Here is a 136135-nt window from a genome sequence, read left to right as displayed (position 1 = left end):
CAATCTTGCCCTGTACTTTCACAAAGATAAACTCTAATGGCCCAAAGAGCTTCATTTCATAGCTCGTGGCATCTGAAATAAATCAGATATCTTCTGTCAGACTAATTTAACATTTTAACAACATTTGATGTAATTTATTTAAAGTCAAATGAAACCTAATGGATTGGCAGAAAACTAGAGGAGGGGGCAGGAGAAGGGCAGCTGGAACCTTCCAAAAAAAAGAAAAAAGAAAAAAAGGAAGAAAAGAAAAGAACCAGGAGGGGAGAGGAAAGTGTTTTAAGTTTCTAGTAAACATTGTTTAGCAAAAGAATAATAGGAAAGTTGCCCCTTTCCCAAAGAGGGAGGGAACTATAATTGTTGCCTTTAGCTGAGAGCTCAGATAAACTGCTGGGACTCATTCTAAAGCGACCCATCACTGCATTCATCTCTTCTTGAACTTTCGGTGAACCTGAGATTAAACAGGGGTGAGCAGCTAAGCAGTTTGTTGTTAGCAGCCTTTTCAACAACCCGTTCAGACTGAGTAAATATTGATCAGTTTGAATCTGATTGCCCCAGAGGAAAACACCACCGCATTTGAATAGCCTCCAAAAGTAAACTTTAAAGGGTGAAACCCAGAGCAGACTTCAGAGCCAAAGCAAGACCTCAACTCAGCCTAGTTTGGGAACACTCTGTATTGGGGGAGTATTGTGGATAAATGTAGAGGAAGTGAGGAAAAAAACATTAGAAAACTAGAATTTTCTATCGCAATTATCCCAGGTGCCTAATTGAGACCCTTGTTTCCTTTTTAAATGTATCAATAAAATGTTATTTTCAGTTTTCCCACTCTGTGTTGTTTCAGTTATCATTGCTGTCATTTTTCAAGTAGCTAACTGTGCTCCTCAGAGACCAAAGCAGAGAGAGACCTTGAAATAGGATGTGTTAAGCGCCTTTGATTTAATCGATTGAGACAGCTAAAAAGATATAAATGTTTTCCTTGTTGAAAGGTGTATTAATGTTTCCTAAATGCATTGCTTGTTAACTGATTTATTCTATGACCTAGAGAAAGCGAGAGATGGTTAGCCATAATTTATTGTTCTCTCTCTCTGCTACATTAAAACCAGCACCTTAAAGACTGGAATCTCTGGGATTCCATCGGATCCAGCCCTGCTTTTAGATATTGAAATGGAGTCAATGGCATGCAAATGACACTTTAACACATTAAAGTATTTGGAAGCCAGCCATCTGTTTTGCTGTGTGGCCCTACACTAATAAACAAAAGATACAGTATAAGGCCAGGCAGGAAATGAAAGAAAGGGTTGACCGTCTTTGAAGTTCTTCTCCTTCCACTTGAGTCTTTTACTGGCAACCTCAGAACCCAGCAGCTGAGGGGAGGGCACCCGGTGCCCTTGATATGGCCGCAGCAACTGCACCGCAAAGTTCAGCCTTCTCTTCTTTGACAGGGAAGTGCAGGAATTCTCACAAGTGCTCTAGACGGCCTGCAAATTCCAAATTTTTGTAGGTTTTTTCTCCTCCAGCCCATCCTTTGTAAAACACCCTTTGGGGAGGAAGGAAGTCATATGTCTGTGTTTGTTTTCAATGCTGTAAATTTTCTGCTGTACTGTTGGGCTAAATAAAATGCCTCCAAAAATGTGTGAAAGTAAAGGAAAGCAATAAAGAGGTCTGGGAGGAGAGCCACTTTGAACTCTATCATCTGCTGGCTTCCTCTTTTGAGAGCAGATACATACCTTGGTCAGAAACAACTTGGATATTGAAAGACTTCAGGGTAGCTTCCACAAGTTCACCTGGAAGTACCTGTTGAGCCCAGAGAAGAAAATGACTTTTTTTTTCTGGGTTATGTGGCATGGAATTAGAACTGTGGATCCTTTACAGCCATGACGGCTATGAAATCAAAGCTGAGTCTGAAGGGAATAAGATGTGCAACCCAGAGATGGGGAAGAAGGGGGGAAGAGCCGCAGGAAGGGATGGATGTTGACAGGAAGAATGGGGGAAGGGATGCAAGGGTTTACTAAAAACGCTCCATTTCAAGGGTGGAATATATCGGAACTCTGCCTGACAATCCAAAAAGAAGGAAGAGGAGTGGAATAAGGGCCCCTTCCTCACAACAACTTTATACTGGAGCTAATTAAATGAGAATCTCTTAGCTCTTGGTTCACTGACGTGAGGAAAGACTGACTGAAGACAGTTTTGGCTTTTGAAGGGAGTTCTGTTTATATATACGTCAACATCCAGTTGGAGGTGAAAAGGTTAGCACTTGACCCAGGAAGTATCCATGTTTGTTTCAAAAATAATCTGCTTCATAAATTTCTTCATCAGTCTTTTTTTCCATTATGAGCTTTGATTATAATAAAGGAGCTGTTATTAACTTTTATTGAAGAAAAGGCCCATCTCTTTGAAAATATTTACCACCCTTCTCCCTTTTCCCTCATGAAATGTGCCAACTTCATAGGAATTAACAAATTATAGCCCAGCCAAATACACGGATGCTTAAGCATACCTGAAACTTGAGTATATTTATTTATTACAGACATCCTAAGACCCGTAAACTCTGCTCTGAATCATATCACTCCAGGATCTCAGAGCTGTTCATGATTGTACAGGAAATGGGGAATATCATAGGCTCACAAAGGATAACTGATAGAACTCAGTGTGGTACTTCGGGGACATCAAACATTGTGCGACATGCAAAAGACTATTCACGAATCACACAAAATATACATTCATTGTGCCATCCATCACATTAACAATTGAGCTGAAAATACATTATATCCAGCTAAGATAACTGTGGAAGGAAGAAGTTGGTTTGAATAATACTTTTAGGTTCTGAATAACCCAGCACAAATTTTAAACAGAGGGTGGCCCGAGAAGAAAGGGGTAGGGATTGGGAAAGACTTAGCACAGGAAGCCAGGTTTCTGAACTTTGTGCTCTGCAGGGCTTCTTAACTGTAAGAACAAATCAAGGCTACCCTCTGAGGCATCTGACTGGGTTTAAATGAGGGAATTTGTTCTTTCACCTATAAAATTGTACCAGTTTTGAGAGTTTGCCCACCCTGTTTTAGTAACCTAAACATTTCTAGAAAATCTGTATAAAGATAAATCTCTCAGGACAAAGTATTTACAACCAGCAAACTCACACACATGAAAATGACTTAAATTAAGGGATGAATTAATTGTGTAAACATATAGTGCATCTCTTCTTCCTGAGCTCCTGGACTCTCCTTTCACTATATCCTACTTTCAAGGACAAGGGAGGGGAGAGCTGTACATATAGTTAGATAAAAGATGAGAAGATTCCTTCTGGCATGTTTCTGTTGGCAAAGGGAACTATTTTCCAAAAGGTCATCTGAAACGAACAGTAGGTTCTGTGAATTCTCCTAAAAGCAGGAGGGATGTTAAGGCCCACCAGAAAATGTATGCTGGCACCCAATCTGGATTAAGGTGTTAACCTGGCACCAAGTCTCTGGTCCAGAATTATCTGCAAACATATTATCCTGGCCAGGAGCTCCCCAGATAGGATCAGAAAGGAAGAAAGAGACTGTAAATGGAAAGAAAGATAAGCTAAGCATGTGCTTTAGGTAAGAAGTCCCAGCCCAAGGAGATGCCTGGGCTGTTGTGTGGAGCTGGAGCCGCCTCAGTGGGAGGTAGTCAGAGTGTCTGAGGTAGAAGACCCCGGGGAAGGAACGCAGGGCGAAGAGCTGGACTTCTCTGAGGATTCCTCGGCCTTCTCGTCGTTTCCTGGCGGGGTGGCCGGAGAGATGGGCAAGAGACCCTCTTTCTCACGTTTCTTTTGCTTCATTCGGCGGTTCTGGAACCAGATCTTCACTTGGGTCTCGTTGAGCTGCAGGGATGCAGCGATCTCCACCCTGCGGGCGCGCGTCAGGTACTTGTTGAAGTGGAACTCCTTCTCCAGTTCCGTGAGCTGCTTGGTAGTGAAGTTGGTGCGCACCACGTTGGGTTGACCCAGGTAGCCGTACTCTCCAACTTTCCCTGGGGCAAAGTGGGAAGCCATGAGACGGAAAGGTAAAAATTTTTAAATCGACTTGAGATTCCCTACACGCTTCATGGCAACACTCAGGTAAAGAAAAGATCAAGAACTCAACACAAATCGGGCTGTGGAGGGTGAATGATGAGGTGTAAAGTGTTAACCTGATGTAAACCATTAGCATGGTCAGACCGGTGATTAATGGAGCCTTAAGATATTAACAAAACACTACCGTCACAATAACCACCCCCACATACTTCCTACTTCTCAAATGTATAAAATCCTTGAAAACACACCAATCCCTGAGGCTTCTTTGCCCCAACACCTCTGGGCACCCTCTCCATGCACTACAACACTAGTCTGATACAAAAGCCTTTTAAAAAAAGATTATTATTAATTTCCTTGGAAATTAAGCATACCAGCTCCTTTCAGATTAATCAAGGAGCATCCACCAACCAGCAGGACTGACCTGTTTTGGGAGGGTTTCTTTTGACTTTCATCCAGTCAAAAGTCTGCGCTGGAGAAGATGTGTCCGATGCAGGGGAGCGACAGGCTTCTTGGTGGCTGGCGTGGAGAGGGGACAAGGAGTTATTATACGTAGCCAGGGCCAGGCTCTGGTGCTCCTGTCCATATGAGTGGTGAATGTATTGAGGCGAACCCACCGCGCCCCCAGCATAACCCTGGTGGTGGTGGTGATGCTGGACCATGGGAGATGAGAGATTTCCAGAGTAAACGGCGGGAGCGCACTGGGGGTACCCACCACTTACGTCTGCTTCCTGATTTAACGCGTAGGGGCTGTAAGGCGCACTGAAGTTCTGTGAGCCATAGCTTGGACCACAACTCGAGTGGGAGTAGGACACCCCCAGGTTCCCGGAAGTCTGGTAGGTAGCCGGCTGGGGGTGGTGATGGTGGTGGTGGTGGTGGTGGTGGTGGGGCGAACCGATCTGCGCCCCCCTGCCCACTAGGAAGCGGTCGTCGCCGCCGCAGCTGTTGGCACTGACCGCGCACGACTGGAAAGTTGTAATCCCATGGTCCGAAGGGTAGGCTCGGGCTGAGCAGGTCCCCGAGTCGCCACTGTTAAGGATGGGGTATTCCAGGAAGGAGTTCATTCTTGCATTGTCCATCTGTCACTGAGTGACCTGGTCCTGCGAAGCCCTGGGTGACTGTGCCAACTTTCTCACTTCCTCCATGGGGCCAGAGAAGAAAAATGATATGAATGTACAGTGCGCAAGAGGGGGGGGCGGGAGGGCGGAGGACGCTGGAGGAGGGGCACGTGACGGTGTCAGCCAATGGCTGAGCCTCCTGCAAAAGTTTGCCGGCTTCCGCGGTGATGGATCACCGTTTCAGTGGCATTTAAATCCCCGGCGCTCTGCAGTCTAGGTGACGCGCAGTCGCCCCCCCAGGCAGCCTAGGCGGCGGCAGCTGCTGCGGCGACTGCAAAGGCCGATTTGGAGTGCTGGAGCGAAGAAGAGCAAAGGCTGCCTTCTGCGCGCGCCCGACTCCGCTGCCCGCCCCGCCAGGCCTCCGGGAGGTGGGGGCTGGGAGGAGTCCCCCGCTCCCGGCCCCTCCCCACCTCGCACTGAAAGATGAACTGGCGAGAGGTGAGAAGGGAAGAGGGCTCCCGGCTCTCTCGGGGCGGGAATCAGTGGGCCAGAGCTCGCCGAGTGGCCGCAAGTACGCCTGCTCAGCCCGGAGCGCCCAGCCGGAAGGCGGGGAATCCGGCTGACACCGCGCCCCGGGTTCCCAGGACCCCTCCTCTGTTCTGAGGCTGGGCTGGGAGACTGTGGGGCTGTGAGAAGTGCATAGAACCGTGGCGGAGGGCGAGGCTGGGCCACCGGCTTTTCAAGCTCGGAATGGAGAGAAAAGAGTGCAGAGGGTTGGCTGGGAGGAACTTGGGTGGGCGTGAAGGAGACGAGGGCAAGAAAAGAAACCTCCCTTCTTCCAGGAGGGTCTCCGAAACCCTCTCCCCACAGCCCCCGCTCGTCATTAGCATGGCAATGAGGAGTTTCTGTAATTCGACTTGGGGGGACGGATGAGCCCTGGAAACTCAGAGCTCGCCGGAAAAGGCCGGGGGCGGCCGGGCTCTTCTTCCCCACCTTCCCTCTCTCGTCGCTCTCCGCCCTTTCTCTTTCCCAGTCAGTTTTTCACCGGGAGCCCTCCGGGATGCGGAGCTACTCGACCGCCGGATTTTTAGGGGTAGGAGGCGGGGGAGAGAGATGACGCTGGCGGACGTGGCCAACGTGGGGGCCGGACCGTGCGCTGCAGGCCATCTGCCGGCGCCCCGAGACGCAGGAGCCTCTGCGCTCCCGCGTGGGCCTCACAGGGCCGGTCCACAGCTCCAACAAAGTAGCTGAACTCCGTTGCGTTCCTCTTTTTCTGGAAGGGAATGTTAGAAGAGGGAGAGAGCTTCCTTTTATAACCTTCCTCGTTCTGCTGCAAGTCTAGAGTGGGTGTGGGGACTGGCAGGTGGGAGGGGCGGTGGACAGATGGCTGATGGTGGACGGGACACTTTACCCCAACGACACCTCCTCCCCTTTCCAACTGGCTATGTAGTTGCTTATGAGAACCTTCAAGTCTTTCCCTAGAAAGACACATGCAAATCTGAGCGTCATCCCAGGCCAGGGGTCCTGTTCCCCATCACCCCACTTCCCTGAGGCTGCTGAGGTGGTTAAGTTGTTGTTTACTATTAGGTTTCACGTCAACCCTGCGCTTGTAGAGCGAAAAAGCCAAACGGAGACCAAGAATTGATGCAGTCTTGGGTAGGAGAAATCGACAGCTCGTCCAGGAAACTTTGCTGTATAAATTATAAGCAATGCTGTATAAATTTTACTCCAACCACGTGTACGATGTTGGAATCAGATGAAATTTATAGTGAATGAATGTATGTGGGTTTGGGGTTTCCACTCCCCTTCAGCCTTTCCTCCCCTGTTAGAACAGGGAAGATTTTTTTTTTTTTCAAGGAAGGTACATTTCAAATATGTTAGTCACCCTTTCAGTCTTCTGTATTCTGTTCTCCACGTACCGAAGTTCCCACAAACCTGTCCCCTCAAGAGAGAAAACCCATGCTGACGCTGGACTCCCTCAGTAACAATGAAACATTCTCCCCAAATATTTCCTTTCAGAATGGTATTTCTCTGTGACTTTGATCCATCCCAAGCATGGTTAAGAGGGAGCACGGGCAGGAAAGACCCACTTTCTAGGGTTGGGCAGCCACCCCTGCCCCAGTTTCGGCTCCTGGGAATCCTCCGACTGAAGAAGGGGAAAGGCAAGGCGGCCCTCCTGGAGGCAGCTTCCTTGGGAGAGCCAGCTTCCAGCGGCGGGGAGAGAAGGAGCTCCTGTGGGAGAAGGGGCAGGATGTGAGGTCGGTGCTGGCTATGCGAGCAATCCTCCCTCCAAGCCTGAGCAAGTCGGTACATTTCCCCCCGCTGCCTCATTCCTGTACCTTGGTTGCCCTCCTCAGCCTGGGTTTGCAGGACCCCCTCGGCTGCAGGGCGCCTGCCACAAAGCCGACCGCGGCAGGAGCCATTCTCTCCGCTAGTTCGCTGCCTCGGCGCTGCTCTCCCTCAGCCTCTCTTCTTCTCTCCTGGCCTCTTTTCTGGGGCATCCTGAGTGGAGTGTTTTTCTTGGGATCACGAGCTTGCACTCGCACACAAGCCCGCAGACACACAGGTCCGCGGCCGCCCTCCTCCGCTTACTGTTCCCGGCTCCCCGCAGGCCGGGCGCTCGCAGCCGGGCTGGCTATGCCTCGCCTGGCAGCCCAGAGCGCCGCTCTCCGGGAACGGCACACAAAGGCAGCCTCCCCTGGCCTCTATCCCTTAGGCTTCTGTAGCTCGGTTCTTTCCCCACACCCCTCCCCCAAGAAATTCTGGGGGCCGTTCCACCGAGTAGGAGATCCTTGGCCCTCTAGGCAAGTAGATCAGCGCCCCAAGACTGGAGCTGGTCTCTTTCAACGCCTTGGGAGACTGGGTGAAAGGCGAGCTTGGTTACGCTTAAAATGATCGCCTACAAGCGGTTCTCTTGGCTCAAAACGCCTCTTTCAGGGCGCTTATACTAGAAAGGAAAGGAATAAGGAGGAGACAAAACGCCGCCGAGGCCCTGAACTGTTCATGGCATCCGCGGCTCAGCCAAGCTGTTGTTTTAAAAGAGCAATAAAAATGAATTATGACTAAACGCCTTCTAGCTTAATGCTTTCGGACGGGGATCCCCGGCAAATAACGTAAGAGGATTTTTATTTGTGCATGTGTTCCTGCAATTGATCTCTTTGATGACATTCTCATTCATAGAAAGCGTTTGATTTATGAGCGTAGGACGAATCGCATCCAGGAGCTGCGCAGCCCTGGCCGCGGCCGGGACGCCCTGCTCCGCGCTAAGCTTGGGGCCGGAAACCAGCCATAGTCCCCACACTCCGCCGCCGCAGCTGGGATTTAGCGGAGGAAGGGGCGAGGGAAGGTAGGGAGCAAACCTATGAAGAAACATCGCGTTGTCATTGGAACTTCCAAGCCTTTGCTGTTAAGAGCCAGGTTCTTAAATCAACCCGCCCCACACACATGTTGCTTACATGCTGCGTTTTCTCACAGTAAGTAAGTAGGCATCAGAAGAGAGCTCAGAAAGGGAAAAATAAACATGGGGAGACCTAACAAGGGAGGGGGGGAAAAGCAACAACCCAGTGACACACCCTAGATCACATTTTATTGATATTTCATTTAAAGTGCTTTTCTCTCTCTCTCTAGAACCTGGGTTAATTTATAACCTAGGGTGTAGAAACACACCATTTTAAATCTCAACTTGCTAACCTGACTTCGAAGCATTAATGATCCATTATTAGCAATGTAAACAGGTTTAAGAATGAAATATTGATTTTTCTGACCCTGAAAAAAAAAAAAAAGAATCCTAGAGTGACTGAACCAGAGGATTGGAAAGAACATTTTCTGGGGTGCATTTTCCAGATAGTAATCACTGTTTTGTTTTATTTTTGTTTTTCTCTATCTTTTAGGTCTGTTTTGCCTGAACCCATCAACAGCTGGGAGATTAATCAACCACACTGAAAATGTGGAGGGATTTATGGGGGAGGGGGTTGAAATGTGGATGTTTGAAACAAAAGTGTATAAATAAATGAATTGTTGATAACTTAGTTATTGACCTGGAGACTGGTAGCTTATTAAAGAAACTCCATGTTACTCATTCCTGGAGTTGGAGGTTTCTGTAGGCACTTTATTTCTCCACTTTCAAGAGCTTGGGCTTGGCCCAAATCTTAGACTGCCCAATTCTGTGTTACCAATTTAAATCTATGGCTTGAACCTGAACTGAAAATCAAATCCTTTAAAAAGAAGGAGGAGAAGAAGCAGCAAAAAAGAAAAAAAAAACACTTATTAGAAGCCCTAGTCATTTTTTGGCTTTCTGTTTTGTTGCTGTCCATTGAAGACTTTGAACATGCAGCCTTAATAAATGTATTAAAATTGAAAAAAGAAGATAAATTGTGACGAATTTTATTTACCAAGTTAGGCTAAAAGAAGAAAAAGAAACCGTTATGAGCCTTGAAAAAAGAAGGGGAGAAAAATAAGAAAGCTACTTATAGCAAAGGAGAATTTATTCTACAAAAAATATGCATGACAATGCATCCTAATGTAATACAAAAATAAAAAGAAAGTGAAGATACAATTATATGATCACTTTCTTGCAGGCCTCATATTGCTCTCAGGAATCACATAAAGGGTTGTTGAGTTAGGTTTAAAACAATTAAAACTCCAAAATAATGTGTAAAAGATGGCTCTGTTTGAAACTGGGTCAGGGAATCACTAAACAGAAAATCCTCAACACTTAAAGGAGGGAAGGGGTAGGTCAAGAAGAAAATAAAAAATAAACTCCCAAATAAAAGAAGGCAAAACCACCTGGTCAAAGGGGTTTTTGTTTTGTGATGCTTTGTTTTGCTTTAATGTTTTTAGTAATTCAGATGCTGCAAGTCGATTGTGGTGAGTGTGTCTGTAAAAAAGTCAAAGCTGTCAGCTGAAATATCTACGGGACTGTCGAGGGAACCTGGCAAACTGGGTGAAACTGCATCTGAAAGCTGCAGGCAGGAATCTGTGGAGAAAACGTTAAAGTCCTGCAAAGAGGGGACCTCAAGGGCCTCAGGACTGTCATTGTTTAGGCCAGCTCCACAGTTCTGGCCCATTGTTGACAAGCAGTTGGGAACAGTGGGTGACTGGTGCTGAAAATGTTTCAGATTTTTCTCATTGCTGGTTAAAGGCGAGACTGGGAAACTTTGGGAGTCGCCATTGTGTCCATTGGGAGCCTGCTGCTGAGAGAGGGCATTTTGCTGAAAAGTGTAGCCTTCCCTCTCCAGAAGGGCCCCAGAGACGCTAAGGGCTTGCTCAAAGAGCGTCTTCTCTTCCTCGTCCTCCTCTACTTTCTCGGAGTCCTCAAGGCTTTTACATTTCCCTTCGCTGTTTTGGTTTTCCTTGCACTGGGTCTGCCTCTTGTGCTTCATCCTCCGGTTCTGAAACCACACTTTCACTTGTCTCTCAGTCAAATCCAGCAGCGCTGCAATCTCCACCCTTCGGGGTCTGCAAAGGTACTTGTTGAAATGAAATTCTTTTTCCAGCTCTAGAAGCTGTGTGTTGGTATAAGCAGTTCTCAGGCGCCGCGATCCCCCGCCGCTGCCATCGGCGATTTCCAGGGATTCTGCGGAAAGGGAAACCAACAAGAGACACACGCACAGTTGGAGGTGGAGGGGTCCGAGCGGGGTTATTCCACTGGAGAATAAATATAGCAGAAAAGATCAACCGCAACAAAATGGCCGCCCCTGGATGCAGTAGAGCTATTGTGCTGCCTTTCCTGGGAGCCCAGCCTGGGCAGACCCCGTCTCCTCCACCTCTATCGAATTCATGCCTGTGGCTCCCCCCAACCTCTTCATCCGGGAGCAAACTTTATATTAGCCACAACACAATTTATAATTAATGCGTCAGCTGCTTAGCTGAGCAAGAGCGATCTATCACTCTTCATTACTGTCAAAAAGCCAAACTCTAGGACAACTAGACAGGAGGAGGTCAGTTCCAACTCAAATAAATCATCCCACATTACACAAGTTCGGGAAAGTTTTCCCCCACTTCCTAAAAATACATATGTCTCATTGTAGAGCGCAGGATCCCCTTTCCTCTCCATCAAACCCACTCCTGAACCCACAGGGGCAGGGACAAGGCAACCAAGCATCTCTCCCTCTACTCCTTCTCTCTCAGCCCACTCTCCCCTCCCCCCACAGCCACTATCTGGGCAGCCCGGAGAAGGAAGAGGGTCCCGGAGACCTGGGGCCAAGTCTTTGGACTGACCTTTGTGGCTGAGGCAAGCAGGGCCGGTGGCTGCGGCGGCGGCGACGGCTGCGGCGGCCGGCAGAAGTGCGGTTTTCTTGGCCGCCTTCTTCTCCTTCATCCAGGGGTACTCGGGCGGCTGCAGGGCGCCGGCGGGCACCGGGCTGCCGCGGCTGCCCGCGGGGCTCGGCTTGGGGCGGCCGCCAGCGCCGTGGCGAGGGTGACTGCCGGGATTCAGGCTGGGAATGGTCTGCTCAAAAGGAGGAGGAATCAGTGTCGAGTGTGAAAGCGTCGAGGTCTTGATTGATGAACTTTGAAATGTATCAGCGACAGGGGGAAAAGATGTCAGGCACTCAGCGAGCGACGGCTGGCTATTGATAAAACCAATCTCTCGCTCAAATTCGTAATTCATGGCCTTCTCCTTGGAGCCCCCTCAGAGAAAAAGTTCCCTCTTTTGGAGGGCCTTTGGGGGGGCAAGGCCTAGGAAAAAGGCGAGCGCAGAGGAAAAAAAATCTATCATAGAATATCGCTGCTAGGGTGTTTTTTTTCTAATTCACTGATTACAGCCGTATGGGGACCGCGCTACTATTAAACTATTGAATTCATGGAGACAAGGTTGAAATTGGACCGAATTGGCTGTCACATGATTGCTTCTGCCCAATGACAATTTGGGCTTTAATCAAAAGAAGCCACTGTCTGTTTGATTGATCCAAAAAAGTCGGGAAGGAACGCCTCATTGGGGGCCAGCGAGGCTTTATTTACACTTTTTTCAGAGCAAAAATACATATATGTTGGTGTGGGTGGGGATGTCCCGGAGTACGTGGGGGCGAGGGTGCCAGCGCGCCTCCTGATCTGCAAGGATCTAGTGTGTGCGCCTGGGAGTGTGTGTGTGTGTGAATGTGCGCGAGTGTAAGCCCTGCTGTCGGTCCCGCCGGTGGCTGCCCTCTGCCTCCCCCGCACACTCCGCTCATTGTTTGGGACTGTCGGGAAGACGCCTCGCACCTCACAAATCATTTGAGCACCTCAGTCTGACGCCTGCAGTCATTAACAAAGTAATCCATTAATCTTCAAAGTTTTGACACCCGAGGGCCCTGCGTCCCAGCCACATAAGTTCTGTTAAAGCAGGAGAAAGGAGCAGAGGGAGAGAGGAGATGAGAGAGGAAGAATAAAGAGAGAGGGAAGAAGAGAGAGATGGAGAGATGGAGAAAGAGAAGACAGAAAAGAGAGAAGAAAAGAAAGATTTTGGTTGGGAGGGGGTCTTCCTTTTCTTTCCCTTTTCCTCCTTCACCTTTCCTAAAAGCAGTTCCTGGATCTCAAAACTGATCTCTCTCGGTCTGTTTTCCTTCCTGTCTGTCCCTTTCCCTCTTTTTCCTCTTCTGCCTCTTTCTCCCTCCCTTTCTCTTCTGTCCGCCTCCCTTTCTCCCCTCAGCCTCTCGCCCCCCTCCCAGTGTCCAGCCCAGAGTCTGCGCCCCCGGCTCATTGTTAGCAGGCTATTCCACGGCAGCTTTGCATCTGGCTCCGGCGGGAAGCGGAAAACGGGAGGCGGCTCTCGAAGCTTCCCGACCTTCCTGCGCCATCAACTTCTCAGGAGTGGCTGGAGAAAGATGCATGTGCCAAGCGACACAACAACCCCAGGTCCATGTGTCCAAATCCCCGTAGCCAGGGCGGCGGCCAGCCAAAGAAATGCCGCCCCGAGCAGGCGCGTGCGGCTCCTGGCATTCTGGGTTTCATACCCGTAGGGCTCGGGTGCGGTGAGTATTTCCGATTTCCAGGAAGTCTGTTGGAAGTTACCAGCAGGGAAAGAGAAGATGCTTGTTCCTCTCTCTCCCTCCCTCTCTCTTTTTTTTCTACCCTTCTTCTTGTCCTTGTCGCTCTGGTTGGGGGCTGGTTGGTTTAGATACAGCGAGTGCTCCCTGGCAGCCCGAACTGCCTCCCACACCTTCCTGATCCTTGGGCACGGGGGATGTTTGCTTCCGGGTTCTGTTGTGGGAAACAGCACTGCGGGGGAGAGGAGGCGACCCAAGGAGGAAATATAAAGGTTCTCCTTCTCCTTCATTCTCTTTTTTCCAATTCGGAGACTTGAGACTGAGCGCATCTTGGACAGTGCTAGAGGGTTCAAAAGATAACACCTTTAGGTACCAAAAAATAATTTTTAAAAAATCCACCAAGCCAGAAAGAGGTGAGGAGGCTGAGAGGTAGATCTGGAGGTACCTCTTTTCCCCCTTAAACCCTGAGGATGGTGATTCGCTTTTGCTTCCTTTGAAATAGACTAACTGATCAGACTCCCCCAGGCTGGCAGGCATCAATGGCAGGAAAATAAATCATTCTGATGGTCAGGGAGAGAGAAGTTGGAGGGGGAGAAAAATCTACGTAGAAAACAAGAAAGGCCAACCAAGGAGAAAAGGCAGGACCCCATCTCTGAGGCCAGTATCAAAGAGGGTTTGGGGTGGAAATTAAATATAAGTGGCCTATATCATTGACCAGCCCAGAGCATTGCCTTGCAGATAGAGATGCTATTTTGGAAAATGTGAGGTTTTTTAGTTTTCTTGCTTTTATTCCAAACAAAGCTCCAAAGGAAGTCTGGGCGCGATCAATCTTGCTCACCAAAAGCCTTGACAGCTTCTAGCCCTTAAGAACACATTTCAGCTTCCAGCTCCTTCCAAGATAAAATGTGGCCGAGCAAAGAGGAGAGCAGGAAATACAAGTAAATAAGGAAAACTAGTCTTTTAAAAACTATATTTTGGCAGTGAAAAGCGTTATAGGGCTCCTTTTAGGAAGGTTGCTTTGCGGACTCTGGGATGGCGGCTTTTGGCATCTGCTTTTACCAGAAAATATTACAGGCTTAAGGGAACGGGGGGGTGCAGAGAGGGAGCAGCGCTGCCCCCATATCTCTGAGGCTTTGTCAGGGGCTGCGTGGGTGAGAGCTTTCTGCTGCCTCAGCCGCCTTAATTCAAACACCATCTGGAAGAAAACCCTTTTCTTTGACCACTCAACACTGAAATCTTCCCCAAATCTATTACTTTAACTCATGAGATATTTTAATAAGGATTTCTTTTTAATATCTAGGAAACCGGGGGGTGAAGTCAATACTTTTTTCTTTGAAAGCCAAAATGAATGTCTTGACTGGTAAGATACAGGAAATCACATTATAACCTCATTTTAAAATCTTAGCCCTGGGGGAAGGAGGAAGCCTCCAAACCATCCGTCCCTCAGCTAAAGAGTAGATTTCAGAAACGTGTTCAAATAGTGATATCCCTGAAGGATCTTCATCCTTAGGTGAATCTCTCCCCTAGCTGTTCCTTATTTTTCCAGGTAATTTTACTCGTGTCTCTGAACTTATTACTTAAAAGAAGACTCCTGTATCTGCTTAGCGTGACCAAAAGGTGGAAGCCCTAGTCCTCACAAGGCCTGGTTTTGCAGCCTCTGCATTTCGGAGGTGCGCCATATTTTGGCACAGAGGTTGAGGTGCGGAGAGGAAATCTATTTCTCCCATAGCCCAAACTATTTAAAAAGGAGATATATATATCAACAGCCTTAGGACAGATATGGAGAAAGCATCTCTGGGTGTGAGAGAAACACTGAGCTCTCCACAGCAGCCTGGCTTGGCATCCTCCGAGCCTTTTCCTTAAACCGTGAGGAGTGTCTCTAAAAGCAGATCGTTGGGACCCAGCAGGTACCCAGAAATGGCTCCAGTGCCTGCTTCTAAGGATAATCTGAAAGAGCTTCACAGGGGGAAGATAAAGGCCATGATGATGGATATTTTGGATTGCAAACAAAATGGCGACATTTTCCACTTCTGCCTCTGAAGGATACAATCCAGGGAGAATAGGGATTTATTTCTCACATCCGATGCTCCTGATCCCCGGACGAAAGCGGTTCCTCACTTCTAGCTCTGAAGGGGGTGATGATGGGGATGCAGGTCCGAGTGCATTTTCTGAATTTGATTCCTTTCTCGAGGAATCCTTAAATCTGAAGATGAAAATATTTCCCTTTACTGTGCCTTCTTTTGCCTCTACCAGCCAGTCAGTAAGCAGCCCTATCTTAAATCCAGGAGTGGAAATGTAATATTTAGCTCCTATAGCATCAAATGAAAAAAGTATTTATAAAATTGCAGTTTTATTACAAAGATACCGATCTCCTTGCTCTCTCCCCCTCCCCCTGGGGCCATAAAAAGAAAGCTGGGAGGAAAGGAGAGGAAATAAATTCAGAGAATGCCAAATACTACATTCAGTAGGAAGCTAATGCTGGGATTCAGGCAGTCCAGGGAAGGGCTGGCTCAGGGTGACTCTCCCCAGCTCAGTCCTCCGTTTGCTGGAGACCCGGGTGAGCCTCAGTCCCTTTCAAACGGTTTCGCACCGCGTGCAGATTTTAGGAGCCATTCTTTCCTCCTGACGCGATAATAGACCGCGAAGCATCCCCAGAGGAGACCAGGAGTCCGATTGCTCCCGGAAAGTGCTCGGCATCCTCTGCGCGGCTGGCTAATCCCGAGGTTTAGGCGTTAGTTGGTCAGCTTTCACCCGAGGAAGAGCATGGAACAGAAGACCGCCCTGCGTTATCCCCCGGCTGGGCCGCGGGGCACCTGTGCGCTCCCGTTGCGCCTTGGGCCGGGCTGCCTTTGTTTCTTCCGTGCACAGCACTCGGCAGCCCCTGCGCCCTCAGCCTGCCTCCGCAGCAGCTGGGAACCGGGCAGCCCAGCGGGCCCGCCGCACGGCGTTACCAGAGCTGCCGCAGCCGTCTGGAGCCCCAGCCGCCATCCTGAGAATTCGCCGAGCTTCCAGGCGAATAGTCTGGCCAGGCCCCACGCTGGAGCCCGAGGGCTGCTGCTCCTGGCCCGCTCTGCCGGCTCGCCTCAGCCTGAATTCCACGCAGACCCACGTCTTCTGCCAAAGAACCCCTTCTTAACACGGATGTTATTCAGAATAAAAACTTTATTTCTTTTTGTTTCTCAGAATGTGAGCAGCAAGGAATGTAGAACTCTCAAAACAAATCTAGTATTTTTCGCCTTTACAGATTTTTTTTTTTTCAGTTTTGCCGGATGTTACAAACCTAAATCACTGTTTTCAAAAGCTGGATCTTCTCTGGTTTTATTGCATCATTACAGTTTAAAGGAATTATATTTCTCTTTCAAATAAAAAAAAATTCTAAGTACGCCAATACACAATTGAACAAAAGGCCCAAGAACCCTTCTGAACCATCAGGGTACAGAATTTCTTTAATATAAATACGAACGGATGGGGATAAATAATATTTAAAACTTAGATTATTCAATGCTTGCAAAAAAATATAAATAAATCTGACTGTTCACCAGCATACACACACGGAAAGACGTACACTTAGTCATCCTTGCACAGGGAGCCCCTGTTTCAAAGCGCCTTTGATTTTTTTTCTCACTCTTTACAAGAAGTGCAATTTAAAAAAAAATTAAAAATTAAAAAAAGTAATCGCTTCCCCTCGGGAGCCATAATGTACGAACAAATTCACATTGAAAACTCGACTAGAAAATTTGTTCATATACCCTGTTTCTGATCAAAGAGTGGAGAAGGTAAAGGGTGCAGGGCCAGTGGCCTATCGAGGAGCAGGAAGAGATAAATATCGCTATGATACAGCCATTCCAGCAACCAAGATTGCTACGTCACATAAACTATAAAAACGCCTTACCAACAAGGGGGGAAACCGGGAAACAGAGTGCGGGGCGGAGAAGAGAGAAAAGGAAGGAAAGAAGGAAAGGGCAGGAAGAACCTAAAAAAAAAAAAAAAAAAAAAGCAACCAAAGAAAAAAGGTGGGTGGGGGGAGACTCTCCTGGCGCGTAGTCCCGAGCCCACCATCACAGGTGGGTGAGCTTGGGTGCTTCCTGAATTCTTCCCTGAGAAGGATGGTGGGCGGTAAGGTCCGTGTAGGTGGGGTGCGGCTCCCCAGGTCCCGGCCCGTGGTGGTGGCCACTGCCCAGTGGCCCGGCGCCCCCGTAGTCCATGGCGCCCGAGGCAGCGTGGGGGAGGTGAGTTAGACCAAAGAGGGCTGGCCCGGAGTTGCTCATGGGCTCCACATAGCTGCCCCCCATGAAGACGGGGCTTCCCTGTATGTGTGGGGTCCCATAGCTGCCGTTGCCCTGCAGGCCATGAGCGTGCGGGTCATAATCGGGGGCGCCCCCTGCGCCCGCCCCTGCCGCCGTGTAGCGCTTCTGTGGGGGTGGCGGGGGTGCGCAGCTGGGCAGGGACGCAGGGTAGGAGGCGGGGGGCAGCCCGTAGGTACCCTGGGGGGGCTTGGAGAAGGGCGGGGGCGACTGGGGCTCATAAGGGACGCTGTTGACCAGCGAATGCATAGAGTTCAGATAGCCACCGGCGCCGGGGGGCACGGGGCTGCGACTTGGAGACTGGCCCCCCGATGACGTTAGCATGCCCTTGCCCTTCTGATCCTTTTTGTACTTCATGCGGCGATTCTGGAACCAGATCTTGATCTGGCGCTCAGTGAGGTTCAGCAGATTGGCCATCTCCACCCGGCGCGGCCGGCACAGGTAGCGGTTGAAGTGGAACTCTTTCTCCAGCTCCACCAGCTGCGCGCTCGTGTAGGCCGTGCGCGCGCGCTTGGACGACGCCTGCCCCGGCGGGCTCTTGTCGCCAGCGCAGCTTTCGCCTGCGAGGACAGAGAGAGGAAGAGCGGCGTCAGGGGCTGCCGCGGCCCCGCCCAGCCCCTGACCCAGCCCGGCCCCTCCTTCCACCAGGCCCCAAAGGTTCCTGCATCTGTCAGGTCCCAGAGAGAAGTAGGAACTAGGTGCTATCCTCTCTCCTGGTGGGTAAAACAGTGGTACTCCCTCATTCAGCCAAGGAGCAAATCACAGGCTTCTCGGGGGGAAAGGACAGAGAAGTAGAATCCCCGGTTTGCCTTCCTGGTCTGGATTTTCTTTTTAGAGCTATTAACTTTCTGACTCATTTACTGGTCCCTTTGGCCTATCGGACAACAGCCTCCCTGTGGGCCGCTCTCAGCATCTCCATTCCCTTCACAGTAACTGAAATGTGGGAAACCTAATGTACACACTCATTTCCCTCCCACACTGTCCAGCAATAATTAGTCAGTAGCTTCAACTGGCCACTTTTTTCTCTCTACCCAGAGGAGATGGGCAGACTGGAAACCTCAAACTGGAAGGCCTTCTCTGCCCAAAGAAGAGATCCCATTGAAGGTATTTCTGGTGGGGAGGCCTAGGCCCTTCATGCTAGGTCCTATTCTTTAGGGTTCCCTATGTCATCAAGCAGCTTGCCCCAGCTTTTGTCCACTAATCATGTACCCTTCTGTCTTCCCTGGCCCTCCAGATCCTAGCTCTGGAAGTCCGAGATGCTCAGGCTCAGAGCAGGCCACTGGCAACTGGAGAAGGCAGGGGCAAAGGTAACCAAAATGCTAGGAAGCCTAAAGCCTGGGGCCTTTCCTCTACTGGAGCCTGCTTCCAGGAGGCCCATGTGGTTCCCATTAGGATGACAAGTCTGCATCCTCCTCCCCCAGGAGATCTTTGGCTGCTTTCATTGTGCTAAGTCTGAGTAGGGTCTTCCCAGAGGTAAGGCAGCCACTCCCTCTGCTGGAGCAAAAATTGGCTCTGATTATAGGCAAAGCATTGATTCTGTCTTGGAGGGTGATTAGGCCTGTTTTCATTCTGCCACATTTCAGTATGGGGAGGATGTCACTGTTTCATTAGAAGAGCTGTGCTAAAAAGATAGACAGTGGAGCTCAGGTTGTTTCTGCACAGAGGTCCTAACTCCAAGAGTGGAGCAAGAAGAGATTTCAACTGCACTAGACCCTACTTGCCCTTGGAGAAGTCCAGAGGGACTCCAGCAGGTCTCTGGTGTTTTCCAGCCTACAGAGGCCTATCACCTCCCTAAGTTGCAAAGACTCTGAAAACCTTTTTGGTGGGCAGTGGTGTGGGAGCAGTGAATTCCAGATATGCTCCATCGCTCCTAGGCTGTGCTGGATGTCGTGGGCAGTAGCTTGGGGACCGGGAGCCAGGCCAGAGAACCCTCTTCCAGAAAGCACTCCTTTACCTGAGCTGGAGCTGCTGGTTTTCTGCTTTGTGTTTTGTCGAGACTCTTTCATCCAGGGGAAGATTTGTTTGGCCACTGTGGGTGAGTTGAGCAGGGGGCTCTTGGCCGCGTTGGCAGGGGTAGGGTTGTTGCTGGCATTCTGAGGAGGGGAGACAGAAGAGGGAGGCGGGGGCGCGGCAGGGGTAGGTGCAGGGGGCTGAGGTGGGGGCTGAGGCGGCTGTGGGGCAGGGGGCGCGGCCTGGGGCGGCGGCGGGTGCAGGGGCGGCTCGCCCAGGCTTGGAGGCTGGCTAGGTGGGGCGCTCAGGGTGCGCAGGCACGCGTCACTCAGTTCGTGTCCCTTGGGGTGGCCCCCGGCGCTGGAGGGAGACTGGAGGGAGCAGGCGGGTCGGTGGTACTCGCCGTCGGCGCCCAAAGCGGCGGACGCCGGGTACGGCTGCTGATTGGCATTATAAGCGAACCCGTTGGCTGCCTGGTAGGGGTAGCCACCGTAGATCGCCGAGCTGTCGTAGTAGGTCGCTTTTTGCATCGCGTTGTTTCACGATCTTGATCGCACACTCTGACAGGGGTTTGACACCCGTGAGGGCGCACATTGGCACGCCCCCGCGGTCACGTGACACTCCGCCGCCAATGGCCGCCCCGCGCAGACCTGGTGGGGCGAGAAGCGCAGCGCGGTGAGGGCTCCGCGCAAATCCATCTTACTCTCAATAGCTAAGTGACATGAAAGCCATAAAAGAAAAAGTGGTCAGCAATATTTAGCAGCACGACTTGGCCCCGGGCGCAGGGAGCCGCGCTATAAAAAACCGCTGGAATTTACTGGCAGCTACAAATATTTGCTTAACTTGCGTCTGGAGTTGGGGGATTTTCCGGGGAGAAGGAGAATGAGTGAGGGCTGCAAGCTGACTCTCAGGAGCCGGGGTCCAAAAGGAGAAAGGCTTGATAGGCTAGAAAGGAAAAAGGCTGGGATCTTTCTTTTCCAGGGAAGAAGAAACGTGGGGTGTCGCTTAGTTTCTGCTCCTTGGCCTCCTCCAGAGGGCCTAAGACTCCTCCACTCTGGGAATCTTGGGAAGGGAACCAGGAGGCAAAGGGGAGCTTGGGTCGCCAATGTTTTCTCTGCTTTAGGACTGATGTTTGCCAAAAGAGCACTGGGATGGGGTAACTTCCCACCCAGCTCCTTCTTGGACCTTCCTGCTCCCAAGAGAGGTTTGCACAAAAAAATTTCAGGCAATTTGCCCCATCCAATCATGCTGGATTTCAGAAGCTGAGCTTGTTAGGCAGTTAATCCACCTTGTTGGGGATATGACTCACCTCCTCCAAATGAACCCCTTGTGGCCAAGCCAAGGGGGGAGGGAAAACCTTGTGTGGAACACATTGCGTGTGTGTGTGTGTGTGTGTGTGTGTGTGTGTTTAGGGGGAGGGACCAACAGTAACACCCCACCTAGCAAGTCACAACTAAAATCCTGGAAAGTTCTTTACTCCTTTCCTCTCCCTGTTTCTCAGGCACTTTCCAGCAAGCCACCCCCACTTCTTTACTTCTTTCCCCCAGTTACAGAAGGTTCCCAGAACCTCCTGTCTTGGACTTTCTGAGGTGCTGTTATTCGGGGCAACTATCAAATTCTACCTGTTAAAACATGATGGATTAGAGAAAAAAAAAACCCTCCAGGAACCTGAAAAACCAGCGTTCATCTCCATGACCACAGCTTGAACTCTCCTTCCAACTTAACGATAATAGGTTCTGTCTTAGAAACTGCTATGTAATTTGATGTATGGGGGTCATTTGGCTCCGGACGAGGGATGGAAGCACAAGCCATAAAATCCTGCCAGAGTTTCCTGATCTTTGTGTGCTGTTGTTGTTGTTATTTTGTTACTTGGCCTGTTTACCTGCTTCATAAATACCAAGTAAAGGATAACCCTGAAAATCTAAAAAGCAGTTGAAAACCTCCTCAACCCTCTTTCATTTAGAAAGCAGTTTGCAAAAGTTAAATCTGTTTTCTTTTTGTTTTCAACCATTGCATGATCAACCTCTGGTTCTCAGCACAGAAAACTTCCATGTGAGTTTCAAATATTCACCCACACACACACTCAGAATGTTAGTCCCTCTGACCACTTAAGAGAATTATAACAAATTCAAAAGAAAATGGTTAACATTCAGTCCAACTATGTATATTGAGTCCCAGAGTTATTCAAGTTTTCCAGGAATATTAGATGCTTTGTTAACTAGAAAAAAAAAAGATAATGTATTGCATCTACCAGTAGATGATTATAATTCGATTGTTAATAATGGACTCCTTTAGATTTTATTATTAAGCCAACAATCTTACCAACATCTGCAAAACAGGCACAATTAATTTTCCAGAACCTCAATTAAAAATTACAGCATCCCTTATCCAGAGTTGTTGTCAGTGATCATGAGCCCTGGAGCATTGTTTCTCTTTTGGAAATAGGAAGCTACACATACCATGATTGAAAGTAAATAAAGGATAAAGTAAAACTTAAAACTGAATAGTAATTTAATGTATCAGTTTCCTTTTCTTTTACTGAAAACAGTTCCTATTACATTTAGCAGTGTTAATGTCTGCCATTATAAATTTTTTAGATACCAGGCTTGTGTAAAATAAAATGTCAGGTTAAGAAAATTAGACACTCGAACAGCAAGATATTAGATAAAACAAAATTAAGTCGATTTTGCACATGCAATATTTCTAGTGACTTGCTAATCCATTATCACAGGTTATAACAGCCTGCTACTTAGTTAAGCCTTTTTATCAAGTTGTGCATTGTCTTGCAAAATAACAAAAATATCTTTGAAAATCAAAGAGCATACAACAGCCCCCACAAACTTAAAATATAAATTCGATTCTAGGATCCCACCAAAATCCTTCCTATCATTTGAGGTCAGCAGACCACCACCTTGAAGCTCATATAACCCCCCACCCCAACCCAGCCCCCAAAGTTTGCAACCTAGTAAAGAAGTTGGAGATTTGCCAGCCAGGAAACTTTGCTTTGTACCGCCAAGCAAGGGCTGGGAATGAGGGGAGATTCCTCCACAAAGATCTGTTTCTGGACAATAATCCCCAGGTGCAAGAGCCGAAAGAGAGTTGAAGAGGCTAAATTGAGTGCAAGAAGCAAGCCCTATTGTCTCTCTGGAAGATGTGCCCAAATTCAACCTCCGTCCTTCAGACATCGCTCCCTCTTCCCATTCCCTCCTCTTTGTTAGCCTTCCCTCACCCCAAATCTGAGCGGGTTCGTCGGATAGGGGCCCCGGGTCCCCTGCCCACCTCTCCTTCCCTCTGCAACCCAGAAAAGTTAAGGCTGGGCTAGGGGAGAGGCAAGAGGTGGGGGCGGGGATGGGAAAGCGGCCTGAACTCGAAGTGTAAGGGTATCAGTCACTGCCGGGAAGGAAGCTCCGGCTTGTGAACTCTTCTTGAACCGAGATTTAAGTCTGCAGCCATAAATCACCGAGACGTAAACTCCGCCATTCAGCGCCGGGAGCGGCCGGTTGCGGCCCTGCTTACCTTAACTTCTGACGAGCGCCGCGAGCGCAGGCTCGGGCTCAGGCTCGGACACGGGCTCTGGCCCCCGGCCTGGCTCGGCGGCCCGGCCAGGTCCCCTCGGCGTGGGATGGGCACTGACCCTCAGCATCAGCCGAGACGGCAGGCGGGCTGGAGGCCCGGTCACCGCCGCGCAGAGCGTGGCCGCCTCGCTGCTCCAGCACGGCTCGCCCAGGGCAGACTGGGGCGGCTTGGACCCCCCTCCCACCCACCCCACCCACCCACCCTTCCCCCACACCCCCGCCCCCTGCCCTTCCCGAGGGCAGCAGCGGCGGCCCGGAGATAAGCGCTAGTGCGGCGCCGGGCTCTGCCTGGGCTAGTGGCACCGACTTGGGTATGTTTCTTATGAATATTACACGCGGAGCAGCGTCTGTTCCGGGGGTGCGGTGGGGGGTGCTGGGGCGGGCGGGAGGGGAGACCAAGGCGGCTGGGGAAGCGCGGGTCGGTGTGGGGGATGGGGCTGAGGCGAGGGGAGGGACCGGAGGGAGAAGGGGAGCTCGGCGGTGGCGGGAGGAGGGCAGCCTCCCCCCACCCCCCAACACCCTCCCTCTCCTGCTCCCAGGCGTCACGAAAGTCCAGGAAAATTATGCTAATGAGGACAAACGGCTCTCACAAAGGGGCTCTCTTGCTGGGCTCTATTTCTTAGGAATTCGTTTGAGAAACCACGTATTCCTCTGCCCTGGACACTTCCAATTGTGGGGTGAGGGGAAAGAGAACCAAGAAAAGTGAGTTTCCCAGACTTTGCCCAGTTTACTTCACCTGCAACTCCCAAACAGATCTTTGGGTGGGGGTGTGGGGAGCTGGGATAAGGCTTTTCTCTGGAGACCCCCAAGAGCCAACTGGGCTCTCTTTGGTTAAATTTTTAGGCAGAAACTGCTGACATCCTAGCAGCCAGGAGGGAAATGTCCTGGGAGAGACAGGCACTTGTTCCAGCAGTGAAATGGGATGCTCTGGGCTCAGGTACACACAAGGGTGTTTAGAAACGCGGATCTCCAGGGCTCGTGTGCCCATTTCAGAATGCAGACACGCAGCTCACCCACAAGGAAGACAGAGAAAGCACTGACCCCAACAGAAACCGACTATACACACACACACACACACACACATATGCAGGGCAGAGGAATATGTGGTTTTTCAAACGGATTCATATATATACATATTTTCCTCATTAGTGGGATGGAGTAACGCTGAGCTGGGCAAAAGAAAGGCCCGAATTTGCCTGGTAATATTGCCACAACTTGAAAGAGGATGATTTTCCTCCTAAAGCCTCCTTTGCTCCCAGCTTCAGAAGCAAACTCTGCAAGGGTTATGAGTGTGGCAAAAAGAGAGAAATGGAGATTTCTCTCTTTTGCTGCAATCCCAAGGCGTCAATGGCGGGTCCTTCTCAAAGGAAGGTGTTAAAAATATAAGTAGTATGTTTAAACTGTCAAGGAGCCAAAGTGTCACCTTAGAGCAAAAACAAAGCCAGGGGAAAAGGGAGAAATCAAAAAGCACTCCGGGCCAGGGTGGCCTCATGCATACCAATGGTTTTTGTCATTTATGGCTGGGCAAGATTTATGACTCAGCGCCCCAAAGCTGTAAACAGAGCACAAAACAGCAAACACTTGCTCCTTATGGCATATTGCAGAGCAACTTGAAAGGGGGAGCCGGCCGCGTAGGAGGTGAGAGCCAGCCGCAAAAATCCGTTCGGCGGCATTTTCTCTTCAAACCCGCCCGGTCGGATGTGGCATTTGAAGAAAGAAGGCGTGGGTCAATAATCAACCCGCACTTTCTCCTCCAAACTGCTGACGCGACTCTCACCGCCTTCTCAGCTAAGCCAGCTGTCGGGAAGGCCAGCTCTCCGTGAGAACCTGCCGGAGGAAGGGATTCTCTGGGCCAAGGGGACCGAGGGCGCCCGAGCAAGGGCTGGGGCGCCCAGACTGCGTACCTTTCCACTGGCGCCAAGACCCTGCCGGGCAAAACGCGGGGACCGGACCTGAGGAGCCGTGGGAGCCCAGGGAGATCTGGGGCGGGAGCTTCGTTCCGGCCAGGGCCTCTATCCGCCCCGATACGTGGCTCCTGGGCCGCGGTCCTCAGCGGGCAGAAGTGGGGCTCCGACCTCAAGACGAAGGTCCCGCGTCCTGGCACGCAGAAGGTTGGTGCCCCAGCCTCAGGCCGCTCTGCTGAAATCCAAAGGACTGGCTTTGGTGCAAGCGTAGGCGAGATTATTTTAAAATAATAATTTATACTGGCGGAAGGTTTTTATTTGTCGGTTTGTTATTGGTGTTTTGTTTTTTAAGCGAAAATGCCGATTGTTGATTTCCACCTCCAGAAATTACCAGCCGCCGCGGCTGCGCCCTTTCTAGACAAATCCCACAGCAGTTCACCCGGCTCCGCCAAAACCACAGAGCTTTTCTTTACTGAGAGGACCCCTTGGTTCCACCAATTCCCCCAAATCCCCATGGCTCCCGATCTCTCATCCAGGGGGACTAGAAGAAAAGATTTTCTCAGCACTAGAAGAATATTTGGAGCAGCAAAGGTGCCCGTGGTGCCTTTCTACCATTCAAGGGGGTGTCCTCCTGAAGGCATCTGAGAGGGCCTCTGGCGGTTCCAATGCTGTGCAGCCGGGGAGGAAGGTGAGGAATATCGTGGGTAAGAAGAGGCATCAAAATCACAGAAAAGGGAGGAAAATTATTGAGGAAATATACTCGCCTGTGAGGGTGAAGCTGGCATTTCGAGGTAGAAGGGGACTAGCCTTTTTTGATATATAATGGTTTAGCATTATACATAATGGACTGACTTTAGCACTTTCATGGGAAGAAAAACCAATCTGAGCTCTATAAATGTGGCTCTTGGCTTCTCACTGTGCATGCTTTTATATAGAACCAGAGTCCATCCTTAGATATTTATTCAGCTTGCTGGCACTGAAGCAACAATAAAAAGATGCCTCTAACAAACCTCTATTCCCTCTCTCATTCTTTCTACCAAAACCATATTATTTATGAGTCTTTAACTGGGTCAAAAATGCGCCAGAACTAGGTCATAAATCATATGAAATGCTGACAAGTAATTGAACAGCAATTAAAGCTTACATTTTATTTCCAAGGGGTGTTTTAGAGCACTTGAAAGGGCCTCAGTTAAACACTCGGTTACTGCCGAGGCCGGCATTGGGGAGGGCAGAAGGGCCCTTTCCTTCTGGGGTAGTAAATCCCACTCAAGTAGGGGATGCCCGATTTGATTTTTTTTTCACGTACAGAAAGAAATAATCTATACTTTAAGGAGTCAAAGGGGGCAAATCTGACCTCTGACTCCTTATAAGCATCCCTTTCCCTACTCCAAGGAGCAGAATAAAGTAGAGTTTCCTGCACCTTTCCAGGGAGTTTCCACCCTTCCCAGGAGTGTGGGGTCCCCAAAGCCCAATTAGCTGGGGCTTTCCCAATAATCTGGAAACATGCAGTTTAACTTTCATCTGCCTCCACCCTGGCTACAGCTCTGTTTTGGGGGCTCTGAAGCTGGAGAGATGTCTGCCTCTGCTTCCTGAGGACTCTTGTCTCTGGACTTCACTCCAACCCAAGGCCCACTGGCCAGTTCTGGAACTCTCCAAGCCAGCTGGGGGTATACAAGGAATGCCCAGACCAGGCGCACTGATGAAGTCCAAACCTAATCCTGGCTCCCTCCTTCCTCTGTCTCCCGAATGTTAGAATAAGGAGCCCCTGGGCATCCAGCATGCTCACCCCACCCCAAGGCTGTCCTAGGTCTGAGCTGTCTCTCTTCAACCCTCTGGGGCAGAGGGTGCTCAGGGAAACAATGGCGGGCCCTCCGGTTCAGATTCTTGGGTCTGGCTTCTTGGGTCTGGCTTGTGGGGAAGCATGCTCTGCAATCTGGCACTAAACAAAGTGCCTGGAAGCATCATCAATAAAATGGCAGCGCATCTGCACATTTCCCTCATCGATTTCCCTCTTCCAGCTGCTCGGGCTGCTCGGGTCAGCCCTAACCCTCCATCCCCTGCCTGAAAACACCGCCATCCTGGGAGAGATTCCCCTTCTCATCCACCCATCCCCCACCCCTCCCAGGCAGTCTAGCCCTGCAAGCCCGTCCACCTCAGCCTGCACCTGGCTTCTGGACCCTCTTTCTGCCTGGGGATCAGCTCCTGAGACTCCAGCCGTGCCCTGCTGCAGTGGACAAAGCCACCCTTGCACTGGGGGCCATTGGGCCCACCTAGGAGCCCCCTTAATGCCTCCTCCTTTACATCCCCAACACTTCCCAGGGAATTAAACTCAGAGTCTGAGGCGCTACTGGGAATCTTTCAAATGGTTTCGGTTCTAAAAGAGAAACAAAGAAAGAGAGAGGCTGAGGGTCCTGTCCATGAGCCAGGGTCTCCTCGCCTGACCTTTGTCTCTCACAGCCATAACTCACTCTAGATATGAACAATCGGCGGAAATACCTTAAAATAAATTCCATCCTCCTGGTATAGCCTCGACTTCCATCGGCTAGCTCGCCCAGAACCGCTCCATGAGTGCTGAAAACTGCAATCGGCTCAGAGAGCGCTCTCCAGAGAAGGGGAAGGAGAAGGAGGAGGTGGGTGCGTGGGGGTTGGGGGAAAGCTCTGGCTCTGTAGAGAATCTAGAAAACGTAATCACAGGCGAAGCCTGTCTGGGTCTCCGCTCCAAATGCCACAATAATGCGCTGTATTATGTGCTCACGTGGTCATACGTCAACTTAAATCCTTTTATTTGAAATAGGGAACCACTGAAGGAACTAGGTTTCCAAACAGAATATTTAGCTTTGGGGGAGGGTAGGTGGGGAACCTTGACCAGCAGTTTTGACTTTAAGAGTTCTGTCTAAGCAATAGGATGCTGGGAGCCATCCCCCCCTGAATACCATATAAGACATACAAGCTTATCTCCACTTATATTTCTTTACACACCCTCCAAACACAAGGATACAGCAATGCTACTCACATTTTTAGAATCCATTTAACTTTCCTTACAGCCTCCCACCCACGGACAAGCTGGATCCTGCACACCCGTGCACCCCAGTCTCCTCTGGCCAACAGGCCAGTATATCAAAAGGCAAGGGGCAGGCCCAGAAATAACTGGCCAGGACAGCGGACTTCCTCACAGCCTGCCATTGTATGGAGTTTGCTAACACCCACACCATACACCACAGACGCTAGAGAAGCCAAAAAGGCACATAATTACCTGACAAAAGGTTAAAGCATCTCCTCCAAGTCCAGTTGGTTTTGTTCAATTGGAGCCCACTAGGAAAGGTGTGCTTGGCTATAGAGTGGTGTGTCTCGTTTTGCAAAATCTAGAGAAACCTAGTGCCCTGACTAAACTTGCAGTTAAGCATTTCCTCAGTGCACAGCTGAGTGATACATGGAATTACAGGTTTCTAAATATGAAAAATATCAGAGGAAATGATCTAATTGCTCTGCAAGAGACCCCCCCAAAAAATAAGAAAAAAAAGAAAAAGAATGAACCTTCACTGGAGTGCCTTAAGTTAACAAGGCAATCTGGGACCCTCTCCACAGTCAGGTCTGTCCACCCACTTTTCCAAGACAATTCTGTGTCCACCAGCAAATTCTCCCCCCACCCCCACACAAGTTCCTATAGAGACATCAACTCAAAGATGAGAAAGAGCCCCCTTCAGAACTCTCAAAATAATCTTGAGCAGAAAACCAGCAGAGAACCAACTGTGCTCAGGAAGAACCTAACTGAAACAAATAAGCTGCTCCCACCCCTGGTTCCACCCCTACTCCTGCCTTCTGCCTGGTGACATTGCCCACTAATTTCAACATTGTACCCTTTCATGAGCTGTCTAAAAATCTTCTCTTTTCTGGTCTTAGTTTCTGACCTTCTGAGAGTGCTCTGAGGCTAGTGAGATCCTCAGGCCATATTCTTTTGTTCCTGGAGAATGGGTCTTCAGCTGGCTATGCCTAAGTGTGAGGACTCACTTATAGCAGCTGCAGGAGGCTATGCATGATTCTTCCCCTTCACTCCTCCCCTGCAGAAGAACAGAAGGGGTCTGATGAAAATGTAAGGCCCTTCATAAGAGAACTTGGTCATGGGTTGTCCAAATCAGAAGGGCAATAAAAGAAGAGACCTAATCCCCTGGAAGCAAGTCCTGGCCTAAGCTGGTGACAATATTTCAGTAAGGTTCAATCTGTGGTGTAGCTGGAAGAGAACCTCCATGTGAACTTTTCCAGCTCCTATCTAAGTTACAAGCTGGAAAGTAAGAACTCCAAGTGAAAACCTGCCTCTCTCAGGTTTGGGGGATAGAGGACAGGAGTAATAGCTGGTTTCCAAAAAGCATTCTCCTGACCCCCAAGAACTCACTCCTCTCATTCTTACTGCTGCCTCCCTCATACTCCTCACCAATCATTCACATTGAGCTCTTCCAATACCCTAGAAAGGGTATTGGAATACCCGGAGGTATTGCTGGCAAATTCCTCCCCACCTCCAAGTTTCTGAAGAGGCATCAACTCAAAGATGAGAAGGGGCCCCCTTCAAAACTCTTGGAACAGGCGAGCAAATCAAAACTCTTAAAGCCATAAATTGGCCTGGTGCGGTGGCTCATGCCTGTAATCCCAGCACTTTGGGAGGTCAAGGTGGGTGGATCATGAGGTCAGGAGTTCGAGACCAGCCTGAACAACATGGTGCAACCCCGTCTGTACTAAAAATACAAAAATTAGCCAGGCATGGTGGTGCATGCCAGTAATCCCAGCTAGTTGGGAGGCTGAGGGGGGAAAATCACTTGAAACCAGAAGGCGGATGTTGCAGTGAGCTGAGATCGTACCACTGCACTCCAGCCTGGGACAGAGCGAGACTCTGTCAAAAAAAAAAAAAAAAAAAAAGCCATAAATCAATGAAAGAAGTCATTGGTACTACTTCAGAGAAATGCCTTAACGCCAGCAAAGCTCAGAGGCATCTCAGCTCCAGCCTGGGGCCTCCGTACGGCTGCTAACATCCCAGTTAATGCTCCAACTGCTGTTTAACAATTAACATTAACGACTTGGGGTGGGATGGGTGATTTGGTGGGATGAGAAGGGAAAAATCTGAGAAGTCAAATGACATTTAACTTTTGAGGTTAAAAAAACAGCTTCTCTATGAGAGATCTTGGCCTGGGCAGCCTATCTGGGGAACCAGCAGCTGACAGTCCTCCTTTGCCACTCTGCAATCCACTTTCCTGGAGCAAAGCTACGGGCCTTTTAAAAACCCAGCTGCCAGTCCCTCTTCACTCACTTCACCAGCCTCCAACTTGAGCTGGGCTGGGACTGATACTGTGGTCCTGGTCACCAGAGCCAAAATAGGAGGAAAGCTGGCTTGGAAAAAGCAGGCAACCAAGGGTACAGACCGTTAGCCAATATTTGCAAGGCTGTTGGCAGATTAGATATATCTGTACTCAAACACTGCAATCTGATTTCTCTGTCAAAAGTACACTTAACATTTTTGTCCCATTACTTAAATCTAGTGTATTTTCTACTCAGCATCAGGTAAGGCTCTCTTAGCCCACTGTGTGTGTGTGTGTGTGTGTGTGTGTGTGTGGATGATAGATTCTTATTTAACATGAGATATTTCCTGTAGGTGCAAGTGTAGTAGAAATAGGCTAAGTTCTCTGGACATGTGGATGTATATATTGTGTTATACACAAGGCCCCAAACTCCTACAACTATTTATACATGCAATTGTTCTGTTGTTTGCTGAGATGGAAATCATATACACAGAGTTACAAATTCCTGAAATGTTCCATCTATATTTGATATAAACAAACATACAGTAGCTGAGAAAGTAACCCAGCTTGTCTATTGCTCTGTTTACCTTCTATTGGAAAAAATAATTGTATCCAGAACACCATATCAGCCTTATAGCACGACTGAATATCATGTTGCAATTAATTAACAACCTGATATCTATTTGGGAGCAAATTTAAGGGAAGACTGGAGGCCTAGGGAATAGAATACAAAATCTCAAAACTTTTTAAAAAGAAGTAATTCCTGAAAAAACAAACTCATTCCTTCATACCATGCTTCTGAAAGCTATTCCAGCAGCCCCTCCCCCAAACAGGCACGTAATTTATGGATCTTTTACAAGGTAATAAACCACAGTAATTACCTCCCTGCATCCCAAACTAAGAGGACAAATGAAGTCAGAACTTGAAAATAATTTAAAAGAGTTTTCCCTTGTTTCAAATAGGAAAAGAAAACGCCAAGACATAGAAAACCATGCTTTTCCCGTAGGAAGAACCGATGATGAGCCCTGATGAAAGAAGGGAGAAGACCCGCTGTCTGCGAAGGCCTAAAGGTTAGAAATACAACAATTTTTCTCATGCCGAAGGAAAGGCAAAACGATCTAAGAAACTGCAAGGCAGTGATACAAGTTTTCCTCAACAGCGAGCTGGGACTGGCGACAATTTCTTAACTCACAGCCTCCGCAGTCGCCTCAGTCGACAAAGAGAGCAGCCCACGCAGCGGCCGCCGCGCCCATGCCCGTGGCCTTTACTTGCTTTTGCCCTGAAGTTCAGTGTAGTGGTTTGTTTGGGGCTTGCAGGAAGAAACACACACACTCTCTCTGACTCCCCACAACCCATCTTTGCCTTCTGCAACCGCTTCTCCTGCCCATCGCTGGCTTTGGGGTAGGCTCTTTGTCTGCCTGAGGCCCCGCACTCGCAGGGCAAGAAGCTTCAAGGAATCCAACTCCAAACTCCTCCGAAGTTAAATATTGACCAGAACCTCTTTCAACAGGCCGCGGTTGCCAGAAACAGTGGAGGGCCAACTCCTCCCAACCGCCCTGGTGCAAAGTCCCACGCGGAGAAGAGTTTTGGAGCAGCGCTTACCTAGAAAGATGTTTAAATCTGAACCAGGAATTGTCTCCAACTCCAGGCGCTCAGGGAATCGCCTTTTCCGGTGTCCAGGCGCTCTGCAGACAAATAAACAGCAGAAGGTGAATGGCGGCTGCAAGGGAAGGGAGTTGGAGGCCGGGAGTGGGAAGCGCGGCTCATGCGGTCGCCAAGGTGGCCCTGGGGGTGACGCGAACACCAAGGAGTCGCCAGGGCACTCGTCCGTGCGGCGCACTCATTGCTCGAAATGTTCCAGTCTACAAATGGCCCGAAGATGGTGATTTATTTTTGTAAAATAAATACATACTCCATCTCCACACCCATACTTTCTCCTTTTTCTTTTTTTGGGGGGGAGGGGGAAGGAAAGAAAATGAAGCAAACAGAGGAAGCTGAGAAGGTGGAAGTGGCTTTGCTGGTGGCGTGGGCTGCTTTCAGAGAGCTCTCTCCTCAGGCACCACAACTTGGAGAATGTGAATGCTCGCTTTATTTTCCTTTCCTAACAAAAGGAAGCTTTGTCTGGGAGCATTCAATCACGGATTCTCCTGAAACCTCACTAATATGTGTTCATTTCTGTTGGCGCGAAATCAGACCCGGGTTCAGTCCACTGGCCAGAGGCCGTCTTGGGAGGTTTTGTGTTCTGGTTCATTCAACTCTGGGTACGTTCCTTCTAGGTCCTAGTGGGCTGGCGGGGCTACCGCAGCACCTAGTCCCTCAGAGCAGGCCAGCTAAGGCTGCTGGAAACTGGGAGGGACGCCGGCTGGTACAATACCGGCTCAGGGGCCCTGCTCCTGCCTGGCCTCGCGCAGCGGCCACAAGCCGATTTGATGCCTTGATTCTGCCCAAATCTCGTCCCTCACAGTATTTGCAACCCTCTCTTGCCCTCTAACCAGCAAATGGTCACCGAGCCGGCAGTCAGCTTTCTGGGAGTGGGAGACGCTGGGGAAGGGGCAAAGAATCGTCCGCTCGCCGGACCCTGGCTTGGAGAAGTTCTGCGCTCCGCTGGGACTCTGCGGGCCCTTTGCGTCCACAAACCTATCCCTGCCCCCCACTACCCCTTCACTCAGACCCAGGTAACCTCTTAACCCAGCCTGCCCCAAACCAGCCCTCCGCTGTCTGTCTGCCTTCATGCAATTCTGTAGATAGCGCTAAGAGGGGCTATCAAATAACTGAGGAGTCCCCTGACCCCTGGCTTTGGAGCCCCCTAGCACGTTGAACAAGTGGCCGCACACCGGTAGCTGCGCTCTGCCACCATTCGACCCGCAGCCTCCACAAACCAAAGGAAAAGGACTCAGGATCCACGCTGCGCCCCCTTTCTCTTGTTCAAACTTGCTTTCTGTGTCCCCAAAGGGAGTGCCCCCTGGTCTTGGGGCTCCTGGCATGACCATGAGCAAGGTGGACTCAGCCATCCTGCACTTTGCCTCTCAATTTCATCCCAGAAAGATCCGCTATGCCGCCACCCACCACTCCCCTGCGTGACGCTTAGGAGTATGTAATTATTATGGTTATTATTATTTTTGCTGTTTCCTTATCTCCAAGTCTAATATTCATGGCTGCTGTCCCCCATAAATCGTTCAGACTAATGAGTCACACAGAGATGCTGCCCAGGTCTCTCACTCTACAATGGCTGCCGCAGCCGCCGTGGCCTCTCTCTCCGCGTTTTTGGCGCTCGCTTGCTCCTTCGCTCGCCCAGCGCGGGTGATTTATGAACGCCGGGAAAATTGAACAAAGCCGCGCGCCCGCCCTGTGGTATCTCTGCAGCCTTCCCCAGCGTGAATCAGAACATTACCAACTGTCTGCGCATTCGTCCCACTTCATCACCAAAGCCAGGATGTGACCGCAGAAAACCCAAGCCCGAACTCACGTTTCCCCGGACGCGGCGCGCTCCCCGGACTGGCAGAAACCCTGCGGAAAAGGCCCCAAAACCTGGCGAGGGCCCGCCAGCTCCGTCTTCCCTGCCGAGGGCTCTCTCCTGCCTTCCTGAAGGAGTTAAAAGCTTTTGGAGATAAATCTGAGGGTGTGTGTTTTTAAAAATCAAATGGTAAGTTGGAATCTCACTTCTGAGAGATTCATTCCTAGTGAGGCCCTGACGACTCCGATCCATTCCTGACGATCTGCATTAATTATTTAATGAGTCACGTGACCTCAAAGATTACAATTTCAATATCTCCCTTGAACAGGCGCTATACCTTTATCAGCTGCAACCAGGGTCCTTTTTTTTGGCTCTGCAGGCCTCCGGGGCACATTCGTCTTTGCCCTGTGGTCTGAGGCAAGCCACCACCATCGAAATAGCAGGGCAAGTATGACAGAATTAATCATCCTGGGATTATGACCGTTGTGGATAGTGGGGAGTCTACTGCTCTCCGAGGTGCCCTGACATCTGTCCCCTCCTGAGCCCAGTGGCCAGTCCACCTGTCTGAGCTCTATGACTAGGGTGGCTTGGTTACAAAATCTCCCCAAGCAGCTTTGATGGCCCATGAGGCAAGAACCCATCCTTCTTCTCTGGCTGTACACACCTGTGACCATCTAGGTCAAGTGTAAGCTTAGATGCATACCTCCATTCTTGGCAGAATATCTTCCTAAAAGGAAAGATGTCTGTGCCCTTATTGCTCTCTAGAGTGAGACTAAAGGTTGCATTCCACCCTCGTACTCATTAACATAAGGAATGGTGGAGGGAGGATCATTCGGCTCCCTCAGTTTTCTCATCTGTAAATTAAGAAGATTGAACCAAAATGGCCTCCAGGTCTCCTTCACTTTGGACAGTCTTTCAATCTGGGAATCTCTTTCAACCCCAGGAATCAATCCCAGAGAAAGTAGGGCTGGCTTGAAAGGAAGGGGGTTGCCCCATGATTTTGGAGTCTCCAGAAGAGGTGCCAGAGTTCTGTAAGTTGCAGACTAGAGGGTTTCAAGACAGCCACAGCAGCCTCCCTCATACCATGAAGGGAACAGAACACACGTCTCTTCCTCCTATTGTTTCCAGCCCATGTGTTTCTTTGAAACACGAAGCAGAATTATTCTTGGGACAGTGTATAATATAGAGAAGGGGCAACACAGCAGCAGTTGAGAAAGGTGAGCCTGTGTTCTGCTATACAAGACTGTGTCTAGGGATGCAGAGACCAAGGGAGTGCCAAGGACAGCCTACTGCCTGCACAGAACCCACTCATTCAGAGGGGAAGCCCCAGGCTTTTTTGCTACATTGATTCTTTGGGTTTTTCTTCTCTTTCATTCTAAAGAGTCATTGATCTGTTTCTATGTGGGAACTGCTAGAGGGAAGGCAACAGTGAGGAGAGCAGAGTTTGGAAGCTTAGGGGAACAGGGGGACAGAGGAAAGATGGTGACACCCACCCCACCCCACCCCATGGGGAGGAGGCTGAGATGTAGGGGAATGGGGCCCGCTGGGACAACTGGGTATGAAGTCAGAGATGCTATGCAAAGGGTCTTCCCTCCTCCCCCATCTATCTAGGTGATCTTCCCATGGCTCCATCCTGGGTATTAAGTACTCTACTATGCCTGTCACAGTTGAATTCCTGCTGTAATAAAACACCGGGTATATCGTAGATTTCAGCAAAACTAGGGAAGGAAGCCTGCAAAGTGCCATTTTTCTTCAAGGGGGAGAGTGTTAAGTACTTAATTCAAACTGTGACCATTAAAGTGTCTCCTCTCCGATTTAGGTTGATTTCAGATGTTGACAAAACTTTTATCTCCGGAGTCATGCACAACTTGGCTGTGTGACTAAAGCAGATGAGTGTGTATTGGAGGGAGGGAGAGAGAAGCGGAGAGCGTGTGTAAGGCTCATTTTGGTAAAATTATAGAGCTTACACAAAATACTGTCTTTAAAGGTCAAGGGTTTGAGGGGCCAGTAGGGTTTGCTTTAAAAAAAGAAAAACAATTAATGAGATAGAAAATTTGTCCTCTTCGTGAACTCTTATGGTTGCCCTAGCAAAGGGCAGACAATGCATGATTTTGAAGCACAAAGTGGGATTTTCTAATCTCTTATAACAAGCTCCCTTAAAGGCCAATTTGAAGCAGGCAAAACAACACTTAAGAAATGACAATCTTTGGATCATTTTCTATAATCTGGGTTTTGTAAAACTCACCAATACCTTAATAATCAATACAGTTGAGACAAAAATGCCATCTTGTCCTGGAATATCAGAAAAATTATCTCAATCCTCTCTCTTCCCTTTCTGGATAGACTTATAAGTGCAAGTGAAAGAAAGTCACCCCCTTCATCCTCATACAACTGCCTCCAGCATGAAGCTAATGAATGTTCCCATACCCCTCTTTTCCCACAAAGGAGAAATATAAGAATTTACCTTGAATGACGATAGTCTGCCATTTGAGATTTTGCAGCTTGACACTCAATTTCCACTGAGAGTCTAGGCATTTTTTTTTTTTTTAGCAGACAGCCAAGATGCTGTGTCCTTGCCTGAGACCACATTATTTGCAAGAAGATCCCTCTCTCCTCCACAGACTTTTCCCAGAGAATGCCTTTCAGAATTGCTGTTGAATTACAAAGAAGTATTTATTGTTTGAGGTGATTAATGATTCCTGGGAAAATTGCTATTTTCAGCATGATTTAATTTTGTTTTACAAGTGTGTGTAGTAGGGGGAGGGTTAATAAGTTTCAGCAGCAGTTGCATTGCCTCCAGAAATCCCTGGCACCCATTCACACCTTATAAAATGCACTTTATGCCAGGTTTATACTGATTTGGGAAGGTAAGTGTGTATTTGTTTGCTCCTGAATTTTCTTGGCTCCTCAGAGACTGGTATCTATCACTTTCCTCTCAAATCTGATTTGTAGGTACAGAACTGATCACCCTTGTTTGTATCACACACAGGGAAGCAGGGGTGAAAGGGGTACCAGCTCTGACACTGGCTAAAGGGTTTTGCCACTAATGAGAGAAATGTGTTTAAAAATTCTCTGATATTGCAGAGGCAGGTGAGCACTTACTCCCATCTATGCTAAAATTACTACATAACCTAAAAGCTGCACTTTTTCAAGGCCAGGTGACAGTTCTAATATTCTGGGGCTAGTGTGCACGGGCTTTTGCGGTCTTATTGTAGGGGACTCCCTGCAGTAAGCACCAAATCTAAATCAGTGCACAAATACTAGGGTTATAGAGATCGAGAAGTGGGTTTTGATTTTCAGCCTTTTGGATCTGGATCTCTGGAATCGAGCAGAAAAATCACAAATCATTTGAGGAAAGTGACCCTAATTCAGAGTTTGGCTATTTTCCAGCAGTAAACTCTCCCAGGTCTACTTTGCATGGGGTGAACTTTAGGGGTATATTATGCTTTTTCTTTCCTCAGAAGAGACTTTGGAGAGTGTATTTGTAAAATTCAGTTTATTTGAAAGCTCTTTCTTCAAAAAAGAGAAACAAACAAGCAAACAAACAAAAATTCCCAGTCTGTAGTTAGTGAAGAGGACCTTAAGAACAGCCAAGAAACAAAAACTAATCTCAACCCTTTGCACAAACTATTTTTTATCTCCTGGGAAACAGGCAGATTAAGTGTGAAGGTGCAATAAATACCAAAGAGACCACTTCTTTCCAAGTGTGCTCAGAGTTCAGTGTGTAGAACAGCTGCAGAAACTCCTGGGCCCACAGCACTGCATGGTTTCAGCTTTCATTGCAGGGAAGGGCACGTTTCTATGCCTTACAGAGACTTGAAGCCTGAAAGCCTGGCCAAGTTTGGGAAGAAGAGGAGCCCTCTCAGAGCTCAAGAGCCTTCCTGCTCTTTGGAACTTTTCCACAGTAGGCCAAGCTTGACAAGAGTTCAGCTCAAGTTGAACATACATACACACACTCTCACACACAAATTATGTGAGCCGCCAGAATCCAAGTGAATACAGCTCGAGCTATCTACAAGGTTTTTACATGCAAGGTCAAGTATCTCAATCCAGAGGACTTTTGTTTTCTTAATGAAAAGCTTAGAAAACACATGAATCTTAGATTTTTAATGTTTTCTAAATGGAGTTTATTCTTAGCACATGGCTTTCTATGTAGCCACATCACAATTTTTACAGTTCCACATAAGTCTAAATGCACTCCCCTCTCCCCAAAGACCATGCCCCAGAAGGGGACAACAGTATCTCTGTAACAGTGTCTTAAATAAATGTAAGTAAGAAAAACTAACATGTCACACCTACCATCCAGGTCTACACATCTTAAGAATTAAATAATCTTGTGAGGTCCACAATGTCTACTCATTTATTCAGTTCAATACAAGCTTGGATGAGCTGCCTTAATGCGGGAGGAGGAGGTAAGAAAGGTGGGGAAAGGGTCTGTTTTCTTCTGCTTTCAACAAAGATGCAAGTATGTGTCCCCAGTCAGCATGGGCTGTCCAGCTAGCTGACTGTAGCCATCTCAAAAGTATTTGATACCAAGTAGTCCTTCTCAGGTATCCACACCTGGCAGCCTTGTTTCGGCCCAGCAGGTTGTTCCATCAGCCAGCATCCTGGACAACTGTTCTCTCTTGGGTGGCAACCAGCACAGACTCTTAACCGGATGTCTTCTTTTTGGTTATCCTTTTCACCAATTTGGGTTTGTTTTGGTGTCTATTATGGTCCAGATGGGGAGGGGTGGATAAGGAAAGGAGTAGGAGAAGAGAGGAGAAAAGCAGGTAAGGGATAGAAACTGGTCAAGGTCTCTAGAAGATTATATGGAGGAGGGAACGGGTGTGGAGGTGCTCGGGTGGGGGTGGGGATGGAGGTGCGGGCTCTGAGTTTGTGCTTTCCCTGGTGGGCCGCCAGAGGCCGAGGCCGAATTGGAGGATCGCATCTTGGTGTTGGGCAGTTTGTGGTCTTTCTTCCACTTCATCCTCCGGTTCTGAAACCAGATCTTGACCTGGCGCTCGGACAAACAGAGTGTGTGGGCGATCTCGATGCGGCGCCGCCGGGTCAGGTAGCGATTGAAGTGGAACTCCTTCTCCAGCTCCAAGACCTGCTGCCGGGTGTAGGCGGTTCGAGAGCGCTTAGGCTCCCCTCCGTTATAACTGGGGTTGACTGAAAACCCAGAACCCCGAAATAGAAGGCCAAGAAGGAGGGAGCGGAAAAGAGGGAATGGAGGAGGAGAGAGAAGGTGGGGTGGGGAAGAGCAATTGGACATCATCATTATATAATAACCTGACACCAAGTTCACACAAGATACATAAAACGGCAAAGAAAATGTTTCACAGGCTATTGACAACGGGAAACACCCGAGAGCCATAAAGAATGGTGCTGGGCATTGGGGCTGAAGAAAAGCTTCAAAGACACATGGCCTGAAGCCTCTGCCAGGGCAATTAAATTTATGGGGGCTATAATTACTGCCCTAACAGTTTGGCGTCTCGTAAATCTCCTGATAAAGGGACCCTGGATACAAAAGGGTTCTCACGTTGGGATCAGGCGGCTGGCTGGCGCGCACATACCCACATCTCACCGCAGCCCGGGCCAGATGGGGGCTCCCCTCCCGAGGCCCCCTTCCCCTGAGCCTCTCCCTCCTGACCCCGACCCTGGAACCCAGGCCCAGCCCCGGCCCACCTCCCGCGCCTCCCCAGCGGCGCCACGTACCGGCGCTGACATGGATCTTCTTCATCCAGGGGTACACCACGGGCTCCTTGCCCTTCAGGCCCAGCGGGCTCTTGTCGGCCAAGAGCAGCGGGCACGCGGGGGCGCTGCCCCCTGCCGGGACGCCTGGGGTGGCGGGGGCCGCCTCGCAGCGCCGCGGGGCCGCTGGGGGCACCGCGCGAGGCTGCAGGGGCGGCGGCGGCTGGGGCTGCAGGACGTGGCTCGCATGCAGGCCGTGCGCTGGGCCCTTGGCGTGCGCCGGGGGCTGCTCGGGCTGGGGCGGCCGCCCGGGGCTGGCGCCACCGCGGTAGCCATAGGGGTAGGCGGTGTCCGCTGCCCCGTGCGCGGGGTACAGCGCGGCGGCAGGGTAGGCGGGCTCGCGGGCGGTCCGCGGCGCGTAGTAGGAGGCAGGGGGCTCTCGGCCGCCGCCCGCGTGAGGGAGCTGGGGCTGCTGCGGCGGCAGGTGCTGGGTCAGGGGCGCTGGGGGTTGCTGGTAGCCGGGGCCCCCGCCCGGGCCGCCGTCTGCGCCGCCCGAGCCGCTGTGCTGCGCGTACTCCTCGAAGGGAGGGAACTTGGGCTCGATGTAGTTGGAGTTTATCAAAAACGAGCTCATGGTCATTAATTTGTGAAGTGCAAAAATACTAATTTTTCTCGCGTTGTCGTTTTTTCTGGGCTCGCCGAGGCCCCTCCCCCTCCTGCCTCGCTTCCCATCCCCCTTTCCTCTGCGCCCTTCCCCTCCCCCCGCTGTCAAGTGCCCACCCCTCCCCCTCCCGCAGACGCCGCCACCAAAGTTCGAGCCGCTCCTCCCCAGCCCAGCGCGCGCCCCGCCCCGTGCCCCACGTGCAGCGCCCCCACCAATGGGCGCACCGCGCGCGCGGACCCGGATCAGGAAACGCGCGGGTGCGTGATGGATGCCGCTGTCCGGCCCCTGGGCTGGGGGAGGGAGCAGGCGCTTTGGACCCCAGCCCCCCAACTTTGGTTCCCGCTGGGAATTCAGGCCCTGTCAGGCTGTAGGTCCTCTCGGGAGCCCTCTGCCTGCCCTACTGCTGGCCTAGGCCTCGGGCTGTCTGGCGGCCGCAACTCAGCGCTGACCTCGGGCGCAACCCAGTCAGGCTTCGCGTCATTCAGGGGTTCTAGGCTAACAGGCGAAAGGAAGGGCGTTGGGACCGAGGGGCATCCTGGTTTTTATGTACGCCACTGAGAGGCCACCAGACACATTTTCTCAACCGCAGATCCCCCTTCCCCACACCCTGCTCCTTGCGTGTCGGCCTGAGAGCCCTTGCTTTGAGAAGCTTGGCAGAAGCTGCAAAGGGTGGGCGGGCAGCTAAGAGAAATTGACCCAAGGATGTAAAGCGAGGCCATTCCATTATAACTGGATGGACACTTTTCATTTTTTCCTTCTTTCAGAGACAATCTGTTTCGTGTTTTCCTAAGAAAAATTGGAACCTTCGTAATAGCATCTAATTTGCCGGGGGTTGTCGATATGAGAGCTAAATATGCCCGCGTTTACTAGGTGCGATTGTGAGAGAGAAGGTGGCCCAAGGATGGGAATGGATAGAAGCAACACCTCCACAGAACTGAGCTTTGAAAACAATAACTTCCTATTTCAGAACTATCCCCAAACAAAAACAAGCTAAGGGTAGAATGAACACCTTGCCGGGTCTGATCGCTGATGGGTCTTTTCCAGCTAAGAATTTCGTGTTTTCTCTTTTAGATCCTGCTTTCTCAGGCAGTATCTGAGGCTAGAGTTATATTTACAGGACAGTCTATAATTTCTGAATTGCTGAAAATTAGCGTATTAACGATATCAGAAGCTCCGGAAAGGAGGGAGAGGAGACTGTTGCCTGCCATTTGGTAATTGAAATTTGATGGGTACACTAATTACGCCATTATTAACAAATAAATTACTTATTAATTCCACCTAATGTTGATCTTTGAAGTAAATACTGATGCCTTATTTGTGCTGTGTGCTTTCTCCCTTTCTTTTCTGAGTAACAGACATATCTAGATCCTCTATTTTTCAGCCTAAATTAAAGCAGTGCAAACTAGCATAGTCACCATTCTAAAAATATTTTCATATTGGCATGCAAAAGCAAGGATTTTTCAGCTGGTGCACCTTAGTTGATTTTTCAAAGAGCAGTATAAACAGCCTTCTCACAACTGAGTCTGGAACACAGACAAGGAGAATTATTTCCTAAGCCTGGAGACACTTCAAAAGGAATGTCAATTCTATCTTCATTCATATTGGTTACTCATATGAGTTACTAAATGCTGGAATATATCCATTTGATGGATAGTCATTTAATGCTTAGCCACATAAAGCCTATTACATGGGACTAATCTTTAAACTAATTTAGGAAAAGAGGTTAAAAAGGGGATCATATTAGTTTCTAACTGGAATCACCCTGAAGTGGTACAAAGAGATTTTCCACATCAGGTGTATATGAGTGTGAAGAGTGCTGTCCATTCACATGAGGCACCCTGAAAATTTGTTTTTAATGAAATCTGAGCCACAGACAGAAATCAACACTGAGTGTAATCTTTAGCCATCCTCTCTAGACTGGAGGAAAAATTTAGAATGTGATACATCTACCTGAACCAATATCTCTCCCTAGCAAGAAAAAATAATATACACATAGGTTATATACAATGTAATATAAATAATATATAGATATAGAATATGTATTACAAATCTGAACCCTGTAAGTTTCAGGGGAACAAAAAGCATGACAAGGAAATCTTCCCTCCTTCTCATGTCATCAGCCTTGAGTACTAGGGTCTTAACCATATCTGTTTAATATTTACAGACACTAAAACACAAAATTCTGTTGTTTAGCCTCAGAACCTTGTACCAAGTTTCTATTTTTAAGTATTAATGAGACATAAGCACTGTTTTGTATATGGTTAACCCAAACGAGTTAGCTGTGTGATTCTATTACTTTAGGAAGATGGCCTAACACAGAATCCCCCAAGGCCTGTAACTTGTCTTTGTGGTTCGTATCATAAACACAAACGGAGCCAGGACCACCAAGTGTTATCTCACACACCGACATTTTGACATTTTACTGCAAGATTTATGGCTGTAATAAACAATCTCAGTACCTTTTCTGAACCTTCCTCAATCTCCCTTTGCAAACCGTAGCATCATTCCATTGAATCAAATAATCTTTTGAAAAACATTAAAAAAAATACCTCTTGCCTTTACACAATATCCAAGACACCAAAGTAAAGCCAGGAAGAAACTAACTCAATTAATAAACAAACTGAAGTTTACTAGCAGCATCTCGCCTGAGAAAAGATGGGATGCCCTGAAATGTAGCAGAGAGGGAGCATGCTAATCCTCGCACACCAACTGGCTCCAGTCCCGTCCCAAGCGGGGTGAAAGCGTTATCCTTTCCTTAGGAAACTGGTGAGCACATTTGCTCATTTCCATGTGCAGGGATAACATATATTCCCAACAAAAGCTTTCTTAAAATCCCATTAGGTGAAATAACTTTTCATCACGTCCTCGAATCCCAGATGGAGAAGAGTGAAGGGAGTCGGAGGGAGAGGGAGGGTGCGAGGGAGGCAATGTTTTGCAGCTTGGTTTGAATCTGATTTGAATCATTTTGAATATATTTGTAACAGCATTCCCTCTTGAATGCAACCCTGTCCCAAGTTTCAAAGTGACCGAACAGTGACACCGTGTGCATTTTGTTTCTTATTAATCTTACACATTGACAGTCTTTGTTAAATCACAAGGCGCGCCCTTCACTAGCCGACATTTTCATATTTGTTAGACGCACTGACCTGAAGTTCACCTCGGCCTTGGACTTTGCGCTTCTAAAAGGTCTATACAGTGTCTTTTAGCGAGCAGGGTGCTTTGCCCAGGTCACTCCTTCTCAGGAAAAACCAAGGGGAAAAGCCAAAGGAAATGTAAACGTTATGGAATGTATTGACTGTATTTGTCCTTTGTTCTTTAGAGCGAGAGAGTCCCCCAGACTGTTCTCTATCTGATTCGTGTCTCTGGAGCTGAACAGTGGAATGGCAGAATTTCAAACCGCCTGATGGTGGCCTTTGAAGGCTTCCCCCACCACCTACACTAGACACAAGATTTGAGAGGAACAACACTTTACCAGCCATTTGACCAATTAATTATTTGGGGGTAATTTTCTTGTAGTAGTTTAAAATAATGCACGCAACGCAGGGATGAGGACTGATATTCATATTGGGATTACACATGAATTTTAACTGGGATTCTTTGAGAGGCCTGAGGTTCAAAATCTTCCAAATAAAGAGCAAGCACACTAAAAGCAATAACTTCTGCAAGTACCCTATTCTTTTACTTTGAAGACCAGCTAAGAGGTATCTATGGTTTTGAAGCTGACATGTCTCTAAGGTGTGTCACATGTTTTTAACCAAAAAGCACAATAAAGAGGTTTTTCCCAAAGAGACACATAATTGTCTTGTTGACTCATCGAGGGGTTTCAGTTTTCTTCATTTCACTAGCCCAAATGTGGTGAAATGTTCACTGCTGCAACAGCAATCACCACAGTTGTTTCCTTTCTTCTGTTTCATCTGGCAAACCCCCATTTGGCTTCAAGCTCTTGGCCAGAGTGAAAACTTTACACATTGCACAGAAGCACCCTGATTACTTCCATGAAGGCAGTGTTTGGGAAATATTTACTTTACCACTGAACATACCTGGCACCATTAAATCCAATCAACCAAAATATATTGGGATGATCTTAAACATTCCTGCAAGAGTCTACATTCTGAGTAGTTGAATTATCTCCAAAGTTAAAAAAGAAAAACCTAGGGAAAACATTTCACCTTTCTCTTCTCTGTTTTCCTATACTGATCCCTTGAAGGTCAATTCATAGAAAAGGGAAATATGTCCCCTGGAAAATAGATTCCTACAGCACCAACACTTAAAGCCATTCTAGATGCATGAAAAATAAAATATTGTTTAGCTCTTCAGTTGCAACTCGCACATGAGGCATGGCTCTAGTCAGCTTCCTTAATACACTATTCCCTTTCTTTTCTGCTCTCCCACCCTTCTCCTTAGGTTGCTTTCTCTTCTCCTTGGCTTTTTTTTTAATTCCACATGTATTATTAAAAAGTACATACTGAAGAATAGAAAATATTCTATTCTGCCCTGGTGGTCTTACAGAGTGGCCTGGTATTTGTGGATTTCACCTTTCTGCATTCCCTACAGTCTAGTTATTCACTTATAGCTTGTAGCATTTCTCTTACATTCAATTGTGGTTTAATAATAAACATTTAAAAATTTCCAAACAGGAACATTTTCATGGCACCAATAAGCATTTTGTCACTGGTGGTGGTGGTGGAAGGGGTGAAGGGAGAATTCTGTGTCTTTCAGGAGGGTTTCCACTTCCTTCCTTCCCCTTCTCAGATCTCAGAACGCTTTGCATTCAGAGGACTGTAGTTTCAGAAAAAGCATATTCTATGTCTGAAAACTGCAAAGATTACATTTTGTAAGAAGTGCCTGTGTTTGCATTTATTCTTACACACTTTAGGGGTCATCATCTGTACTAAAAAGACAAAAAAACAGCCAATCAAAATCCCTCTTTTCAAATAAAGGAGGTTTCCTGCACCATTCTGTTGCCTTTGAAGGCATAATGAAATATTGGAAACTTGCGACATTAGTTTTTAAAGCTCCACAGATGAGGTTTTAGCATTTCTATTTTGTGACAAACCCACAGACTCCTGGTTCTCCAACACCTAAGGTGTTGGTGTTTCAGTAATCTATGCCTATTTACCTGCTGCTATTCCCTCAGAATGGGAGCGATAATTCAAGATGAAATACAGCACGTATTACTCTTGAAAAGAGGAATTTTCTATCCTTTCCTCTGTAATTGAGGTCATTCAACCACTAGGGTTCACCTGGAGTCCATACCGTGATACACGCGTCACTCTGAGCCATTTTATCTTTTGTGCTGATAGTCAAGATCACAGCTCTAACATTGACATCAAACTCTGTCTGGGCAGATGACTAAGAGCACTGCACAATGTAAACTTTTGACCCTCAACTTTTTGACCTGCAGTTGTAATGCACTAACCACAAAGATACACAAAGCCGAGCCTCTTCTTTCAGGGGGAAGGGACCCCCCTAGCGTCTCAGGATGCCCTGCTTCTGCCACTGCCATTTGAAATTAGAGGGTGAAATGGATATTTTTGTGTGTTTGTGGTTGTACTTTTTGTTAAATCAGCCTATGACCTCTTTGTTAGCACCTAGGAACTAGATTAACTTGAAATCACTCGTGATTCTATTTTACAAGGAAAATTTGGAGCAGAATGGGAGAACCTTGCAAAAAGTGAAAGAAAAGAGAAGATGGGGAAAGCAGGCAATGGGAGGTGGAGACACTTTTTCCCTTTATTTAAAACTAAAGACGCAGCCCTAATTGTTGGGAGAGCTGGCCCAAGTGGGTGAGTTGACTGTGAACTTGTACTAAAGCGTGCTCTGCTGGCGATTCCTAGGGTGTGCAGATTTATCTTCTCTGCATTTACTTAACCCGGCAGTGAACTGCGCGGGCGTCATTTGTTAGGCGATGACAGGCTTCACCTCCAGCAAGGGCTGCTTCACAAAATCGCAATAATTATCTAATAACCTTCATAACAAATATTATTATTGAAAAGACTGGTTTGTGGGAGAAGAACAAATTTATTTGTGAACAACAACAAACAAAACAAACCTGGGCAGACCTTCAAGTTCTGGGGCTTAGAATGGCTGGGGCTGTGGATCCCCTCCCCTATTTGGGTGGGAGCTTAGGCTGACCCCCTCAGCCCTGCCTGGGAGCCCCATTTATAGTTTTGCCATTGACTAGAAGGAAACTCCTCCTTAGAAACCAAAGGGATGGAGCCCACAATGCTCTGCACTCTCCATGGTGGGCAAGCCATGGACAGACCCCCAGCCAAGGCAAGGGAGAGGCTGAGAAGGGCATCTTTTAAGCTAAAAGGATTGTTTTCCTCCTTATTTGCCCATCTTTTAAGATGTGATTTTCTTTCCACTCACTAATTATTTCGATATAATACTCTCAGAATCTCAACAAATGAACAGGACTCTGTTTTTTGGTAGGAAATTCCGTCTTGCTCTCCCAGAGCTGCCAACAATGAAGCAGGGGAAAGAGCAGGAGAAAGGGAATCTTGGCATAATGTTGTGAAATTAGACCATGGAAACCCTAACAAACCACTAAGTAAGTGTGACCAGAAGCTTCCTGTTGTATTTATAGTTCAGAAATATTGTCTCTTCAGCTTGTGGGAACAAACGAGCCCCCGCACACTGCCGCTGAGGAGGGGCACAGACACGCACTTCTGCCACCGGCTGAGGCTGGATGTCTTCATAAAGCCCTCAGTGACAGACATATTTTTTCTTAGTAAGTTCCTCTGCAAGAACAACCCAAAAGAATCCACAAAAGAAATAACTTGTCCACAGAATGAGCAGAAAACCAGCCATCCTCTTTATTATGCTTCCTATGAAAATAGGAAGAAAGAAAAAAAACCTTCCAGTAACACATAGGTCTGACTGCATGATGTATTTTTAAAGTCATTTTAATTCCATGTGGCCATATGGGTTTGCCTGCTCTCTTAAATTCTACTTAAGTTTTGTGAAGATTAAAACAGACAGAAATAAGCAAGCTGACAATATTTACAGCCTGTAATTTTTCTCATTCCTTGGAAAGATTCTCTATGTTCTGTGGTGCTGGATATGACTTCAACAGGCTTTCCACTCATTCCCACACCCCAAGGTGGAATATGGCCATGAAGTAGTGTGGATATTTTCTGTGTAAGTTACTCAAACGAAACTGGCAGAATCCAGAATCCCTGTCACTCTTTTTTTTTTTTTTCTAATTTCAATCACCAAGAAATCACTCAAGCAAGATCACCAAATGAGTAACTAAAATGGAACCATAACTCAATATTTTCCAATAAGGAGCCCAAAATTCAGAGCAGCAAAACAAGGAATCCAGTATTCTCACAGACACATAACATTATAAAAGAGAACCCATACCCATGTAGAGTTTATATCCTTGTTCCCACTAAGATGTGGACACATCTTCTTGAATGCTGAAATACCAACGTTTACTTTAATAGGTTACACACAAGGACTTCAGGATTCTTCACCTTGCCACTATTCATGAGAAGTAGCACTTGTGGGAGGGTTTCAATTTTTCAAAAAAACTTTCTAGGTTTTGCTTTCTGGACCTCTGACTTTAGGGACATCTGTTGGACTTATGTTGAGTGTAGGTGGCCTCTGCACAATAAAGTTTATTGAAATTCTAAATCTATACTTTCAATGTTTTCACTTTAAGCACTTAATAGGTATCTTTACCAATTTCTACTTGCTGAAAACTGCCCAGCTCCTAAGGAGAAAAGCAGATCCTATTTTTTGTTTCATTTCTGAATGCAGTAGGAGAATTTGGCTTAATTCCTAAAATAGGATTGGAGGAAATCTACTAGGTCCCTTGTGGGTACCCATCCAGAAAAAGATCCCAGGACAGGCCACAGTCCCCAGTCACTGGGCTTGGGTTTTGCCATTGAAGAATATGGGGGGTTGGGGCCAGAAGGGGTGACTGGTGCCAATATGGAATTGTACCCAGGATAAACTTATTTCACCTTACTTCACCCACTGGTGCAATTTTGGAGACTGTTCTGGAAATCATAGATTATGTACGTTTCCTGGGATCAAACAGAAAGAGCAGCTAACAAAAGAAAGGTGGAAATCTCCTACTGACAAAGGACCAATTTCTTCCCTAAACTACCGTTTATGATGTGTCAGGAAAAACAACCTAATGGCTCTGGGGACTTTTAAGTTGGGCATTGAAGACACCTCAATTTCCCCCAAAACTTTAGAGCACAGTTTGGAACAGAGAATTCGCCTGTATGTTGAGGGGGAGTGAATTTCTCCAATCTTAATGTTGTCCAGGGGGGCGCCTAAGTTGCCTTCTGAGGGTCCTGTGCGTAAATGTTTTTAATTCTACAAAGAAGGAGAGGAAAAGGAAAGAAGAGAGGGAGAAGAAAGGCAAAGCGGAAGAAAAGAAAGCGCTTTAACCCCTTTCAATTAGCCTGGGGATTCAAAGACTAAACTTAAATCCGGCCATAAAGTTTATTGCTTCAGACTCACAAGCGGGTGAGAACAGTCCCGCCGAAATAAAAAGAACATGCAGGCAAACAGGGTTCAGGGCCTGGTCCCGGGTGCGGGGGAGGGGGTGCTGAACACCCCCCCACACCAGGGTGGGGATCCTTGGTCCTCAGGGTCCAGTGGGCGCTAGCAGCCCAGCATCCACCTTGCAACCCGGGGGCCCAGCCTGGAGGTGCAGCCCCCGCCTCGCCGGCCTCTGCCACCCTCCCGCTCTCGCGAGCTAGCCTGAAATCCGGCCCCGAAGGCCGCCGCCTCAATTCAGCCGTGCCAAATGACCCCGGCCCGCGAAGACATATTGCCACAGCCCCGTAAGGAATCCCGCCAGAGTCCGCCTCGGCCATGCCCCGGCCTTTCTTTCAAACCCCTGAGCGCAGTGCGGCCCTCGGCGCCCGCGGCCGGCGCCCCACTGTCTCCCAGCCCCCACCCCAGGGCTCCGCGACCCCCAAGAGCCGGCCTCGGCCGGCCCAGCAATTGCACGGGGGACTGGGGGTGCGGCCCTGCCAGGTCCCCACACACAGGCCCATTCGCACACAAAAATCATCTTTTTGCACGCCGGCGGGAGCAGCGGAAGTCATTAACATCCGCGGTTGTGCTGCAATTAAAGTTAGGCCTGGGGATGCGGCGCGGCCACAGGCGCTGCTCACCCTGCTGCCTCCGCAGAGCTGGTTCCTGGCGCTGCTCTTTTGGGCAGAGAAAAAGTTTGCTCTGCCTTTTCGAATTTAGAGGCAGCCTGAGTTATTGAACCAGAGAGAGAGAGAGAGAGAGAAAGAAAGAAAGTTTCCAAAGTACAAATAAACTTGAAAGCGCTCAGGAGGCGAGCTTACCTTAACTCGGAGGGAGCCATTTTTCAGAGAGTTTTGAGAACTTGTGGTTTGGACACTTCTGGACCTAAAATTGACAGTTTGAATGGCCAGGCGGCACACGTAGCCTGCAAAAGAGTCAAATGGAGTCCAGCGTTAGTGAGATTATATGTTATGTGGTATATAATGTTGGATGTCAACTCCCCAAAACCATAAAACTTACTTTAATGGCCCCACGTGACATTTTATAGCCAGTGAGCCGATCTGTCTGTGCTATGGATGATTTTACGATCTAATTCATAGACAAAACCCTATTCATTTGGCACCCAAATGTCATATAGCCGGAACTGGGGCTTATAAAGTTTACTGTTTTATAACTTTTAAAAGGAAAGACGGCATCAGTGTAAGCGGTCGGTAAATGTGCAAATCTCTAGTTGCGCTTTAGCTGCTCTGAGGAGTTTCCCAATCGAGCTAGGATGGGGTAAGTACCTTCCATTTGTAGCAAATTAATTGTAGCAAAAGAAGCCAACCGGGTCCCGGGTGAAGAGTGGGGAAGGGGTGCTGGGATGGGTTAAGGGCAGAGGGTTTGGGGTCCACACCCAGACAGAGCAGCGTCTTCAGCAAGTGGAGGCCTAGGACAGCCTTAAGAAAGAGGCAGGATCTGTGTGGCCTGAGGGCGGCTAACAAAGCCCTGGGCTTTTTCTCCTTTTTTCTTGCTCTCTCTTTTTTGTACCCAGCAAGTTAACTTGGTTTCCTCAGAGATGGGCAGGGTGGCCTGGGGCTTTGGAACAGCCTACAGCTTTTTCCACCTTCTGCCCTGAACTTTGTGATGGGTCAGAGGTAGGGAAGCGATGGGCCAGTGTTGGCATGAGATCTCCCTGCACAGGTCATCTGCTTAGGTAGCCTCAGACCCATTGGCTTCCAGGACTGGACAGACAGAAAAGCAGACAGAGCCGCTCACTATTTGGCACAAACCAGACCAAGAGAACTTACAATAGAAAGTTTATTTTTTGTTCCAGTCAGTATTTTTTCCTTAAAAACAAATACAAAAAAAAAAAACTGATCACAGTTTGCTTAAAACAGCCAGACTTGGACAATATTTGTAACTTTGTTCACAAAAACATACATCACTGAAGCTGCACTTATAAGAGCCACTTCCAGAGTTCGTGCAAAGGGTCCTACAAAGGCACGCAGGGACACACCGCTTGGAGTCACAGTTTTCATCACAGAGTCACTAGTCACTACACGTCGAACAAGTTGTGTCTCATCAAGTTACCTCTACAACTGCATTAATTACACAAGGAATATAGGTAGTTTGAATAAAAATATCTTTAACAGCTTGGAGCTATTGAGACAGGAACACTTCCACGCACATGCACAGTTAAACAACTTGAGTGCAACACACAACATTGGCACTAAACGAGATTGAAGGGGGACTTTTTGTGTGTTTTTTTCTCTTTTCTTTTTTTGTTATAGTTACTTCAAGTAACACAGCTTGCTTCATATAAATAAGTTAAAACATCTATTTTTTTTTTTTTCAAGACAAAGCCATTCAGGACAAAGAGATGAACAGAAAGCAGATCTACTTATACAGGCGCTATAATGGCAATAAACAGGCTCATGATTAAAAGATGAATTAGGGCAACGAGAACAGGGCTTCTTCACAGAAGGAACACAAGGGAGTTTCAGAAAGTCACCTTAGTACTGACACTACGCGGGATCCGCTAATGCTGCTCAGTACTTTAAATGCTCAGATACTTAGGGACGGAAGGCCCCTCCTGCCGCGGCCATGCTCATGCTTTTCAGCTTATTGTCTTTTTTCCACTTCATTCTCCGGTTTTGGAACCAGATTTTAATTTGTCTCTCGGAGAGGCAAAGAGCATGTGCTATTTCAATCCTTCTTCGGCGGGTCAGGTAACGGTTGAAGTGGAACTCCTTCTCCAGCTCCAGGGTCTGATAGCGCGTGTAGGCCGTCCGGGCCCTTTTGCCTTCCGGGCCGCCTATGTTGTCTGCAATAGAAAAGTCAGCGGTTTAGCCACCAACTCCTGTCTTCCAAAGTCCGCCAGGGGGACAAGCTTGGGTCCTGAGCAGCGAACCCAGGCGAAAAGCTCAACAAGTTCTGCCTACCAGCCCGCAGACCCCTCCCGAATTTCCTTCCCTCTTCCTTTCTAGAAAGAAAACAATACGATTTGGACCCTGGGAACAATCTGCCTATCTGAGGCTGGGGCCGTGTCCCGGAGGACTCCGGCTTTGCCTAGCCCCTCTCCTGCCCTCTCCGCCCTGCCCCGGGCGCCCCGATCGGGAGGCACAGCCCTCCCAGGCTGCCCACCGCACAGAAACCCAGGAAGCAAGGCCCTTTCCTGAGCGCCCAAGTGGCCTTCGGGTCACCCTCCCTCAAAGTTCCAGCCCCGAGAGCCGCCTCCCGTTTCCAGCCTGCAGGGTTGGGACGCCTGTTTTCTTTTTCTTCCCTTTCCTTCTCTCTCCCTCCTGCCCCCAAAATTCAGAATCCTACAGGCTCTCGCCTCGATTCTTCCTCCCAAGCCCCTTTTCGGGGGCTCTAATTAGTAACGCTGTTTCCCCAGCGTAGCCCTCCTCATAAATTATCCGCCCTGACAAGCCCGATTCACGGCTGCTACTGCCATCCTCTACCTCTCTGCGCCTTGCTTTGCTGGCCTGACCCGGGAGCGCGTTCCAAGGCGTAGGGTTCCAGTGGGTGTTTTGCTTCCTCCCCATTCCAACGTCTAAACTGGCCCAGCGAACGCCCATTTCCCCCACTATCTGTGAGCGCAGGGTGCTTGCAAAGAAGAGGAGGAAGGAGGAAGGCAGGGGAGGGAGAATGACAAGGAGAGCTCCGCAGAGCTGGGAGAAATGAGACCGAGAGAGACTGGGAGAGGGCGGCAGAGGAGAGAGGGGGCACCGAGAGCCGCGTCCCCGAGGTCGCGTGGATTTAGAAAAAGGCTGGCTTTACCATGACTTATGTGCAGCTTGCGCATCCAAGGGTAGATCTGGGGTTGGGCGGGCGGCGCCGGGCTCGGCTCGCTCTGCGCACTCGCCTGCTCGCTGCTGGCAGGGGCGTCCTCCTCGGCTCCGGACGCCGTGCCAACCCCCTCTCTGCTGCTGATGTGGGTGCTGCCGGCGTTGGCCGAGGCGCCGCTGGAGTTGCTCAGGGAGTTTTTCCCGCCGTGGTGGCTGTCGCTGCCGGGCGAGGGGGCCACGGCGGAGCAGGGCAGCGGGTCGGGCGGAGGCGAGTGCGTGGACGTGGCCGGCTGGCTGTACCTGGGCTCGGCGGGCGCCGCGCTGGCGCTGGCCGCGTAGCTGCGGGCGCGCTCTCCAGAGCCAAAGTGGCCGGAGCCCGAGCGGCCGACGCTGAGATCCATGCCATTGTAGCCGTAGCCGTACCTGCCGGAGTGCATGCTCGCCGAGTCCCTGAATTGCTCGCTCACGGAACTATGATCTCCATAATTATGCAACTGGTAGTCCGGGCCATTTGGATAGCGACCGCAAAATGAGTTTACAAAATAAGAGCTCATTTGTTTTTTGATATGTGTGCTTGATTTGTGGCTCGCGGTCGTTTGTGCGTCTATAGCACCCTTGCACAATTTATGATGAATTATGGAAATGACTGGGACATGTACTTGGTTCCCTCCTACGTAGGCACCCAAATATGGGGTACGACTTCGAATCACGTGCTTTTGTTGTCCAGTCGTAAATCCTGCCTGATGACCTCTAGAGGTAAACTCGTGCACTAATGGGGGAGTTGGGTGGAGGCGAGAGGGGTGGCGCGCGCGCCCCGGGCGCGTGCCCGCCGCCAGTTGCCGCCGTTCAGTCGGACTCGAGCGCCACCCGCTGGAGGCAGGACTCATCGCCCAGCTTCCGACCGGGGGCTGCAAGGGCCGGGGTCGAATTGAGGTTACAGCCCATTATGGCAAAATTATTGCATTTCCCTCGCAGTTCCATTAGGATGTACCAATTGTTAGGCCGTCAGCTGCCGATCGCGCGCCGGGCGAAGATGCAGAGGATTGGGGGGAGGTGGTGACTTGCATTTTATTTACAACAACTTTATTTCCCCCGTTTTGCAGCCCCTCTTATTTTTGTGTCGAGGTTGGGGTCGGTACTGCCCGTCCTGCCAGCAGCTCTGAATTTTGAAAATACAGATATCACCTTCGGGGAAGGGGGAAAGCCATTTAGCCAAATGGAGAAATAAATCCTGCCCGCAGCAGCAGCAGCTACAATTACGGCTCTGTTTTTGCGAGCGCATGAGGGACAGTGTCCCTGCCGCTCTTAAATGACAGGCGTCTATTAAAGATAGCTTTTGTGTAGTGTTTCTCCAAGGCGAGGTCAAATTCCATACACTTTTATAACCGTAGTCGATTTTTCTTTCGTGTGAATATGGTTTTCGTGTCATTAGTTTGCTATTTGATTTGCTTACGTATCCAGCCTGGAAAATCTTCATCACAGGGTCCGGTTCCTTGAGCCAGCCGGGCCCCAAGTTGGAGGGTTCTCCTTGAACCCAGCGAGTGGGCCCAGGCTCCCTGCAGCCACAGAGGCTGCTTGGGGTCTGGGGATCCGTGGGGCGGGTTACTGGGGTCTTGCTTAGACCTCCAGGAGTAAAATGAGGGCGATAATGGAAGCATTTCGTGGCAGTGCCTAGTATCTCTGTAGTTATTTTCCACGGCTCCGAAAGACTCAAGTAAATCACAAATATAGCTGAGAGGCAAGTGGAGTCTCCCCGCTGGAGGCCCGGCGTTGCAGGCGCCCCTGGCACGTCTGGAAGCCAGGACTCTGGCGGCTCCCATGGCCCTGGGCCCCTCGTTGGGTCCTGAACGCTGCTGTGGCGGCGACGCGGGCGCTATCGGAGGCAGGGAGCGGGAATCCGGAGCCGGGAGCCTGAGGGAGCCCAGGGGCTCCCCGGGCTGTAATGTTCCACCCACGCCCAGGTTAACTCGCCTCGGCTGAGTCTGCTTCTCTTCCACTGACGGTTGCACACGCGGGACCGAGAGACTGGGCTCTGTTGGGGCCCCCTTTGTTCCTCGAGCTTCCTGTTCTGGGAGGCGGCTTGGGAAGCCGCAACAAGGCCGGGCTCCAGCTCTTAGACCCCCTCTTTCCACTGGCCAGAGATGATTTGATGATGCCCTTCGGGACTTACTGGCGAGGGACCTAGGCAGAGACGCCCAGACATGAAACGGGGCTCGGCCCAGGGCTCTTTCCTCCCCAGCAGCCCCGCGTCCCGAGGTCGGGGAGCTCAGAGGCACTAGCACAGGAGCCCCGGACGCATTCAGGGTGCACCCCAGAACTCCAGAGCCAGTTTGGGCATCCTTGTGGAGAGGTACTGGGTGCGTGCAGTGCGCCCCGCTCCACCGCTGGTATTGGCTGTGTGTGAGGTTTTGTTTTGTTTTTTAAGAAATAAATGCACAGACGCTTGCAAAGCTTTGGGCTCCCCTGAAGCTGAGGAAGCCCCCAGATGGGAGCAGGCAGGGAGAAAAGTTGGGGAGCAGGCGAGGGCAAGGGGGCAAAGCCGAAGGAGGTTGCAGCGCTGGCCTGGTCCCTGCCCAGGGGTCTACTCGCCCGCCTTTGCCTCTGAGTCCTCCCCGCTGGGCTGCGTGGAATTGATGAGCTTGTTTTCCTTTTTCCACTTCATGCGGCGGTTCTGGAACCAGATCTTGATCTGGCGCTCGGTGAGGCAGAGCGCGTTGGCGATCTCGATGCGGCGGCGCCGTGTCAGGTAGCGGTTGAAGTGGAACTCCTTCTCCAGCTCCAGTGTCTGGTAGCGCGTGTAGGTCTGGCGGCCTCGGCGCCCATGGCTCCCGTACACAGCACCTGCGAGCAGAAACGGCCGGGCGCCGGTAAGCCAGGGCCTGGAGGGTTGACCCAGTCAGCCCAGTGCCTCCCACAAGAGGCACCCGGACTGGAAACCACCCCGCCTCCACTCCAGCCTCTCCCACTATGTCTGGGGCCCAAAGCGTACTGAATGGGAGATTATTTCATACCAAGCGAGATGTTTTCCACCTATAACAACTTGGGGTGGACATTACTGTTTTTGAAAAATCTGCCTCATAGGAAAACCATTACAAGCAAAATAACAGAATGAGCATTCTTAATTTGGGACGCCCAGGTCGTGTTTTTGTGGGGAATGCAGAGTGTGTGTGTGTGTGTGTGTGTCTGGGGTGGGTGGTGTGGAACCGTGTAAGTAGTGTACACACTCTGAATTCATAGTGGTCTGTCTGAGGATGCTACTGTGACCAGCCATGTCAGAACTCAACACATTTCTTTGAAGAGTTAAAAATGATCAGCCCTCTTGAATCTTTACACATTCTCCCAAATTATATGACCCTTCTGAGAAATGCAGAACTCCCCCAAGGATAAAGTGGATTTTAATGGAAAACATTATAATTTTAACAATCCGCATTAGGCTCTGTCCTAGGGAATTCCTAGGAGTCTTTGGGTTTCCTTGTGGAGTCCTTGGAAACCAGAGGCTAATAGATGGAGCTATAGGTAGTCTAGGATTTCTGGCAATGTAGGATTGTGTTGGGCTGTCTGATCTGGTGCCAAAGATCCCCAAGGGTGGTGGGGGTCCCTCCAAGACAGGTGTATGAAGCTCAGGCATGGGCTCAGAAGAAGGCAGAAGTTGGCTAAGAGTGAGCAGTTGAGTAGAAGGGGGAGGAGATGAGGGAGGAGAGAGAAAAAATCCTGAGTCTGGGGCTGTGGCCCTCCAAGGCTTTGGGGAGACACTGGAAGAGGCCAAATGGCCACCTCTCTGTACGGGTTTCTGAAGGGCAGAAAGGAGAGGGGGTGGGGAAGCAAAGGGTATTTATCAGTGACGCAATGCAAAAGGCCCTCTGGCTTGGGAAGCTGAGCAGGGTACCCAGGGTGCATGGACAGGCTGTCCCTCTCCACCAGTCTCTCTCTCTCTTCAGGCTGTCTCTGTCACAGGTCTCATATACGTGCCAGTGCCCCCATCCTCCCCTAAGGTGTCACCTTACATGGACACTGGGGCCTTGCCCTTCCTCTGCCATTGCCTGATTGCCCCATTGAGAACTGACTTTTTCTTCTCTTTTAAGAAGCCAAAGAAACTTTGCTGGTTCTTTCCTCCTTTCTTTCTCTCTATTCCTCTTTCTACTCTGTTTCCTCCTTCTTTCTTTCTTTTCCTGCCTCCTTTCCCCTCTCCCTCCACTGTCTTGGGATATGCCTTACCCGCGCAGGAGTTCATCCGCTGCATCCAAGGGTAAACCGGGCTCGTGTACTTCCGGTCGGCGCCTTCGTCATGGAGTGCTTTGCCCTGCCCGCTGCTGCTGTCGGGTTTGTACTGCTGGTCGGGAGAAAAGTGCAGGTAGTCCCCGGGGCCCCTCTGCTTGCCACTGCCCGAGGGCGAGGCGCCACTGAGGTCCTTATCAGAATAAAAACACGAGGCCCCGTACTCGTAGGACGCCCGGTTGCAGGCCAGGACCGAGTTGGACTGTTGGTAGAAACAAGGTGAGGTGTACGTCTTGTCCGGGAGACTCGACGCCCCATACGAGGCCGGGAAGGGCCTCAGCGCGTCATAGCCAGCCTGGTAGAGGGGCAGCTGGCCCAAGAAGGAGTCCTGGCCGCTGGGAAGGCTCCCGGGGAAAGTGGGATTCACAAAATAGGAACTCATTTGCTCGCCCCTCTGCAGGACTGTGATTTGTTGTGTATTAGTACATCTGGCTATAACTATTAGTAGTCATCGAACTGGTTTGTTTCTGGATGGCCGAACGCCAAAAGCGACAGCAGCAAATCGCACCAGCTGACGCGGCGGCGGCCAATGGGAGCGAACGCCGGAGCCCGCTCCCCGGGGACCGCGGCGACCGAGGCAGCAAAGTTACAAACAGCCCCCAGCCCGCCCGCCCGCCGCCCGCCCGGCAGATTAATGGGCGCGCACAGCCAGCCGGCCCAGCTCTCTTCCCGAACGCCAGCGGCGGGCACGGCCCGTTCAGGGGCGAGCAGATCAGGCCAGAGTAGGGACACTAACGCTCGGGCCGCGGCAAAGGCCCCGCCAGGTCCCCTCCTTCCTCCTCCCCTTTTTGCTTTATTGAATTTTGCGGGTTCCCCGCCCCTCCTCCTCCAAACAGGAAACCTGAAGGTCCTGCGCCAGGAGGGGCAGTGACAAAGGTGGCTTTGCTCCCTGCCGGCCTGCACTCCAGGCATGGCCCCGAGTTACCCCTCCCCTAGCGCTCCCCTATTCGTGGGTGCGAGTTCTTGAGCTGGAGCAAGGGCCATGAGAAACCAGGCCTTCACTCTATGCTCTTCACTCGTGCCCCTTAGGAATCGGTGAACTCCCTTATTCTCTCCTTCTCCGCTAGCGCCAGGGGCCTGGGCCTTGCAGCCCAGAGCTGAAGGATCACCTCCAGCTGACCAGGACTCAGCCAAACGTAGGTTCTTCCCACCCATTCCCTCCTCCCACATACACATCCTGTTTGAGTCCCAAGGGGCTCAATGGCCCGCGCCTGCCTGGTCTCAAAGCACGCCTTCCAGCTGGGCGTCCCCATCTCACCTTTGAACCAAGGGAATTGAGAGGCCAGAAACAACTGGTTTCAACAAGAAAGGACCGACAGAGCAGCGGCCGTGAGACTGGGCTCCTAATCCGGCCGAGAGACCTGCTCCCCTGCCCAGCGCCTGGGGACTCAGCATCCACTGCGAGAACCGCTCAGAGCTGAGGCAGATAAAAATCCAGATGTGGAATCTCTCTGTCCACATTCCACAGGCACAGAAGACGCAGGGGCCCTGGCCAAGCTGGGCACAGAGGGCAGCTCTGCGGGGCCCAAGGCCGCGGGATAATTGATGGGCTCGGTTTCCGGGGCGCCCGACAACCGGCACTGTCCTGGGGCCGCCCTCTTTACTGCCCTTCCTGGGACCGCAAGGGAGGGCTGCCGCCCCTCAGTCGCTCCGGAACCGGGAATAGTTGTCTCACCGGCTCCAGAAATCCTGAATTGCTTTCACTGCTGTCCCAGGCCTGGCGGTCCCCAGACAGGACATTAAAATCCTGTCCTGGGCTGCTTACTCTTGCCTGAGAGGTGTGCCTTCGAGATAGTTTACTTTTACAACACATGGATCAATCTCGTTTTGTAAAATGTGATAGCAGCCCAGTGGCATTTACAACTGTGTTTGTTGGGCTTGTAAAAGCCCTTGAATTAGCTTTAAAATCCTCAATTCTGTGGAGGTTGAAGAAAGACTATTTACGTGATTTGGATGGATTTCTGGAGACTGTTTACAAGATCTGTAAAACCCTAGTCAATGCAGGCTCACCCGGTTCAGGACTTAGTGGAGAGGTGGCAATTGGCAGTGCTCCAGTAGGAATCTAGTAATGACTTAGCCTATTCCTTGCTTTTCAATTTTTTTCCTGAACTCTCCTCCCACAAAGGGAAAAAATTGGGAAAGGACTGGCCTAAGGTCGACCTCCAAAGAGCCCAAGAGGCACTCCTGAAACGAGTGCTACTAGCCCGGCAATGGGGGCTACCCCTGGAAGCCGGATGCCTGTTCCCCAGTCAATCCGTCCTGGAAAGGGTTTACTTTGCATATAAAGCAGGGCCTCGAATGAGATGATAGAATTGGGCATTTCCCACACATTACTTCAGGGAAAGAATTTAATAGGTGAAAATGAAAACTCGAGTGAAAAAATTAAAAGGGACTTTTAAAAATAGCTGTTTGAAGAAAAACATGTTTGTGTTATTTTTTTCTTAAACAAAATTATCAGACAACAGTGATTTTAAGCAAGTTATTATTTAAGATGAAAATAACCGTTTGGAGATGTCAATCAATCTTTACATTTATGATTTCCTTTTCATTCCCCCATGTCCCACATAGTGGTGGGTCAGTGTCAATTTACTATTATTATTATTTGTCATGCCTTGACCAGGATTCTCGATCTAATTATTGTTCCAGCTAACAAGAGAATTTGATTTCTCAGCTAAGAGCCAGAAAACATTTTATTTCTAGCTTCTATAGGCGCTAAGATGGAAAAATATATATTACATTGGAATCTTTACATGTTAGCCAAGGCTAGTGCATATCATGTTGGCAGCTGACCAATTCATTTCTCCAACCAGATACACACACACACACACACACACACACACACTCTCTCTCTCTCTCTCTCTCTGTCTCAGAGAGAGAGAGAGAGAGAGGGCTATTCCGGCAAGAATAGGCACCCCAGACCCTCCAAAGAGCCTCTCCTGCGATGGTGAGAATGGCCACCCCAGGGCTCTCTCTCTTCCCTGCCAAAGCCACGCAGAAAGCGACTTACCTTTCAGTTTCTCTCCAAGGGGGGCAGGATGGCGAGCTGGGCCCCACTGTGTGCCCCTGCCCTGGGATGCCCATTGAACAGCTCCACCTCCACCAGCCTGGAGGGTGGTCTGGGAGTATGTAGGGGTGGGACCTTGAAGGCCACCTCGGTCCAGCCAGCTCGCTAGCCCAGGCCAGAGCCCAAAGCACACAGGTGCGGCCTCTGCCCTTCACAGGCCCTCGCCTGGAGCCAAAGCCGTCCTTCTTTGCCATAGCCAATCCTCCTCAGAGCAGCCAGGCCTACAGGCCTCAGGACTACAGGTAGTCTCTCCGATTTCAGAATCCCAAAGCTAGAGTGTTCCCTGAACCAGCGTGCGCCCCCGGAACGCCCTGGGACGCGCAGTTTGGACAGAAGCAGCCATGACGTGCCAGGCGGCCAGTGCAACCAGTCTCCATGGTGCTGGAGTGGGGGTGGGGGAGGACCCGAGTCTATACCGGCGTCCAGCTCCGGGCAGGGGTAGCCGAGGCGGGGGGATTTCCCGGCCAAATAGGCTCTGGGTGATCGCCCCCGAGGTCCCCTTTCGTCCCCCTCTACCCTGCTTGCTGGGAAATCTCTGAGGGGCCAGTACAGCAGTCGCGCCAGGCTGCAAGAGGCGGGCTGCAGCTGGCGCCGGTCCCGGCGACGGCCACGGCGTGGCAGCAGCGAGCGCCAGCACGGTCGCAATAAATAATCGGCCCGCCGCAGCCGCAGTCAGGAAGCCAGCGGCCCTAGGATGCAAATGCGCCGCTTTATCCGCCCCGAGCGCACACAGAGCACGGGCGAACGTCCCAAACATCCACAGCCCCTTCCTATTTATCGAATCCATACCAAGATATTGTCGTAAGATGGGGAAACAACAACCCAAACAAAAAACAAACAAAAAGAACCTCGGACTCTTTTCTTGTCGCTGTCCGAGGAGTTCCCGGGGCAAATCTGGTCTGATGTGCACTTAGGCCGAGCTACATACAGTTCGAGCCACCGCGCTACGCAAAGCCACCGCCAGCAGCACGCTCTGCGCTTCCTCCCGGGCAGCTCCACAGTCCTCTCCCCGCTCGCGGAAGGTGGGGAGTGCGGTCGCCAGTCCATTGCGCCAAGGTGGATTGGGGGGTCCCCCTATCGCCCAGACTCGGTTTGCGTCCTTCCTTCAACCTTAGCTGCGGGCCCCTGCCACCGGCGCTAACATCATTATGTCCTCTGCACCGAAACTTCCCACCAAGTAACACCCAATTAATCCCATCCTCTCCTCCAACACAGAATTCCACCCACGCACCTATTCCCCCTCCCAGCGCTTCAGACACCTCTCTCACCGAAAAACCGGGCGAAGGGAAGCCGACAACGAGCGGAGAACTCTGGCTCAATTAGTAAGTTTTTCTGTTTCCCCCCTTCTACCTTTCTCTCTGAAACCAATTCCCACGGAGTAGAAAGTGCTGTGCTGATGCTAATAAAATGCCTGTGGATTAATGCACTTTGCCCTCACCTCTTCCCACCTTCCCAGGTCAAGAACGGTCTCCTGTTGTTGGGGAATGCAACAAAACCAAATAGGGCCATGAATGAAAACATAAACATCCAAACCCAAAGGGCTGGCGGGGAACACAGTGTGCCGGGCCACTTCCTTTTGGGCTTCACGGGGTCGCTAGGAAAGGGGAGAGAGACGACCCAAGGATGCTGCCCTGTGCCTGGGCGCTGTGCCACTGAGGGCCGAGGGAAGGCGGGCGCTTACTTCGAAGGCGAGCCAGGGAGGGGAGAGAAAGGGAGTGGTGTGTGTGTGTGCGCGCGCGAGTGTTTGCCTGTGTGTGTGACGTGTGTGGGCTGTGGTGTGTGATGGGGGCAAGTGTGAATGGGTGAGTATGGGTAAGGGGGAGTATGCCCCTCTTAAAGCCTCCCTGGGTGCCCTCTCCCACCGCTGCCGCCGCCGGCTGTCACCTCACCACCTTTGCTCCTATCTCCTCCCCACATGTCTCACCTTCAGACGGTGGCTCCCAGAAGCTCCTGCCCCTCTGACAGCTGTCGCTTGGGCAGCCCGAGAGACGAATTGTCCTCTTTCTTGGTGCCAGAGGACGCAGGAAATTAGCCAGGTTGCGAGTTGCAAAGCTGCCGCCTCGGCGCCGGGAACGGGGCGCGCCCAATCTCCAGCGGGAGCCGCCAGGCCTGGCCTGGCCGGGGCTTCCCCTCGCTCGCCATCTCCGGACAAAGCGCAGCCGAGCCGGGCTGGAAGGCAGAGCTCCGAAGCAGGCAGGACGGAGCGGAGCAAAAGAATGCGGCTCTATTCTCGCAAGGGAAATTATAAAAAAGTTCATGTTCACGGTTCTCATCCACATGACCGACAGCGGCCAATGGAAGGGCCGAACAACTCATAAAGTTGTATTGCAAAGTTGTAAATTTTCATAAACAACAACGGATTTATGACCCTTTCCCCATCACTGAGAGGAGGCCGCTCTTACACCGGCGCCATCTTACCACTGAGGCCGCCCCGACTTCGGGCCTCAGGTTTTACAGACCCTTTTGGGCCCGGTTTTACTAAAAGAGCCATAAGAAGCGGGCCCAACCCAGGCAGGAGACTGGAGACGAGGTCTTGCAAGCGGAACTCAGGATGCTCTGAGCTGCCCGCACAACCCCTCGCCCTTCGCCCCTCGCCCCTTCCCCGCATCCAGATGCCCCAGCCCCTGCCCAAGCTGCGCAGCCCAGCGGGGGTCTGCCGTCCTAGCCCCTCCCCCGCGCCACCTACTGCAGTGCCGGACCCTGGGGAGCCCTCGCCTCGCCTGCAGGCGGGGTGGGGACCTTAAATCCCATTTCCTAGCCTGGGGCTGGGTTCAGGGCGCAGGCGAAATCCGGAATCAGCCTCTGGGTAATGCCCCTTTCCAAGCCCACTGCTCAGCCTTAGAGGAAAGGGTGGATTTGAAATTTCCTCTTGGAATTGATGGAGGTTTTTAGGGAGATTCATAGAATATAACATATCTACCAAAGATTCCGTTTTCAAGGGATCTAGAAGATGTTAGTGCACACGCAAAAACCAGACAAACGTCTCTTCATGGATAAAGGCACATATACAATTATGCACACAGGGAAGGGCATACACTCTATTGTGGGCACAGAATGACATGCAATTATGGACACACAGAAACACATGCACCCAATTATGGACACCAAAATATACACAATTGTGGAATTAGGTAAAAACACACACACAGAAATTCATACACAGAAAAATAAGCACATACTCATACAAATATACACATAAAAATACATTAAAAAGATACATGACACCAATACATGGGCACCCAACACTTGGACCATCACAAGGACAGCCACCCCACTTTTGCTTCCCCACTGCCCCTTGCCCTCCAGCCATGCTCACCTCCCCTTTCCCAGTCCTCTCTGGATAAGGCAGTCCACATTTTTCTTTGTCACCAAGCATCTTTATTTTCAGTTACATAAAACACAGCTGGGCTGGGAAGTGTGCCTTCCCTGAACCCCAGGATGGAGCTGAGGAGGGTACAGGACAACACAGGAGATGAAGGACATTGCGGAGGGCATTGGACCTCCCCAACCACTACGGTTAGCTCAAGACAACAAACCATGCTACAAAGTCACCCCATTAACACATCCTTTCCAAGTCAAGACACTGCCTTACAAATGAACTCCAAGACTATAGAAATGATTAAAGAAAAATCTTGTTCAAATATACAGTATCTGCTATTATAGGAAACGTCAGGACGTACATATTTAACACAGCTGAAGAGTAAGATACAGGAGCCAGAGGAAAGGACAGCGAAGCTGGGAGCATCTCCACAGTCCTGCTAAGCAGAAGCTAACCCACAGGTCTGCAGCTAGCTCAGGAACATTCCCCTCCAGAAGTGGGGGTTGATGGGCCTGGGCTTTGGGTGCCAAGCCAGAGAAGGAGGGATTGATTCTAGGGTGCAGCACTTAGAATGCTTTTTGGAATAAATATATTATTTTTCAATTTAAATAGATGCCAATACCCTGATCCTGGATTCAGCACATTCTCAGGGCAGCCTCAGGGACCCCAAAAGCTGTGGGCTGTAAGCAGCAGAGGCCTTGCCTGGGAGCAGTCGGCACTAGGTAGCAGGCAAGCCAGCCAGCACAAAATAGGTAGTTTTAGGGGAGTAGGTAGTAGTGAGATTCACTTTCTTGCGCGTCTGGGAGGGTGGTGCTGGGTGTCTGCCAGTGTTCGGATACATAGGGACTTCCTGGGAATGGAGGCCCTCTGGGGCTGGATACATAGGTAGTTTGGGGGTGCCTCGATCAGAGGCCTGTGCTAGGTAGTATTTTGGCCGCGCCAGAGCAGGGCCGGCTGGCCTGGGGTTGCGGGTGTCTTTTGGGGTCCTCGGAGGCAGAGGGAATCCAAGGCAACCCAGTCTCTGCGGCCGCTCAATCCACAAAAGGTGGGAGCTGGAGTAGGTGATGGGGGTGGGTAGAGTGCAGGTTGGGGACTGGGTTGGGTTTTTTTGGGGGTTTTTTTGTTTTGTTTTTTTACATTTTCTTTTATTTTTCCCATTTTTGTAAGTAAAACCAGTGAGTCTCTTAAAGATGCTTTTCCGACTGTCCGGTGCAGCGAGGGCCCCGGATCGGCCCCTCATTCCTCCTCGTCTTCCTCTTCTTCATCATCGTCCTCCTCCTCGGCCTTGTCCGCGGCAGCGGTGGCGGCGGCAGAGGGCACGGCGCCCTCAGGAGCTGCGGCAGCAGCCGGACCTTCGTCCTTATGCTCTTTCTTCCACTTCATGCGGCGGTTCTGGAACCAGATCTTAATCTGGCGCTCGGTGAGGCAGAGCGCGTGGGCGATTTCAATGCGGCGGCGCCGCGTCAGGTAGCGGTTGAAGTGGAACTCCTTCTCCAGCTCCAGCGTCTGGTAGCGCGTGTAGGTCTGGCGGCCCCGCTTCCTGTCAGGTCCTGAGAACAGACATGCAGACACATGAACACAAGGACAGACAAGTAGACAGGGCACTCGTTAGGCTGCTGTCCCAGAGCCCGCACCTTCCTCCTGGCCTAGTCCCCGGCGAGCATCCCCCTCTGCCCCAGGCCCCGAACTGAGAGCTAGGGGAAGAGGGGGAGTGTTAGAGAAAGACCCCAACTGCAGTGCCAGACGCGCAGGCAGCTCTGTAATGAGCAAAGGCACAGAATCCCAACTTTACAACCGACCTTTCCAGCCGGCTAAGCTTCCACAATGTCCTGCTTCCCCTGACAAAGGAAAACTGTAAATACAGAGTGTGAGCAAGTGGGAAACGCTGCACTTTTGCCATTCAAAGATGAGCCCGGCCATTCCCCTGCCTTGCTAGGCAAGTGGGCGATCCTTCCCAGCAGCCTGAGCCCTCATCCCCAGGACCTTCCTGGGGCACCCCGACCCTCTGTCCTCATTCCCTCGCCCCCATCTTGAAATGGCCCCTGGCACAGGGTCGGGTGAGAGGCCCTGGAGGGCTTGGCTCTCCCAGCTTTTGAGAAAGAAAAGCCAGGCAGCAAGGAAAAGGAGGAGAGAGAGAAGAAGAAAGGGAGGGAGGGTGACAGAGGAGGGAGAAAGAGAGAATAGCGAACAAACTTAATGTTAAAATTCCAAGGCAAAAGGAGTTAAATAAATTTACGAGGATCGAACCCATTAATTGGGCCATAAAAAGTTTTATGGGCCTCATTTACATACAATGCTATGGGCTCCACGCAATGGCGTCTCCGCTCTAATTAAAACCAGAAAGGCTGCGCCGGGAGTCACGGGGCTACCGGCAACAGCCTGTCTCCGCTCTTCCGGCCCCGCGCCCCGCGCTCCCCGCTCCCGGTCCCGCTCCGCCAGCCCGGCCCGCCTAGCGACTGCGCCTACCTGAAGACCGCATCCAGGGGTAGATGCGGAAATTGGCCTCAGCCGGGCCGTGCAGCGCGCCCTCGTCCGCCTTGTCGCAGGCGCCTTTGGCGAGGTCACTGCAGAGCCCGGGGATGTTTTGGTCGTAGGAGGCGCAGGGCAGGTTGCCGTAGGCGTCGGCGCCCAGGCCGTAGCCGGACGCAAAGGGGCTCTGATAAAGGGGGCTGTTGACATTGTATAAGCCCGGAACGGTCGAGGCGAAGGCGCCGGCGCTCGCCCCGTAGCCGCTTCTCTGTGAGTTGGGCGCAAAGGAGCAAGAAGTCGGCTCGGCATTTTGGAACAGAGAAGCCCCCGCCGTATATTTGCTAAAAAGCGCGTTCACATAATACGAAGAACTCATAATTTTGACCTGTGATTTGTTGTCCGGCAGCTTTCAGTGTCGGTTTTACGAGGTAGCGTGATATATGATAACATTACACCCCCAGATTTACACCAAACCCCATTTTCTTTTGGACGGAGCTCGCCGCAGCACGTGACCGCCCACATGACCGCCTCCGCCAATCTCAGCTGCCCTCACAGGTGGTCTCGCTCCGCGGGGCCCGCGGCCGCCTAGAATGGAAGGGGAAGAGGCTCAAATATGCGGCCAACGAATCCGCCCGCTCCCGGCGGGCCTGGCGCGTCCCGCGGAAAAAGACCTGGAGGCTCCGCGGCAGCGCCCAGCTAGAGGCCAACCTCCGCACTGGGGTCTGCGGACGCTGGGCGGCCCGGCCCCGCGCAGCCCCCCACCCCCCCGCCGACTCCTGCTAGTGAGCCCTGGACCAAGCCTGGGATCCTCCCCATCACTCTCCTGTCCGCTTGCCCAGCCCCTGGAAGGGTCTCTGTCCCCCACAACAGCCTGCCCCGCGGTGACCTTGTGGGCAGGACTCAGATATGAGCAGATCGACTCTGCCCAAGTCTTCTCTCACCTAGGTCCAGTGGGCGACAGGCCGGACTTAGACTCGGATCCAGACGGGGAAGGCGCAGCCTCTCTTGCAGCTGCAGCGAGAATGCCACCGCAAACTGGAACCATGTGGTTCGAATAAAGTCAACGTCTCCCAGCTTCCTTTCCTTAATCGGAGGCACACTGTTTATCCGCCCTAAAGGAAGCAGTGAAATATTTATCTATTAATGAAACTCATTTGCCAACAGATTTATTAACGTGGGGTTCCCCTCCCTCCTCCCAGAGGCTGTAGTTAGTGCTGCAGGCTCTGTGCCTTCGCTCCTGGGCACCTGGCTGGCTCCAGCAGTCCGATAAATTGCTAAAGATTCCTTTGTCCTTGCCACAACTTCTGGTTCCCCTCTGGCGCATGGGGAGCCAGGGCTGTTTCCCCCAGCTTGGAGAAATCTTAGGACTGCACCCTTCCAGGCACTCCCAACACTGGAAGGTTTCTGGGGTAGGCCGGGGTGCCTGGGAACAATACATGCTTTAGAGCCGATTTGGAGAGGGGGCTCTGGCGTCTAAGGACTGCAACCCACTGTGGACTTCCATTTCTTTTGAAGACACTGAAAACAAATAGGGGGACCACCCCCTAAAGGCCACCCAGCTGTGGAGGCTTCACCTATCCAAGTACCAGCTCACATGGAGCTGAGCGCACAGTGGTCTCACTCCCTCCCATCCAGGCCTCCAATTCCTACCTTCCAGGCCTCCGACCCCTGCACCATGTTGGACCAGCTGAAGCTCCTGCCGCCCACCGCTCGGCGGAGGATGGTGGGGAGAACCCTTCCCCTAAACGCCTCATAAACTGCCCGGCTGCGCTGGAAACCCGGCCACCTTTTACTGCTCAGCTCGATTACACACCATAAACCCGACCTCACAATGGAATTGCCCCGGAAATTCTCCTGTAAATTATAGAGTTTAGTTCCTTGTGTACAAAGCACTTCCCATCACCTTCAGAGGGTCCAGGCCGCCCCCGTTTACCGCACCCTCTCAGGGGGTCCCAGGAGTACAAAAGGTGGAGGGAGGGTTCAGATCGGGAAGCCACGGAGCCCCAATTCCTGCGCAGTGAACCACCGGGACTTCGGTGGGAAGGCGGGGGCTGGTGGGGCAGGTGGGCCCTGGGCTGTCTCTTCCTGGACCACGGAAGCCTGGGGGTAGGGGTGTGGAGTGAGGGACAATATCCGGGGATGCCTTTATGGCGGATCAGATGATACCTTGTCTCCGATGGAGAATAGAGGGAGTAAGACAAAAAGAAAAGACCTAAATAATCCCAGTCGCATCGCCTTCTGGAAGGAAATAAAAACCCAAGAAAGTTAAAGGAAGATGAAGCAAAGAAGAAGGCTAGGAGATCAAAGAGGCAGAATTAGACCGCTTTAGACCAATAAATTGTTCCTGGGGTGACACACAGCAAGACGCAAAGAGAAAAGACCAAGGCCCCCGCCACCGCCGTCTGTCTAGACTCAAGCGACTGGAGGGGCCGACACAGAGCTGGTGTTTAAAGTAGAACCTGCCCAATCTAACAGCCCGAGCGGGGAGCGATTTCGGGGAGCGCGGGAAGGAACGCACTTCGCCAAGGGAGGGCCGGGTGCCCTCGCCACAGGCTCATCCCTGCTCCGGTTTTGCCCGGCGCGCGTCCAGGAGGTTCTGGCAGGACGCACTGCCTTTCTGCCCCGGCCAAAGAGGATGCGGATACTGCCCGCAAGGCTTCGGCCTTTATGGACCCAAGTCAGCCAGCTGGGCCGAGTCCTGCGGACACCAAAACCTCCCTTTCGTTTCCAGGTTTCTTTCTCCCCTCTTGCCCTCTGTGGTCTGATTTAAAACGAAAAGGTCGGATAAAATCAGGCTTTCAATAAGGCTTCTTTAACTGTGTGTTCTCTATTCATTGGTTCTCTACTTATTTGACTGAAAAGACACAGATGCACTAGGTTATGTGAGATAATTTTCACAGAAATTCTCATTGACCCTCAGCCTGAAGCAGGCACATGTAGGTGGGTTTCTAATCAGCCGAGCTATCTTTAGATAGACATTTTCCACTGCCGTCCCTGAGCTTCCTTCCTACCTACTGGCAGAGCGTGTTCACCCTGCTTCTTGTTACCAAATACCAATATTTAAATTCAATTATTAAGGTAAAGCCAGCTCTAGGCAGGGAATAGCGCCTTCCAGAGTTTTGGGTGGCTGGCGAATTCTTTCCTAAAGGTTTCCATCCTTGCCTCTCTCACCAGCTGCATCTGTTCCCCACCCAGTGAGAGTGAGTGATCCCTGGCTTGGGCGCAAAGACAAACTCGTCCCTGTCGCGTACAAATGAGATTGGGTTGGTGCGGGGTCTTGCCTGGATGAAGGCCCGCTGCGGGGAAGCCACTCCCAGGCTTCCCAGAGGAAAAGCAGACTCCAAGCCACCAGCCTGCCAAGGGCAAGGGAGGAGCCTTTGGACAGTCCACCCAGGCCTGGGAGATCCTGGGCGGCCTGCACCTACCTGAGGCCTCCGTGATCAGTGGAGAGACGCAGTCGCCACCGATCTGTGACTTCATTTATTTGTGGTTACACAAATCGAGCTTTCTGTCTGCATCCACGGATCTGCGACTTCACCATTTATTTGTAGTTACATAAATTGAGCTCTCTATCTGCGGCTTGAATACAAAGCCACGGTTGATTCCCGGGGAAGCTATAAAACCCTTCTTACAATCAGATGTTGTGAAATTATATACGGAAATGTAATGAAGGCGTGTGTCTGTAATATCTGTATCTATATATATATATATGTATATATGAGAGACAGAGAGGGAGAGAAAGGAGAGATATTGTGTGTGTGTGAAAGGAGAGAGAGAACAAACACCCGGGAGAGACATCAACCAAAATCCAGTCCCCAGTTTTACAGCGTGAACAGCACTGGGATGCGGGTCGTAAACATTTTGTGGGCTTGGCGGAGACTATTACGACCCAAATAAATGCACTGTGTAGCGTGCTCACAGGGCTCCGGGGCCCTTGGAAAGGTTCTCTGTTTGCTTTTGCGTTTCCCCTCTGGAACCATTCGACATCCGTGGCTGATGCTCGCACCCGAGAGGAGGCCGCAGCGTGTTCCCCGCCTAGGGTCTGGGAGAGGCTGGGACTGGATTGGGGTCCCCTCCCTTCTGGCCTCCTGATGGGTGAACGCCAGAGCAGCCTCGGTTCCTGTACAGCAGAGGGCATGCCTTGGCCAGAGACAGCCCGGGAGGCTTCCACACTGTGTGCGACACCTTTGGTGCTACGGTGTGATTGTTATATTAAACATCGTATTAAAAAAATAACCAAAGCAGTCCCTGGTTTATCCCCCAGGATTCTCTTCCCAGCCAACTCGGCCCGGCCCCTAGACCTACAGTGGTCAGACACCGAGACTGCTTTTATGCCCAATTTTTACCGCCTAATTTTATTGTCTCGATTCAAGCCAGCCGAGTCCCGGGGTCCTGGCTCTGTCTTGGGTTCTGGCTCGCCGGGCCCTGACCCAGGTCGCAGGTTTCGGGGGCCTCCTGGGCGGCCGCGGGACCTGGGGCCACGGTGTGCGCCCTCGGCACGCACTGTGCACACCCTCTAGGCGGTCATCAAGTCCGGGGGCTGCAGGCGTTCCTCCTGTGTCCGCCAGTCAACCGGGGCTCTCTGGCGCCTGACTGTGTCAGGCCTGTACCAGCTGAGGACGGTGACCCTGAAGCCGCGCCCGCGCCTGGAGCTACAGCCCCGCGGCCGCCCGGACAGCTGCAGCCCGGCAGCGCTGCGCCCTCGGGATGGGGTCAGGGAGGCGCCAGCGGTGAGGGTCGGGCAAGCCCCCGCCGATTCCTTGTTTCCCAGCGAGGCTTCTAGCCAGGCGTGAGCAGCCCAGAAAATATAGGGCGGCTGTTCATTAAAATCTGGGGCTCCCATTCCAGAAAGGCTCGTGTCAAGTCGACATCTTAGGAACTTCCCCAGGGTCGAGGAGGCGGGAGATGGCGGCGCGGAAGCCTCTTGCATGGAGCCACACTGCCATCTGCTGGCCATTGTTTGGTACTGCAGCCTCAGCTACCTCGGCCGGCCTGAGCTTTGGGAGCCGCCGGCTAGCCCATCGCACCCCACTCCCAAAGGAGGGGCGTGGGCCTAGGGCCCGGGGAGTCTGCGTGGAGCCCGGAATCTACTGCAGAGGAGGCAATGCCAATAAAAGAGCTGTTTCCGCAGCCGCTTTATCGGCGGCAGACAGAACAAATGAACAAATGAAAGGGCTTTGGTGGAATATCCTAATTGGAGTTGGACAGTTGTAAACTCATTAAGAGACGAATTCCAGACAGTTCGCAGACCCGGCCTTTATGGCATACTCTTACTGCCTATTCTTTGAAGTTCCTTCTGTCTGCAACAACAGAGGGCGTCCCAACCTGGCGACGGGGTGGGGGTTAGGGGACGCCTCATCCACCCGCGCCCTGGTTCCCCTTTTAAGCTTAGAACACATCCAACTTTGCAGAAGTCGTGGAGTGGGGGAAGGGGGAGGGCGAGAGAAGCAAGGGGGTGGAAGCGAGGCCGAACCCTCCGGCCACATCTGGAAAGTGCTCGGGCCTCCGAAGTTGTGGCCGTTCCCACCCGCTCCCCTCCCTCCCGTGGCCCTTTACACCCCATAAACGGTAACAGCCCTCATTTTCTTTTATGGCGCTTAGGGGCTCCTCAGTTGCCTCAGCCCTGCCTCTGTTAGGACTTGTGCTCGGGAGGGGCTTGCAGTGCAGGACCCAGATTCTCTTGGGCCAGGCTGGCAGGACGCCGGGTGGGGGGGCGGCGGCGGGCGGAGCGAGGATGCAGGGCTTTGTTCCTTTGCAAGCCCCCAAAATGTTTGCCTGCATGGCCACGTTGGGCCGGTGGGGCTCCTATTTCCCTCTTCAGAGCCTGCTTAGAAGGCAGCCCCCAGCTCTCTATCCTGTCACCCTCTCCCCCTTTTCCCCACCAAGCTAACGAAGGCCCAGGTTTGGAAATTTTCTCGGGGGCACCAAGGTGAAAGAGTGGTCTTTCCACCGCTACTGGCCACCCCAGCCCAGCTCCTCAGGGGCTTCTCCGCCGTCCCGCACATAGACACAAAGCCGGGAGCCTGGCTCTTCCGCTGGGTTTCCCAGCTTTTCTCGCCGCCAGGCAGCTGGCCTGTTTGGGAGAGCTTAGCTCGGCGGACTGGTTGTGGCAGGTCCCGCTCCTGAAAGCCAGCCAGAGGCAAAATTGGGGCTCTTTTGCACCACCCCAGCCCGCCCCTACCCAAAGACTCTACACAGGCTCCCCTGACCCAGAGAAGAAGGTGCAAAGAGCAGACCCGCAAAAAATAGAAAAGAATCAATATATTTTATTTGGCAAAAAGTTAAATATCATCTCAACACAACAATTTGGTCAGTAGGCCTTGAGGTAACTATTGCAAAATATACAGTGTAAATTCAGTCCGATGGAAACCCCAGATTCATCAAGGATACAAATCTACAATAGCCCAATGGCGATTTCATAGTGTATAATTTATTATCAATAAAACTAACTCCGTTACAATCCGCATTCATTTCCTCCCATTAAAATTAAGCATAAACCCTAGGTAGTAACCTTCTGCACATATGTATAGCTCCGAATTTCCTCACTGTTCGTCTGGTGCAAAAACAATATTCAAGCTTGTCTGATTATGCATATTTTCTTTAATCATATAGATTATATATACAATAGACAAGACAGGACTATATAGATAATGGAGAGACTAAAATGCCCGCATTTTTAATGTGGAGAAAACGATGAATCTATGCATCCCCGAGAGCACTTAAAAATTTTTTTTTATTTCACTGGGAAATCGTTACAGCTACTTTACAGTCATAGGTTAACAGCCTAGTTATACAGAAGACATATTCCACTACAGAGCTATACTCTATGCAACTGTTTTTTTCCCCTCATAAACAACCTGAGTTCAAATTGAATTCTATCTTCCACAATCACAACGGGTGCATCACCCAGTACACAGAAGTTTGAATCACAAAACATAATTACCACAATAAAACACAGTGTTCAAGTATCTTGGCAGAGCAATCTGCCACACAAACAGCAAATTAAATTAACTACACAGACTAAAAACTATACAGCCTACCATCAACAGTTGTGCATTATAAAAAGGTAGCTTCTTTCCTTTTGTTTTAAGTCAGGAACAGGTAGATTTTTAAAAATATGTATACAAGCTAACACACACAGCTATCAGCACTAATGCCCCCCCGCCAACTGTTTTTTTTTCTTATAGAAAATGGAAAGCTTACAATACCTCCTCCATCAAAGCGGCAGGCCTACCAGCCAGCCTGAACAGGGTTTGCCTTGGGGGAGATGTGGCCTGAAGTTTAGAGCCGCTTTGTGCGGGGATGGTGGAGGCTAGGGTGGGGGTGAGAGAAGGGAGAAGGCGGAAGGGGGACGGGCAGTTCTTTCTCTCTAGCTCGCCCTTTTTTCTAAATAAACTCAAATGGCATCACTCGTCTTTTGCTCGGTCTTTGTTGATTTTCTTCATTTTCATCCTGCGGTTCTGGAACCAGATCTTGACCTGCCTCTCGGTGAGGTTGAGCAGTCGAGCCACCTCGTACCTGCGGTCCCTGGTGAGGTACATGTTGAACAGAAACTCTTTCTCCAGTTCCAGGGTCTGGTGTTTTGTATAGGGGCAGCGCTTTTTCCGAGTGGAGCGCGCATGAAGCCAGTTGGCCGCTGGGTTATCTGCGGGGAAGAGAAACACTGGGTTTAGGAGGAGAAGACGCACATCCTGCTGGGGCAAAGGAGCCTCCTGGGTGGAGTCTCTGGCCAAAGTGCAGAACTCTGCTGAATTGGTTAGGAAAGGCAGTCAGGCCTCGGACACAATGGAACCCCGGCAGACAGACGCACAGACGGTCACTTACAATTGCACGCAGTAAAACTTCGGTTCCCCTTCCCCTTCGAGACCCTCCTTTCTCCTGCTCTGTCCTCTTGTCCCCCTTCTCCTTCCTCCCACTCTCCGAACGCTGTATCGAATGAAATTTGGAAACAGATTTCCTTGCCACTCAGAGGGAAAGCATGCTGCCTTGTGTCCTGTAGCAAGATTAGGATTTCTCTGTCCCGTTCACTGACTCGTCTTTCCTTCCCAACCTTTCCCTCTACGCCCCCCACTCCTTATTTAACCTTCCTGGAAGGCCTTCGGAGCTGGGCAAGCCTTCAGGGCGCCCTAAGGCCATTGATCACGTCTGTGGCTTATTTGAATAATCTGGCATGGGGACCCTTGTGGCCCGGGTCGCCCGCAGCCTCATCTTGGCAGGATTTACGCCGCCACTGGCCGAAGGCAAGAAGTGGAAGGAATCGGTGGTCTCCCCCAGCGTCCCGGCTCCGGCTGCCCTGGCTGCCACCGCTCACGGACAATGTAGTTGCACAAAAGGCTCTCTGGGCTGCACTGCTTTCGAAGAACGGCCCAAAGTATCTCGGTCCTGGGTCCGGGCAGCCAAGGAGAGGGGCGGCCAGTCTTGGCTCGTCCCGAAGTGCCCGACCCGCCCCCTCTTGCTGCAGCAGCCGCCTCCTCTCCCGTAGCCCTGCGGGCCCTCTTCACTGCTCTCCGGACTTGGGGCCCTATCTGAGGCGTCCCAAACACCAACTTCTGGCTCCTGGCCCCAACTCGAGAGGCTTCCAGCGAGGACGAAGGCAGGCTCGAGAGAAACCTGGCGGGCCAGCAGATCCGGGAGGCCGGCGTGGAGGCGGCGGCGGATTTGAAGGGAGGAGACACTTACTGGGATCGATGGGGGGCTTGTCTCCGCCGCTCTCATTCTCAGCATTGTTTTCAGAGAAGGCGCCTTCGCTGGGTTGTTTTTCTCTATCAACTGGAGGAGAACCACAAGCATAGTCAGTCAGAGACAAAGTGTGAGTGTCAAGCGTGGGACAGTCACCCCTTCTGGCCGACAGCGGTTCAGGTTTAATGCCATAAGGCCGGCTGGAGGGCAAGCCCGCGAAGGAGAGCGCACCGGGCGTGGGCTCCAGCCAGGAGCGCATGTACCTGCGGTCCGGCGCCGCCGCCGCCACGGGCGCCTGGGGGTGCACGTAGGGGTGGTGGTGATGGTGGTGGTACACCGCAGCGGGTACAGCGTTGGCGCCCGCCGCGTGCACTGGGTTCCACGAGGCGCCGAACACCGCCGCCTTGGACTGGAAGCTGCACGGGCTGAAGTCGGGGTGCTCGGCCAGCGTCGCCGCCTGCCGGGGGTGCTGGCCCAGGGTCCCCGGCGCATAGCGGCCAGCGCTCAGCTCATCGGCGGCGTCGGCGCCCAGCAGGAACGAGTCCACGTAGTAGTTGCCCAGGGCCCCAGTGGTGGCCATCGCCGTGCCCAGCGCCTGGCCCGCCCGGCCCGACCCACGGAAATTATGAAACTGCAGATTTCATGTAACAACTTGGTGGCACCAGTGGGGGAAGTACAGTCACCTAATAAGTTGCGGGCGCCCGCTCCCCCATTGGCCGTGCGCGTCACGTGCCCGCCCAGCAGAACAATAACGCGTAAATCACTCCGCACGCTATTAATGGCCCGGTGTTTTGCAGTCATAATTTTTATAGCAAAAGCCATATGTTTTAATGTAAAGGGATCGTGCCGCTCTACGATCGGGTTTGTTTTAATTGTGGCCAACGAAGATTAAAAGATCAAATCTAGCTTTGCCTCTGTACTCTTCCGTCTCCCCCCCACCATACACACACTTCTTAAGCGGACTATTTTATATCACAATTAATCACGCCATCAGGAAGGCGCGGGTCCCGCGTGCGAGTGCGGCCAGCGGAGCCCCTCACATAAAATGAGACAATAATTGAAGCCATAAAAAAGCAGCCAAATCGCATTCTCGCTCTACTGTATTTAAATCTATATTTATGATATTTCATAAGGAGTTATTGTTTCAGAAGCCACACAGGCTGGCGGGAAGTCGGGAACGACCAACAGATTCGTTTGCCTCGCCGTGGCTCCCAGCTGTAAAAATTTACGAGGACTTGGAAAGGTTAGACTGTTGTGTTTGGTCGGCGAGCTCCCTGTAAATAATTCCTGCGGTCCCCGGGAGAGGCGAGTTTACCCCCGGCAGCCCTCGAAAAGTCAAATTCAACGCAGGATCCGTCCCAAACGGAACCGCCGCCGGCCCTACCAGGGCACTCCAGGCAGGGACCGCCAGCTCAGGGAGGACCGCGGGTGTAGGTCCCTACGGCTACCCGCCTGAAGCGAGGGGCGCCCGGGCAGCCCTTATATTCGCCTTTGCTGCGAGGACCCCACGGAGGAGCTGGCCAGGAGGGAGCGGCCAGCCGCCCCCAGGGCGAAGGGTTTGAGGGCCTGGATGGTTGCGCGGCGCGCTCGACCCCCGGCCCTCGACCCTACGCACACGCGCGCCCAGCCCGCCCTTCTCATCAGCTGGCAATCAGGATTTCCAGGCGCAGGCGGCTGGCGACCCAGCCCCGTGCTCCAGCCTCAGAGGCTCTAACCATGAGCGCTGCAAGCCTGGTTGCGCTCCCTGAATCCCAGCTGGGGAAAAAACTCTAAGTGGCATCAATGGAAGGCGAGTTCGGTTTGGGAAAAGGCAGCCTCGCCTAAGAGACCCCGCAGCTCCGGCGGCTGGGAGGCCCGCACCGATGTGGCTTGTCCCGGGGCCGTGTGAGCCTTTCAGGGCTCCATCCCCACTTTCCAGCTACTACCCCGGGCCTCGCCTTGGTTACCTACGGGACCCGGCGACTCGGCGGAGAGGTACAAGGCCCAAAGAGAGGCAGCCACAGCTCAAGGCCAGGGCTGGAAATTAGAACGGGGAGGGGCACAAGGGCATCGACTCCAGTCTCATTCCTGGGCCTGGCCACGTTGGGGAAGTTTATCTCTCACCCGTTGCGGATAAATTAAAAGGTCGCAGCCACTCCGTTAATTGGAAGGAAACTCCCCCTGCCCCCAATTCCTAACAGAACGCAGCGACTCCTAGAAAAGGGGTAATCAAATTCACGTGTGGATACTGTGCCTGCAACAGTGTGTTTTTCATTAGCCCACTTCCCTGGCGGCGAGGCTGGCGGCCTCGGGCGCTTCCATCTCTCTCTCTCTTTTTTGCCTTCATCCTCACCAGCAGTTCCAGTAATCCCCCCCTCAAACACCCTGACACACTTCCGGCTGGGACTCCCAAATACCAGCGAGGCTGCCAAGCCGCGCGGATACCGACTGGGTGCCCCTTCCTGCACCCGCGCCTGGAAGAGGGAAGTGGCTGACACAATGAACTCCGACATGGCCCCGTCCTGTCCGCCTCATCTCCCTCCCCCTAGTATTTTCTTTGCCCCATAAATTCCTCTAGGTCATGCCCACCCCCACCACAGTCCACCGTGTCCTAAATACCTCGCAGTCCGCCAGGCCTCTGAGATTTTCATTTAAAAAATTAACCCTGGAGGAAACCCTGGCTCCTAATTTTAAGTGTCTGCAAATGGGCTGGGCATGTCTGGATACTTTTTCCACGTTTTATGCCAGAGAAGACACTGATTATTTTAGTATTTTTTAAGTAAAAAAGCTGTTCCTTTAAACAGCCTTAGCCCCAAAATAAGAGAATTACTGAACAATTAGCAGGCGTTGAGTGTTAAGCAGATGTTACTGGTGCCCAGAAAGGGGAGAAAAATCAGAAAACCAAATATTGTCTTCCTTCAGCCCAAAGGTTTGGAGCCAGAATATTCTGACTTTTTTGTCTGCTTTTATTTTCGAAGTGAAAGAGATTGCATATGCTTAAAGAAATAATAAATGACTATAATTTAAAACCGCCCCTTCTCGACTGAGATTTCTAAAACTGTGATCTCTGAAATAAATCCAGAAAATGGCAGGGAGGAGTTGAAGGGAATGGGGTGTGCGGTCCTTTCAGACAGCAGGTCGGAGGCTGTGCAACGAAAGAGTTCCTGGGCCTCCAGTCCAGGCAGGGAAAGGAAACAGCTTTGTGGGCACGAATCTGTAACTGTGTGTGTTGGGAGTAGGGAGAGATAGTTTTTCTGTTTTCTGTAGTGAAAATGGTCAGACTGGCTCCCATCTGTAGACTACAATGTGGAAAGATGACTCAAGTTTATATCAATGGCTCTGGAATTTGGGATTCTTTTTGCTCATTTAAAACATACAGGCTCTTGGAAGGGTCCCCTTCTCCAGCACCCAGCTGCACAAAGGTGCCGTATGGAACATATTTTGTACCTAATGGAAGCCACTAGCAAGCAAGCAGTCAAGCTTTGCCCTAGCCAGCCTCCCTCAGTGCGGTCAAACCCCAAGCTGTGACCGGCAGGCCGGGAAGAGCCGGCTAAGAGCTTCCCAGCGAATGGCCAGGCTCCAGCGAAGCTGGTTGGGCCTCAGCTCCAGTCCCCAGTGAGGCTGGCGAAGGCCTCCCTGCCCTCGATATGGGCACGCAAAGCTGCAGCGAATGCCCCCTAATCAGATCTCCTAGTCAGCCGTTAGCGACAGGCGGAGAAGAAACGCAAGGCCGCCGCCATCCGGTCGTGATCATAACCGAGGCCTTGTCTGCACAGTTACACATCAGGCCCAAACCCACAGCCCTCGGCAGCCGCCCCACGCGGGCCCTGCCTCGGCAGACTTCCCAACCTCTGCATGAGCCGCAGAGGAAAGTGAGACCCCCTAGGCTCTCCTGAAGCCAGCCCTGGGCCCATCCCCAAGGATGCTTTGGGAAGGAGATAAGGAGGTGAGATAGAATCTGGCAGAGACGGAAGATGAAAAAAAGACAAACGGAAGAAAAGAAAGCAGGAAGGAGCAAAGGAAAGAAGAAAAAAGAAAGAAGAGATAAAAGAGGAAGGGAAGACAGGGAAAAGAAGGAAGAAAAGAGACAGAGGCGACTCCTAGCAGCGGCCGAGCTTACAGAGAGAAGGGTAAGTGACAAGGCCAGGATCCCAGCCTGCCCTATCCTTCCTAGTCCAGCCTGAGTCTCCACTGGAAGAAGGTTCTTTCCTGAGCTTACACCCGGGACTGGGGTGTGTGTGTGTGTGTGTGTGTGTGTGTGTGTGTGTGTGTGTGTGTGTTCCAGCCTTACAAGAGAATGGCAGGAGGTCCCTGGGCAGGCGCAGGCCTCCAGTGGGAGGCTCAGGATGGAAGCGCGCGCCCCTGACCTTGAATGGCCCAAGGCCCAGAATTCCTACCACGCCCCCGGCGTCCGCGTAGGAGCAGCCAACCGAACCCTACCTGCTGTGGCCAGGTGGAGGTGTGTGGTGGAAGGGGAAAGCCGGCCGGCTGGCAAAGCGCTACGGAGAAAGACACGAGGCTCCTGCGCAGGGAAAGCCGAGGTTGCCACCAAAGGCCTGGCACGACCAGGGCCGTGATGCCCCGCCCGGCCCGACCCCCGCGCGCAGAGGTACCTGGAGACGATTTCAACTGAAGTAATGAAGGCAGTGTCGTGCTGTCGAGAGAAAGGTGGATCCCAACAACAGGAAACTACCTAAATCACCGACCAGTTCTGGTGCTGCCCGCGCAGGGCTGCCTCGCCAGCCGCCGCCGCCGCCGCCGCCGCCGCCGCCAAGGAGAAAACCCTGCGATCGCGCCTGGCCCAGCCCAGCCCCTAGGCAACCTGCGCCCGCCGCTGCAACGGAGTGCCCCAGGCGGCCGCAAATGCGTCAAGGAAGGGCAAGCCACTGGCCCCAGTAAGGTATGCCTGGGAGGGAGAGGGAGGAAAAGAGAGGGAGGAAAGGCAGGGAGAGAGGAATAAAGGCGGGGAGCAGGCGAGACTAGAGCAGCTCCGAGAAGCAGTGTGCGCGCTGCTTTCCCAAATCTTGCAGCCCAGCGAGACGGCGCCAAGCGGCGGTAGCAGTGGAAGGCTCCAAAGCGCCAGGGACGGTACAGAGCCCGGCTCCCAGTCTGGCCCCGGCCTCCCGCCTCTCGCTCTCCCCCCTCTCCCTCCTAGCTGCCCGCCCGCCGGGGCGCGCGCTCCTGCGCCCCCTCCCCCTAGCGCCCCCCCCACCCCACAACTCTGGCAAGCAGGAAACGCGTGGCCCTAAGGAGGGCTGCCAGGTGGGGGAGGCCGTACTGGGGGAGGGGGCGGCCCCCATGCAGTCCAGCCCGGGTCCACTAACGGCTGCCTCCAGCGGCTAGAGATGCGCTGTGGGCCAGGCCTGCTCCCCGATTCAGATTGAGGGTCATCTGAGACCCAGACACCCGCAAAAATAACCGGCCTCTGCAAGCCTCCCTGGGGCTCCCGAAAGAAATCCTGTTTGGCTTCCTCTGTCTATGCAGCTCCCCTCTCAACTGAAATCACTGGTCCAAGACAGCCACAATCCAGATATACTAGCAAGCCATAAAACTGAACAAAAGCCGACAAACCTTACGGCACCAGGGCTATAGGGCCCAGACAAATTACGACCGTCTAGGTAATATTTAAATAGATGCCTAAAGTAATTGCAGGGGGCTCGGGTTAGTCCTCCTGTTGTAAAAGTGGTGAACGGGATAAAGTGGAAGGTGAAGATAAGAAGTCAAAAAAGAGGTAAAATTTAAAAGCTTCATTCCACAGCTTTTATTCTATAAGAACATAAACATCGTCTTTTTCCACGCACAGCAGCAATACAATATTAATTTATTCTGATTTAAGATTAGAAGTAAATAGAGCTAGAACTAACATTTATAATAACGATAGAATGCATTTGCTTAAAACAAGATTGGCAATTCTTCATAATAATAGACATTTATACAGATTTGTATTTATAGTTTTTTTCTTTTTCTGCATCTACAGGTTTGACCCTTTTATGCATGTAACTTCACAGTATAAAGGAAATCCAAACAATGTCTCCCTTCTCTAGTTTATTCCGCTTACCCCAGTCCTCCTAGGCTTCTGTGAATTTCAGAAAGCAAAAACAAAAAAAAAAACTTTTTGTTCAAGGCGATTTAAAAAAACAACTTCACAAGATAGGGACAATTGTGGTGTGCTTGTCCCATGTTACCAGTGGTAACAATTTTAATGACAAAAAAAAATCCACTAATTCCAAATGTATAAACAAAACTACATTATTTATCTACAGCCAGAAGGATATGGAAATTTAGAGGTAAATGAAACATTTTAGTCAGGCAATGTAAGACCTTACAGAAACTGGAAGAGAAGTCCCCTTCTCTTGGTAATTCTTTTTTTTTTCTTTTTAAAGCTGGGATATCTTACAGAGGAAGGAAAAATTAATCTTTTTTACTTTCTTTCTCACTTTTTAAATCAGCCAAAGTCAAGCCCGTTTGCCAACCTGCATGTCCATGCCTGTAAGCCCTTCTCTTGGCCAAGGAAGAAAGGAAGAAAGAAAAAAGAAACCTGGGGGCCTGTATCCCCTGATTAAACACAGCACAGCACTCCAGGCAGACATGCCCGGTGGCGGCTCCTTTGCACCATTGACCTCAGGCCAGACACCTCAGCGCCAACAATGGGACCTCGGCCTTCCGGCTAGGTTTGCCCCAGGCTGGGCAGGAAACCAGCTCGGCCGAAGACAGGGGCCATTTCGAGCAGTGGGACCCCAAGACAGCAAACCCAGCCCAGTCACGACTTGACACTTAGGACAATATCTATCTCTATAGAATTTTAGCACGATATGGCTTTTTCCCCCAGAAAACAACAAATAAACCAGCACCAAGCAAACACAAAGAAACAAAAAGTCAGAACAAACCAGCCCTGCACAGATGTAACGGCCCAGGAGATGGCGAGTGTGGGAGGGAGGAACAGGGCTCCAGCACAGGTGCGAGTTCCTGGGCAGAGGCTGAAGACAGAGGGAGGAGACCAGCGCTCGGGAAGTGAAAAAACCGCGTCGCCTGGAGATTCATCAGGAAAAATTAAAGTTGGCTGTGAGCTCCCGGATCCGGTTTTCTCGATTCATTTTCTTCAGTTTCATCCTGCGGTTCTGAAACCAGATTTTCACTTGTCTGTCCGTGAGGTGGACGCTGCGGCTAATCTCTAGGCGCCGCTCTCGAGTAAGGTACATGTTGAACAGAAACTCCTTCTCCAGCTCCAGTGTCTGGTGCTTCGTGTAGGGGCAGCGCTTCTTCCGACCACTCTTTGCCGTGAGCCAGTTGGCTGCGTTTTCACCTTTGGAATTGCCTGGCATGTAAGAGAATAAAGAGGGGATGATTAAGTCGAGGCCACACGGGCTGCCCGTAGGGGTGAATTGCCTCCGTTTCTCCCATAAGACAGATGTCCCAAGTCACAGAGAAGAGAGTCGTGCCCCCGTTTTTGGCTTGCTGAGAGCAAGCAGTTCCTCCAAAAGTCATGACAAAAATTGAGTGGGCCTTCAATCTACATGACCCTTCCAATTTACATTTCCCCCACTTTTCCAGACACCTGTTTTAGCACTAAGCCGTAGATGCTTGCAGAAGGAAAGACCTGGGAGGGCAGGCTGTACATCTTGAACTTAACGCTTTTCTTCGTTTCTTGCCATATGGCAGACAAGCATTTCCTGTAGCCCCCAGGCTAGGATCGCGGGGTGCTTACTTGGAAGGTGGGCCAGGCAGCTTGGCTGTCTCACCCCAGGGCCCTGATTGCCCAAGACTCGATAAGGGGAGAAAGAACGGCATCATTGGTCCAATGGGGAAGGCAGGAAAAACCGATTCAGGGGTCAAGGGCCCTCCCTCAAGTTTCTCCAGGAGTCAGGGGTAGATAGCTGGGCGATTCCGAGGTCCAGGGAAAGCGAAATGGCCCTTCTCTGGCTCTCAGCTCAGGGCCCCCAGCTTCCAGGCCGGATTTCGGATTTGCCTTTTCTTCTTCCCGCAACGAAGATTCCCGCCCCTCAGCAACTTTGAAAAAAGCATGGGGGATCGTAAACTCGAACTTCGCCGGTTAATGGGCTTATTTATTGGCGCTGGCGGCTGCTTATTTTGGATGCCTTACAAACATCCGCGCTATCTGCGGGCGAGCTACTTTCCCTCCCTCCCCCTCCCCCCGCGTGGGCCGCGCCGCGCAGGCTGGGCAGGGACCAGGGCTCTGGGTGCTCCCGGCCACAGGGAAGAGCGCACAGGAGGGGGCCTGCTCGCTGGTGTCCTCTCCCCTAGTCAGGGGGAGCTGAGGCCAGCTCCGAGGACGTCTTGCTGTGGGGCGCTAAGCCGGACATGAATTTTACTGCGTCCCCACGCCCAAATATTAAAAAGCAAGTTCACAAGGTCAGCCTGCCTGCAGCTTGGGCCAAGGCCGGCCGGCTGCTGCGCGGGCTCCTAGTTTTCCGATCCTTCTCCTCCTTGCGTCTGCCTGTCTGCCCGCCTGACTGCAGCCCTCTGCAGCCCTGCTTACCTAGGGAGTCCTTCTCCGGCGAGGCTTTGCTGCTCTCGGAAGGGGCCGGGGAGAGCTCCTCCGCGGCCGAGGACGACGCGTGCGCCTCCTCGTCGCCCTGCGAGCCCCCGCCGCTGCCGCAAGCCAGCGTGGGGGGCGGCGGCGAATCGAGGGCTCGCTCCTTCCGGGCCGCATCAGCCGAGCCGGAGGCTAGCGCTGGCGGCGGATCGAAGCCGCGCCCCGGGGGCTGCGCGGGGAACGGGCCAGCCCCGAGTTGCTGCGCGCCGCCGCCGCCGCTGCCATAGCCCTTGGCCGTGCCGTAGGCCTGAGAAAGGCGGAAGTAGCCAGGCACTGGCACCCCGCTGGAGGCGCCCAGGGCGCAGCCGTCGGGCGGCGGGCCCCGCGGGAAGGGAGCCAGTTCGGCAGCGATGGCCGAGCCTTTGGGGCATTTGTCCGCTGAGTCGTAGAGGCAGTAGGAGCTCTCTTCTTTGATGTTCTGCGCGAAAGAGCACGAGGTGGCCTGCGGCGGGGGCTGGGGTGGTTGCGGCGGGGGCGGTGGCTGCTGCTGGGGCGGCTGCGGCGGCCCCTCAGGCGGCTCCATCCGGCAAGACCGGGGCGCGTCTAGCCACAGGTCTATGGGCGCGGGCCCGTAGCCGTGCACCCCGGGACCTAGACCCCCGCCACCGCCACCGCCGCCCGGCGACGCTGCCTCATTGCGCTTGCCGCCCAGCGCGGGGAAGAGCCCGCAGCTCTGCAGCCCGTAGGACAGGTCGGCGGCGGGCGGCAGGTAGACCCCGCCGTGGGCGTAGTAACTGCCACCGCCGCCGCCCCCCGCGCCACCACCACCGCCGCCTGCCTCGCCTCTGCCCGAGCTGATGAGCGAGTCGACCAAAAAAGAGTTCGCGGCGGGGCTCTCCGAGCATGACATTGTTGTGGGATAATTTGGCGAAGGGAGCAGATAGCCCTTTCTGGCTGACATTTCTTGTGCAAAACATGCTGAATACGATTAGCAATCCCCCCGCACCGCGGCGGGCGCCCGCAGCCAATCCCGAGCCAGAGTTTCCGCGCGACCACTCCCAGTTTGGTTTCGTAGGCGCGGGGCCGCTCTCCGAGGGCGCCCTCGTAGCCCGCGATTGATATAAATATGTAATCTGTATTGATGGGCCAGGAGACGCACGCCCGGCACCTTGGCCCGAAGACTGGGAGCTGTGGGGGCTGCCCCAGCGTGGCTAGTGGGGGGCCTGGCCATTGGGCTCGCCCCGCCCCTACCCGGACGTGAGCCCCATACCGGGGTCCGTTAGAAGCGCCCTTGGGCCCCGCGCAGTTAACAAGTGGGGTGTTTATGGTGCGCGCCCAGTCTGCCTTGGGTGCTCACCATCGCTGTCGCAGAAGCTGCCACTAGTCCCCAGTGTACCCTGACCACTGAAGGGGCCATGTCAGGGACTCACGCGCTTCCTATTCAGCTCTGGATCTTGAGGTGGCCCCTTGTCTGAATTCTGCCTCCCCACAAGTGGCGAACCTGGCCCTATGGCCGTCAGGATTCTCAGAGTGTCAGGAGCCCAGAGTGAACTGGAGGCTGACTTGCCTCTACTTCAGGATCCCACAGATTTTTCCCCAAAATGCAATGGTTGTTCCCTAGCCCCTAACCCCCAACGCTTTTCTCCCCTAGTCCGTTGATCCAGTTAGGATCTTCTCCTCTGGTGTGCTCACCTGGCTTGCCTTCTCTGCAACTCCTGTCAGCGGACTTTGGTGGGCTAGCAGGACTGGGGGTGGGAAGCGGCTGCCAGCCTTGATGGAAAGACGGCCCACTCCCACTCCCAAGGCCAGAGCCAGATCCAAGCATCCCCTCATCACCTAGGGAAGACTCTAAATAAACCCACAGTCATTTCAGGGAAGTAAAATGCTGGCCCTGGGGTCCTTGGCTGGCCCAAAGTGAGAGACTTGGAGGGGTGTGCCCGGTGTACACCTCTGCTGCCTTATGTTCCTGCTCTCCTGTTAGCTTTGGCACTCATATGCTCCTGGAGGCTACAACAAGAACCAATGTCACTACACTCCTGCCTCTCTGTCCCCTCCCCTCTTCCCCTCCCTCCCATACCCTCAGCCAGGGCAGTCCTTGCTCCTGCAGTGTGTACATTTTAACGAGGCCCCGGTGAGGAAATCCTTTCCCTGCAAGGCCGGGCTCGGCTCATGGTACTGTTATAAGAACATGTGGAGGCCAGGCCCTTTGCTCAGCAGGCTCAGGGGCTCTGTTTTAGCCAACTGGAAATGGCCGGCCTGGGGTGCTAGCCCCCAAGTGTGAGCCTCATGCTAGTCTCAGGAAATGCAACCTTTTCTGGCCAGATCCAGTGGAGCCCGGGAGGTCGCTGCCTTGCCCCTGGCCTGTGGGCTACAGGTCTCCAGGATACTCCAGGCCTACCCGCCCCTCCGGCTCCAGTCGGAGCTGGCATTGCTGAACGCCGGCATCCGAGGAAATAGACCGCTCAGGCAGCTTCAGCCTTCAGCTGGGAAAGACTCTTGCACCCGGGTCATACGCGGCACTTTGTCTCCTTCCTCCCAGTGTGAATCCAGCCCAAGGTGGAAGAGGAGCCTGAGAGGACCCTGAAAGGGCACGAGAGAGCTGGCTAGGTAGAGCTCCAGCTCTGGCTTCTGAAATTCAAGCAGCTGCGATCGCTGCGGGCCGTGGCTGCTCTGAGCTCCGGGCCCAGAAGGCCGCGCCACCGCTAGCGCGGCGCTCCAGCCACTTCAACCTCGGCGCCCCACGGTGACCCGGCCTTGAGGACTGAGCATCAGGGTGCCGAGGAGGAGGATGGAGAGAAAAAGAGAGAGATAGACGGAGAGACGGACAGAAGGAGAGAAAAGAGAGAGAGAGAAACAGGAGGGGAGAGAGAATAAGAAAGCCAGTTCTCTCCAGCCTGACAGGGTCTTGAAGCTGTAGCAGCGGCTTAGAGGAATCAAGACAGGGTCTGTGCCGAGAGATCATTAACTCTCCTTCGCTCTTCGCGTGCTCCTGCGCCCAAGGCCAAGGCAAATTCTGTACCTGCTAGGCCCATGAGACGGACTAACCTGAGTGCAGAAAAGCTTCAGAGCACCGCAGCCAATGGCCCTATCTTTAGCTTCCCGGATCTGCCTGGTCCTTACCCTGCTCACCAGACGGGTGGAACTGGCTGGGACTGTTGCCCTTAGCAATGCCACCTGGAAATGCCACAGAGCTGGGAACTGCCTAGGAAGGAAGCTTTGCTCTTCAGCACTGCCCATGCCTCTCAGAAAAGCTGTGTCATTTGGGAAGTGGGTCCCAAGAGCTTCGAGGTTTCCTTGTGGATAATGAGCCTTAGCAGGTCAATGGGCCAGGACTTGGGCCTAGAGTCATGCCTCTCCAGGCTAAATGCAGAAAGCAACTTCCCAGGCCGACATCTGGGAAGGTCCAGTATATGTTTGAGATGGTGGAGGCTATACAAATAAAGTAAAAGACAATGATCTTAACCTATCTTTCCTAACCTTTCAGGGAGTCAGGACCCTTCTGGAAAATCTAAGTAAGTTTTGACTCATTCTGTGAAAAATGCATATCTGTATATTCCCACAATTTGATCCATCATTTTGAAGGAGTTCACACACCCCTCAGTCTTTTCCTTGGGTCCTCCAGAGTTCCCCAGTCTCCTGGGAGTTGGGGGCCCTGCCAATTTGGCTGGTAAGACAAACTGGGTGCCCTGTGGCAGACAGCTCAGGTCAGGGCCCTGTGGGGCAGCCAAATGGGCTTCTAGGCTGGATAGAATCCAGGGACCTGCACGTGCCAACCAAGGTTACAAAAGTCAGTTTGTATTGCATCTGCTACAAAAGGCTGCCCCAGCCGAAGAGTAGAGGAGCTGGAAGGCCTGCTACGGGCCTCTCAGGCCGTGGCATTGGCACTTGGGTCTTCAGTGACCTTTCTGTGGTGAGCCAGATGTGTTTCTTTAGCATGACTTTTTCCCCCTTGTAATAAACCAAATGGGATGTTGGGCTTGAGCTCCTTCTTGCTTTTAAAAAGAGTGTGTAAGCTCGTGTATGGCAGCCCCTCTCTGGCCCAGGACTGCCTTACAGCTTCCACCAGGGCTTGCTGAGCGGCAAACACAGCGAGACACTGCCTGTGAGCTGGCGGCTGCAGGCAGGCCGGCTGCTGCTGGTTCAAATTGGAGGATACCAACGCAGCAGAAGCTCAAGTTAAACGCCTCGTTGGCCCTCTCAGTTGGTCTCCTAGCCCCCAGCATCCCTGACCGACCCCCAAGGCTCCCATGCTCTCTAGACTTTAACACTAAAGTGTTAGATTTCTCACTAAAATATTCCATTTATTGAGCGCCTCGGCTTTCCTGAGATTCCCCACTGCAAGAGATGAAGAAAGCAATTCAACTGTAGTGTGGGTCGGCTTCCAAGCACTTTTCCTCCCTGGTGCTCATTTGCTTTCTTTCTTTTTTGCCATTCTTCCCAGCTACTAAATTTCTCCCTCTCCCTCAGGGTATCTTTGACCTAAATCTTCAGTGCCTGCTTGCCTCAACCAGGCCTTATGCAGCGGTTACACAGTCACCTCCAGAGCCCGTGTTTTATTTAGGAGGAAATATTGCCCATTTCTACCTGGGTAATAACCCGCCAGCCCTATGGGGCCAAAGTAAACACCAGGCCCATGGATTAAGGCCTTCGGCAAGGATTAGGCTGCAGTTCACTAGGTACTCCTTCTGAGTAGGCCCTTGTAAGCAATGAGAAATAAACTATTATGAAAAACAAGTTCCTAACGAAAAGATACCAGGTCCTGAGATCGAAACTGCTAATAAACAATTTGTATCTGGAGGGCACTCTCAGTGCTTTCAAGGCTCTGAATTATCCAGTGGTGGAGTTGGGCTGCAGTCCCACCGAGGAAGAATAAAGGCTGCTTTTACATATCTGGCTTTAGCAAAAAAAGAAAAAAAAATCAGAGCTTCTCAGATCCACGCATTTATGGATAGTTAGAAAATTTTTCCACAAGCAATGATGTTCTTTTCCCATTCATCTTCAAGAATGTCAACATTTTCAGGATATTTTATGTGTCTGTTTTGAATGTATCAGGTGCAATCTATTACTAAACAACGTACTTTTAAAGTTTTCTAAATCCAACCATTGAGATGGCCCTTCCCCTGTTAGGGAAGTGTTGGGGCCTTTTCATCCACCCTTTGAATTGCAATATTCTTAGTTTTGTTCATAATAAACCGCCTGTGGCCTTAGAACTGGAGACGGCTCTGGCATTGTAGGGAGGGCTCCCACTGCAGAGAGCAGCTCACTGGGTGAGCGCTCATTTCTTGCCTTGTTGCTTTGCTCCGGCATAGTTTGGGAGCCAACCTTCAACAAAGACTAGTAACTATGATAGGCAAAATTTACACAACAAACAGGCAGTGCCTACTTTCTCTGGGATTGCCCCCACTCACCACGCACTGCATATTTGGGAAAAGAAAAAGATGTGGGAAACTAATGGAAAAATAGTAGAAAAAATTAAATATAGGAGAAAGAGGGAATTTGAATCGGCCCTCCAAAATGTAAGGAAATTTATTCATTTAAAATGTGTTTGATGACAACCCCGATGGAGTGATTGCTCCGTCAAAATTTATCCTCTGTTCCAGCTTTTTAAAAAAAGTATTAGTATTTACCAATACATTTTTGCATATTTGCAAAATATCTTTTACAAAAGATCTAACTTTCACATGTAAGAAATTGCTGCAAAATCGCAGCTGGTTTTACAACAGCGCACTCCAAGTATGCAACACAGAGACTTGTCTGGCACTCTCAAAAATCACACGCGACTTCTCCGAATTGGCCTTTTTCGGAACAAAGGTTTTCTCCAAGCTGCTGGGCAGACCTAGAGATGCAGCTAGTAGGAAACCAGTGACCTCCAGGACGTCTGCCCCTGGGAATAAGCTCGCCTTAGCGGCCGCAGACTTCTACCACCCCATTGTTTATAATGGAAACTTTGTTTTCCTCCACCCCCGATCACCTCATTTTTTTTTTTTTTGTCCTCCCGCAACCCCCTATTCCAGCACAGCTGGAACACTTTCCCCTAGATGCCTCTCATCCCTAGCCCTTACTATTCTGTATATTTCTACGAAATCGAAAGATTCGCCTTGGGTGAAATGCTGGCGCAAGGAGCTACAATCTTCAACTTTTCTACTTAGGCCTCCCCCTGCTTTCCAACCTTCGGGAGCAATGGGGTGGGGGCTCCCTACCTCGTCACCCCACAAACCCAGCCACATTCCCGAGAGCCCTGCTTAGACATCGGCCACCTCCCCACTCCCGCCCCACCAGACTGAAATTGCTAAACTTGTGGCCTCTTACCTTGACACATTTCCGAAATCACTGCCAAGGGGCAGCTGGCTTCTCCGCGTGGCGACGCTTGCGAGGCTTAGCGAATGTGCGTTGCTTTAAATTACAATACCAATCACTTCTTGAGGGTGAGCCCCCTTTTTCTGATCTGAAGGGGAGCTGGACAAGTGAAATAATGTACCGTGCCGCTCTTAGTATCAGAAGCGAACAAAGGCCAAGAATCACGCTGGGGTTCCCGGCTCCCCTGCGGCTTTGACATTGATCGGAAGTGCGCCATCTCGTGGCGGCTGCGCGCCTTGGTCGGGCCGGAGCTCCAGCCCCAAGCCGAGAGAGGGAAACCGGCTCCGGGCAGAGAGAGAAGGAGAGAGGAGAGGATGTGCCCAGCCCGCCGCTATTGAGATCTCATTTTTACATCTAAGAAATCGCTGCAAAACCCCAGCCGGGTTTATAGCGGCGCATTCCAAATATGCAAATTGGCCGGCCCCGGACGGGTTTACGACCACATTGTCACAGCCATCGGAGGATGGGCTTTTATAGGGCTCAGAAATCAAACCCGCGCCCGCCCGCCGCCCGCCCGCGAGCAGTCCTCCTGGCTAGACTCTCTCTAGCAACTTGAGAGACTTTGGTTAATCTTTAACCATCCCAAAGGAAGTCTTTCCCTAAACCCAGGCTTCCCAGCCCGCCCCCTCCCTGCCCCCCAGGAGGGCCCTTGTTCGTCTCTGCGTGTCTGCCTATCAACCTAGACATTCATCTCTGGATCTGTCCCACTCCCCTTTCAGCTCGATTTCCCCAGTCGCGCCAGTTAGACAAACACACAACAAATAAACAGAGTGGGATCTGGGGCCTCTCTCCAAATGCGACCCTATCTGCTGCTCTGGCCCTGCCTGGGTGGCTGAAGAGAGGGTGGGGTGGGCAACAAAGGGCTCTATCCTTTCAGCCATTCTCCTCAAGGTTATGGGTGATGTCCAATTTTAAGGCAGAAGTTCAAAGGCAGCAAACAAAGAGGAAATCGGCATCCTTTTTTTTCCCAAAGGGAAAAAGCAGCCTCAGCTGGGAGCTGGGGAGAAAGCACCCTTAGAGGCTCCTGGGAGTCTGCTCTGCCTTGGAACTCAGACCGGGCTCCCTCTTGCTGAAGCCTCCACGGGCCCCCGGACGGTCCCACTGCAGGCCTACCGGTCCTGAGGTGAGCGAGGGCAGCCTGGGGTCTGACCTGTTGGCCACCTCAAGCCCCAAGGCCCTCTCCAGGGCTGAGGTCAGTCTGAGGGGATAAAGTCCCATATTCCAGGCCCTGAGATACCACCCAGGTCCCCACTTCCCACAAGGACGTAGCCAACCACCTTGGCTTCCTAAGCCTGGCTTCTATTGTAGCCAATTCCTGACTCATTCACCTTCTCACCCCCTCAGGGGCCTGATAACTTGCTCCTCAACTAGGTAGGGCATTTTTTTGGGGGGTGGGGGAGGGTAGACATTTGGTAGTAAAAGGCGATCAGGGAGAGGAATGTCACACTAGGATACTCAAATTTCCACTGTCTTTATTTACCTTGTGCCCAGTTGCCTGTATACATGCTGCGACACACACGGTGGGGTGGGTAAGAACCAGAATTGAGGACAGGCCAACACTCCCAGTACAAATGGAGCCAACAGACATTTCTTAATACAGGGAGGCAAAGGAGATTCAACGGGAGGGTGCCTGGCTTTCCCAGATGAGATCCCCAGGCCGGCCAGGCCGACTGCCTCTGAGCATTTCCCTAACTCTTTCCAAATGTTGCAAGAGATTAAAAAGACCATTCTCAATACCTTTTCCACCCCCTCCAACACCCCAAAGGAAATCAACTAATGGCAAAAAAAGAGAAAGAAGGAAATAAAGAAAGAAAGAAAGAAAGAAAGAAAGAAAGAAAGAAAGAGAAAATTGGTTATGGTTCCTTTATTTACAAGTTTTTTGAACACCATCCCTGTATGAAGCATACATTCAAATATTCTTAGCAGTGAGCGAGTTTAAACATGGAACACTGTAAACAGATAGAGCCTTTAAATATTTTCATCATCTCTTTTCCCCTCTACATTGCATCTTTTAAAATTCGCTTTGGTTCCTTCAGGGAAATATATATATATAATATAATATTTATCTTTTAAAATAATTCCACCTCACTCTCAGGCTCTTGGAAGGTCACCAGAAGCTTCCAAGCTCAGTTCAGGAGCCAATGAGGGCTGAGTGTGGTGCTGGAACCCCACGTTTTGGGGGACTCAAGGCCCTAATAGCCAAAGCTGGGGACCTGCTGGCCAGGCCTGCTGCTCCGCAGCCAGACACTGAGCAAATCCAAGTTTCATTACGTGTGGTGGAGAGTTTGCCAAACTGCCGCACTCCACAGCCATTTCCTGCGGAGATCTCAGGGGCCAGTGGCCTGGCCGCAGCCTCTTGGCTTTTCCACGTCTCCCACCTCAGGGAACAGTCCACTCTGCGTCGAGGCTTTGGGCCTGAGTGGCAGGCTGGAACCAAGACCCTCATTTGGTAGAAAGAAAAGCCAGGTGGGCTGTAGGAGGCGGCGGCTAGGAACTCAGGGCTGGATCAGTGTGGTGGGTGTGGAAAGACACTGATGCCACCTGGAATCATAGATTTCCCACAAGGATTTGCAGCCCTCTTCCACCTCATAGCCACCTCCAGGTCCAGCCGCTGTTCACATTGGCTTTGGAAAGCAGCCTCATTCTGGGCACCTGGTAATCCTACCCCTTCCTCCTGCCCCTGTCCCCAAGCTGAACTGGGCTTGGAGAGCACACAACTTTTTTACTCAGGGGTCCTGGGGGTGGGTAAGCTCCCAGTAGAGGGAGGGTATGGAGGGGTTAGCCTCCAGGGGTTTGGCAGGGGGCCCAATCCCCAGCGGAGACCACACCCAGCCCGCAGCTCTGCAGGCTCCAAGAGTGAACCACCAGAGGTCCCAAACCTGTCATTCTAGCTGATGCACAGCTCTCAGAATCCAATGATTATTAGGAATCTTAACAACTGAGATCTTAAGAGAGTCCCAGGCCACCTCCTGTGGGGCTATCTCCATGCATCCCTCTCTTGCACACCTCTTTTCAAAAGTCACCATGTGGCTTGACCTTGTCAAGGGCAAAATCTGCATATTATCTCATGTGTATGAAGCCCCCCACCCAATTCCAGCTGCTGGAGCCTTAGAGGAGTGGATTTGCTGAGTAGTACTGTAAACGGTCTCTGTTAATTTTTTTTTCCTTCATTCTCCTGTTCTGAAACCAGATTTTGACTTGACGATCAGTGAGGTTGAGCATGCGGGACAGTTGCAGGCGCTTCTCTTTGTTAATGTAGACGCTGAAGAAGAACTCGCGTTCCAGCTCTCGGATCTGGTACTTGGTATAGGGGCAGCGCTTTTTGCGGGTGCGTTGGCCACCTGTGGAGGGAGAAAAGGCAGGGGGTGAGCCAGGTTTGGGGGCTGCAATCCACCCCAGAGCCCATAGCTGAGGAGAAGGGCTGCCACGGAAACTGGTGGTCCAGCCCAAGCCCGGTCAAAGTCTGCCCAGGCCCCTGCCTTTAACGCTCCGACTGCATGCTTGGAACGGCCGCAGTTGGAGGCTCAGCCACAGATAAAAGCCAGCTCCCTAGATAGGCCCCCGGGGAAGCTGCTGCCGCTGCCCCCAGAACAGAAAGGAGAGCTTCTCACAGCAACAGGCGAGTTTGCGCTGCCTAAGCCTCTTTGAAAGCAGCCAAGTGGGGGTTGCCGGCTGCCTCTCTCCGGCCAGACTAAACAAACAGCCGCCTGCGGACATTTCACCTTCCAGCACCTGGGCTGCCCCTTCCCAGGGCAGTAAAGGCGGCTCCAGTCCCAGTCTTTCCCGGCTGCGGCCAAGACTGGGCAGTCGTTAACATCTGGGGCGGCTGCCGGGTCTTTGTCAGCCTGAGTCCTGGCCACCAGCTTCTGCCTCCCTGGCCAGCCTCCTGGCTCCCCTGAGGTGGGGAGGTGGCGGCGGAAGCCCCCTACCCTAGGCCTTCGCTGAGCACCACGGCCACACGGCCATCCTGCACACGGCAGAGCAGCAGGGCTATCTTAGGTGGGGTGAAGGGAAAGGGGGCTTCCCGAAGCTGCGGGCAGGCTCTACTTGCTCCCCCTTAAAAAAAAAAAAAGACCCACAAGACAAGAAAAAAAATCGCTTTTGACAGATTGAATAACAATTGTGAATAACATGCAGTTGGGCAGAAGGAGGCACGTAATTGCCAACACGCCAGAGGAAAATGGCTTCCTTTGGACAAAAAGGCCAACTTTGGGTTAATTTGTTCTTTTAATATATTGCTAGAGCTAAGCGGGCTACTTTATCTGTTAAACGCGCTCCTAGCGCCGTCGTTAAACAGCGACGCCTTTGAATCCCGGCCGGGACTGGAGTCCCGGCGCAACACATGGCTTTTATAAAAATCTCCGGATTACCTCGCTATCAAAGGCTCCCGAAGCCCTTGCAGGGGAATTTACAGGCGCCCACCTCCGGCTCCCCAGCCTGGAGCTGGCCCCGAGCGGAGTCGAGCTGCCGGGCTTGGGAGCTGAGAAGGGAAAAAAGGGAAAAGGGGAGTTGTTTTTTTTTTGCAGGCATGCCTTGGCCGGTGGGTATTTCACGGCCAATTTCAGCACTCGCCACGTGATCCCGCCTTTTATAACAAAGTTTTGTTGGGGGAAACCTAAAGGCCCTTCATAAACCTTATATGCTTATAAAACAGCATATAAAAATTTAACAGCGGTGCTGCGCTAGATTTCCAACTCCCCTTTCATAAAGCGCAGGGCGCTGCCTTTATACGTACTGGAGCCGCCGGCCTTGTCCTCAGTGTGGCCGGAAGACGACTCGGGGCTGCTGCTGCTCTCGGGGCGCCGCCGCCGCTCTTTCTCTTCTGCCGCCGCCGCCGTCTCCCGGCAGCCGCCGCCGCCGCTGTCCGAACTTGAAGTTGCCGGCGCACCCGTGGCAGCCGCCGCCGCCGCCGCGGAGGTCGCCGTGGCCGCCGGGGGCCCCTTCTCGGCGCTCTTGTCCGCGGGGTAGTCGGAGGAGGCGAGGTTTTCCGGGGTGCCGTAGGCTGTCTCGAAAAACTGGTCGAAAGCCTGTGGCAGGACGCCGTTCCTGCCCACGGTGCTATAGAAATTGGACGAGACGGCGGGGGTGGGGTGGTGGTAGACGTTGGCCGAGCTCTTGGCCAGCACGTCGCCAGGCACGCCGGCCGCGCTGGGCGCCTGCAGGCAGTCTCTGTGCACGAGCTCCTCCGCGGAGTAGCAGTGGGCCAGATTGCCGCGGGGGTGCCATTTAGTGGCGGGCTCAATGGCGTACTCTCTGAAGGTCACTTCGCGCACGGGTTGGACCTGGGGCAGGTTGGAGGAGTAGGAGTATGTCATTGGGCGCGAAGACGGGGTCTGGGGCAGAAAAGAAGGGAGGCTGGAGAAATCTGGACCCGAGACGTAGTAAGTACAACTTGGCAAATACATGTTAGAGGAGCAGGGACCACGCTCATCAAAATCCATCATTGGGCTACCTTGGGCTCTCCGCAGTAGCCGAGCTTAACATGATTCTCCACTGCAGCTGCCTCTTTGAAGCGGATCCGTGAAGTAGAAATTTGGAGACGTAAGCTGACGTGGAAATCTATCCCCATCCTTAGCAGGGAGGTGCTGGTCATGTGACCCAATGTTGAAATTGACAAGCTGCGAGCTAGTCCGGGCTTTCCACCCCTCCCTTTCCTTTTTTTTTTCCCCTCCTCTCCCCTCCCTCCCGGCTTCCTTTCTTTGTAGCCACCTCAGGGGAAGCAACAGATCGTCACTCGGTGTTCTCACCGAAAGCACGTAATCGCCGGTGTAACTCATGTTGGCTGGGGGGCCTCCCGGCGCGCGGAGAGGCTGGGGTGCGCCCCCATGCAGCATGCTTGTGCTCAATTGCAGGGTCCTCGTTCTCGAGTGTGCAGAGGGCGGTGAGAGCTCAACTCTCGTCCCCACCTCCCACCCGCAGCTCCCCGGGTGGGTGAGGGATGCCCTGGACTGGGGATAGCCAGGTGGGAGTCCGTCGCTGTGTGGCCTGTGGTCTCGGAGTCTGTTCTCCTGGAGGCTCGCATTTGCACCTCCTTCTTCGCAGTCCCCCTCCCGTAGACTTGCTCTGGGAAGCGCCTCTGCCTCCGACCCTAGCCGGAACCCCTTCGGGGCCAGAGTTTGAAGCCGTGGATGTGCCTGCCTCGTGGCTTGTCCGATTTGCACGGTGACTTGATTACACTCTCTCATTCATGGTCACTTCCGAAGCGCTTTAGTGCCTTCCGTCCCTAAACCGCCAACAGCCAGAACGGCTTCTCCCCGCTGTTTGTCACTGATCCGCAGGGCCCGGAAGGGCCTTCGTCTTACCCGGGATCCACTCTCCCCTCATCTTCCCTGCCTGCCTACTCATCCCACCTTCTGTCTTTGGAGAAACCCCCTCCTCCTCGCTGCCTGCCGGGCTTCGGAGTGACTCGGCAGAGACAGAGGCACAGGGGCTGCCCTGCTGCTCACCGGTCCACCCATCTGCCTGGTCTTCTGGAGCTGAGGACTCGGGAAACCATGCAACTGAGGCAAGCCTTGGGCTGCTTTAGAGGAGCTGACATCCGAGGAGCCTTCTCCTGGGTATGCTGCATCTTCTTGGGGGCCCACCAGGCTCCTTACAGAGCTCCAGGGGTGTGGGGAGAATGGGGGTGGAAAGGACGGGCTGAGGGCCAAGGAGAGGTGGCTGAGAAAGGGGTAACCTGCCTACTCTTCTACTCTCCTTCCTTGCAATGTATGAGAGTGAAAGCAAGGGATGTGCAGGGCAAAAACTCAGAGAGCTCTGTGCCTTTCCTACTGCTCATTCCACAGAAGGAATACAATACCAGAGAAAGGAGAGTTGCTTCCCGAACTCCCTGCACCTGGGGAAACAGGGATGCCTTTAAAAAGCTAGGTTTGTGCTAAGGATAGAGAGAGGCCACAGCAATACTCTGAGTCTAGCTTTCTTGAGAAGAGGAAAAAAAATAAATTAAGAAGGCAAAATATGCTCCCCATCCTGCAGGATTGGAGGAGCAATGTTTGGAGGAAGCGAAAGAAGGGAGAGGACAGAGCAGCCAGGCAGGACCAGGAGCTGAGAGGGGCGCAGACCTGAGGCCTCCCAACAACTCTCTTCTTGGAAGGATCTGGGGTGTTGCTGAAGGAAAATAAAAAATATGTAAAAAGATAACCTTTTGCTTTTCCCTCTCCAGGAAATAGCCAAAGGTATTTACATATCTTGGGGAGATTTAGGGTATAAACTCTAAGATCTTTGGTATTTAAGTGTCAACATCGATTTATTTATTTATTGCTGAGCTGACTGTAACTGACTCAATAACAAATCTAATCATGTATTGCACTGGAAAAGAAATATTCTCATTATGTATTTTCTCCAAATAATGGCCTACCATTGCATTTGAATACCTGCTGTAAATATCAATAATATGGAGTAATTACTCTGTAGTCGAGTAAACTAATTTATTAGCATTAGTGTTTATGTGGCTTTCCACCTCCCCCCACCACCACCTTTACAAGGATTGCTTATCACAAATCAAGCTACTTGGACACATTGGTTTAATGAACTCTTTATTCAAGATTTGCTACAAGAACTTTCGTGTCCCTTGAATCCCTGAGAACTGAACTTGAAATTATTTGTGCATCTTCAGTTTGACATATTTGTCCACTGTGGCTTGTCCAGAGGGCAGCAGTGCTGTGAGTGAAAAGGTCCAGTGGGAAGGAAGGTTATTGGAGAAGAGTAGCTTCAGACCTCCTAAAGCTGGGAAGCACATTTACAGAATTGCCCTGCAGCGAAAAAACCATTTCCAGCAGTGACCAATAAGGCAAAATGTTTGCTTCTCCACAGCATCTCTTTTTTAGAGACAGAATATAAGACAGAAGGAGAGGTTTCAAACAGCGGTATTTGAGCTGTTCCCTGGCTTGATTTTGGCTATCCCAAGCTCTCTCTCTGCAGCCCACCCAGTCCTCGCCACCCCTACCTTCGAACAAAAGGAATGCATGAAGGGTTTCAGTGACTTTGCCATAACAAAGGCGCCACCATTGCGGGGCTCGCCCCGCCCCTGGGTGAAGGCAAACAAATTCTTGCACTTGTATTAGGGCTTTTAAGACCATAATTGAACCCGGGGGCGTCTAGGAAAACCGAAAACAGTTCTAGACAGACCTGCGGTTTTATAGCAGTTTTGGCAGTCAACTTCAGCTTGTGCCTGAGCAGACGGGGCTGTGGTGGCCCGCCAGCGGGGGATGCCAGGCCACCTCCCCCAGCGGCACGCAGCCCCTCTCTTAATTAGATCGGTTTTCCCCTGGTGTCAGGGAGAGCGGTCCCGGCAGAAAGGTGGGTATACTGGTGTGCGCTGCTCGCATAACCACCGCCTCCCATGTCCTCCTCGAGGGCCAAACCCAGAGGGTGCTGGCGGGGCTGGATCCCATGGGTGTCCGCAGGAGAGAAAGGCGAATTCCGGAGAAAAGGCTGGGGCTGAGAAAGGCGCTCCGGGAGCGGCTGGCAGGGCAATTCGGCAGGCTGCACCGAAGCGGAGTGCCCGGAGGGACTTGCCGCCCGGAAGCGGGTGTGTGGGGGCGCTGCGGTGAAGATGGATGAGGGAAAAGGCTTTTGATATCAGCAGAAGGGAAAAAGCCTGGAGTGGCCGAACACTTTTAGTTTCCCCGCAGGAATAGGAGGCGGGTACTCAGCTCCCCAAGGCTGCGCAATGTCCCAGTTTTGCCCGCTCCTGCCCTCGTGTGCGGAATATGCTGGCGATGTGAATGTGAAGGTTTCTCCAGGCAGGCGGCTGGGGTGAGGGGTGGGCGCAGCTCTGAGGATCAGACCAAATCTAGGGGAAGAAGGGGAGGCAGACCTTCGGGTCCTTGGTTTTGACTTTGCTCTGAGCCTATGATTGACTCTTCCGCTTTGCAGGAGGTCCAACAGCTGGGCTTAGCCCACCGGGCGCTGGGAAAGACCCGACTGAGGCTAAAGCCGCCCCGGAAGGCCAAGTCCGAGTTCCATTTCTTGGAGAGGCCGGCGCGGGTAAGGCTGTGACATTGGCCCTGGCGACTGGCTTCCCAGGAGCTGTTCTTTCTCAGGAACTCCACAGCGCGGGCCATCTCCAGAAAACTGTCTTCAGAGGGTATTTCCTTTTATCGTCAACCCAGAGCCCCACCGCGGCTAATGCAAGAGGCCAAAAAATGTTTGGAGGAAGAAAAACAAAGGCAGGAAGTGGCGGCGGCCTGACGGTGCGTGTGTGTCTGCAGAGAAGGGAGGGAGCCGGTTCAGTCTCTTCTTGTTTTTCCAAACTTCAAGGTCCAGGCAGCCCTCTACAGGGCCGGGCCCCATCGCTCGCCGCGCGGCATTGGAGGTGGCCACCCGGAGAGGAGAAGGCCAACGCCCGCGCCAGGCTTGTCAGGCGGAAACGGCTAACAAGGAGATTTGGTTAGCAAAACAGACCGAGCCTTTCCCAGGCTTCGTCTGACTTGGCCCGAAAGGTTGGGGAGGGGGGGCTTGCGCAGCGCCTCAGGGATCCTCCTCTCTGGGGACTACCATCCCTGAGCCTTACGCTTCGTTCCACCGCTTTTGCAGGCGGAATGTCGGAATAAAGTGGGTCTCGGCGCCTCTGCCGCCTCCGCTTCTTCTTGCAGCCTGAGGGGTCCGGGAGGCAGCGGGAGGGCGCCGGCGGGCAGTGCCCAGGCGGGGTCGCCTCGAGGCCGTCGGTGCGCACCGGGCAATGCGAGGCCTTGTTACCGAGGTTGTTGTGCTGGGGGCGTTTCCAGCACAGTCATTCAGGGGACGTGAGCTGCAAGGATCGTCACTTGACAGGCAGCTTAACACCCTCTCACTCCAAGGGAGGATACAGCTGGGTGGCCAGGAGCACCTCCACATTCCAGGCTTCCCAGCTCCAAATGGCAAAGCTGCTGCGCCACCCTCTTCTCTCCTTGGGGCTGGCTTGGGAGGCAGCAGCTGCTCCTTGTCCCAGAAATCTGAGAATTCGAAGTCCCCAGTACTTGCACATGCAGCCCTTTGAAAGCCCAGCATTTGTCCACAGTCTCAATGTCAATGCCAAGCTGCCCCAGTCACCACTGTCCTTCTCAAGGGGGTCCTGTCCCCCTACAGTTCCTGATCCTGCTTCTGTCCCCCCTACAGTTCCTGTCTCCTGCCCTGCCTCCTTCCAGCCATTCTCACCTGCTGGGACCTCCTGTCTCTTCCCTACCTCTTTTGATGCCTCTGCTAGACTGAGCAACGGCTGAGGTGCCACTGGAGGGCATCCAATACTCAGACGCAGAGAAGAGGGGCTGTTAGGTCCCTGACTCTCCCCCAACTTTGGGCCTCCACCAGAGCTTGAACTGAGTCTCCCACCTCCTTCTTAGGAATACTCCACCCCAAGGCCCCACCAAGTCCGGCTTATCTCCCTTCCTCTCCCCTCCCTTCTCTACCTTCCTTTCTTCCCCAACACTTCCTCCTTCTCTTCTGCGGACCCAGCTGCTGCTTTTCTAGGCTGGGCAACCCAGATGGGATAGGCCTGGGAGGGGTCAGGACCCACTTGACAGACTGAATCTCACTCCCACATGGCTACAGTTAAGTTTCTGTCTTGGTGGATTGCTTGGGGCACCATCAATATTTTGCCTCCTCCTGCTTGCCTAATCCCTTACTTTCCTCTGTCCACAAATGTCACACTGTTTCTAGAAAGCTACACAGAAGAGTATTTCAACCCTGGTGACCATATTGCACACAGGTGCAAGAACTGGCCCGGAGGCCCTGGGTAGAAATGGCAACAGAGCTCTTCTCCATCTCAGGAATATCTCCTTCCAAATCGAAGGGTTCCTGTGGGCACATCTGTCTTCCGTGGTGAGCTGGGGAGATGAGTTGTCTGGGAAGGCCCAGGAGATCTCCCAGTATTTGTTCTCAGGGCATGGCTTATTGCCAGATCATTGACAATCCATCACATTTTCCAGGCGCTGCCCAGAGGCAGCACTGAAGCTTCAATAAAAAAATCAAGAGATCACCTCTATCACTACCAGGTGGAGGCAGGGGTTAATTTGTCCTTTTGTTGAGACACCCCCACCCTCCCCCAAGGTCCCCTACACTTCCTAAAAGCTCAGAAACAGGTAATGCCCTGAAGTTGACCTCATAATTCTGCTTGGTCTGACTGGCAGTTTCGGTCATCCTTCAAAGCCCCTAAATATCTGAAAAGGCCCATACCCTTCCCCTGGCCACTGCAGAGTGGGGCACAGGGCTCAGCTGACGGTCTCAAGTACCTAAGCAATCTGGTTATCATTTACTTTAGTGGATCCCAAACTGAAGGGAGAAGAGAAGATTACTTCCTTTAATAACTATTTTTATTTTTATTGTTGCCAATTATTAGACTTCTTTTTCCTATAGTGTGGGAACAAATGGGGTGTGGGAGACTTTGAAGGGCGAAGCCCTAGTTCTCAGTGTCTGCCTTCCGTTCCCCATGCAGCTTTGGCCCAAACCGGTTTCCCAGCAGAGTGTGTCTGAGATAACGAAGACAAAAGGGGGTGGCCCAACCCGAAGGTTGGCTCTGGTCCTTGGGTCTCGGTCCCCACAGCTGTAGCTCACAGGAAGCCCCCACGACACAAAGCTCCAACTGCTTCCTAGGGCAGCTCCATTTCCACTCACTGCTCCCGGTGGCTCACATTCCAGGCTTGAGAAGAGCCATCACCCCATCCAGCCCTCCTCCCCTACACACCCTTCCGGGCAGTTCTGCGATGGGACCCATTCACAGACAATTGTTTCTGCTATATATGCCCCCACAGCCCAGCCCATCCACGCAGCCCTAGGGGTACAATCCAGATTTTTGGCTTCCGCGAAAAGAAATCCTTTGCATGTCCTCTTTGGTTCACCTGGAGAGATAGGCTCAGCGGCAGATCAGGCTTAAGCTGTTTACCGCAGGGCCTGATGCTCTGATCTGCTGGAGGCAGGCTATGGGCAGGGGCTAAGGGGCTCTCTCCCTCGCAGAGCGCAGTGAAGGATTCTTTGGGGCTGGGAGTCAAGAGTTTTTACCTTGGGAGAGTGCGCCTCACATCTCAGTGTGGATTTTAGGCAGGAGAAGAGCATCAAGGGTCTCACCAAAGGCTTGCCACGCACTGAGGGAGGGGCCTGGACTCAGGGACCCCAGGAGAGGCTCTCCAGCAAGGTCTTGGCTCCCCCATCCTCTTCCCCTCCAAGTCGGCCCTACCAGGACCCAGAACTCTGATCCAGCCACGTCCTTTCCCCTGGGCTTGCAGGCGCTCCCTCTCGCCCCCGATAGGCCTCAGCGGGCTCCGAAGTCTTGCTGGACTAGGGCAAACCCCGCTCTTCTGGGACAGGGACACGGCCTGGGCCACCCGTGGCTGCCGGGACTCCTTTCCAACAGGGCTGGGGATGGGAGAGTTGGAAATCAAGAAAGAACCTCTGCCTCCAGTGCACGAGCCCAGAGCCCAGGCTACCAGAACCCGCTTGCAGCAAGCTAACTATGCGTCCTGTGCCTTCTTGAGGCGGCAGCAGCGATCGGCCCTGACCATGGAGGAGGCCGTGGCGCGGAGGACTTGACCTGTACGGAGCAAGAGGAGGGCGCTGGCTGAGCCGCGGGGAGGGGGACGCTGCTCTCTCCAGCCTCCTCCACCCAATAGCAGTCTGCTCGACCCACGCCTGCTGCGCGCTCACCCCCTTTCCCCCTCCATTTTGTGCAGTGTTCGCAGACCCGCGGCCGGAAACAAAGCCCCCAGCCCTGCTCTCACCACCCTTCTTGCAAGCTGCTGTCGTCAACCCCCCAGGCCAGAGGCTCAGAGCTAACGCCAAGCTCCTTAAGGCCCTCTTCAGGGCCCTCTTCTCTCGCCTGACCCCAGCCGCCCTCAGCCAGCTCCTGGGTACCACTCTGGATGCCAACCGGGACCTGCCGGTGCCACGGTCCCGTGCGCGGGGTCCCGGCCTCGGGCTGCGGGCGGCTCCGGGGCCTACAGCCCAGCGGCGAGGAGCGTGGCAGAGGCGCGGGGGGCAGCGCGCAGCCCGAAGCTGCCTCCCGCCCGGGCGGACGGCGCGGCCGCTGGGGTGCACAGCGTAGCCCCGCGTGCCCGGCTCGCTCTCTGCTCCCTCGGATCGCTCCCACCCCTCGGCTCCGGGCTCAGAAAGCGGAAGTATTTGGTAGAGAAAAACACGGTTTCTTTTCAGCTCGTCTCAAAATCCCTTTTAGAGAAAATGCTCCTGTCAAGTTTTATTTCCCGTTGCAAACCACCTTCCACGCTGCCAAGAATTAAGACCGCGAGAGATTAAATACCCGATTATTCTCCTGCGGAGGGCGGGGCGGGGCGGGGAAGTGGGCACCCACACCAAACATTCCTTGAAGTCGGCTTGTCCTGATCCAGCCGCGCCCGGGGAGCCCCACGAAGGCCCGAGAGGCCTGCGGTGACGTCAGCCTGCAGTTGCGGGGCCACTCACCCGCACAGACACGGCCCTCGCAGTTCCGCGCCGGGACCTCCCCCCGCCGTGCTGCCGCAGCCCCGACCGGCCCGCGTGCCGTCAGAGGGAGGCCGGCTTTCCACCGGCCTGAGCCTCCATTTTGAGTAGGGGGTTCTTGTAGAAGCGTGGAGGGTTTGGGGCAGCGCCTCTGTCCCCGAGGGGCGCGACATCAGGTAGCTCTCGGAGTTCACACCCCAGTACCTGGGGGAGGTCCTATGTCGCCGCACAACCGCCCGCAGAGGTTTGGAAATCTCTGAGACCCGTTGTAATTATTTCTGCCCGGTGGATCCGGCTCTTCAGCGTCACGAGAGCCGGGCAGAAATGAAATCAACTGTGGCAAGGCCTTGGCTGCTTTCACGGAGGAATTTTTCTGCGCCAGTGTCTTTTTTCTTCCCTTTAAAATAAAATTTAAAATAGCAAGCACTTCTCAGGCATTCATCAGACATAGGTAGATGCACGAGGATTGAGTGGGCATTTTCATAAAGAATGAGGCCGGCTGTTATGGACCCGGCGGCCTAGCAGATGAAAACTTAATTAGCGTGCCTGTCCTAAAACCTAGGCATAAATCTCCCTCTGCCTTTTGGATAACGCTACATCTTTGCTTATGAGAAATGGGATGTGAGCAACTCGCTGCACATTTCTCTGATTCTCCAGGTCTTGGTCGGCTGACACGCATTCGATCAAGTTTAAAGGAATGCGCATAAATCAGCAAGCCCCTAGCGTCTCCTTGGGAGAGGTCCGCAAATCCAGGAGGGCGCCTCTGAACCCACCGGGTCTGGGGATTAGCAGTCCAGGGCAACCTCCGTCTCTGCTCCTGAACTAGGGAATTCGCAGAGGAAGCAAGACATTGCATCTTCACCAAGCCCTCCAAACACATGCAGCAGGGCGCAATCTGCGCTTACATCTATTACAAAGTGAAATCTGTGTCAACTCTCCGCACACAAATGTTGCATCTGCAGCTGAATTTCGCTGCCTAGTGGTGAATTTTTAAGAAAATATTTCAACTAGGTTGTTTTAATTTTTTTCTTTCCTTTTCTGTTAATTTTTTTTTAAACCCACAACTTGAATAACTTGAATGGGTGGTTTCAGCTCTGCATCAGTCACAAATAGGAGTGAAATGCACAGCGACATTTAACAATCGTCCACTTAAAATAACTAAATAAATATGATAGTACTGAGAGCAGATAGAAAAAGTAGGTTTTTTTTTAAAGTCCCATTTTTATTATTTTTTATTCAGGAAGAGTTTTCTTTTCAGAAAAAAATAATCAGGCTTCCAACAACATTATCCATGGATCGGTGGCTGATACTATTATTCCTATTTTTCAGGAGGTGGCTGTGTCTCCTTTTTTTTTTTTTTTTAAGGTTTTAGACTGATTGCTATTTGGGCATTAAAGGAGCCATCATAAATAATCCATGCCCACTTCAGGTTATCTGGTAGATCCATAGAAATTTTAAATAGGAGAAGAGTTAGGTAAGATCAACACTATCAATGACCATTTTAGAACTGGGGGGAAAAAAAACCCACAACAACCCTGAAATGTCTTCTGTCATTACAGTTTCAAAAACTAGAGAGAGAAAAAAAGAAGACTACTACTTTACCCAGGGTTCCTGTAGTGGTGATGGCTTTCGAAAGGGGCGGGATCCCGGCTGGAGAGCTGCTGTTGGCCTCCTTCCTAGGCTCGAGGCTCAGAATATTTCTTACATCTAAAGAAAAATATCCCCCGTCAACAGAAGAGTCCCTTTTGGAGCTGTTCTTAAACACACAGTTTGATCCAGCTTTGAGGGGATTTTCCACCACTTTAAACATTTTGGGAGAAAGTTGTTACTTTGGCTTGATGGCAGCTCATTTGGAAATGGAGTACTGTTTGGAACAAGAGGTGGAGAGGTGGGTCTGAAGCAACATAATCATTTGTTTCCACAAGTGGAGTGAAAATCCTCAGGGCAGCAAAATACAATTGAATTTCTCAAGACCTTTCGATATGTATGTTTCAACACCAGCCTGTTTTTGAGACAGCTTTAGAGACTCTTTCCATAATTCTCATCTATAAAGAAGCTGTGAGTCCTCAGGAGAGGTTGGAGAGGTTTCCGGCAGCCACTTTTGTAACCAATCAATATTATTTTCCATAAAATGATGAATCTGGTTCTTCCATTCACTATTACTTTCCTCTAACATAAAGATAAAATAGGCCTGCACCTCACAATTCTGCATCCCACGGCTACTGATTCCACGAACATTTTAATACATATGCGCATAGCATAGATTTGACAAAAACACATTATCCTACGTGTATATTAAATATACAAACATACATATGTATTCTTTATGACTGAATACAGCACCTGACTTTTGTTAGAGGTCAACAGTAGACATAATACTATTATTATAGTTTTGATGGAAGTTGTTAATATTAAACATATTTATTTATCCTGCAAATCAAATGGCAGATTCACAAGCATCAATATAAGATTGCACACCACCCTGGAGCAGTACTCAGCTCTGAGTTATCCAGGATAACTCCCTTTCTGTATCCAATCCTGTGGTCATTTTGTAGATATGAAATATTAAGTCCTCTTTACTGACCTCTCAAGAGGTGGGTTTCTTAGCATTTCTGAAACATAACTCTAGAACTCTAGAGTTAGCAAGGCATCTGAATCTTAATTTGCTGTAAAGACTCCTCAATAGCTCTAATTACAGTGTGAGACCACCCTGGAGGGTGAGGACCAGGAAAGAATGGTGATTTAAGAACACATCTTAGACTGTAACAAAAATGTACAGCTTTAAAGCAGATCTGCAGAAATCTGATGCAGAGCAAGCCACTGTGAAGACAAATCAAATTTGGCCATTAGAGAAAAGGAACAGGCTTCACCTTGTAAAGTACATTTTGTACCTCAATTCTAGAAATCACCTTAAATTACAATATCTTGGGTCATTAGCAATGAATGATACGATATCTGTACAGATTCTACAAATATATATACAAGCACACACAAGCACTAATATGCAAATGTATACATGTGTACACATATTATATATATTTACATATATACAGGGACATGTATAATTTACATATATTCAAATTTGCTCCAGCTGGAGCCAAATAATTGAGTACTGAATCTCTAAAGTCAAGGAGGTAAAAGCTCTTGATTCCCTTGGTTGAAGAATTACAAGGAGGCTTGTCAACGCGAGGTGGCGCCCTTGATCTACTAATCCAGCTAAGGCCAATTCATGAGCTGTCAAAAGTCAAGGTCACAAATTGTCTTTTTTTCGTCAAGGTCAAGGTTTAAGGCCTTTCGTAGTCCTGTCATTTCAACAAATACCAAAACCTGCCCTCTCCGACACATGCAGACCCAACAGCAGATTTTAAAATACGACAGCCTAGGCATTGCTGATACAAAACAACTGGTTTTCATTTTCCACAGGGAGCCTGGGAATTCATACTCTCTTCCTCCTTCCTTTTCTCTCCCTTTTGGAATACCTGACACTTTAATCTCCTTGAAGCACTTATCATTTTTTAGGATTTTAGTTATGAGGGGTTTCTCCCTTTTTTAAAAAAAATTGGTAGCAAAAAAAGTACTGAATAATAATAAAGAATGGTCCTTGGTTTATATAAGACAAACCTGCTCCTTTTCTTTCTGTGCAGTGCACATTTAGCACAGGAAAGTAAAGAGTATTTTCTGCAGATTTTAATGGCAGTGACTATTTAATTAACAGAATTAATACCACGATATCACTATCTACAGGTCTAAGGTTTTTTTTTCATTTTTAGTAGAAATATTTAAAAAGCAGGTGCATGAATACATTTTCACAGTGTGCTGAATGTCTTTATTTACAAGATATCATTCTATAGTGAATATGAACAAAACGAATGTGCTGGTTGAAATAACTGCTTGATTAAAAATGTGCTGTGAAGATGAATCATTAATCTTTCTAACGCACTCTGATAACACAATAAACATGGAAAAATACTGATCTCTTAGTAGATCAAAATATAGAATGTAGACACCTAAATATTTCAGGGGAATGAATTTTCATTCTGAGTTTTCTAAAAAAGAAAAATGATTTCTCCAGCAAATGTTTAGCAAGTATTGGGAAATGCCAATTCAAATGAAAAAACGAATTGTGTTCAAACCAAAGTCCATCGTGTTGGGATGGAAACTCTCGGGAGATCTCACATAAAGTGAATTCTGCGGATCATCTGATGATTTAAACATTTTCAAAAAGATACCAAATCCTTTGGAAAATAATGGATATTGGGGCAGTAAATATAGTCCAAATGCCACAAAATATGCTTGTTATAAGCAATTAAAAATTATTCTTAAAAGGACATTACCGACCCGGGTTCTCTTGTAGCCTGAAAGGTTCAGCTGGTTGTTTTACTATACTACCAAGACAAGTGATCCTCAGAAGAGTTTTCTCTCCCTTTCTCCCTTCACAGCAAATATTCCAAGATCATTATTTCCGTACCTTCTCGTTTCCCCTCTAAATCTATACATAAAATGCTTTGCAGAACATACAACAACGGTAGGAATTTCACTAAGATTTACCTGAGCAGACGCTTAACATGCAAAGGGAATGGCGACCTAAAAAGGACAAGCAGATGTTTACAATGGCCTCTTGCGTTTGTAACCAACTTCCAGATTATTACCATCTAACGCAGTGTCCTAAAATATAACGATCACATAAATACTTACAAGATTTCAGTAACTGCGTAACTTATCTGAAATTGCGTATTTTGGGGGTTGACGTTTGACATTTAACGGGCTGGGCTGGTGGGGTTGGCGGAAGAACTGGCAGTCTTTACCTTTCTTAAAGTTTTAAAACAGTTGTAGATTCCATTTAAGAGAAAGAGATCTCCTTCAGGAGAGCAAAATGCCAGTGTCTGTCTCTTTCTCTTTCCCATTCTTCAATTATTATTAAGCATTATTATCATTATCTGGGCAAAGCAACGAGTTCTGAAGCGTTTCTTCAAGTTGCCTTCTTGCTCCATTTTTAATCCATTAACTAGTGGTTTTCAGTTTGTTGATGACTTTTTTCTCTTTAACCCTTCTGTTCTGGAACCAGATTGTGACCTGCCGCTCAGAGAGATTCGTCGTGGCTGATATCCGCCTCCGTTTGTCCTTAGTAATGAATTTATTCGTGGCGTATTCCCGTTCAAGTTCTTTTAATTGCACCTTGGTATAAGGCACGCGCTTCTTTCTCCCCCTCCTATAGGAGCTGGCATCCGAGGGATGGGAGACCACGTCTAGAAGACAAGGGAGAAGGCAAGTTACACAGGGATCGGACCCCAGCCAGGGCATAGGCGACAGCTCGATCTGAGCCACCCGCCTTGCAGCGCCCGGCTGCTCTTTGCCACCCGCTGTACAATCCGGCCTTCTGCCAAAGCCTAGAGAGTCAGTGGGGAAGGTAGTTAGTTCTGAACTGAAATGAAATCGCCCAGGGCTTCAGTGACTTCCCCAACCCGGCCATCCTGTAGGAGCAGCGCGTAGGCAGCTTCGAGAGATAGCCTGGTCCAGCGGCCCACACCTTAGCGCCAGGCTCAAGGTACAACACTTCTGTGCCTGCCTCCTTTCTGGGTGCCCGTCCCAATACTCGAAGCTTCTACACTGAAGCCATTTTTGAGAGAATGAATAGGGAGGGACAATTTGGGGAGCTGTTTTCTGGTCAATTTCTCATCCTTAAATTGGTGTCAGGGACTGGGGAGGGCGGGGCGCAGAGGGAGAGGGAAGCTAGCCGAGGTCTCCACAAGCCACCCCTCACCCAGGGAGGGCCAGGGACCAGCTCAACTCGAGGCAGTGCAGGCAGCCCCAGCCAGCCATGCTCGGGCTCCCAGGAGTCCAGAGCCGCTAGGGCAGACCAGGAAGAGAACAGAAAGGCACCCGGGATCGCCCGGGTGCCAGCGGAGGAGAAGCTGGAGCAAAGCCGGAAGACCAGGGCTGGGAATAGGTCGTCATTTACCGGGCAGAGTGGACTTCCAGAGGTGGGGAGGCTGCGCCTGCTCTTTGGGGCAGTACATTTGGCCGTTCCAGCCGTTGGGCAGCGCCCAGGGCTGGTAGCTTTCCATGGGAAGACCCAAGGGCTCGTGGCGCGACTCGCCGGGGCCCCCGAGGCCAGGCACCACTGGCATATCCAGGTAGCCAGGCATGGGCTGATGGTGGTGGTAAGGCCCAGCTGCGTAGCCCTGGTGGTAGAAGGCGAACTCCTTAGCGCGGGAGCTGAACTCCTCGGCAGCTGGGCCGGCGGTATCCATGTACTTGTCCGCGAAGGCGGCGGCGGCGGCGGCCGAGGCGGGCTGGGCGCACGACTTGATGGCGTTGGGGTGCGGGCCCATGCGGGCGCACGGGTAGTAGCCGCTGCCGAAGTAGCCATAGGGCAGCGCCGCGGGCCCCGACGAGCTCTGCGCCGCTGCTGAGCAGGGGCTGCATTGCTTGGCGGCCTCTGCGCCCGCCGGGCCCGCCGGGCCGGGCCCTCCCGAGGACGACGCGGCGGCGGCGGCGGCGGCTGCAGCGGCAGCGGCGGCAGCAGCGGCGGCGGCCGACGGGGGCGCCTCCCCGGGGGCGCTGCTGTAGGCGGACGCGGCTCCTGGCGCCAAGGGCGCCGGGTGCGCCATCAGGTTGCGGCACTGGTTGGCCGCGGCCGCCGCCGCAGCCGCAGCCGCCGCCGCCACCGAGAAGTTGCCCCCTGCCGCCGCGGCCGCCGGGTGGGGGAAGCCCCCGCCCCCGGCCCCGGCCGCCGCCGCCGCTGCCGCCGCTGCTGCAGCCGCTGCCGCCCCTTCCATGTTCTTGTTGAGCTCGTCGGCCACCAGGCCGCCGCCGTTGTCGTAGAGAAACATGACGGTGGGCTCGATCCAGCGGGGGTGGAGGAGCACGGAGGCTGTCATAGCCCGAGCCGCATGGAGAAGACCCCAGTGGCGCTGTTTTAAAAAGCCCCCAAGAAGTGAAGAGCGCGCGGCGCGGGGCCGGGGCCCGAGCGAGGGGGGCGGATCGCGCCCCGCGGGGTCGCGCCAGGCGGCCGCCCATTGGCCCGGCCCCCCTGCTCCGCCCACGGCGTATGCAAAGCGGGCGGCTCCGACTCCAGCTCTGCACGGTGCACCCGTCGTCCCCGCCGCGGCCCGCGCCGTCCCCAGCGCCAGCGCCAGCGCCAGCCGCGCGGCCGCGCACCATTCACCCGGGGGAGAGGCGGGGGAACGTGCGGGTGGGGCAGGGAAGGAAGGGCGGCCCCATCTCCGCCCCCCTTCCCTTCCTTTATCGCAGTGGGGCCCAGACCCGCGCAACCAGGCGGGGAGGGGAGGTGGGCGCGCGATTGGGTTGCGATCTGGAGCGGTGGGGACAGGTCAGGTAATTCTGCCGACGGTCAGGGATGGGAGACTGGGGAGGACGGGACCAGCCTAGCTCAGAATGGGTGTTTCTTGGAGCCTCTGGGACTGTTTTCTTTCCAGGAACCGGCGCGTATTTATGCAGTGAGACCCTAGGACGGATATCGGCGCCTTCGGCTTCGATGGAGTTGCGATTTTGCTCTTTCTAGGGAAACAGCGGCAGGGTGTTTGCTGCTTGTCGGTTCCTGCGGATATGCCTGGCTCATGGGTCCCAGGATATTCCACTGGAGGCTTGGACTGCATTTAGGAGTCCCTATCCCTTCCCTGTCCACACTGTTAGTGAGCAATTTCATATGTTTGCATTTAGACCCACAGACTCAGAACGACTCATCACACACACGCACAGTGTACACTGACACACTCACATTCGCACACTTAGGTATACAGCCTGATCCTTGCTCTGACCCGGTAACAACGCTTCCTCCTCCAGAGACTTTGAGATAGAGCGAGCGATCCGTGTGCACCATTCATCCACGCTCCCACCTCGCCAGTATGGAGGGCTTGTTCTGGAAGGGGCGTAAGAGGAACAAGCCCCAGCTGTGCTTCTAGCTGGGACTTAAGCCCCTCTTCTGGGCCCTAACGCCTCCAGCTTCTTTATGGACCGGACCTGACTCTCCAGGAAGCTGGGAACCCGCTATTTCACTCTATTTTGGGACAAGAAAAAGGGGCTCTTTGGGGCCACTTCCTGCCTTCCCCTCAAGTAGGATCTCCAGCCTGCAGAGGGTGCCTAGTCCTTCTTTGCCCAAGAACCAGCCCAAGAAGCCTTTCCTCTGTGCCTGGGAAATGCAACCTTTTCTTGGGAGTATGGTAGGGTGTTGGTGCTGAAGAACCAAGCAGCGACCCGTCTTGCAGCTGCCATGTTTTGTCGAGGGGTTCTGGGGGTCCTTCTGCTTTAGGGCCACATACTTCCACTTCCTGATTCACTACTGTGAGCTGGTCAGATGCCTAGAAGAGGAACAAGCGTTCAAAGTGAAAGTGGGCACATTACCGGAATAGTGCTGGGGAGAGTGCTGGATTCTTTTCCACCCCAGGCAGACTGGTGAGAAGCCAGGCTTGGACCTGTCCTCTGCTCCTAGCTTGCACACTCAGCCCTAAACTCAGAGCAGCACGCATACCACCCCCCCCACACACACACCCCACCATCTGCTCTCTAAGGCCCCTGGGCTTCCTGCAGGATCCAGACCTGTGTGGCTGGGCTTAGGCCTTTATCTGTCCTCATCCTGGGTTTGTTCTGACCAACGTTAAGTGTCGCCCAATAAAACCTCCTATGACCCCCACACCAGCCACCCCCCCACCAAGTGTGCCCTTTCCTTCTTGACTTTTTAGCAGTTCTGGGTAAATATTGATTTGCCCCCAGCTTACCTTCTCCCTGACTGGCCATTTGCAGACTCAGGAACTAGCCTCTGTAGGGACTTGATTTTTCTGTTACTTTCTGGCCGTTTCACCACCCCCCTTCCTCCCTCCAAGTGACATTGTAAAACTCACAGTGACAAAGAGACAGGGTTCGAGGCCCCTGTTCCTGGGGACTTGAAGGCGGTTTTACATACGGGTCAGACACGGCTGGAGGCCAAGGTCAAGTTGAAAGTTGCAGTCCAGCCAGCATGAAAACTGCCATGCAAGCGTAGAGAAAGTCAGCAGCAAAAGGCCCATTGCCCACATCCCCTCACTCTTAATTTTCTCCCTCTTTTTAAAATTCTCGGCTCTGACTCTGTTCGGCTGCCCAGAATTTTTTGGTGCCTTCATGGGGTTTTTGGGGCGGTGTTTACCGACTCTTCTTCTCTGCCTCCGCCCTGCTCAGCCAGGGCTTTGAGCCTCTTTGGTTTTCCAGCCAGACACGGAAAAACGAAAACACAGCTTGGGGAGCCCCCACTAGCCGGCGCCTGTGCTAGCTCACCTCTGGCCATGGCGCAGCTGCCGGTGCACACGGCGGCCAAGGCCAGCTCCACATTCTTCCCTCCCCCTCCCACTTCACCGGAGCCCCGAACCCTGCGCGCAGAGAAAGGGTCTCAGCTCCACAGACGACTGGGTCCCTCCTCACCAAAAATGGTGAGACAAGATTTCATCTGTCGGCCGAGGAGCCACAAGCAGGTTTGTCTGAGAGGGATGGTGCTGGGGGAAGGCTTTGGATTGCATCTCAAATTAAGTTTTGCTCCTTAAATTGGCGCTCTCGCCAAGAAAAAGCTTGGGGCCTGAATTCTTGAGATTTATGGTGCACCTTTAGTGATCAAATTTATCTGGACTTTTTTTAGTTCCCCGATGTGTCCCTATCATTAAAAAAAAAAAACCCTCTCAAGACATGCTTGTTTAGAGGAAGGCACTCTGCTTGTTCCCTTCTTGTCTTGGATCTCAGTATATATCTTATTTTTCTACCAGACTTGTCCGTGGCGTCCTGGCATGCCCCACTGTTTTCAAATGTCTGCATGTCCTGTCAGTATTGAGTTGTAGCCACCAATCAGTGGAGGTGGTTTATAGAAGGAGAACGAGCTCTGAATAATTTTGGGTCTTAGTTTAAGAATTTCTACTCACTTTTAAGCAAGAATAATCTTCCTTCCCTGTCTTCTGCTGAGGGAGATAGGACATTTATTAATGGTTCCCAATATGATTTCTTTCCCTGCCACGCAGCCAAAAAACTGACTTGCTGTAGCAAAAGAAAGGTTGGAGGACAATTAAGACGAGTGTGCTCTGGGAAGCAAGCACAGACCCTCCTAGCATTCTTCCTCTTTTCCCAATGGCGAGGTCAATATTTGCTTGCCTGCCAAGGTAATGGGTCCTGATCTTCTGAGCTCTCTGTCCCTCTGATTTTTTGTTCTCCAGGCTCAGGAATTCCTATAGGATTGCAGAGGCACCTTCAACCTGACAATTTTATATTCTCAGACTCCTCGTGGGTTAGACTGGGGAAACCAGGGCACCCACTAGGATCGGCCGGCAGCGATGGCACTTTAGGCATGACGGCCAAGCAGAGGGCTGCATGAGTAGAGGTGGGAGAGGCTGCAGTCACTTCCCAGGTACTGTCTGGTGCACTGATTTCCCCGGAGGAGCCCTGAGAGGGCAGTGCAGGCAGGACCGGAGGGTAGTTTCTGCAGCACGGCCTTTATTTAAGAAATTACCAGAGCCTTTCTCAGTGTTCCAAAATGCCTTGGCTGACAAGGCTTCTTACTTCCTGGGGTAGGCCAGGGTGCCCTGCAGGGATTGGTTGCCCAAAAGCCTCTCACTGAAGAAAAAGACCACGGCTAGGTTTTTCTAGGTGGGGGACTGGATGCCAGCCTGGTCCACGGGGCTCTGGGCTCCCAGCATTGGAGGAGAAAAGGAAAAAGGGAAAGCAGGTTTTAATCGAGTTTGATTTTCATTAGTAAATGAAATTTACCTGCTCTCACTTTAACTCCGAGGAGGCTGTCAGCACTGCTCCCTGGCACTATTTCTTTGCATCCATCCAGCATTAGGATAAATATTCCTTGGTTGGTTTTAAAGACACTCTGTATTTCAGGATATTCATGTGCTTTTAATGTATCCAAGCAGCTTTACAAGCCACTTTTACAGAACATCTTAACCCTCTCTCTCCCACCCTAGGTGGGCTGGGGCACAGAGATAATGGCAAAGGAAGACAGATCCAGAGGAAAAACTGGTTGAGGGGCTGAGGAGAGAGAAAGAGAAAAGACAAAATCGTCAAACAGTGTAGCACCTCTGAAGCCAAACTTGAGCAGATCATTTGGGAAAGGAGCAGGGGGGGACTGCTCTGCTTACGGAGGGAATTTTGAGTGTCCCCATCAGGTGGAAGCTGTACCCTCTTTCTTAAGGGGAAAGGGTTGGTGGGTCCTGAGATCTGGGCTGAAGTTGGCCAGTGGACAGGGAAATGGCACATCGAGTCATTCACTCAAGCTTTTGTTCTAGATTTTTGTGCATTTGAAACAATAATAAGGCAGTAAAAGGCTTGAGGCTGTGGGGATAGTTTTGGGCTATGGTCACTGTGGTGACCAAATGTTAACATGGTGAAAGTGGAAGTGCAAGGTCCAGGAAGATCCACAGGGACCCCTCTTTGCCTTTAAGATCCCTTCATGGGGTGGATCTCAAGGACAGCAGGTTTTTGGAGGAGCAGCTCTCCTGCTGCCTGTAGAGTTTTTTTGTTTTGTTTTGTTTTGTTTTGTTTTTTTCGGGTACCACAAAGCCACTAGTGCACAGGGACTCAGAAAAGACGGCAGGAGCCCATGGAAAACTCCAGTTTGAGTACAGCCCTGCCCTTTTTCCCCCAGAGAGTCCCTGAGCAAGGAGACCTCCACCCCACACACACCATTTCAGAACAACCAGGTTCCAGACTCCCATGAGGAGCATCTCTCACTGCACAGCCTTGGCCAGCCGCGCCCGGACTCCTCAGAGCTGGCGCAAACTCCAGCCTCCAAAACTCGGCTCTGGGAGGCCTAAGTGACTCCGAAGCCGGCGGCGGCCGCGGCAGCGGCCATGGTGGTGGAAGAGCTCTTTTCCCCGACAGTGCCACTGATCGCTCTTCACTGGAGCTGGAAACAGCCTTCGCGGAAAGGACCGGAGCATGCGTTAGAAGCAGAGGGAGCTTGGAGAAGGGCTCGGCTGGAAGGAGGAAACGCCTTCTCGCAGTGCGCGGCCAGCCCGCGGGGGACACCGGCTTGCTGGACTGCGGGGGCCCGTGCCACCCAGGGAGTGACCTGCGGGTCACTCAGCCGGGGCGCTGGGCGAGCGCGGGACGGCCCGGAGAATTCCGTGCGGCTGCGACGTGAAAAGGACGAGGGGTCTCTGTACCCAACGCTGCCACTGGCCCAAAGGAATTTTACCCGCGAGCGCCCACCCCCACCCCAGCTTGATGCTTACGCCCGCAACAAAACAGGAAACCAAGACTGGGCAGTGCATTCTTTAAGTCAACAAATACACTGAAGACTTCGAGCGTTTGAAGGAAGTAGGGGGTTTGCACGTAAGCCTGGCCCCGCCGGGCTCGGCTTTCTCGCTGAGAAAGCGGCGCAGGCAGCCAGGCGGCCGGGGCCCGCGAGGGTCCTTCTCGCCCTAGACTCCTAAAAACTCCCAGGGCCCTGTTCCCAGCTGCGAATTCTTAATGCACAACGCGACGGTGGGAAGGAAATTCACCAGCGCAGCGACGAGGAAGGGGAACTCAGGACCCCTTCAAGTACTCACTGAGGTGTGATCAGAGTTTTATGGGCACGTTATATGCTGTAATCATAACGATGTGTGTGCCTTGATATGCACGCATATTCACGCATCAAACGTGCATACACACACAGAGTGAATGTGCGCATCCAATGTCATGTGGGTGAAATACAGGCATCATACCCAGCCCTACGAAAAAAAATTCACCCTGTCGGACCAGCCTGGTGACATACTTCGCTGGCGCATCTCCTTACTCACTCTTACTTTTCCGACCCCTCACCATTCCCTCTCCTGTGGCTTTGTAAATACACCTGTCCCCTGTGGAAGGTGAGTCCTTGACTGGCGTTGCCCGGTTCGCATGTCCTCCCCAGAACCTCCGTCTGGCTCCAGGGACCCTCACTGAGCGGGGCTAGAGCACCCAGCACTGTTCAAGGAGCAGCCGCGGTTCCTTTGTCCCGCGGCTCCAAGTCCCGTTCGGCCCAGCTCTCAGGGAAACGAAGCGCTCAGTACGAACTTTTGATATTAGTTTTTATAGGTATTTACACTCTGGTGAGGGGAGCTGAGTACGGAAGCTCCATTAATCATACCCCAACCTTGGGTTTAGATATTCAGTTTATGGGTTGGGAGAGGGAGTTTGCCGGAAAGAAAGCATCAAGGTTGGCCGCTGACTCTAGAGAAATGAAAAGGGAGCAAGGTCGTTTTCTGTTTCTGGAAATCAAGAATTAGGAATGGGCAACTACAGGTGCTAACCAACAGACCACTTTTTTGTTTTTTGGTAGACCTTTGGCAGGGATAGTTTTTCCACCTTTGCCTGATACAATTTTTTTTTAAAATCCTTTTATTATGGAATTTGTCAAACACACACACAAGCATAACAAACCCCTATGTACCCAGCTCCTAGTTTTGACCCCTATTATGATTTCATCTTCAATGTTTTATTATCCACTTCTCCTCTCTCTCTTAGTATTTTAAAGTAAATCCCAGATAGCATCACATCGTTTCACCCCCACCATAGCATTTCAAAGATCTGTTATGTTTCAATATTGAGTAAAAGCGCTTGAAATTGGGTTATTGCAATGAAACTCTAGAAAAAACTTGAGAGTTCACCCAGGAGTAAGCTGGACAAAAAAGGGTTGTGAGGGGTGGACCCATCTTGCCTAAAAATCTTGTCTCGTCTTTCTAAAAATTACATATGAAAGAGGAAGATTTATGTTACCTTTTTATATGAGAGAATTGTCCTTTAACAGAAAATTTCTATTGCTGTGTCAGAATTATGGGGCAACACAAAAAACATACCTCAGTCCTTAGTGTGTCCTAAATTAACATATATTCACTTATTAGTGGGTAAATGACTATATTCCATTTCAGCACAACTCCTCCCCTAGTAGAAATTCAAAAGAAATTTCTAATGATTAAACTAGGAAAGTCTGCACTGAATTGATGGCTCATCAGAGCAACTGCAGTTTTCAGGAAGAAATTCAATGCCATGCATTGAAAATATCCCCTTAGCAATAAGGGATTTTTTTTTAAAAAAAAAGAATGAATACAGGTGTTATGGTTTCTTTTGTTTTAATCTGGTAGTCTCATTTACAATGAATATGATTCTCCCCGTCGAACTCTGAAAGTGACTTAACTGAAAGCCTTGGCAACTTCAGAAAGCAAAAAGGTAAAAACAGAAAATAGCACACTGTTGAATTTGACAACTTTTACACTACCCGGCTGCTTAATAAATTCTAACCCCACTTGTCTGAGTGGATACTGATCATCTTTTCTATGGCAGTATTTTGTATTTGGGTTGTTTATGGTTTCTTAATTAATTTTTTTGAGTAGTGATTAAATACCTGGGATGCTTTTACACTAAGCATATAAATTCTCATGGTATTAGAAAAGAGCTATTTGATGAAACTCATAAGGGGTATGTAAATTTAAAAAGAGAAGAAACTGTGTGTACATATTTTACAATAATCTCCAACTACTCCAACTGTATGTTGCAGAAGCCATGAGCTCTCTGCCTACTGTCTGTGGGGTATCAGCAAGATCGACTCCTACCAAGCCTTGGGCACAGTGGTGGGTTTAAGTGTCCCATGTCTCCACATCCTAAGATGGAGTTCACCACAGGGGTGAGGGCTCGGGTCAGGGTAAGGGTGGGGACTGCAGAAGTCAAACAATTCGGAGGAAGAGGGAGCGGGGAAGAGAGAAGCCACAGACAAGCCAGGAGACAAAGAGGAAGGGAGAGATGGGAAGGATAAGAATAAGAAGCGATGAAACTGTAATTCTCCACAAAAATTTAAGCTACAGCACCTCAAAGAAGGCCTGTTTTTAAAGCTTAGCAGAAGCCCATTCTCCGCTGAAGCCTGTTCTTTGCGGAAGCCTGGCTGGGGGATAGCGGGGGCGGTGCCACTGTCGAGTCTTCCTTGCCATTTAGGTCCAAAGCCTCCCTGTGATTTCTGTAACTGCACAAAAACAATCTGGGCTTTAAGAACCTGATTATTGTCCAGAGTTAAATGCAGGCTCGACCTTCTGCCCATAGAGAGTCCAAACATGTGAATTCCTGCTGGTATCAGCTTCGGAGGCAGAGGTCGCGAGCTGAGCTTGGGACAACCCTTCAAGCCTGCTAGCAATTACCTGCTCTCAGCCACTTTTAAAAAGGCCATATTTCTTTACATTTCTAGGATCTAATGTGAGGTTATGTCAGGTCATGGGACCCTAGGCTGGTGCAAAGTAATTTGATGTCACCAAGAGCAAGCAGACTCGTTTGTCACCCTGAGGAATAGAAGTCCCTGTGATTTCTGCTGGGAGCAGAGCAGGGTTGCTTGGCTGGGGGTGTGGAATCCAGCCAGGGCTCCAGTGTGGGCCTAACCAGGTGAGCCGGGAGGGGATTTTCTGGATCGTGTGTGTGTGTGTGTGTGTGTGTGTGTGTGTGTGTGTGTTTGTGTGTGTGTGTGTGTCTGTCTGTCTGTCTGTCTCAGGTTGAGAGGATTAAGGGATCAGCTCTGCTCCAAGCACACACAGCAGCCCACTGGAACTCAGCATGGGACCTGGACTGATTCAGGCCCTTGGATCCCAGGTTCACTTGTGACATGATCCAGGTCTCAGTTTTTCTGAAGCTAAATCTGGTTAGCCCAGCTGCAGTCCTTTCTTCCCCTAGCCCTTACCCACTGCTACTTTAATAGTCTGTAGCTGATTAAATAAAACATAAGGGAGTCTTCCTACCTGAGGTTTATCCAGCCATTAGGTGATTGGTGGGAGCACAGAAGGAGTCATAGCCCTTGTACCCCTTTGGGGAAACACTTCTGTGAGTGATAAGAGATGGCTAATGTCTCAGTGAAGGGCTTCAAGGCATTTGCTAGGATGGCCTCTTCCACCATTTCCAGTTCTTCCATTTTTTCAGTGGGGGGAGTTGTTGTAGGGGGTTGTGTAACAAAGCAAAAGAACAGGGTCCCTTGAGACTTCATTTGAGAATCAGGGAGAGTGCAAACCCTGGAGGAGTATGGGTAGGCAACTTGATGGGTAAAATGAAAGAGGAGGCTGCTTCCCAGAGGCCTGGCGGATGCTAGTCCCAGACACTTGAGCATGACAGGGTGGGGGTCCTCCTACAGAAGGCCTGGAAAGTCTATCGGTGGAGCTGCCTGTGGGGGCTCCACAATGTCCTGGGATTCATACCTTGAAATGTGGAGCATGGTCCCTTGGCCTTCTATATCATTCCCAAAAGGAGTATACTGGTTCCACTCTTCCTGACAATTCCAGGGTGATCTAATGCCACAACTAATAGACTGAGAGAGCCTGGGCAACATGGTGAAACCCAGTCTCTAAAAAAACACAAAAATTAGCCAGGTGTGGTAGCATGTGCCTGTGGTCCCAGCTACTGGGGAGGCTGAGGTGGGAGGATTGCTTGATCCCCAGCAAGTCAAGGCTGCAGTGAGTGAGCCATGATAGTACCACTATTCTCCAGCCTGGGCGAAAGACTGAGACCCTGTCTCCAAAAAAAAAAGACTGAGGGGGAGAACTCAGACGACTCAGACTCAGCCAAAGTGGTCAGCAAGGAGGCACATCCCTACAAGGCGATGATGCAGGTGAAGGCACCCAATAGAGAACCTGCAGTGAGCATCTCCGAGGCACATGGAGAGGCCTGCACAGAGTTCTCTATCTTTTGGCCATGAGGTTAGGAGGTGCTGGTGGGGCCAGAGGAGCTCAGATAAGAGCCAGCTCTCTATATGTGGGGCTCATTTTCATGGGATTGTGAGAGAGGCCAATCCTTCACAGAAATTAGAATCTGGATGCAAGAAGGCAGCCAGGATCAGGTCTGGCCGGATGGCCCCACGGCAGAGATGGGGGAAAATGTCGCCTTCGAATCCCAAGAAGCTAGGCTCCTGTGCTCTGCCAAAGGCCTCGTGGGCAGCAGTCTGTAGCTCCAGCGGTTTTGCATGCCGGCCTCTGGACTCACTTAACTTCTGCAGCAATCTGTTGGTTCCCAGAGCCACTCTGCACCCTCCAGGAGAACCTACATATGGGCGCTCCAGGGATTTGCCTGCCTTAGGATCAGGAGCCCCAGGAAGGTTTAGATGGGAATCCAGGCATCCTGGACCCGGTGCTTTCGGTGGACAGCTAGATTTTTCTTGTCAAGGTGGAAATAGCGCCTCTGCCCTGGGTGGGAGCTCAGACCCAGCCCTGCAATCACGCAGGCAATAAAGTAAGCACTCCACTGTCGACGGGGAGGCCAGGGAGAGAGAGGCTTCTCTTTGAGGCCTCCCACCACCATCCAATCCAGGAGGTTGCAGTCGCTGTGGGCGGCGGCGGAAGATGCTCGCAGGACACCGCTGCAGTTGCGACCTCTTCCCACTAGATGTCTTCCCAGTTAATCGGAATTGAAGGGCGCTGTCTCTGCTCCTCGGGCCGAGACTCGGTTTCCCCTGCCACTTTTTGAAGTCTGGCATTCCTCTGTGAAAGCTGACTTTTCCCTTTTTTTCCTATACTCCCCTTCCCGCCCTGCGCTCTAAATCCTGGCTCTGGAAATCCACCAGAATCAAACGCTGGCTCCCTGCGGGCCCGCGTCAGAGCGGCTCACGCCATTGGAATCTTTTTATGACCTTTGATGTGTTTAAATAACATGGCAAGTCTGAGCACACACCTCGGATTAAACTTTAATCGGCTGCAGTCAAGGTCGCCCAGGTGGTAAAAGCGTTTCCTCCGAAGTCTCCTGGCAGACGCTGCGGGGTCCAAGGTCTGGGGCAAAGCCCTAGGCCCCTGCCATACCCTCCTGCCTCTGTCAGGCCTGGGTGGGGGCCAGGCCCAGGGCCACCCCATCGAGCTCCAAAGAGGACTAAGGAAATGGGATCGGAGGTAGACACTCAGGGTGGGCTAATGACTTGAGCACAGTTTTTATAGCTACTAGACAGAATAGTTAAAAATTCCAAGAAGCACTTTCAATTTCCCCTGACCCCAGAAACTGGTTGAAGGTCTAGTCATGGTCAGTGCCTTATTGCCTCCTCCCCATGGCTCTGCTCCCCTAGGGAGAAAGGGGGTGCCGGTAATGATGTTGCGGCCAAGTTAGCTGATTGTTTTTAAGGTTGCCAGACTCATTAACTGTGGGCCAAGATCTAGAACCCAAGCTAAAGCAGCCCTTCTGTGTGTCAGGCTAGACAAGGTTGGCTTCAGTTTTATCTGGGATGAGTCACTGGGTCTGAGCATATCTTTCTGAGCCAGTATACCTTCATGGAGAATTGTCATGGGCAGTATTTAGGAAAAGCTCCAAAAACAGAGCAGCATATATAGTGAGAGCTACCACTGTGCTTTTAAAGAAGAGGGAATGCACAAAACGGCTAGAAGGACAGACAAGTCATCAGTAACAGTGGCTTCCTCTGGGAAGAACTGGTGTTCAGAGGATCTGAGTAGATAATTTTTTTTCTTTCTTCTTTTTTTTTTTTTTTTTTTTGAGACGGAGTCTCGCTCTGTCGCCCAGGCTGGAGTGCAGTGGCGCAATCTCGGCTCACTGCAAGCTCCGCCTCCCGGGTTCACGCCATTCTCCTGCCTCAGCCTCTCCGAGTAGCTGGGACTACAGGCGCCCGCCACCACGCCCGGCTAGTTTTTTGTATTTTTAGTAGAGACGGGGTTTCACCGGGGTCTCGATCTTCTGACCTCGTGATCCGCCCGCCTCGGCCTCCCAAAGTGCTGGGATTACAAGCGTGAGCCACCACGCCCGGCCTGATAATTTTTTTTCTATAAAATATTTTTGTATTGTTTGTGAAGTGCACCAATTGCATGTATTAGCTATTTGGGTTATACTTTTCAGAAAACTGGGTACCCTATGTATCTCATGGCCAAATATTCCTTTGGGGAATTTCCTCCACACATCATACCAGACTTGGATTCAGGGGAGAACACTGAAATAAGTTACCCCAAGGCTTGAATCTTAGCCTTATGGACATCAACTCACATTTCCATCCCCTGGGAGAGGTTCTCAGGCCTCTCTCTCTGGGCTTACCCCAACTTGTAAATGAACATGCCAGCCCCAGCCATTCACAAAAGAGAACGCTGTTGTCTCAAAACGAATTAAAGACTGATCTTCATTTTTCCCCCAATCCCTGAGTGCCTAGCAGTTTGTAGAAAAGGCCCACAAATGCTCCTCCAGACCAAAGATTCCCTCAGCCCCTTGACATGTATATTTGGTTTGTCAATTCTTGTCTTGAAGACACTATTAAGTGTCTTCAAGGGCCACGTACTAGACTGACCTGTTGATCTCTTGACTTAGAGATAACACTATCACTGTCTAAAATTAGTTCTCATAGTGCTTCTTCATGGCCTTCTGGGGGCAGCTAATACTCTTTATCTTGATATTTGTAGTAGTTACACAAACGTATACATATATAAAAATTCAGTGAACTGGGGGTTTAAGATTTGTATGTTTTGCTACACGTAAGTTATATGGCAATAAAAAATTTTTTAAGTGCTCCCTCCTAACAACCTATGAAGCTGGTCCCATGGTTACTACAATCATCTCCATTTTACAGACAAAGCAACTAAGACTCAAGGGAAGCTAGAGTCCCAGGCCTCTGTGGAAGAAAATAACCAGCCAGAAACTAACCAGCAGCTTCTTCCTCTGGGTCTTGCTGCTTCAATATCCAGCTTTCTTTTCCAGCAGATTTCTCAGGTGACAGGAGCCAGTTCAGTATAGAGACGCTCTTTTCAGAGAGATTGTGAGGTAGGAACATGTGGTCTGAGTCTTCTTCAAATTTTTTAGTCTTCGGGCAGGGAGTCAGGGAGGGCACGTGCCCAGAGGGTGTAGGGCCTAGAGGGCCCCACTTGTGTGCCTCTAATAAGAAAGAGGGCCCTCAGGGCTTGGAACATATTTTCTTCTCCTTATTCCAGTCCTCCAAGCCCACACGCACCCGAGGCTCAGGAGATCTCTCCAGGCGACCGCACCCTCCCACTGAAGTCCCCCACTTCTGCCCCGCCGTTTTCTCAAAACACCGGCGAGTTCGGGTGGGGGTGCTCTGAAATAACGGTGGCTGCAGTTAGATGGCTGAGGACATAGAAAGCGGTTGTTATTTATTCCAGGCACCGTCACAAAAGGCTTCCAAAAATATCGAGCCGAGATATTTTATTGTCCAGCCTGTCTGCAGCCTGTAATTATGCGTTCAAGATGTTTAATGTGTGCAAATGCATTAGCCGCTTTCGCTGGTGAAAACCCTAGCTGGGGGCAGGGTAGAGGCAAGTCTGGAGATAATTATGTCGTACAGTCGCAAACATTATTCCGTTCTTACTGTAAATGGCCCCGGCCACCTTTACGAGAAGCCAGGAAACTTCTAAGAGTGACTCGCAGCGTTTACGCGGGCAAACTGAGTTCTTTTTGTTTCTCTCCCGGATTGTTCGAAGTATCTATCGGGCGGCTTCGATGCCAGGTTCAGAGGCGCGCCAGGGAGAGGGCGCCCCGCAGAGGAGCGCAGCGGAGAGGCCCACGCAGGTCCCCGGTGCCGGCGGCCCTCGGAGGCCGGGCCCTGCGTCTTGGCCAGGCACTGGGTGGCAGCTGAGGCTGGTGGCCTGGAGCCCTCGCGGCCGCGGGCAGGCCCCTTCTTGGGCAGGGTCGGGCACTCCCGCTGTCCAGGGCTCTTGGGCACCCTCCTTCCGATCAGGTCGCTCTCCCCTGCTCCCCAGACTCAACTCCTCCGAAGCTGCTCCGGGTTGAAATGTGACCGCTAGGCCGACGCCCTGGGCCCTAGAGCAGTTCTCGAAAGGTGCGGACTGAGCCCTTCCTGGGGTGGGGTGCGGGTTGGCTCTTGCAAGGCTGACCCAGGGTGAACTTGCTATTTCGGGTCCCGGGTGCTGCAGGGCCAGGAGAACAGCTGGGATGGGGGACCCCCTCCTCCACCCCCGGGCCGGCACGTCCGCGCCCTGTCAGGTCCCCCTCCCTCCTCTTCGATGGCCAAGGCGTGCGCCAGGGCTATCCGGGAACCTTGTAAGGCCTCCTGCTGGCACCTAACCCCACTCGCGGCACACGTCCTCGGCCGCCTTCTATGTAGTCTGCGGCCCCGCCTGCCAAATGAGAGTGACCAGTGCAGGGACAGAAGGCCAGGCTGGTGGCCGACCGCCTGAGGGACAAAGGCGAGCATTCACAAGCCAACAGCAGACCCCTGCCCCCCATATTTCCATTTCGCTCGGGCTTTTAGGACAAAATCAACAAGGCCGCAGAGTGCTGCAGGCGCTCACCCCGGGTGACAGCCTGGGGAGCCACTGGTTCTGCGACCCTGGGCATGAAACTCCTCAAGGGCAGCCCTCGAGACGCAGGGGAGAGGCTGCTGCTGGCGCCTGCCCGAGGGCTTCTCTGAGGGAAGCGGGCAGGCACCCCACCGGCGTCACTGCGGGGACCCTCAGCGCAACGCGGGCCTGTGTCCTCTCATTTCTCTTTAGAAAAAGACTGGATTTTAAAACTCGTTTTAGGCCGCTGATTTAAAACAAAACCAAACCAAACTACTGGGCGCTCGTGGAGTGGTGTGGGACACATTAAAAAAAACTTGTGTGGGATCCAGGGTGCACTTTCTGGGGCCTGGCAGCGCTGCTGCAGCCCCAGGGCATGGAGAACAGGCGGGTGTGGAAAGATCTGGGAGGATGACGAAACCCCAGGGAGGGAAACGCTCACACAGAGAGGAAAAACAAAACCCACTAGACGTGATTTGTTCCTGCTCCAAATGAATCATCTAAAGAGAATCCCTCTGGGCTACATTTACTGGGGCTTACGGTCTGGGGCCCTCAGATCCACCAGTGGTGGGGGTAGTTCCCTGAAATCTGCACTCCCAATCTTCCCCGTGAAGGTGCAAGCTGTAGCTACAAATGGAAAAGGAGAGGAAGAGGCTAGTAGGATTCCTGGGTGGCTGCAGCCCCAAAGTAAACCCCATGCTTTGAGTGCTTCTGCATAACAAAGTTTCCCAGGCCCCCCAGACTTGGAGAGGGGTGGTTAGTTATGCAGCAACTAGACGTTTGGGAACAGCAAGACCCTGGCAGGAGGTGCAGACTAAAGCTTTCAGGTTCCTGCCTCTTGTTCTTTCCTACCCCCTGTGTCTGCTTTTCTCTCTGCCACCTTTCCAGAGAGTCAGGCCTCCAGGGGCAAGTGGCTTTGCTCTGAGGTCCTACCTGGATGGGCCAGAGAGACTGGGAAGTTTAAGGGCAGGTCTCACTCTTGGTTCAGATTTCAGACACCTCAGAGGTGGCTATAACTTAAAGCCTGCAAAAATAAACTTTAACCACATTCAAGTGTCCCCCAAGCCTATAGTTTTGAAGGCCTAAAATACGTGATCTTTTAACTCAAAGGTTGCTGGTTGCCTGAGAGGCTGAGAAGAATTTCCCAAGCAAGAGGGGACAGGGGAAAAGGCCATTGTTTCTGTAGATATCCAGGTTCAGTTCAAAATCAGGGCTCACTGAAAAGGGCATATGTCCTGTGACTGCTCTCTTGAATGTAATTTCTCTCTCTCGCTCGCTCCCATAGAACCGTGTCCTCACAGCAATCCAATGTTTGATTCTCCCCATGGAAAGTGAATCTGATCATGGCCTTGTTTACTCTCCTCCTCCTTCTCTTCTGTTCTGCAGCCCATTCAAAAGAGCCCATAGAAACACAGAGAGACCCATGAGGAGTCTCTTGCCACTGGGACTGACTCTGCCTGGGACCCAGAGACCAGAAATGGTGAGTGGTTTTTCTTCAAAGGCTGCTTGGGTCCTGCAGCTGGGATTGCCTGCACAGAGAGAGGGCCTCCCTTGCAGCTGCACCCAACCAGGGAAAGGGGTGGAAAGAATTTTTGAAGGACTGTAGAGGATGGTAAGCAGGGCCACCTGGAAGACCTAGATTTCTCAACTCTACATCTCCTGGAGGAGGGATTCTCTACTGGGAGCGATCAGTGCCAATTCCAGTTTCCAGATTTGGTTTGCCTGCCTAGGAAAATTGGAGCCTCATTTAAATCTTTTCCTAGAAGTCGTATGCTCATTCTTTGGCTTTCTGTTTTCTATTAGCCAGAGACTCATGTAAGATAATCTGGGTTTCTCCCTCCGACCTCTGAAACATGTAATTTGGGGGAGATACTGTATTTAAAATGCCAGTCCCAGTAATGAGCCCAGCTTAGCAGTGTGAGCTCCCACCCTCCCCTTAATGAACAGAGCTGTCGAGAAATAATTTCACTTTGATCTAGTTTGTGACCTGAGTTTTTGGCTTAAAGAAGACTGGGCAGCTAATTGGATTCTTCAGTTGCCTTTAATCTCCACCTCAACACTTGGAACCTGACCAAGCTGAATTAAAACAAGTCTGATAAACAAGATGTAGCTGGCTCCCAGGTTAACAGTAACAAGAAAATCCCCACCACCACTGTGGGGTTTAATGATCACAGCGTGGTTGGCACCTCACAAAAAACATGAGGCTGTAGTCCTGCAGAACCTGCAGCACGGAAGTCTTCAGAATCCTTTCCCCTCCCTCCTAGCCCCCTGGATGTAGCTTAATTAGAAAGAGAAGGAGGGGTAGAGGGAGATGGGGAAGAAAAACTTACAGTTGGTGAAAGAATCAGGTTGGGGGTTCATCTCAAAGGGAGGCAGGACGTTGAGGAGACTTTGTCCCTGGGAGAGGAAGCAGGCCGAGCCTTTGAGGGCTGGACAGTAAAGATTGCAATTTGAATTTCCAACTGTGTTTCAAGAATGAGGGGATGCAGGAGGGAAATAGGATATGAGGGGCAGGGTTATGCAGCCTGGCGGGCTGGGAATCATGGATTGTATTTAATCTTTTCAGATGCCAGGGTTTTGTGTTCTAGAAGCAAAGCAGAAGGAGGAAGAAGTCTGCTAGACCTCCCCATTCTTAGTTTGGAGCCTGAGAAGGGATTCTCTTGGACTCCCCTCCGCATGCTCCTGTCTGCTGCCTGCCTAAGTGGCTGGAGGAGTTCTGAGGGAATGCTTTCTCCAAGGCAGCAGGGGTTTGCTCTAGGCTAGGATTTCTCAAACCTCCACAATATTGATGCTTTGGGCTGGATGATTAATTCCTCGCCGTGGAGGCTGTCCTGTGCGTTGTAAGATGTTTACCAGTGTCTTTGGCCTCTACTTATAGATGTCAGTAGTGCCTAACCCAGTTGTGACACCCAGAAAAGTCTCCAGACATTGCCAAATGTCTCCTGGGGGGCAAAAATTGCCCCCACTTAAGAACCACCAGTGTAGACCTCTGTGAGGCAGGCATTTCTGGGAAAAAAGTGTAGTGCTTTGCTTGAAATGATCTTTGTATCGTTTCAGAGAGCTAGGGGAGCAGGACAGGGTACTCCCACTCCTTCTTTGAACCTCTCCAGCAGGGCAGATCATGAATTCCTTCCCAGGGCTGTCTTGATCTCCTTATTGAAGGTGCTACATCTTCATTAAGCCTTTGAGCAAGGACATAGCTGCCAGGGCATATAATCTGAATCTTTAGACACACTGAATCCAGGATAGGTGTGTGTGTGGGTGGGGAAGGTGGTGGGTGGGTAGGTGTATATATGGGTCTGTCTGAGATAAACGCTAGGGAAAACAGATCCAGGCCTCACCTTTTCCTGCAGCTTTGAAAGCTCTTTCTTTGGCATACTTGGCCTTGAAGTGGGAAACGGCTGGGTTTTTGTAAAATGGTTGTTGAGGTTATCAGAGAATGGAAAGCCTATTACACATATTGAGGTGAGAGGTAGTGTCTAGGATACTGTTACCAGATTCTTATGCAGTAGGTGGTCTTACAGCTCCTACCCATCTCTTCCCTCTAGCTCTGACTCTCAGCAAGCTCCTCTCACACAGGCTTTCTGGAAACTGTTAAGATCCTAGAAAGTAGGAGCTTGACATAATTTATTGAACACTTGGTATTACTATTATAATGCTAATTGAAAATATTTTAAAAAATAGGAGGCTGGGCACGGTGGCTCACGCCTGTAATCCCAGTACTTTGGGAGGCAGAGGCAGGTGGATCTCAAGGTCAGGAGTTTGAGACCAGCCTGGCCAATGTGGTGAAACCCCGTCCCTACTAAAAATACAAAAATTAGCTGGGCATGGTGGCGGGCGCCTCTAGTCCTAGCTACTAGGGAGGCTGAGGCAGGAGAATCGTTTGAACCCAGGAGGCGGAGGTTGCAGTGAGCTGAGATTGCACCACTGCACTCCAGCCTGGGGGACAGAGTGAGACTCCATCTCAAAAAAAAAAAAAAAAAGAATTTTATCACAATCCAGACATCTCAACCAGATCCATCCATCCCTTTTCTTTCTCTCTTCTTTCTTTCTTTCTCTCTTTTCTTTTTCTTTCTTTCTTTCTTTATTTCTTTCTTTCTTTCTCTCTCTCTTTCTCTTTCTTTCTCTCTGTCTTTCTTTCTTTCTCTTTCTCTCTTTTTCTTTCTTTTTTTCCCTCCTTCCCTCCCTCCCTCCTTACCTACCTCCCTTCTTCCCTCCCTCCCTCCCTTCCTCCCTTTGTTTCTTCCTTTCATTTTCTTTCCAGAATGTGTTCACATAGAACACAAATGAAGGAAGGTAAAGATTAAGAGAAATTGATTAATTGACAAGGACAGTTCTATCAAGTTTGCATTGCATTAATAGCAATAACAATAGGGTTAAGTTATGTGACCCCCATATATATTTTTCACATCTAGAGTGGGTTACAGCCACTTCGGGCTAGGCATATTTAGCTGTCAGCCTTGCCAGATGGATTAAGCTTTAGATATTTGACTAAAATCACTGGTCTAATGCTTACAGAGTGTTCATCACTTTATAAATATTAACTCATGGAATCTGTTGAACACCTCTAGGAACTATTATAATCATCTTCATCTCACAGATGGTGAAACGGAGGCCTAGAAAGCTTAAGTAACTTGCCCAAGGTCATCCAGCTACTAAGGGACAACACTAGGATTGGACTGAGGCATTGGATTTAGGGTCCATATTTTCTTTTTTCTTTCTTTCTTCCTTTTTTTTTTTTTTTCGATACAGAGTTCCACTCTTGTTGCCTAGGCTGGAGTGCAATGGTATGATCTTGGCTCACTGCAACCTCCGCCTCCCGGATTCAAGCAATTCTCCTGCCTCAGTCTCCTGAGTAGCTGGGATTACAGGAATGTGCCACCATGCCTGGCTAATTTTTGTATTTTTAGTAGAGACAGGGTTTCTCCATGTTGGTCAGGCTGGTCTCGAACTTCTGACCTCAGGTGATCTGCCCACCTCGGCCTCCCAAAGTGTTGGGATTACAGGCGTGAGCCACCTCACGCAGCTAGGTCCATATTTTCAACGACTAATTTCTGCTGCCAATTGTTAATATGCTGGGTAGGGACAGTGGCCCAGGGGACAGCTGTTGGGGAGATGGGCATCTCTAAGGATGTAGCCACTGCTCCGGAAGCCTCATTCTGAGCTTTGGGGCCAGATTCCTTGTCCACAGTGTGTCTATTAATATAAGCCTTTCTAATAATTGAAAGTAAGTTATGGGAAATATAATATATATCCCTGGTATTTACTACCTCGGGAACATGGGAGACATAATGAAGGAGGGAAGTTTGTAATTGTAGAAAAACATCAGTTCTAGGAACAGAAATCAGTGGCAGCCAGAGACGTTCTCCCCAGGTTTCCGGCCCTGCTGGTGGCCCCTCCACCAGGCTCCATACAGGCAGGAACCCCCAGAAGAGGAAAGGGGCCTGTAATAGGAGTCATCAACCTGTCACCACGGCTAGGGTGAATATGGCCTCTGAGTTGGGGGAAGGGGCGGAGGTTTACTCTTTAGCACCACCAGCTGCAGGGATGGGGAGGGGCTGTGGAGGGTGGGGTGGGGAGGGGAGGCTGGAGGTGGAGCTGGCCTTCTCTATCCACAGCCCACAGCCTCCTCAGAACAGACATTGGGCTAGTAACATGCGGTGCTGCGGTGCTAGGCCCCGGCCCCACTTGGCACTAAGATGAGCATGGTGGTCCTTACCCTCAGGCACCCTTCACGTCTATAAGAATGTGCATACATGCATGGGTTTGCGTGTGAGGGAAACATGGAGGGTGACACAGCTACATAAATGATTGCACCAAAGGCTGAGATAAGAACCTAGGGATGGAGCAGTATGAACCGGGTGCCAAGTGGTGTGGGGTGTCAGGGTCTGGTTGAGGGTGGGCAGCAAGGAGGCTGAGATAACGACCTGGACAGGTGGAGAGGGGCCGTCCCAGGTGAAGATGCAAGGAGGATGCTTGGAACAAGCTCTGGCCCTTGGGCTAGCGGGGAAGGGAGGGTAAAGGAGGCATTGTCTGGCACCTACCAGGTGCTGTGCTTTGCAGGGATGATCTCTGGCGGGGACCCTGCAGGCCGGGCCGAGGTGCGGTGAGGCTTGCTCCCGACCTGGCCGCGTCGTGGGAGTTTGCTCCGGGCTTTGTGTTTGCAGAGCAGCCTCCTGCCCGCCCGGCTTGCCCGGGGATGTGGACCCTCCCCGCGCAGCAGCGACCCAGTGCAAACCGTGATCCACCCTCTTCCGCTCGGTGGGAGGAACCCGGGGCTTTGCACCCCTAACCAGCAGCGTGACCCTCGCGGTCAGGGAACTTCTCATCTGTGAAGAAAGCTTAAGAATGACACCACTGATAGGAGCATGCGAGCTTGCCTGCCCATAGGGGACAGGAACAAACGAGATCATGTATTCCATGAACACGCATTTAATGCCCACCTACTATATGACAGGTGCTGTGCTAGGCACTTCTCTTTTCATTCTAAAATATTAATTTTGCATCGTGTCCTTTTGGTATACTTTATTGAAATACTATGTACAAAAAGTGTAAAAGTCATAAGATCATCTAACACCAACAAATATTTATTTTCACTCAACAAGTAAATGATTCTGTAAGACTTATTGGCAATGTGTGAGGGTATTGCACACTGCAATAAAGTGTTGTCAGTAAGAGGCCTGTTCTCTACATTACCTGCTGTTGATCTGGGATGGATTCATCTGAGTACTTGCTTCTTCTGGGACTGGAGATGGGTTTTCGGCTCCACTCTGTCACTAAACACCCTGGCTACCTCCTGTGATCTGTCTGGAACTCCTCAGTGGAATGAGACAGCTGGCCGTCACACTAAGGACCTTTCTTCCTGTGACTGATGAGGGTGGCTTGGGTGTATTTCAGAAATAATAGGACACAATTTGAGTGTGGCTTCTTGTATTTATGATTACTAACACAAATGTTATCCACACATTCATGATAATACACATTTGCAGGTGAATGTCTTTGGCAGGCCTGCTGGAAGAAATATGAGGCCTGTGACTCATCATGAAACCCCAAGAAGGTTTCACTACTTTACCAACTGAAAAGTTCTCATAGGTGGCTTTAGAGAAGAACGTTTCTTCTTGTGCAAATAGAATCCTTCTACTGAGCAGTCTTCTAAAGCAGTCATCTCAAAAATGAAGATATTAACACTACTCATTTTATATATATATATATATATATTTTTAAAACGAAAGGCCTCACATATTTATTACGGAACCCAGCCAACCAACGTGTTCTTAACAGATTCAGAGAGGAAAACACGTCGAAATCTCCAGAATAGTGGTGACATTTTCAGCTTGATATGGTAACATAATCGTGACCTTCAGACAGCATAAATATGTGTGCCATCTCATGTGCAATTCCTTACAGACCCAGCTTGGTTCTTCTCCAATGTCTCCTTTTGGAGTTGTACCTGATTTTATTTCCAGTTTTCATCCGAATCCACTGTGGAATGGGACGATTTTGCTTTTGTTTCTTGGCCAGGAATCGCTTAATCCTGAAAGTCTTGTGAGAGAAGCGGAGTCAAGAACACACCACGATGGCGGAGAAAGGAAGAGAGGGCACTCATTTTATATTTTATGCAGAAAGCTTTTAGAACAGTGCCTGGGCACACACTGAGAGTTTAATAAAAGTTAGCCACAATTATTATTCACTCTTTTACACTCCCCCAAAAGCTTATTTGTCTCCATTCTTCCCTCTTTAAGAAAGGAGGTAGTAGGTTGGAAGGTCTAGCCTGATTGTTATAAGGTGCTGCCATGAATCCCAACCTAAAAATTAACAGTAGGAGGCGTAGATCCCTAAGTAGTTTTCTCCCTACACATTCATCCCCTGTGAAGACAGGATGATTGGGTAAAGGTCCAACCTCCCTTCCTGGGCTCCCTGGCCTGGAGAGGCACCAGGGCACTCCCTAAGGCAACCTCATCAGAAATCAGAATCCTCATCAGCAGACCTGAGTCCTTCAGGCCACCAGTGCCTTCCCAAGGGGGTTAAAAGTTCTCTAACAAGAGCAGTGTCAGGTATGGAGAAAATGATGGAGTAAGAATTCCTTCCATATGAGTGGAGATTTACAGTTGACAAAGCACTGGCCATTTCTCCATGTTCAGTGGGGTTGATAGGAAGACTTCCCTGGGTTTTGTGTGTTTGTTTTTGTGATGATGGAAGGGTACTGAGTGCAAAGAGCCTTTGGTATTTTGAATGCAAGGTGACTCTGTCTTTGGCTCTGGAGTTATAGACACCTAGATTTGAGCCACCACTCTGCCACCTATTTGCTTTTTGACCTTCAGCAAGTCTGCTTATATATTTCTAAACTTTAGCTTCCTCAACTCGAAAATGGATGTAACAATATCACCTAGTTAGCCCGTAAGGCTGTTGTGCAGTTTAATTTCTATGATGCAAATAAAGCACTTAGCTCAGTGCCTAAAGTAATGTAGATGCAATACTAGTTAGCTTTCAATATATATTATCAATATTCTTATGTGATTCTCTTAGACATGGCAGAAAAAATTCATTCTGATTTTATAGGTGATAAAACTGTATGGAACTACTGATATTTACTATAGCATGGATGAACCTCAAAAATTATGCTAAGTGAAAGAAGCCAGACCCAACAGACTACCTGTTGTGTGATTATGTCTGTCTAAAATGTCAAGAAAAGGTAAATTTATGAAGATAGAACATTAGCGGTTGCCTCAAGCTGGAGGTGGAAAGGGGAATTAACTTAAAAAAAATGAGGGATCTCATGGGTTGGGAAGATGAAAATGTTCTGAAATTGATTTATCGTGATGGTTGTACCACTTGGTAAAGCTACTACTAAAAATCATTGTTTTGTACACCTGAAGTGGGTAAATGTTATGATGTATAACATATACATCAATAAAGTTGTTTTATAAACCCAAAATATCACAGGAGAAGAGGAGGAATAGAATCTAGGTTTCCTATTAGGTGTTCTTTAGACTCTGCTACCTCCCATTGGATAGGAGAGAGAAGGCAAACAGCAGGGGAGGAGCTATGGTTAGAATCTCCGTTAAATAAGAGAATGGAACTAAGACAATTCGGAGAATGTGGAGGTGGTAGTTTCTTAAAGAGGGAAGAATGGAGACAAATAAGCTTTTGGGGGGGTGTAAAAGAGTGAATAATAATTGTGGCTAACTTTTATTAAACTCTCAGTGTGTGCCCAGGCACTGTTCTAAAAGCTTTCTGCATAAAATATAAAATGAGTAGTGTTATTATCTTCATTTTTGAGATGATGAACTTGAAGCATACAGAATGTAAATACCTTGACCACAGTCATAAGCTAATATACGGCAGGGTCAGGATTTGAACCCAAGTAGCTTGTTCCAAAGCACCTGCATTTTACCCTGATGCTATTAATACATATAAAAAGAAGGAGAGAAATGTCAGGTTTCTGGGCAAAAATCTGGAGTTATGTTGTGTGGATGTGTGAGCCTGGAACATTCTGAGACTTTGCTTTAAAAATGTGATGTTGTTTGATGTATAAGTATGAACCACACCAGATATCTTGCTGGGGGGTGGATTTGCTCCACCACCTATTGCATGGATGATATCCAGCATGGATACCATTTTTGTATATGAATATTTTAAAATGCCAGACAATCCCTTCACTTACGTGTTTGAAGTGTGGCTATGCTCATTTCCCAGAGTATGAACTGAGCTCACGTTTTGGGGACAACATTCAGACTGATGTAAACAATCTCAGAATTACTTGGACCATGTGCCAAGCTCCATTGCCCCTCCCCCAGTCTCATTCCGGGTGCCTCCTTCATCCCTGTGCCCTTTGCTTCATTCCTGTCCCTCTTTACCTTTCCAATGCTATTTTCTCCATGAAATAGGGAGTCTTTCTGGATTGAATAGAAAAATTATGCCTTAAATATCCACTCTTTTGGTTTGCTGCATTGAGGAAGAATATGTGTGCAGCTAGAAGAAAAAATAGGCCATATCTATACAGAACTTGAAAAGGATTAAAAATTGCAATGCTTCCAAGGCCCAAAAAATATTGCACCATTTTTTCATTTAAATTGTATGTACAGATTAAGTGAAAATAATATTCCCATTTCTTTCATTCTTTTGGTTTAAGTGATTTAAAACTATTTGTATGTATAAAACAGGCAATTTGTAAATTTAAGTGAAAGGAATGCAGATTTCTTGGATGCTGTACAGGGAGGGAGAGGTTGAAAGGAAAATTAACATAGTAATGAAAAGATGTGAGAAAAATGGTCAAGTGATCACAATCTGGTGGCCTTGGGATGGGGAAGAGGTATAATTTTTAAAAACCTTTATTGTTTTGTGTGGGAGGAAATACACAACTAATGCGTGTTCATTTAAAAAGATAATCAGTTTTTGAAGAAATAGTGTGGCAAGTTAATGCCCCATATGCCCCCATAATCCCAAAGTAACAGTTGAATGTATATTCCTCCATATCTATGTGCATATAAAATATACATATATTTCCTATATAACTATCCATGAAATTAAGTCACTAATCATATCTGATTGCTTGCAGACATTTGCTTACAATTTCTTTCTCCATTTTTACAAATGTGGAATCATATTACACAAACTATTCTTTTTGCAGTTTATCCTTTTTCATTTAAAGTCAGCTTAGACCTGTTTGCCTGTGAGCACGAAGATCTCCTCTGAATATAGAGTATTCCTTTATATGAATGTTCATCATTTTATTTAACCATCATTTTATTTATACATTGATGACTGTCAGCTCTTTCCACTTTTTCCTTATCACTAAAATAATTTAGTAAATATTCTTGAATGCATTCATTTGGGAGTATTTACTAGATTATTTTAGTGATAATGAAAAATATGCAAATTTTCAGAAGCGACATTTCAGGGACAAACCGAATAATAACTGTAAATTCATAAATGTCAAAATTGCCTTCAAAAAGGTTTTTCCGTTTTGTTTTTTGCTTGTTTTAACGTTTCACCAATGGTTTGAGGGTGACGGTGTCCTTGCACGATGTAGTCCGTCTTCAAAGTTCTTTTACACAACGTGAATTATATTGAAATTGGGCTTCTTTAAACTTCATAGAGCTTCGCCTCAGTGGAGGACAGCCTGGAATAGGTGAGGGGGTCTCGAAAGGAATAACAGGCCGGGGAGTACTGGCAAGTGTCGGAGGGGAAGGGCAGGTCGGGGAGAGGATCCCCAGGGGCTGGGGTGTCTGCAGGGTTCCCCGTAACTCAGAGGGGCCGGCCACCGCCGCCAGAAGCCTGAGCTTTTCTCAGCAGATGGAGAATTCATTTTTAACCCCCAGGAAGGAATGGGCTGAGACATCAGACCACCACTCCTGGAGGGTCAAAGTTCCTCGCCATAAATCCAAAACATTCTCTTTAGTGACTTCCCTCCGTGGCGCGCAAACCCGGGAAGCCGAGCGCCCTGGGGTTTCTTGGCGGGCCGTGAGCGCAGCCTGAACCGCCGAAGCCGCGTCATCCCGCCTTTGCCTGCACCCAGGAGTTTGCAACCCGCAGAGCCCGCAGAGGCCACAGCCAAGAGTGCGCGCCTCGACGCCCCGTCGGCCTCTACTTCCTCGGATCTGAGCCAGCGCCCCTAATCCGCAGGCTGCAGCAGAACCTGTCGCCAGCTTGGAGAGTCCCTCGCCCTGCCCTGGCTTCCGGGTCCGCGGGCGACTCGCGCTGCTCCCGGGTTTGTCGGTACCCCCGGAGGGCGCTCAAGCCTGTCGGCCCCTACTTGTGAGTGGAGAATAGGCCCGGGTACACCACCTCAGAAATGCAGAGGAAGCCGGGGACACTGAAGCCCGGGTGGTTGCAGTGAGGCTGAGGATCTCAGGTGGGTGACCCCCAGCTCTGGCCAGTATCTGGGGCCACTGCGCGTGGGGGACACTGCCCCCCAGGTTCCCATTAGTTGGTCTCTTCCTTGGGTCAGCGGACTGCAGATGACTCCAATTGGCCTAGCAGGCCATTTGTGTCCTAGAGTCATTTTTTGGCCGATATAGAATTTTACAATAATTCAAATTAGTTGCCAACATGTAGAAACACTTGAAAATGAAATATCTAACAATGATATCAGCTGGAGCTGAGATTCTGTGACTCCAGTCTTCTCAATTCCCACATGTGACCATGGCCATTTCTCTCATTTCTGTTACCAGCCCACTCCTGTAGGCATTGATGTGTGTCCCCTGTTGGAGTCACAGAATACCACGGTGGGGGCATGAAAATAGAATATATTTTCATATATTTCTGAAGAATAGACCCTTTAGCTCCCACTGTTATTTGATGATGTGAATTGGTCAAGGTTACCCAGGGTGTGGCAGAGTTGAGATTAGCACTTTATTCACTGATGAGAGCCCAGAAGAGGGAAGAGACTTCTGCAGGACCACCCAGCCAGAGAGCGGCAGGGGCACTCCTAGAGCCCATGTTTCTGACCATTAGCCCCTTCTCCTGACCGCACAGGGGCCCCAGTAAAGCACAGCCTATGACTAAAAAGCCCTTGCTTGGGCTCTCAGGCTTTGACCCAACACCTAGTCATTGGTCAGACCAACTGAGCTTCCACTGCCTCTGTCTGTAGCTATAGAATGGAAGAAGTCCATGAGGGCTGGCTTGTGTCTTGCTGTCAGCTTCCAGGTTCTGGGTTCTTGCCTAAGAAACAACTGCGTTGAACTGTGGGTAGATATTCCTTATCTTCTTGCATAGTCTAAAAATACACCTGGCCATACTATAGCAATTGTATTTGAACTTACT

At 51.0% G+C, this 136135-nt stretch overlaps 13 protein-coding genes and 5 long non-coding RNA genes across 20 annotated transcripts; 6 read left to right on the top strand and 12 right to left on the bottom strand.

Moving 5' to 3' along the window:
* Positions 1-2182: 2182 nt before the first annotated feature.
* HOXA1 (homeobox A1) lies at positions 2183-5193 on the bottom strand. 2 transcript variants are annotated; one of them, XM_030796772.1, is made up of 3 exons: positions 4747-5191; positions 4449-4543; positions 2502-3984 (listed from the first exon to the last, which is right to left on the bottom strand). In XM_030796772.1, exons 1-2 carry the CDS (start codon positions 5101-5103, stop codon positions 4484-4486), a joined length of 417 nt encoding a protein of 138 aa, XP_030652632.1. In that variant the 5' UTR covers positions 5104-5191; the 3' UTR covers positions 2502-3984; positions 4449-4483. The 2 variants fall into 2 exon arrangements, with proteins under 2 accessions (XP_004091028.2, XP_030652632.1); XM_004090980.3 differs by having other exon boundaries at positions 2183-3984; positions 4449-5193.
* A 354-nt stretch (positions 5194-5547) lies between these two features.
* LOC105737765 lies at positions 5548-9447 on the top strand. The gene is made up of 2 exons (XR_001113444.2): positions 5548-8555; positions 8973-9447. It is a non-coding gene; the product is annotated as an uncharacterized LOC105737765 (long non-coding RNA).
* A 98-nt stretch (positions 9448-9545) lies between these two features.
* Positions 9546-11997, bottom strand: HOXA2 (homeobox A2). The gene is made up of 2 exons (XM_003270445.2): positions 11302-11997; positions 9546-10657 (listed from the first exon to the last, which is right to left on the bottom strand). Exons 1-2 carry the CDS (start codon positions 11690-11692, stop codon positions 9918-9920), a joined length of 1131 nt encoding a protein of 376 aa, XP_003270493.1. The 5' UTR covers positions 11693-11997; the 3' UTR covers positions 9546-9917.
* A 3365-nt stretch (positions 11998-15362) lies between these two features.
* On the bottom strand, positions 15363-61778 carry HOXA3 (homeobox A3). 2 transcript variants are annotated; one of them, XM_030796317.1, is made up of 6 exons: positions 61397-61778; positions 49182-49285; positions 35983-36169; positions 31667-31749; positions 19305-19950; positions 15363-17910 (listed from the first exon to the last, which is right to left on the bottom strand). In XM_030796317.1, exons 5-6 carry the CDS (start codon positions 19828-19830, stop codon positions 17105-17107), a joined length of 1332 nt encoding a protein of 443 aa, XP_030652177.1. In that variant the 5' UTR covers positions 19831-19950; positions 31667-31749; positions 35983-36169; positions 49182-49285; positions 61397-61778; the 3' UTR covers positions 15363-17104. The 2 variants fall into 2 exon arrangements, with proteins under 2 accessions (XP_030652177.1, XP_030652178.1); XM_030796318.1 differs by lacking the exons at positions 31667-31749; positions 35983-36169; positions 49182-49285; positions 61397-61778 and adding an exon at positions 28637-28716.
* On the top strand, positions 25137-31992 carry LOC105737799. The gene is given in 3 exon segments (XM_012496948.1): positions 25137-25400; positions 25402-25467; positions 31027-31992. Coding segments are annotated over 3 exon segments (387 nt in total). The 3' UTR covers positions 31084-31992.
* HOXA4 (homeobox A4) lies at positions 37622-39875 on the bottom strand. The gene is made up of 2 exons (XM_030796319.1): positions 39219-39875; positions 37622-38672 (listed from the first exon to the last, which is right to left on the bottom strand). Exons 1-2 carry the CDS (start codon positions 39832-39834, stop codon positions 38326-38328), a joined length of 963 nt encoding a protein of 320 aa, XP_030652179.1. The 5' UTR covers positions 39835-39875; the 3' UTR covers positions 37622-38325.
* Positions 48964-65045, top strand: LOC105737800. The gene is made up of 3 exons (XR_004026423.1): positions 48964-49638; positions 60688-60794; positions 61403-65045. It is a non-coding gene; the product is annotated as an uncharacterized LOC105737800 (long non-coding RNA).
* Positions 50143-52755, bottom strand: HOXA5 (homeobox A5). The gene is made up of 2 exons (XM_030796320.1): positions 52126-52755; positions 50143-51166 (listed from the first exon to the last, which is right to left on the bottom strand). Exons 1-2 carry the CDS (start codon positions 52685-52687, stop codon positions 50916-50918), a joined length of 813 nt encoding a protein of 270 aa, XP_030652180.1. The 5' UTR covers positions 52688-52755; the 3' UTR covers positions 50143-50915.
* On the bottom strand, positions 54182-56809 carry HOXA6 (homeobox A6). Its single transcript, XM_003270451.3, has 2 exons — positions 56349-56809; positions 54182-54974 (listed from the first exon to the last, which is right to left on the bottom strand). Exons 1-2 carry the CDS (start codon positions 56788-56790, stop codon positions 54715-54717), a joined length of 702 nt encoding a protein of 233 aa, XP_003270499.1. The 5' UTR covers positions 56791-56809; the 3' UTR covers positions 54182-54714.
* HOXA7 (homeobox A7) lies at positions 62833-67023 on the bottom strand. The gene is made up of 4 exons (XM_030796322.1): positions 66911-67023; positions 66202-66372; positions 65258-65845; positions 62833-64341 (listed from the first exon to the last, which is right to left on the bottom strand). The coding sequence occupies exons 3-4, from the start codon at positions 65634-65636 to the stop codon at positions 64028-64030; spliced, it is 693 nt and encodes a 230-aa protein (XP_030652182.1). The 5' UTR covers positions 65637-65845; positions 66202-66372; positions 66911-67023; the 3' UTR covers positions 62833-64027.
* A 4483-nt stretch (positions 67024-71506) lies between these two features.
* HOXA9 (homeobox A9) lies at positions 71507-74599 on the bottom strand. Its single transcript, XM_003270454.4, has 2 exons — positions 73940-74599; positions 71507-72905 (listed from the first exon to the last, which is right to left on the bottom strand). Exons 1-2 carry the CDS (start codon positions 74517-74519, stop codon positions 72667-72669), a joined length of 819 nt encoding a protein of 272 aa, XP_003270502.1. The 5' UTR covers positions 74520-74599; the 3' UTR covers positions 71507-72666.
* Positions 74600-77648: 3049 nt separating this feature from the next.
* On the top strand, positions 77649-80975 carry LOC115830924. The gene is made up of 3 exons (XR_004026476.1): positions 77649-78048; positions 78372-78818; positions 80368-80975. It is a non-coding gene; the product is annotated as an uncharacterized LOC115830924 (long non-coding RNA).
* On the bottom strand, positions 79651-83397 carry HOXA10 (homeobox A10). Its single transcript, XM_030796751.1, has 2 exons — positions 82416-83397; positions 79651-81233 (listed from the first exon to the last, which is right to left on the bottom strand). The coding sequence occupies exons 1-2, from the start codon at positions 83371-83373 to the stop codon at positions 80959-80961; spliced, it is 1233 nt and encodes a 410-aa protein (XP_030652611.1). The 5' UTR covers positions 83374-83397; the 3' UTR covers positions 79651-80958.
* A 7220-nt stretch (positions 83398-90617) lies between these two features.
* HOXA11 (homeobox A11) lies at positions 90618-94497 on the bottom strand. Its single transcript, XM_003270453.4, has 2 exons — positions 93505-94497; positions 90618-92110 (listed from the first exon to the last, which is right to left on the bottom strand). The coding sequence occupies exons 1-2, from the start codon at positions 94211-94213 to the stop codon at positions 91878-91880; spliced, it is 942 nt and encodes a 313-aa protein (XP_003270501.1). The 5' UTR covers positions 94214-94497; the 3' UTR covers positions 90618-91877.
* On the top strand, positions 94474-98339 carry LOC105737801. The gene is made up of 2 exons (XR_004026487.1): positions 94474-95326; positions 97647-98339. It is a non-coding gene; the product is annotated as an uncharacterized LOC105737801 (long non-coding RNA).
* A 6057-nt stretch (positions 98340-104396) lies between these two features.
* HOXA13 (homeobox A13) lies at positions 104397-109080 on the bottom strand. The gene is made up of 2 exons (XM_030796862.1): positions 108136-109080; positions 104397-107422 (listed from the first exon to the last, which is right to left on the bottom strand). Exons 1-2 carry the CDS (start codon positions 109055-109057, stop codon positions 107178-107180), a joined length of 1167 nt encoding a protein of 388 aa, XP_030652722.1. The 5' UTR covers positions 109058-109080; the 3' UTR covers positions 104397-107177.
* Positions 109081-109429: 349 nt separating this feature from the next.
* On the top strand, positions 109430-110829 carry LOC115830939. The gene is made up of 2 exons (XR_004026486.1): positions 109430-109514; positions 109616-110829. It is a non-coding gene; the product is annotated as an uncharacterized LOC115830939 (long non-coding RNA).
* A 19872-nt stretch (positions 110830-130701) lies between these two features.
* Positions 130702-134867, bottom strand: LOC100597666 (60S ribosomal protein L39-like). Its single transcript, XM_012496601.2, has 2 exons — positions 134797-134867; positions 130702-130931 (listed from the first exon to the last, which is right to left on the bottom strand). Exons 1-2 carry the CDS (start codon positions 134865-134867, stop codon positions 130772-130774), a joined length of 231 nt encoding a protein of 76 aa, XP_012352055.2. The 3' UTR covers positions 130702-130771.
* Between the last annotated feature and the right edge of the window lie 1268 nt (positions 134868-136135).

The sequence above is a fragment of the Nomascus leucogenys genome, chromosome 17, assembly GCF_006542625.1.
Source record: "Nomascus leucogenys isolate Asia chromosome 17, Asia_NLE_v1, whole genome shotgun sequence".
NCBI classification, from domain to species: Eukaryota; Metazoa; Chordata; class Mammalia; order Primates; family Hylobatidae; genus Nomascus; species Nomascus leucogenys.
Note: the sequence above shows the minus strand (reverse complement) of the source record. Positions and strands in the feature narration are given on the sequence as shown.

Coding starts and splice junctions, on each gene's coding strand:
- HOXA1 (XM_004090980.3), bottom strand. CDS start 5,103: ATGGACAATGCAAGAATGAACTCCTTCCTGGAATACCCCATCCTTAAC. Junction 3,985..4,448: donor AAGAAACCCTCCCAAAACAG/GTCAGTCCTGCT, acceptor ACTTTGCCCCAG/GGAAAGTTGGAGAGTACGGC.
- HOXA2 (XM_003270445.2), bottom strand. CDS start 11,692: ATGAATTACGAATTTGAGCGAGAGATTGGTTTTATCAATAGCCAGCCG. Junction 10,658..11,301: donor TGCTTGCCTCAGCCACAAAG/GTCAGTCCAAAG, acceptor CCCTTTCCGCAG/AATCCCTGGAAATCGCCGAT.
- HOXA3 (XM_030796317.1), bottom strand. CDS start 19,830: ATGCAAAAAGCGACCTACTACGACAGCTCGGCGATCTACGGTGGCTAC. Junction 17,911..19,304: donor AACCAGCAGCTCCAGCTCAG/GTAAAGGAGTGC, acceptor CTGTCCTCGCAG/GCGAAAGCTGCGCTGGCGAC.
- HOXA4 (XM_030796319.1), bottom strand. CDS start 39,834: ATGACCATGAGCTCGTTTTTGATAAACTCCAACTACATCGAGCCCAAG. Junction 38,673..39,218: donor GAAGATCCATGTCAGCGCCG/GTACGTGGCGCC, acceptor CTGGGTTTTCAG/TCAACCCCAGTTATAACGGA.
- HOXA5 (XM_030796320.1), bottom strand. CDS start 52,687: ATGAGCTCTTATTTTGTAAACTCATTTTGCGGTCGCTATCCAAATGGC. Junction 51,167..52,125: donor CAAGCTGCACATAAGTCATG/GTAAAGCCAGCC, acceptor TTTCTATTGCAG/ACAACATAGGCGGCCCGGAA.
- HOXA6 (XM_003270451.3), bottom strand. CDS start 56,790: ATGAGTTCCTATTTTGTGAATCCCACTTTCCCCGGGAGCCTTCCCAGC. Junction 54,975..56,348: donor GCGGATGAACTCCTGCGCGG/GTAAGGCATATC, acceptor TTCTGCTCGCAG/GTGCTGTGTACGGGAGCCAT.
- HOXA7 (XM_030796322.1), bottom strand. CDS start 65,636: ATGAGTTCTTCGTATTATGTGAACGCGCTTTTTAGCAAATATACGGCG. Junction 64,342..65,257: donor CCCCTGGATGCGGTCTTCAG/GTAGGCGCAGTC, acceptor GTCTGTTCTCAG/GACCTGACAGGAAGCGGGGC.
- HOXA9 (XM_003270454.4), bottom strand. CDS start 74,519: ATGGCCACCACTGGGGCCCTGGGCAACTACTACGTGGACTCGTTCCTG. Junction 72,906..73,939: donor CAAGCCCCCCATCGATCCCA/GTAAGTGTCTCC, acceptor TCTTCCCCGCAG/ATAACCCAGCGGCCAACTGG.
- HOXA10 (XM_030796751.1), bottom strand. CDS start 83,373: ATGTCAGCCAGAAAGGGCTATCTGCTCCCTTCGCCAAATTATCCCACA. Junction 81,234..82,415: donor GCCGGAGAAGGACTCCCTAG/GTAAGCAGGGCT, acceptor CTTACATGCCAG/GCAATTCCAAAGGTGAAAAC.
- HOXA11 (XM_003270453.4), bottom strand. CDS start 94,213: ATGATGGATTTTGATGAGCGTGGTCCCTGCTCCTCTAACATGTATTTG. Junction 92,111..93,504: donor GGACAAGGCCGGCGGCTCCA/GTACGTATAAAG, acceptor CTCCCTCCACAG/GTGGCCAACGCACCCGCAAA.
- HOXA13 (XM_030796862.1), bottom strand. CDS start 109,057: ATGACAGCCTCCGTGCTCCTCCACCCCCGCTGGATCGAGCCCACCGTC. Junction 107,423..108,135: donor CTGGAAGTCCACTCTGCCCG/GTAAATGACGAC, acceptor CTTGTCTTCTAG/ACGTGGTCTCCCATCCCTCG.
- LOC100597666 (XM_012496601.2), bottom strand. CDS start 134,867: ATGACGCGGCTTCGGCGGTTCAGGCTGCGCTCACGGCCCGCCAAGAAA. Junction 130,932..134,796: donor CAGGGCGCTCGGCTTCCCGG/GTTTGCGCGCCA, acceptor GGTGTGTTCTTG/ACTCCGCTTCTCTCACAAGA.